Here is a 118799-nt window from a genome sequence, read left to right on the forward strand (position 1 = left end):
CAATCTAATACAAACTAACCAAGCTGGATTTGCAATCTGAAATTTCTCATGAATGTGTCAATGGTCAAAGTTAATCTCCAACATGATTTCATCATCTGAATTGCAGATTCACAAAGATAACATATCATGGGTTTCTTTGGTTCTTGATTGGAGTCTTCACCTTGTGTTTCAGAGGGGACAAGTGATCAAGTACACTGCAATGTTGGCTTTTGGGAACTATTATGGTGTAGTGGGTTTTGCAAAAGCAAAAGGCCCAGCAGTTCCTATTGCCCTTCAAAAGGTATCTACTTTAATCCATATGATTACATAGTTATATTTTGTCAGGATTGAGTTTGTTATCAATAAGCAATGCTTGCTGGTGAATTTAGATTTTCTTAATGTTATGATGCATCATTCTTTTCTTCTCAATCTACGGCTCTGGTGGGTAGGGGTGCAAGTCGGGCAACCGACTTGAAGAATTTACACAGCATCAGCCCTGGGCCCTTGGGCCAGACCCATTCAAATTTTAGCAAATGCTCAAATTGAGCCCACCCAAGTTGCAGCTTTTGGTACATAGATTGATTTATCTAGTATTTAGTTGAATGTGCATCTATTTTGTTTTTTTTTTTTTATGGAAAAAGGTTAAAGCTAGAACTAAATTACTCTTATACAAAGAAAATGTACAGGTATAGATGATAAGCTATACCGTGGAAACTAAAGCAGCCTCAAAGTCAAAATCAGGAATTCAGAATATTTATGAAATACCAGCACCTTTGGGCAGAAAAGGAAATCATGTAAAGAGTAGGACTAAAATCTGATTCCTTTATTTCCTTTAAAATGGGAGTTCATGTGCATTGTTGTCGTTCCGACAGTTTTCCCAAATCCTAAGAACCATTCTCAGGTGCTGCTTTTGTTGTTGAGGTTCTGAACATCCATCCTTCCACTGAGATGACAACATGATGGTGAACATACTCGACCTTTCTAACTTTGATCTTGTAAGATTCCTAAAAAATTATACCTTGAGTCTCTGGCCTAGCTGCATCATCATGTCTGTATTAGGCATCTTAAAGCCACTCCAACTAAGTTAAATCCTACACATTGGAGTCTGGTATTTATATCCTATATCAAGCTTTCGAAAAAGGTCACAATGCAATGCTAGTCCCAGCTATTTGGGGTCTTGGGAGGGGTCAAGTGGATACAGACCATACCTTTGCCAGATTTTTTTCCTCATACAGTAGCCGCCCTCAGACTTGAACCTACATTCTCACACCAAGCAATGGCTCCCTTTTTATCAGTAATCATTTCATTAATATGTTGACTCTCTTTTCTGTAGTTTACTATAATGTAATTTAATACTAATAGAATTCTCTAATAAGTTAATAATAAAAATATGAAAGGTGCAATTATAGGACTGAATACAATAGGGAGAATCCAAGGCATGTATGATGTGAAAATAGATCCCCTCTATGAAAAGTATAAAATCTTAACTTGTCAATGTAGAATTTAAAAAAAAAAAAAAAAAAGCTCATTGTTACTCCTCTTTCAAGGTTATCACTTGTTGAATTGACTCAGATGCTATAGGTTAAAGCTGCTCAGAGAGATTTATTTCCTTTCTAATTTCTTTGTTATTAGAGTGATTTATTTCCTTTCTAATTTCTTTGTTATTAGAGTGATTTATTTCCTTTCTAATTTCTTTGTTATTCAGGGATGAAGTTGAATGTAGTTAGTTCATCGAGGTTTAAAGCTTGTATCCACTCTCTCCTTAGTCCATATACTTCCAAAATCATGAAAGGTTTGAGTGACTACTCACCAAAATAAAATGCATGAAAAAATACAAAAGGAAAACTGAAGTAAATAATAGAAAGAAAAAAAATGTTTGAATGAAATGTTGGTGAAAATCCAAAATGTCAACTCCAGGTATTGAGAAAATGCCCACATCGGCAATAAAATAATGTTCAGAATATCTAGAATGTAAACTTCTAGTATTCTTAAACTAAACTTGAGGCAGACTTCTATATGAAATCTAGGTGAAAATCATAAAAAAAAAACAGGGTTCTAGTAATTGCAATATACTTGATGTGAGCCAATATCATTTACTATTAGCAACACTAGTAGAGATCAGTGCTTACATGTTTAATCAAATTAGAAGTTGGAAATCATTAAACCTGAATGTACATAATCCTGAATATATATGTAACTTGAAACCTAGGAAACCTAGAAAACTATTCCGAAGTGTATTCATAACATATTCAGATCAAGAAGTAAAATTGCTCACAACAAACAACATGAAAATCTTGCAGCAATCTAATACAAACTGACCAAGCTGGTTTTGCAATCTAAAATATGTCACAAATGTGCCAATGGTCAAAGTTAATCTCCAACATGATTTCAACATCTGAATAGCTTATTCACAAAGATAACATATCATTGGTTTCTTTGGTCCCTGATTTGAGTCTTTATGGAAAGTTGTTTTTTAAAGCCAACTACTGATTAGCCTAGCTAATAGTAGTTGATAAAAAAAAACAGTTCTTAATTTCCATGGAGAGAGAGAGAGAGAGAGAGAGAGAGTTCTTCTTGAACACAAGGCAAAGTGCAATGGCATTGACTGATGTCATAACTATCAGGGTGGCTGGCACATTGGTGGGCTTTCAATTAGCTCTACTTGTTTACTTTGAATAACATTATAAAATGGTGCCAAGCAGGGGCATATTGATCTACCAGAAGAGAGTCCCTGAGTATATCTTCACCAACTAATTTTATAAAACTGAGATTTGAGGGTGCAGTTTCTATAATCCAAGAAACTTAAAAAATAGGTGGTTGGTGCATTTAGAAAGCATGAAGGCAAAACCTTGATGGTTAATTCAGGTCCTATGGGGTCCAAAAGCTCCACATGGACTGAATTCATGTCACTGCCACATGGATTGAGATTGGACTGAGTCTTTGGAAACTTCAAAATCATGTTATGGCAAGATCTTTTGCTTTGAGTCTGAACTCTTACTTGGTTAGGTGCTCCAATCAACAAATGTTTTATCTAATGCTCTGCTAGGGATGACATGACTTGATAGTCATCTTGGAGATCACACCCCCAGTTCAGAGTACATTTCTTCTTCTATGGAGATGGCATCTTGTGAGGAGGGCAGGAGTAGAGTCAATTCTCATTTGATCTATTTGGGAAGGGTTAGTTCATTCTCATCTATACTTTGCTATTCTTTGGTTTGGCATTAATAAAATTGTCTTATATGTTGACTCTCTTTTCAATAGTTTACTATAATGTGATTCGATATTAATAGAATTCTCTAATAAGTTAACATAAAAATACGAAAAATGCAGTTATAGGACTGAGTACAATAGGGAGAACCCAAGGCATGTATAATGTGAAAATAGATCCCCTCTACTCACCAAAATAAAATGCATCAAAAAAACACAAAAGAAAAAAATTGAAGTAAATAATAGAAAGAAAAAAAAAATGTTTTAATGAAATGTTGGTGTAAATCCAAAATTTCAACTCCAGGAAACCATTAAATCTGAATGTACATAAACCTAAATATATATGTAACTTGAAACCTAGAAAACTATTTCCAAGTATATTCATAACCTACCCTGAGTTACCAACCTTGGGACTCCTATACTTTGGAACTGACTACCTTGAGTTACCATCAACTAAGATGACAATCCACCAACTGATTTTATAAAACTGAGATTTGAGAGTGCACTTTCTATAATCCAAGAAACTTAAAAATAGGTGGTTGGTACATTTAAAAAGCATGAAGGCAAAACCTTGATGGTTAATTCAGGTCCTATTGGGGCCAAAAGCTTCACATGAACTGAATTCATGTCACTGCCACATGGATTGAGATTGGAGTGCTTAACTGGGTGTTGGAATCTGGTGGTGGAAAGGGATTCACAAATGATAATTAGCTCGATGAGGACAGAGAGTCCTTGGGAACTTCAAAATCATGTTAAGGCAAGATCTTTTGCCATGATTCTGAAATCTTACTTGGTTAGGTGGTCCAATCAGCAAATGTTTTATCTAATGCTCTTGCTAGGGATGACATGACTTGATAGTCATCTTGGCGATCACACCCCTAATTCAAAGTGTGTTTCTTGTTCTACGGAGATGGCATCTTGTGAGGAGGGCAGGAATAGAGTCAGTTCTCATTTGATCTGTTTGGGGAGGGGTAGTTCATTCTCATCTAGCTGTACTTTGCTATTCTTTGGTTTGGCATTAATAAAATCGTCTAATATGTTGTCTCTCTTTTCTATAGTTTACTATAATGTGACTCAATAGTAATAGAATTCTCTAATAAGTTAATAAAAATACGAAAGGTGCAATTATAGGACTGAGTACAATAGGGAGAATCCAAGGCATGTATGATGTGAAAATAGATCCCCTCTAGTCACCAAAATAAAATGCATCAAAAAATTCGAAAGAAGAAACTGAAGTAAATAATAGAAAGAAAAAAAAAATGTTTGAATGAAATGTTGGTGTAAATGGTGTAAATCCAAAATGTCAACTCCAGGAAATCATTAAATCTGAATGTACATAAACCTGAATATATATATATATATATGTATATGTGTGTAACTTGAAACCAAAATACAACCTCCCACTGATGGGGTGCATCTAGAGTTTTCTGGACTGTTTTTATCTATTCTAGTGACCAATCCCGGTTTTGGGTGGTTTGATAATACCTGGAGTGAGCAGCTGGAAGATTTCCTTTTCTCCAGGTTCCTATTTGGGGTTTTCCAGGGACAACCCAGAATGGAAGCTGCAAGTGGTCGAAGACTTCTTTTGGAGTGATTGTTGTTGCATGTTTACATGTAGAGAAGATGTCAATAGTGGTCAGAGATGTTGTTTCACTCTTGGAAAAAAGAACTGATGTTTACACTAGGATTTACTTCATTTTCCCTCTGCTTTATTCAGTATAGGTTTCAGACAGAGTGTCTGGTTTTTTGGTTGACTTCTGTACTATTGTCTCAGCTTGTGGGTTATATTAGGGGCTGGTGGTATGACAGATAGTACAAATTCTCAAATTACAATAGTTAAATTAGATGGGGTTAACTATTTGGAATGGACACAATTTGCTAAGGTTAACCCCTGTAAAATTTGACAAAAGGAGAAAGTGATGGGAACACTCAATGCACATGCCCATGCATACTAGGGTGTATTGATACCTTAAACCTTTGTGTTAGGTGCGGTAACATTGATGTTTCTTGGATAGTAGACATAGGTGCCCCTAACACCTATGTCTCACTGAACTACATAACAATGGTATATATCTAGCACATAACGTGTAGGTAAAAATGGATGGGATGTTACCACCCTATCTAATAGAACCATACATGTATCAACCATATATATGTGTAGAGAACACTGATGTGGGCCCCACAGCTGTGGTCCCACTCTGTTTGTAGGGTAGAATGTATCTAGTCATAGCTGATGGTCAATCTGTTATTCTGTTATTCCAGTTGTTATTTACTTTTCAGTTTTATATTGTTATGTGTTATGATGTAAACACCAAGGGCAGATGTGTCCTTTCATGTAACTAGCATAACATATAAATATTAAATTGAAGTGGCGGCGGCAGAACATTGAGATTTTGTTCTTCTCCTCAAAGCCTGTGTTCTACTACTCTCTCACTACTCTTTCTCCTCTTTCTTCTTCACTTTCTCTTCTCTTCGAACCTGATGTTTCTTAGTGATCAAGACTGATAGCTGTCTTGAAAACCTACATGGTATCAGAGCCAAGTTAGGGTTTCTCGTGTGAGTCTAATACCATCCGACCACATGAGAATCTCCTAGGACTAGAAGCTGAAAAGGAGGAGTTCGCAGACTGATTCTTGGAGATCGCCAGAAGTGCTAGCAGCTATTGGAAGCTTGTTAGGGTTGCAGAGTGTTGGTGGTCAAGAAGGATCAGAGAAGACTAGGGTTCGAGTAACCTTAGAAGGCAGTAGACATTTTTTCCTCATAAGTTATTTAATTTCTAAGAGAAGTTCTATTAGAGAAGATAGGTTGGACCTATCTAGAGAGGGAGGCCGAACCATTCTAGGGTTTTCTCTCTTCGATTCACTAGGGTTTTATAGCAAACCCTACTGTTGGGCCGAACTGCCTCAACTTTGTTTCTCTCTGCTCTAGGGTTTGAAAGTGATCTTGCGGCAAGCCCTAATGTTAGACTGAACCTTGTCATCTACCTAGAGCTGCCCTCAAGTTTATTGTTAGCATTGATCAAATTCTAGGGTTTCTTATTAACCCTACTACAAGTCTATCTATACAATACTTATTGGATTGTGCAACTGAATTGTTCATTTTAAGGACTGATTAAAACCCTAACTCTGCCAAGCATATCAGACCTACTTCTAAGCTGTTTTTCAGAATTTTTTTTTGGGTTTTCGAACTCTCTAAAGGGGTTAGAGCTCTATGGACAGCTACTGTTGTGTTGGCTAGTTGGTTTTAGATCATAATTATCCCAGTTTTGTGCACATACACTGTGAATACAGATCAGGCCTATACTGTTTTTTGATTGTGATTGGTAGTCCAAGTGCTGTTTTGAGACTTGACAGAAATGGAGTTTAAAAATCAGGTAGAAGGCAGTCTTGGAAACATCAGTTATGGTGTGTTTCTGAGATGGGTGGTCATATTACAATTGTAAAGTTTGATGGATCAAACTATTTGGAATGGGCCCAATCAGCCATGATGGCTATTGGTGGAAGAGGTAAATTAGGGTACCTCTTGGGAGATATGAAAGAACCTCCCAAGGGAGACCCGACATATACCAAGTGGATCCAAGAAAACTACTTGGTTATGACATGGCTGTGTAATTCTATGCAGCCTCATATTAGCCAGAATTACTTGTGGGCAAAGACAACTAAGGAGATATGGGATGTTATGAAAGAAACTTATTCCCAACCCCTTAATGTTGCCAGAGCATATGAATTGAAATGTGAAGTGAAAAATCTTAAACAAGGAGAGAGACCAGTTTCAGTCCATATGGCGTGAGATTGATCACTTAGAGACTCCTGAGTGGGAGAGTCCCAAAGATGCACAGATATATAGAAAGCAGGTTGAGACAAATCGGGTATTTGAGTTTCTGGCAGGCCTAAATTTAGAGTATGATTGTGCGACAACAGATTTTGACTAGAGACAGTGTGACTCTCTCTCAGGCATACTCATTCGTACACAGTGAAAAGACCAGAAGGAAAGTTATGATGCAACCTCAATCCCCCACACCAGTCTTTGTAGCGGTCACACCCAAATCAGGGGGTGATTCAGAAAAGGACAGGAGGAAGGAAGACAAGAAAGATGTGGTATGTGAACATTGTAAGAAGCCCAAACATACAAAAGAAACATGTTGGAAACCGCATCCTCACTTGGTTCCTGCGAAGTTGAGAAGCAAGAAGGGCACTGCTCATGTAGCCGTGAACACTGATTCAACATCTTCATCTGGCACAAAAGGAACATCTTTAGAGACCTTAGCTGCAGTTCGGGCTGCCCTAATACAGTTAGAAAAGGAAGTTGGAAATTCAGCTCAGCCACCATAGTCACCATCAGCCCCTGCCACATCTGCCTTTGCACATTCAGGTACTCGAGCTTTAGCCTACCATGCCTCAGCTCCAGGTACTACTGAACCTTGTTGGGTAATAGATTCAGGTGCATCCGATCACACGACTAGCTTGCCTTCATTGTTTAGCACTTACCATTTGTCTTCTAGTAGGGATAAAGTATCTATTGCTGATGGCTCCCTGGTTCCTATTTCTGGAAAGGGTGACATCAAGTTATCAGATACTATCTCCCTGTCATCTGTCTTGCATGTTCCTAAGCTTCATACTAACCTTCTTTCAGTCAGTAGTATTACCAAGCATATGAACTGCTCAATAACCTTCTTCCCTGACCGATGTGTTTTTCAGGACTTGGAGACGAAGAAGGTGATTGGGACTGGCTGTGAGACGAATGGGATCTATCTGCTCGAGGAGAGGTTCCGTCAGGAAGAGTCAGTAGAGAAGATGTCTTTTGTTTCTCAGAGTGTGAGTCCGGTTATGCTTTGGCATAACCGATTAGGTCATTTGTCTTTTCGGTCTCTAAAGAGTCTATTTCCAGCTTTATTTGAGTCTATTGAGTTGTCTCAGTTGCAGTGTGAAAGTTGTGAGTTTGCTAAGCATTGTAGAAACCCTTATTTATTGAGTAATAAAATGAGTGATAATTTTTTTTATATTGTGCATAATGACATTTGGGGGCCTTATCACATCCCTTCCATGGGTGGGTACATATATTTCTTGTTATTTGTTGATGACCATACCCGTTTTTCTTGAGTTTATCTCATGCGTTCACGAGATGAGGTACCTGCCCTGACCCAAAACTTTCACCAAATGATCCTAACCCAATTTGATGCCAAGATCAAAGTTCTCAGATCTGATAATGCAAAGGAATACTTTGCTAAATCATTGACATCTTATCTTCTTCATCATGGGGTTATCCACCAAAGCTCTTGCCCTCATACACCTCAGCAGAATGGAGTTGCCGAAAGGAAGGATAGGCACATCCTGGAAGTGGTTAGAAGTCTCATGTTTACTTCCAATATTCCTATTCGCTTCTGGGGTGATGCTATCCTCACGGCGGTATATCTTATTAATCGGGTTCCTTCTACACCCATGTGAGGACTTGTTTTCTATTCCCCTTAAAACATTTAGTTGTACCTGCTTTGTTCAGCTTTTTGGACCCCATCACTCCAAGTTCGAACCCAAAGCCTCCAAATGCATCTTCCTTGGTTATGCACAAACTCAAAAGGGTTATTGCTGCTATGATCCTGTCTCAGGGAGGAAGTTTGTCTCCATGGATGTCACCTTCTTTGAGGAGACACCCTATTATCCTCGGGTTTCTCCTCAAGGGGAGAGCAGTGAGAGTAGGGGTTTGAGTCCTTGTCTTCAGGGGGAGAACAGTGGGAGTGGGGTAGTTCCTTTACCTATTCCATTGGGTGACGAGAGTTGCAATGGTGAGGGCGGTCAGAGGAATCAGGAGTTGAGGGGGAGTTGCAATGGTGAGGGTGGTCAGAGGGATCAAGAGTTGAGGGTCTATCACAGGCGGTGTAGGCAGGTTAACCCCGATCATCAGCAGTCCAGGCCAGCTCCAATCTCATCTGCAGCTCCAGGTCCAGGTATTACAGTCCTAGGGCCCACAAAGACTTCCTCTATTGTTGCCATTTCACCTCCTACAGATGACCTTGACCTTCCGATTGCAGTCCGTAAAGGGAAATGACATTGTACCACATCTACAGCCCACTGTATTTCCCATTTTTTATCCTATGATCGTCTATCTCCTACCTACAGGTCCTACCTTAGTTCCATTTCCAATGTCCCTATTCCAAGAACAGTACAAGAAGCCCTATCCGTCCCAGAATGGAAAGATGCAATTTAAGTTGAAATGGATGCCCTGTTGAAAAATAACACCTGGGAGGTAGTTGATATGCCCAAAGGAAAGAAACCAGTTGGATGCAGATGGGTATTTACGGTAAAGCATAATGCAGATGGATCCATTGAGAGGTATAAAGCTCGGTTAGTTGCAAGAGGGTTTACACAAACTTATGGCATAGATTACTTGGAGACCTTTGCCCCAATAGCCAAGATGACCATTATTCGAGTCCTATTATCACTTGCAGCAAGTCACACTTGGCCTTTATACCAAATGGATGTGAAAAATGCTTTTCTGAATGAAGATCTGAAGGAAGAGGTTTACATGTGTTTGCCTCCTGGATTCTATGATGCAGAAACAGGTAAGAAGGTCTGCCGGCTCAACAAGGCTTTGTATGGTTTGAAACAGTCACCAAGGGCTTGGTTTGATAGATTCAGACTAGCCCTTGTGAAGTTTGGTTATGTATAGGCCCAGTCAGATCATACTCTATTCACCAAGAGGGTGGAGTCCTCCTTGACACTACTGGCAGTATATGTTGATGATATTGTGGTCACAGGGAATGATAGCCATGAGATTGAATCCCTTAAACAACTCCTTCATCAAGAATTTGAGGTGAAAGACCTTGGTGTACTCCGGTATTTTTTGGGTATTAAGGTTGCTAGATCCAAACAGGGGATCTTTATCTCTCAGAGGAAATATGTCCTAGACCTGTTGGCAAAAACTGGAAAGTTAGGTGTCAAGCCTGCAGATACACCAATTGAACAGAATCACAGGATTAGTGTAGAGAGTGGGGAGTTTCTTGAAGACAAAGTTATGTTCCAGCGATTGGTAGGAAAGCTCCTATATCTTTGGCTCACTCGGCCAGATATTACTTATGTTGTTAGTGTTGTCAGCCAGTACATGCATTCTCCTAGAACCACACATCTTCTTGCAGCAAAAAGAATCCTAGCCTACTTGAAGAGATGCCCGGGTAGGGGTATACTGTTCAAGAACAACAACCACATGAACGTGGAGGTCTATACAGATGCTAATTGGGCTGGGAGTGTTGATGACAGAAGGTCTACCTCAGGATATTGTGCTCTTGTGGGAGGAAACCTTGTCTCCTGGAGAAGTAAGAAACAAAGTGTTGTCTCCCGGTCTAGTGCTGAAGCAGAATACAGGTCCATGGCCAACGGAGTGGCTGAAATCCTATGGCTAAGATCTCTACTTGAGGAGTTGGGTATTGAGTATGAGAAGCCCCTGATGTTGTATTGTGATAATCAAGTAGCCATTAATATCATAATCTAGTGCAGCATGATAGAACCAAACACATTGAAGTTGACCGCTATTTTGTATGAGAGAGGGTCTCATCTCAAGAAGTATGCCTCCCTTACATCACATCCAGTATGCAACTAGTAGACATCCTCACTAAAGCCGTATCAAGAAAGAAGCTAGAAGCGGATCTATCCAAGTTGGGAATGATGAACATTTACTCCCAACTTGAGGGGGAGTGTAGAGAACACTGATGTGGGCCCCACAGTTGTGGTCCCACTCTGTTCGTAGGGTAGAATGTATCTAGTCATAGCTGATGGTCAATCTGTTATTCTGTTATTCTAGTTATTTACTTTTTAGTTTTATATTGTTATGTGTTATGATGTAAACACCAAGGGCAGATGTGTTCTTTCATGTAACTAGCATAACATTTAAATATTAAATTGAAGTGGCGGCGGCAGAACATTGAGATTTTGTTCTTCTCCTCAAAGCCTGTGTTCTACTACTCTCTCACTACTCTTTCTTCTCTTTCTTCTTCACTTTCTCTTCTCTTCGAACCTGAAGTTTCTTAGTGATCAAGACTAGAGCAGTCTTGAAAACTTACAATATGAATTAACCAGGTTTTCCATGAATTAGGATGTCTCAGGTTTATAAGGAAATGGATAATTAGATCCCTTGTGTAGGAGTCCCATTCAAACACCTAATTTCCTATAATATTACCTAGGATCTTAGTGAAACCATATGCAACCAAAATAGAATATCCCATAATGAAACAAAGTTAACTCATCAAAATCATGATGTCCTGCAAGAAAATGACTATGAGTATGCATAAACTATATAGAATTTCCCAAAAAAAAAGGATTCGTAACCATGCATTAATGTAGGCCCCATATGTGATGATTTTGAGTTTCTTCACAAGACTCCTAGAACTATATTTTTGAGTTATCCAGGATATTTATTTTGACACATGTAGCCAACCTCATATAGTTGGGATAAGGTGTGGATGACGATGCTGATATTTTGAGTTATCCAGGATATTTATTACCATATTTCTAGATTTTGGGAATCTTTGAATTGCTTATTCACAGAGATAACATACCATGTGTTTCTTTGGTTCCTGATTGGAGTCTTTATGGAAAGTTGTTTTTTAAAGCCAACTACCGATTAGCCTAGCTAACAATAGCTGATAAAAAAACAGTTCTTGATTTCCATGGAGAGAATTAGAGAGGGAGAGATAAGAGGGAAAGGAAGAGGAAAATAAAGGGGAAATCAGTAACAGTTAATTTTTTATTCTGATTGACAAATCAGTAACAGTTTTCTTATATCTTCAATAAACCATTTGAAGCCTTCAGGGCTCTATTAAATTGACAATTGTATGATACAGATGCAAAGGCTATAGATGCAAAGGTTGTATATTGAATCACAGGGAATAAAAGAGAAGAAAGCACTATACCTATAGATGCAAAGGCTACCTTGACAGGAGGAAACAACAGAGAACCTGCAAGAAAATAACTATGAGTATGCATAAACTATATAGAATTTCCCAAAAAATAGATTCATAGCCATGCATTAATGTAGGCCCATATGTGATGATTTTGAGTTTCTTGACAAGCCTGAATGGTGTGCATGAATGTTCAAGGCTGAAGCATCAAGAAGTTCCATTTATTTCAAACCAAAACAAGGGGAGGATGTAGTGTACATGAGAGGATGACTAGATGTATAGGCCAAATGACCAAAATACAACTTCCCACTGATGGGATGCATCTAGAGTTTTTCTGGAATGTTTTTATCTATTCTAGTGATCAATCTCAATTTTGGGTGGCTTGACAATACCTAGAGCGAGCAACTGGAAGTTTTCCTTTTCTCCAGGTTCCTGTTTGGGGTTTGCCAAGGCAACCCAGAATTGGAACTACAATTAGTCTAAGACTTCTTTTGGAGTGATTGTTGTTGTGTTTACATGTAGAGAGGATATCAATAGTGGTCAGAGATGATGTTTCACTCTTGGAGAAAAGAACTGGTGTTTACACTAGGATTTGCTCCATTTTCCCTCTGCTTTATTCAGTATAAGTTTCAGACAGTGGCTGATTGTTTTTTGGTTGACTTTTGTACTATTGACTCAGCTTGTGGATTATATTAGGGGCTGGTGGTGTGACAGATAGTACAAATTCTCATATTACAATAGTTAAATTAGATGGGGTTAACTGTTTGGAGTGGACACAATTTGCTAGGTTAACCCCTGTAAAATTTGAAAAAAAAAAAGGAGAAAGTGATGGGAACACCCAATGCGCATGCCCATGCATACCAGGGTGTATTGATACCTTGAACCTTTTGTGTTAGGTGAGGTAACATTGATGTTTCTTGGGTAGTAGACTCAGGTGCCCCTAACACCAATATTTTCATTTTTATAAAGAGGTGGTATGGTTCTAGAACACAACTGGCCTTTTTTTTTTTTGAATCATGAAGTGAACACCACCGAAATTGGTTTTAAAGTTTTAGTCCAAGTAAATCTTGCTTGAAGCAATCCCAATTCTCTCAGCTCGTAACAAATCAAATGGTTGAACTTAAAGTTACTGAATTGGATAACACTATTGGACTCAATTTATGATTATACAGGCACTCAATCTTGCATTACTACTTGAGTCATGGGAGTGCTTTGCTTTGACGTTTGAACTGTGATATCACAAAAAGATTGGGTTTGGAACATCGCAAGATTTTGCTGGGTATTGGTTTGAGGAAATTTTGCTCATTCCCTAGTGCTTGAGACGGGATGGGTTCTTCACATGGGGAACATCTTCCACACTTGTCATGAGGAGATGTTCTCAATACACAAGTGGGATGTACTCTGTGGGGCATGGTTGCAATTTCTAAAATATGCCCCGCACGTGCGCTTAATTACAGTCAATCCCTCATGGTTGATGTTCCCAATACACGAGGGGGATGGGCTATCCTAGTGCTTTGAATTCGAGATAAAAGAGGTTATGCAATCACCATCGTCAGATGGAGATTGTGTCCATGTTTAATTAGACGTTGCAAGTTAGTCTTGTGACAGAAAGATCCTTTACGAGACCTGGTTTTATGTGAATTCAAAACAAAAGATCTTTTCTTTTCTCTTTTGTGGCGCATAAAAATTAGGGGCATAGCATAGAAGGACGAAAAAAAAAAGCAGTGATAAAGCCTAATACCAGTGTGCTCCGTGGGGCGTAGCATTGAACGATGAAACACCTCAACTGTATAGCAGGACCAAATGACCAATGATAATGCCAAATACCGTGATCAAATACATGATACTCACACTAAGAGATTGAATTATTGTGGGCTATATGTATTTTATGACTGATGTGGAGTGTTGTAATTGGTTTCATAGCCTCCTAAACAGTTATTGCCTTCGGCTAATCCTATCTCGAAAAAAACCCTGGTTGCTAGGATAAAATAACCTGATAAAGCTTCATCAGTTCATGTGCATAATATGTTAGCATGTGGGTAAAAGAGTAATTGCAATCAATACTTTTAATTAAAAAAAGACAAACAAGGGACTGAAGAAACTTTGGGTTCTCTCCACGTGAAACATGTTAATCCACCGGTTCGATCAAGTAGGCACAACATTGTAAGCACGTCCAATGAGCACTTGAAAATTTTTTTGACACCTGTCCCTTAAAATACCTACACCCCACTCTTGAAAAAGATTAAAACCCACTTTTGACATTTGCCAGAATACTTAACAAGTGCTCATTTAACGTGCTTATGTTGTGCCTACTAGATCCGGTCCTGTTAACCCACAAGCCATGCCTCCAGCACTGTTACTAATAGGGATGGCAATTTTCTCCATTTCCCCGATCCCCATGGGGATCTGCCCCGAATGAGATGATGATGGAAAAATTTTCATCCCCATTAGCAGAGATGGGACAGGGCCCAATCCCTATCCGTGGGATTCCCACTAATATATATGTATATATGTATATATGTATGCATACGTTATATATGTATATATGTACACATACATCTATATATTAATATTTTTAAAAATATGATTGAATATGTTTGAATCTTTTCTAATAGAATTGTAAATTTTAATTATTTTATTTTTTAAATAAAATAAAAAACAAAAACAAAATGATTAACATTATAAAAATCACAGGAAATGGGGATCCTCATGGGGACGGGGATGGGAATAAGCTTGGCCCCATTAGCGGCGACGAGGCTCCCCATCCCCGCCCCGTTGCTGTTCCTAACCCCACAGTATATCTTAATCATGTATTGGGAGCATATCTCCCACCGACAACTTCAGGAGGTATTTCCAAAACACGCTGAAATGTGCATGTGGGGCGCCATTTGTGGGGTGCAGATATGAGATATGATCTCGTCCATGTCTGCTGCTTGTACCTGTGCATTCACTAAATCACTGGCATAGTTACTGATGATTGGTTACACGGTCCATTATACACAGTCTTGCAAGCAACAGATCCAAACGTTGCCAAGGCATCATCTTAGTAACTCTTAGATGTTAAGGTTATGTTTGATTTGTTCATGGGGAGATATGCCCGATGTGCAACACTGCAACTATAATGATTTGTTGGGATAGTATTGTAAGCGTTTGTTGGAGCACATATGAACAATTTGTGTATCTTGGCCGAATTTGGTGGACTAAAAGACTGAAGCAAAACATCAAACTTGTAAAAATACTAAAGAAAAAGAAAATATTAAAAATAAATGGTTAAATGTTGCAGAAATCATATTCAAATTTAAAGAAAAAGAAATCATATTTAGGCGGTGGGAGGAGAAGGAAAGAGGGAAGAAGACTAGGAGAGGGCGGTGAACAGAGCACCGCCACCATTGCCAAAGAGAAGAAGAAGAGGACACTGGTCGCCAGAGCTGGAGGGACATGTGCGGTGAGCAAAGTCCACCGGCGGGAAGAAGAAGAAGAACTGAAAGAGGAGGAGAGAGACTATTTGGTATCGGCGGCGAGGTGCTGGTGGTGGTGGCTGGAGTGGCTGGACTGAGGTTAGGTTTGAAGAGGAAGAAGAGAATCAGAGATCGATCGAAGAGGGTATATTTTTTATTGGGATTGGGATTTTTCGATTGTACCTTAGGGGCTGTTTGGCCCAATTTTAAGTTTTTTTTTTTATTTTTGTACTAAAAACTGAGAATGTTAAAAAACCGGCTGGTTAAGCAAAACTGGGACTGGTTCTCCGGTTCTCCAGTTGAACCTGCTAGGCAAACGGTTTTTCATAGTTTTTGAACATACCGGTTTTAGGGGTATGTCTGGACCGGCCAGGGGCCAGTCAGGGTTTAACCGGCCGGTCCGGTCCCATTTTCAGAACATTGATGGAAATGCACAGGTGTAGCAGATTGAGAGTCGGATTTGAAGATTAAATATTTGGAGTCTGAAGCTTAAGCCAAAGATAGTTCAATACAAACATAGATTATCAAAGTGCAAACAACATGATATATTTTAAGAAGAAAGCCAGGCGTTTACAAATCACACTGGAGTCTAGACTAGAGGAGGCCTCTCCCTGTTCAAGAAGAAAGCCAAGCGTTTAAGCAATTCCCTAGCTGTCTCAGTATTTGGGTTGTAGAGATGGAACCCATGCTCTTCTCCTTCTGTCTCTGCAAACTCCACAACTCCTATCCACCCGCTCCTGGCCAACGATTCATAGTAAAGCCACCCTCTATCTCTCAAAGCGTCCTTCCCTGCAACAAACACAATAACTCTTGTGCACCCAAGACCCAACAAACTTGGAGCATTGGCTGCCAACGGATTGATCTGTGGGTCATCGTTATCGGGCTGTGATGGGCACACATAAGGCCATAAACGGTCAAACAACGCCTTGACAGGGGCCATTGCCTCAGACCCTATCGGTGTCGCCCCCCAGAAGTGAGGATGGACCAGTGCAATCCCAAGAATTTCCATACCAAGGCCGCCAGAATTGGGGTCTCCGGCCCTCATTGCCATGTGATGGGCAATATTGGCCCCCGAGCTCTCCCCAGCCAAGAAGACACGGCCAAAGTCGGCATGCTCAGTCAACCAAGACTCAGGACCCTCCCCCTTAGAGTGAGAAGCAACCCACTGAAGCGCAGCCCATGAGTCGTCGTAGGCAGCAGGGATGGGGTTCTCTGGCGCTAGTCTATAGGCCACCGACACAGCAACGATGTTGGCCTCCGCAACTAGTAAATTGAGATGGTGATGGTACATGGGAGTAGAAGGATGCCCAATGATAAAACCACCTCCATGGAAGTATACGAGGATGGGGAGCTTTTGATTAGCATCGGCGAGCTTCGGTAGGTATAGGCGCGCGGAGACGCCAGAATCTGGTACGATCAGAACATCTTTAGAAGAAACACCGGTCTCGGAATCCAGGGAAGCAGGGACTGAATCGGTGCCTAGAAGCCTTTCGACGTGCCCATCTTTGTAAACACGAAGAAAGGGAAGGAATTCGTGGTCTACTTCAGCCTTGCTCATATCCATTAATGCAGACTAGACAGTTTTGAGACACACAAACAGTGAGGGACTGGTTAGGTTTTATGGTTAATGTGGATCGAAAGACAGATGAGCTCATTAGACAATCGCCACGTGCTTTTAACTTTTCCAAAACCTAATCCAAGTTGAGGCTCAACCCATTCAACTCACGACCACAAAAGCCGCTATCATATTCATATATGTACATGGCTAGCTAATGCCCTGAAATGGGGAGGGGGGATGAACGGTACCTTGTTTCGACTATATATATTCATTCGTTCCTATCTATTGTCTAAGATGTAATCTTGTTCCAACTTCCAAGATTGGTGACAGTGAAGATTGGTCAATTCAATCAAAGATAAACTCTTCCTTATTCCATTTGAATTTGATAGCCACAACTCAGAGGTGTAAAACGGGCCGTTCTGGGCCGGTACGGCATGGCCCACGTGCATCCGTACAAAGTGCAGACTCGTAGGTTATGCCTCCTCTTAAGATATTCTAGGGGATCGGCTGGCACTGCCCATGGCCTAAGCCCGCATAGGCTCGGGCCTAGGTCAGGCTGGTTTGTAGGCTGAGTCTTGGGTTAGGCCAGATTGTAGATCGGGCCAAAGCTATTTATTTAAAAAAAATGAAAAAAAACTTAAAATTTTAATTTTATATAAATTTTGATGTACACATATGCTCATATATACAATAATTAAATAAAATCAAAAACAATTATTTATTTTATTAATATATTATATCCTATATTTTATTATATAATCATAATTTATATAATATATTATATATTATATCTAAATATATATATGGGTCATGTTGGGCCATGTTGCAGGCCGGGTTGGGCCGAGCCATGGGCCACAAGTGGTACACCACAACAGTGTAGGTTGTGTTGGCCCGGCCCACTGACTTGAAACCCCAAGCCCGACACATCCATACAACCGTGTCGTGCCCCAATACGACCCGTGGGCCATCAAGCTAGGTCAACTCGAAATCGTGCTAGGCCACGGGCGGCACGACCTAATTTACACCTCTACTCACAACTCCTTTGTTGTAAGTTATTTTGCCAATGTTTTTTAAACCAACGTTGGAACCAAAACCACTTTCGCCACCGATTTGGAGGTCAGTGGTTCTTTTATACAGTCTGAGCGGACAATTCAATGCAATTTAAAACAAGAAAAATAATTAAAATAAAAAATAATCAAAAACCATTGTTTGGATAATGGATCGGTTATTTGATCACTCATGTCATTGAGTTGCTAATCAAATCAATGATTTTTGGCAAAGGCTTAGTTTGGAAGGAGTACAAATACAAATATATATATATATATATATATGTAAAATGCAAAACCTTTCATTTTGTATTATTTTATGTGTATTTGTACTCCTTTCAAATTGAGCCAAAGGAACTAAGGATAAAACATAAATGGTTGTCTGAATAGTTATCGGGCTGAACGGTTTGACCATCTGGATCAAGAACAATTTAAAAACCAGGGTTTATTGGTGGAGTGATCACCTTTAAATTTTATTATCCATTCTCAAAAAAGAAGAAACATGATACAAAGAAGGAATAACCTGTTTTGCCCTAGGATCAAGATACAAAGCACACAATCTCGCTATCTCAAGTTCTCAGCCCAACCCTAAAACAAGGAGGAAAATAACCAATATATCCAAAAAAACAAAGAAAACTAACCTATATGCAATGCATGAAGCCTTAGGTTGTCTTTCTCTTAATAAGGTCAGGAGCTCATGCATAATCAGTGTTTTCGAACAATTGCTGACCCGAATGGTTGGACCCTTTGGCTCAGGAACCGTTTAGGAAATCGATTCCGTTTTACTCTAAACCTGGTCCTTAGCCAAAAACCGTTGAATTGGTTAGCAACTCGTTCACCTAAGCAGTCGAACCGTTGACCAGTTTGACCCGCTCAATGATTTTTTGTTAGAACGGGCTATCCATTTGAACCGGACGGATGAACCATCAACTCGAAAACCAGTCGACAAAACGATTTTGGGTCCTTTATATGAGCTATATGGCAAAATTCTTCAAATCATATGAGTTATATGATTCCTCAAAATTTTTAGTTTTCAATTTTAAAATATAGAAATATCAAGTATGAGACTACTAGTTAAAGTTTTTAAAAAAGCCTTCAATGTGACTAACCAAATCTGTTTGATGTGCATAATTTTGTCTACAATCCTTCGGGTCCCCATTTTGACACCAATTTATGCATCCTTGCTCTCTCTCTCTCTCTCTCTCTCTCTCTCTCTCTCTCTCTCTATATATATATATATATATATATATATATATATATATAGACACACACACGCACACACACAAGAGATGCCAACTATCTATACTACTTATAAAAGTGCAAATGAGGTATTGGGCTTTTGGAATTTTTCTTCACTAAACTACCCCTCCTATTGAATTTGGTTCATCTCCATTGAGAGGGTAAAAATTGTAACTAAAATAATACTATTAAATAAATTTAAGTACCTCTCATTAAGTTTTACATTTGAGTAATTAGATAAATCACATTCTTTCATTGAATCCAACATTTTACTTTTATTTATCATTATTAAACTCCACTAATAAATCCATATACAATCATTATTAGGGTTAATTACTTACATGTACCTTGTATATATAGGGAACTACTTAAATGTACCCTAAACTTTCAAAACCACTTATATATACCTTGTAATATGACCCCACAACACAAATAAGCCGTCGAATGCAGTGTTAAACTTTTTTTGGACTAAAATTACCCTTTATTTCATTGTTTGAGAAAGGGTATAAAAGTTATTTTATTATAGCTTTAATGGGTATTATAATGGCCATATTTGTATATTTAATCCATCTCTGATTGTAAGGTTTGAAAATGTAACTTCAATTATTACTTTTCAGCTCATTTAATCTCCTCTCATTAAGTTTTATACTTAAGGTATTAAATCCCATTATCTCTTATTAAATCCTATATTTTTAAGTTACCTTTCACTAATTAGATCTATGTCAATATTTTAACAACATAAACCCATAATTTTAAAACTAACTCAAAAACAAAATAATTCTTTATCTAAGTGGTGGCTAAGCAATTTAACAATCTGAATCAATTTGATCAACCTATGAAGTTATAGCTAGGTAATAAAATTTTTAAAATAGAAATAAATATAGAAAATTACAAAAGAAGTAGACACATTTATGGTAATTAAATTAAAAAAAATAAGTGTTATAAACAAGAATTATTTTTATTGAAAGTGAAATAAAAATTAAAAAATACATAAATTTTGCAAAAAAAAAATTTAAGAACATGTATAATATCATGTATTTATCATATTAAACAAAAAGTAAGTGTGACATATCAGAATTATTTTTACACACAAAAATACAAAAAAAATTATAGAAAAAATTGAACACATCTATAATTTTATATTTACACTACTATTAAAAATTTGAATAAAATTGTGGAATTCTTTTGACAAAAATCAAGGTTTTAAAAACCAACCTAGAAATGAAACCACTTTGGCTTTCAGTTTCTGGGCCAGCGGTTCAACCATTCAATTTGAATGGGTCAAAATCCACCATATATATACATTATTATGAGAGGGGAGTGTGAGACTTTGAGAAAGAGGCGGCTGTAGGTTAAATCTAAAAATTGAGAAAAAAGAAAGATAAGAATAATGAAGCATTATCGAAGGTGGTTGTCACCATGTTCAGAAGCGTCGTCGGAGGTGGTTGTCACCATGTTCACCGATCGTTGTTGTAGAACCATTTGCCCTGAGAAGAAGGAGGAGGAACCACCACCGATGGCTATCTCTTTGTTTATCATCACCGTTGCTACAACACTGTTTGCCCTCTTCTTATATCTCCATCATCTCTCTAAATCTCTCTCAAATCCCAAATCATTTACACCATTGGTGTATCTCAGATTTTAATATAAATTGGTCTTTAATCTCTCATCTCTTGCATCGATTTTTTTATTTCTTCATTGAAGTTGCAATTTTTTGTTGTTATAACTTAAAAAAATAATCAAAGAAATGAAAAAAACTCAAAATCAAAATGGAAAAACTATAAACCCTAAATAATTTTGACCATTTGGAATAATCGAACAAGATTATGAGATTTGAAAGTTTCTTGTTTTTAAATTTTTTAATTTATATTTTAAAATAAATAACAAATTTGGAATTAGTTTGAAAGCAACCCGAGAACCATTAATTGGGTCGAATATTTAAATGGTTAAATCAACCGGATCAACGGTTCTCTAACCATTTCAACGTTTTTTTATAAAATAGTAACCTAGGGCCAAAACGGAACTAGTGACCTAACTGGTTCCTAGGCCAAATGGTTCGACCATCCTTTCTGATATAGTTTTTAATACAATGACTAAAATACTCATTTTTTAATTTACTCCCTATTTAATTGTAAGGTTTAAATTGTAAATTGAACTTCTACTTTTCACCTCATTCAATTCCATCTATTTAAATCTTATTTTTTTTTTATAAATGAACAAAAGAAAAAAGATACATCAAAAAGATAAAGCACTACAAAAAGAGGAGTTTAGCCAAGCAGGTAAGTGTATCAAAGATATTGGAAACTTCACAATTTGATCTATTTATCACATATTTGGATGAGGTGTTTATGCAATCAGATTTGGAATTTGCAATTTGCATATTATTAATAATAAAACAAAAAAATAAAAAATACATAAAGTTTATAAAAATATTGGATATATTATTATTATAATTATCATCATCTAGAATTGCCACATGCAAAGCACATGCATACTTACTAGTTAAAAAAAGCATTAGAGCTATTAGATATTTCATTAATTTTGTTATAATTCCATTTTTACCCTTGTTCTTCCTTCCTCCCTTCTCCAAACTGAATGAATGAAGGTGATGCAGATATGGAAATATAGAAGAAGAAAAGGTCAAATTGTCAAAGACAACCAGATCTGACCATAGATCTAGAACAATATGAACTTAAAACAAAAACAAAGTAGATGGAATGTTGAAAATACTGTTCATTCGCCAAGGAAATGTTATCCAAAGAAAAATAAGAAGAAAAGCGGCAACTTTAAAGAAGGTATTTAAAAGACATAGGAACCAAATCTCTAATACCTTTGATTTTGCTAGGACCTCTAATGACGATTATATGATCAAATCCCATTGCTTCATTCTTTTCTTAAACACCTCTTAGGAACTACAACTATTAACATTCGTACCAGTTAATAAACTCCTTTAGCTTGGACCTAAATTTTCCCACCAGTTCATAGGGTGAACCAATCTAAACAAATCAATGCTCCTTTGTTTGAGTTACTAAGTTTTCTCCTCTACTTTGCTCCTTTCCTTGGGTTCAAGTTTTTTCCTTTGTTTTTACTAATTTAATTTAATGTGGATTTGTTTAATGGATTGTTCTGGTTCAATAATAAAATGTAGTAAGAAGAAGTAAATGTGAGTTTTTGGTTATCTTCATTAGTTCAATTTTGAAATTGCTTTTTTAACTTGGTTATTAATATCATGGTAAGCACATTTTTTGGCTTTATAGGACTATACAATGGGAGGTAACCCATTGCCCCAACCCAAGTCTCTGCTACAATTAACTAGATAAAGTATCAATTGAGCCACTATCACTTGGTTTATGTGATTCTCATAATATATAAACTATATAAAAATGAAAGTTTGAATCTCAATAGATAAAAAGGAAAAAGAGTTTTTTTTTTCTACTATTCTATACGTAAAAAAGTATAAATACAACATCCCGTGCATCACACATGTCACTGCTAGTAAAAATAATAAAGAACCAATTTTATTGGTTACTTCAAATGTGGACTGCAATGAGAATTGAAGTTGTAATATTTTGTTATACCCTCATAAAGACTTACAACCAGAATCGCTTGGGTGATATCCTTGTTGATTTTGCTCATTTGAAGTTTTTTGTACAATCTGTACCTTTAATTGTGGAGTCCTAGATGAATTGAAGCTTTTGCCAAAAATCAATAAAAGACATTGGTGGCCCCTTTTTCTAGGCTAACTCTACTTTTAACATTATCATGTTAATTAGAAATGAGAGTGGTGGTTGACTGGTTGTGCAACAAGTGGGAGAACCATCTATTAATTGTTAAAATCCCCATAAAGAGAAAAAGAGTTCTATAGGCATGGAATATACAACTTAAACCTAATGAGAAATGATTGAGAAAGCAAATACAAATCTATATCTAGATCTTTACTACTATTAAAAGTGTGAAACTTTTGTTTGACTAACATACCCTGATTTTTGAATTTGGTCCCTCTCTCATTGTGAGGATAGAAATGTAATTTCAACAACCATTTACTCTTCATTCAAATCCCTCTCGTTTAAGTCTTATATTTAAGGTATTAATTCCCAATAACATTCATTAAATCTTATTCTTGACTAGAATACCCACACTTTTGTATTTGGACCCTCTCTAGTTATAAGGGCACAAAATGTAATTTAAACTACATTTCTCCTCATTCAATTCCCTTTAAGTCTTCTATTTATGGTATTAACCCATTCTTTAATTGAATCTTATATTGATTGATCACATTAATATTAATATTATATTAAAAAGTGTCACAAAGAATAATAGTATTTAGAGACAATAGAAATATAACATAAATTTAAAACCAATCAAAAAATGGAGTTGTTTCATGTTAGGTGGCAAGTCAACAATTCAACATTTTGGGTCCAATGTGTAAACCCTGATGTCATAATTAAATAATAATAAAAATTAAAAAAGATGAAAACACATAAAAGTATAAAAGTATAAAAATACAAAAATTTCTAGAAAACATTTGGGTAAATATTATTTGCTTTCACCTGCATAAAAAATTATTATGTGCAAAGAACATGAACCCTTATATATAGTTTCTTTTCTTTTATTAACAAAATATACACTAGAGATGATTAATGGGTGGACAAGATGCACATAAGGTCCACTGCCAAAGAACCTTCAATTATTACAAATTTGATGCCACACCTCCATTATTACAAGAGATGCCAAGAAGACAATGTCAGCTACCGGGTTCTCTACAGTGAAATATGTGTTTCATATTACGCTGTTTCATTGGGAGTTTGAGGGTTTATTTGGAGAGCTGAGCTAAGATTCAGCTGAATTGGTTCAATTACTTTGAAGTTCTTTGGATAAACTATTTAGGCTTCATTCATGTCTCAACAATGACTTATTTGGGTAAACGCAGTTGTTTGGGCAATAATTGTATTTACCAATATTCTTTTATTCCCCAAATAAAGGTGTATAATAACCGATTTATCCAAGAAAGTGATCTATTATTGAAGGGGCAATATTGTTCCATCACGTACATAGTGATTTTTGATGTGCATGGATAAATAATTTATCCAAGTCTGAGGAGAGTATTATTTCCCCAAGTAAACAAACTGTTTGGGAATCATTTTTTTCCATGAGACCCACTAATACCGAAAAATGAACGCAAGTTTATTTCTTTTTGTGGAAACTGCCAACTTATCCACCCCACTTCCTAGAAAAGGAACAAGGCTTTAAAGAGGTTGAAGTGTAAAACCCTTCAAATAATTAGTGCTTCTTTAGGAGAGATTCACGCAATGGCTTTATGCAATTGCAAGGTGGGGGCCCACATGGACAACCTAGAAGTTTTTTTGTTTGATAAATAGCCTAGAAGCTATGTTTGATGGAAAACCTGAAGAGTGTGAGAACCAAAATATGCTTAAGCTAATTAGTCAACTTTCCCAAGAAGCTATTTTATTAGCTCTTTCAAAGTGGCTCTTTCAAAGCTAGGGATGTAAACAAATAGAATTGGAATTAGGCAACATACAAATGTGAATCTGATTAGAAAATTCAATTCAATATTCGACGGATATTGAAAATCAATGTTTGAATTCAAATTCGATTAAATATTCAAATATTCGATTCGATTCACATCAAATTCGACCAGTTAATCATTTTAAATAATTAATAAATATTTTAATTACATAAAGTATATAAATATATAAATTATATTAAATATTATATATTATATATAAAATTAAATAATTGGTCAAATTTGGAAACTTGTCGAATCAAATCAAGTCATATCTGAATTCAACTGATTATGGTATTCTAATCGAATCTCAAATTCATAATTAGATTTTCGAATACCGTTGACACCCCTAGTTGAAGCCCTCTCAGATCGAGTTCGGATTTCCTCTTCACACAATTCTCCTCACATGGACCTCATGGCATATTGTAGCCACACATTCGGAATATCTCTTGTACTATCTTTTCATTCATGGAAGATGTTGTTGATGTGTGGCTGTGACACACTCTGATGTTCCTTGGGTGGGTGTGAGGAGTGCCTTATGCTTCAGCCTCATTGATACTATACACTATAACAATTTGCCCCACTTCTTATATCGATCTCACAGCACATCCCACCATGAATTGTCAAATACATCTCTCCACTAACGTATAAATACCTAATGGCCTCAATGTACTGATTGAAATGTGTTGTGAAATTGGTATGAGATAGAGCTGTAAATCGGATCCTAAATGTTCCCAATGTACGTGTGGAATGTGTTGTGAGGTTGGTATAAGATAGAACTGTAGATCGGATCATACCGTTTGTGGCCTAACATGACTTGTCACTGTAGCATTCGGGCTACAATGATTTGGTCCAGCACCTGGCCTGGTTCTAGGTTTGGCCTGTGACACAACACAACCTGGGCCCGCCTGAGCTCGTGCCATGGACCTGATTTACACCTCAGTGCAGATTTTCTCGTACAAATAATTCAACTGTGTATTGTAAACATGTCTCAATGATGAATAAATTTTTCCGATGCACGGTTGGGATGTGCCGTGGGGAGCCATATGATTCACACTACTGAATATAGTCCCGTGTACAATATTTTTGTTTGGAATTGAATCTGTCTTCAAATCAGAAGTTCCAATCTAACGGTTTTGATCCAAGGACTCAGCCATCGACATTGGACGCTCCGACGACCTTTGAACATAGACTTTCTCCTTGTTCACATCATCGATCAATCACCTCCCGTTGTTCAATCACACCAGAGGGAAATGGAGAAATTGGCTCTTCTAAGATCTTTATGCCGTTCCACTTTCTTCAGATCCTGTCGTGGCTCTGTCGTTAACGAGAAAAAGCTCTTCTATGGCTTCCGCAACTACGGCAGCCGAGGTTTATTCCCTCTCGCTCCTCAAGCCGCCTCAGCCTATTCAAATCGCGTCTCTTCTGGTATTTCTTGCTTCCTTTGCTTTAATCTTCCGTTTCTTTTATTTCATTGCATCAATTGGCATTTTTTTTTATCAAATGAATAATTTTACGAACGATTATTGCATTTGCAAACTGGGTTTTCTCGACTAAGGCAAATCTTCTCGACAAGGATACATATGTAGAAAATTTTTGTCTACGTCAATCTGAAAGTTTAAAGAACTGTTGATATTAAGACTGTTGTGGTGATCTTTTACGAGGAAATGGTTTTATTGCTAAAGTAAATATCGACATTTGTTTGGATTAAGAGCAGTTCCTCATGTCTTAAGACTCTCGGTACTTTGGAACTTGGTTATGTTCTCCACCTACGCGGATAGCAGGCATTCGCAACTATCCGACTTGTTTCATTCGTTTCATAACTCATACAATAGAAAACAATGTTAGAAATGCTCTCTCTCTCTCTCTCTCTATGCTTTCCTTGGATTGGCTGATCTCGACTCTCGAGTCTGAGTCTGGGCAAGTCGTATAATGTGGTCTAGGACTTAATCTCTTGGTTTCTTATACAATAGGCCTCCGTATGGTTTTCTTCATTGCTTATCTGGTTAATTTGTTGGGTTTGCAGCTCTCCATGACTTCATGTTATTAAAAGAATAATAATTTTTATAGTTAAGTTGCCAAATGGTTTTCCAGTTTTACTGTGCTATTTCTTTTTTTCTTGGGGGTGGGGGGTGGGGAGGGGGAATGTGAGGGTTGAGCTTAATAGAGCTGATCATTATGTTGTAATTTCATCTGGCTCCATCAATCATTAGATTTTCGAGCATTGGGGAAACCCAGACTCCAGGGGATGAACCCAACCAGTTCATTCACACTTCTATAATCTTTTGTGTTGCTCCTGAGTTAACTACCTGAATGAATTATGTATTAACCTTTTTACTTGCATTTTTTCTTTTTCTTGTGATCCATAATTTTTTTTTTTATTAGGAAGGTGATATTGGAATGAGTGAATGACCATTGCTTCTTCTGATATGTGCTCTGCATTAATTTCTGAACCATTTTTGTGACTGTGATTGAGCCCACTGTTTTATGGTTGATACACGGAAAGATGAAAATTTTGGGCCCAGTGCAGTAAAATAGCTCTTGTAGTAATAGTAACATCCTAATTTAATAAAATGAGTAGTTTTACATGAGCACTGTTGTAGTTGTTCCATCAACTTTCTCTAATTGGTTTGGATGGGTTGATTTATGAACTCCATTAAGGGAAGATGTTAAAATTCTTTTTTAAGAGCCTTATGTAATTATTATTGCATATGGATTGGGTCCTTATAATCAGTGTTTTAAAAGGCATGGGAGGCGTACACCTGGTGCGCCTCCAGGCGAGGCACCCCCAAAATGCCCTGTGGCGTATGCTAGAGGCACTGACACCTCTAAGGTGTACACCTCAGGTGCTAGAGGTGTATGCCTCATACGCTTTTTTCATGAGGCGTGCTAGAGGCATACGCCTCATGCACACCTCATATAAAAAGACAGGAAAAAAAATAAAAAAAAAGAAAGAAAAAGAAAGAAAAAAAGAAAAAGAAAAGGAAAAGGAAAGGAAAGGAAAGGGAAGGGGAGGAAAAAGAAAGAAAGAGAAGAAAAGGAAAAGAGAAAAAGAGAAAAAGAGAGAAAAGAACAGGAAAGGAAAGGGAAGGGAAGGGAAAAGACCCCCTTTCAACTAGTGCTATGCATCTTCATTTTTCTTAATATACAAGACTTTTATTAAAAATAAAGAAAAATGAGATTTTTCTTCCTCTTCTTCCTCCTCACCCCTCCCCTCCTCTTAAGGAGGCTTACGCCTCCTTGTGTTCGGGACCACTTACGCCCCTTATGTTCTGAACTACGCCTCACACCTCTAGGTAGTGGAAGCCTCGTGTCAGGCCTCTGTGTTTTAAACATTGCTTATAATTATTAATTAATGGTCTTTTCAAACACCCAGGGGCTAGGATCTTATCTCATTCCCTACAAAAAGGGAAGCTGAAGTTGTGACTTGATCACATTCGAGAAATGACAAGGAGACCAACCTCAATAATTGGGTGAGGTTCTCTGTTGCACCCATGGAAATATTTAATCTCAACATTCACATCCATTACATACTTGTACAGTGCCATAACAAAGTGAGAGAAAGAGTTGGTGTATTGATCATCTTCATGTGTTTACCTTGGACTAGGAGATGTAGCATGCTACCACAAACCTACAGCTGGTGGTTGATGATATTGCACCACAATTACATATGGGCACTTGTAGAGGCAGTAGCTATATAAATCTCAAATTTGGCCTAGTGTTAACATTTGCACATGGTGGTTGAGATTGTAAAAACCTTTTTTATTTATCATTTACAAGTTCCTTTCGTTAATCCATTGAAGGCGGTTAGTGAGTCCCAAGGGTTTTGATTCAAATCTTATGTCCGAATCCATTTTTTGTAAAATCTTACGAATTTTGTTTGAATCCTACAATTTGATTCATAAATCTTACTATTCCTACGATTCAAATCAATTCAATTAAGAATTAGATTTTGTCATTTTGTTTTGTTTATATTTAGTTTTGTCAAGGGTGACTTATTTTAAATACCTTACTTGAAATTGAGCCATTGCATGTGGATTATTTGACTTTCAAGTTAAACTTGATTATATCATCTTAGACTTTTACTATACAAGTGGTAAATTCTATTGTTTTAGGCACATATATGATAGATATGGATTAAAAATAGGGTAGAATCACTGTTGTATGAATCTATGTATATTTAGCCTTTAGCATATCTATATTTAATTTTTTGACAAGTTTGTAAAAAATAGAAATAATCTTATGGTTTACGATACAATTCACGATTCAAATTTCTCAATGATTTACAATATGATTATGATTTTCAGAACATTTGGAGCATATAACACAACTTTGCTGTTATAGGTGATTTCAGCTCCCCTTACAACTTTAAGAGAACCCCATTTACAAATCTTCCCAAAATAATTGTTCTCAATTCACCCCTTGTTTAGCCGTTGTGTTATCTATTCCATTTACTGTTCTCTATATCCATCTAAATGTTACTTCCAACTCCTTTGCTATGTTCTTGATCTCTCTTATATTGTGCCTGCAAATCCACATGCCTGGGCTGCTTTCATTCATCCATGATATTACCAATTTTGAATTCCCTTCCACCTCCATATTTTGAAATCCACGCTGTTTTTGCCATGAATGTTGTATTTGTCTTGCATCGTTCTAGTCAATAATATCAATAAAATATCAATACATATAGTTTACATGAATGTTGTATTTGTCTTGCATCGTTCTAGTCAATAATATCAATAAAATATCAATACATATAGTTTACATGGGTTGTGCCTGCATCCCACCCTTCAGCATGCGAACATATGTGAAACACTGAACTTGTGATATTGTAGCACAATTTTATTGTTTACAAAGCTGGCACCTTATGTTGTCTTTTTCTTTGAGGGTATAATTTTTTTAAAACTTAAATTTTTCCTCCCTTAAACTTATTTGAAAACAACTATAGATTGCAGGTCTTGCTTTGCAATGGGCATTGGAGGTGTACGCTCATTCAGTGAAGATGTAACTCACTTGCCTGTCATAGCAGATCCTGATATTCAAAATGTTTTCAAGGACTTAATGGCAGCAAGTTGGGATGAGCTTCCAGATGCTGTCATTCATGATGCTAAGAAAGCTCTGTCCAAAAATACTGGTGACAAGACTGGTCAGGAGGTCTTGGAAAATGTCTTCCGTGCAGCTGAAGCTGTTGAGCAGTTTGGCGGGGTCCTAGTGACTTTGAGGATGGAAATTGATGACAGCATTGGCTTGAGTGGTGAGGTGTGTAATTCTACATCATATATGGGACTATGTTGTAACTTCTTTTTCTCTGATTTTTTTTTGATCATTTGAAATTCTTTTCTGACAGAATGTGAAGCCCTTGTCCAACAAGTTTGTAAATGCTCTCCGTTCAGTATACAAGCGGTACATGACATATTTGGATGCTTTTGGCCCTGATGAGGTTTATTTGAAGAAGAAAGTTGAGACAGAGTTGGGGACTAAGATGATACATCTGAAGATGAGGTGCAGTGGCCTTGGTTCTGAATGGGGAAGGGTAAAACTCTGATGTTTTTCATTGTTCTAGCTCACTGATAGCATTGTACTTGTTAAGGCCCATACTTTTGAAACTAAGTTTTAAGAGGTATTGTTTATATAATCCCACTGCTAGTTACCTGTGTATTTACTGTATTTTATCTGTCAGCATTTCTAGCTATGGTTTTTGAAGTCTTTAAACATTTGGTTGGAGAAGAATGTAAAGATTTTTTTTTTTTTGTTCGGAGGGATCTACGTTTATGCATAGTGTAATTGGCTTTACATGGTTTGTCAATGCAGCTTAGATGTTAGAGGTTACAATGATACTTTGTGGTTTTAGAGGACATATGGTACAATTAACACATGAGATACCTTGTGGCTTTAACTTGTAACATTATCTTAGTTTTAGAATCCAATAACTTGCTTTCATATTCTTTTGTTTTATTTTTCTGAGCTATGGATGTTCCTTGTGCTGAAGACATAAGATGCAAGACATTTATGACTTTAATAATCAGTATCCTCAATACTTATCCTGAAACCTGAGTTCGTACTTACCTTATTTTGCAGTCTTCTATCATTATGACATTTACCACTTAACCCAAAACCTTTTTGCACGATGCTCTTATTTCCTAGCCTTTGGATTTTTACTTGTTGACTAAATTAAGTCTTAAATTCTTGAGCGAATATTTTGCAAGCCCAAGTAGTATATCCACTAGCTTGGATAGGATATTAGGCAGAATTTATTCAGATGAACCTGGCCATACAATTTTCAAATTTTATTTTCTCTCCTTATTTCTGGGGAATTTCTACTGTGTTGAAACTTGGAAAATAAGAGAAATCACAAGAATCTAATTCTTAAACTAAACATGGAAGGGCAAGAATTAACTGAGCTGAATGAAGTTGAGTTAGCCATCTTGACACACTTTCAAGAGTTACTTTGCCTTTGGGGTCCTAGCTTATTTGGGAGTTAGGGCCTTATTTCACAAGAATCAAGGTTGGGATGGGAAAAGAGCTTTTCAAAAAGAAGAAGAGATTACGGTGACTATTTTGAAGATGAGAAAAGACATGGCCCTTGGTTTGGATGGCTTCTTCATGATTTTCCACCAATTCTGCTAGGAGAATTAAAAGATGATCTTTTGAAGGTGTTTGCAGAATCCCATAGGAAGGGAAAAATTAATTAGTAGAAGGATGTATGTAACTTCATTTCCCTTGTTCCTAAAAGGCAATAGTCAACTCCATAAGAAACTTTAGATTGATTAGTTTAGTTGCTGGTTTGTATAAGATCATTGATAACGTCTTCTCTTTGAGGTTAAGAGAGGTCTTGGAGTTTGTGGCCTTTCCTCTCCAAGAGGATTTTGTTTATGAACAGAGAATCTTGGACTAACAACTTAATTGTTAGTAAAGCTGTTGTCAAGGAAAAAGGATCTGGTTTGTAAATTACATATTGAGAGGTCATATGAAGGGATGTATGGCTTCAGTCCACTATTCCATTCTCATCAATGGCTTCCCAAAAAGGATTATTTAAAGCCTTAAGAGGTCTTAGAGAGGAGACCCTCTTTTACCTTTAACTCTTTATTTTTGTAGTGTATATCCTTGTTAGATCCATGCTTCAGTCTGTTGAAAGAGGCCTTGTTATGGGTTTTAGTGTGAGGAGAGAGGTGAGAGTGGTACCCCAGTTATGGGTTTGATCAATAGGTTCGTTATGGTTTCTAATACGGTTTGGTCCATTCTTTTGGGTTTAACCCAATTAGAAAGCCCAAACAACATATATGCCTTCATAAATAGCAAATATAGTCTATGTAAGCATCAAATTGGTTAGAACAATATACTTTTAAGACTCTAAGGTCAATTCCATAGCAAGGGTCTACTTTATCTCTATCACTAATTAAAGCATTCTGATTATTGATAAAAAGAAATTGCCATGTTAATTGTGATTCTATGAGGTAGGCATTTCAACGACCAAGTAATCCTGTCTGCAGCTGTATGTAACCCAAGTACTCTATTACCAGCATTTTGGAAATGGTTTGTAAAGATCAGTCATGGTACTAACCTGTACTACTATAGAAATCAGAACAATATTATTTTCCTTGATTTAATTCATTTGCATTTTTTGGACTTGCAGGTTACAGTTCTCGGGACCTCTGGACTTTTTGGGTCCTATGTTGAGCATAGAGCCCCATAATTTTGGAAGGAGCTTATCTTTCAATTGTAAGCATTCTTGTCTTTGGATGCATGTCCTCCCGTAAATTGGAGATGGTTAGATGGGTGTATTCTCTCCAAGGAAACTGTTCTAGGTTGAGTGGCTTTACAGGCAAATAAAGAGCTCATTTTATCGTTGAAAAGAAATAATTAGTAATGCCCTTATTTGTCAGCTTTCTTTTCTATTCTGTTGGACGTTTCTTTTAAATCTAATTAACATGTTTGATTCGAACTATCTTTTTTTTGATAAATACATTTGATAATTATGAATCCATACTGGTGGTTTAGGAGCTGGCAAGTATATGATAGTAAATCCAGAGGAAGATAATTCCCCTGCCGGACCCTCCTTTGTTAATCATTACATATTATTATATTGCGACCAGGCATGAACTATGCCAGCTTAACATCATGCTTTCTTTTGGTTGAATGTAAAATGAAGAAAACAAATGATTTCTTGAAAAAAAAATGCTGTTTTACAGTGTTTGGTTGCATGTGTTGAAAATGAACATTTCCAAATTGAGTCCAGATTGTAGGAAAATGACAATCCTAATTCTCTTAATTCATTTTCTGAATGCTTGGCTCATTCCATTCAGGTTTGCTTTGAGACATCAGGAGAAATTAGGAATGAATGCATTTTCCTGTCTAATATTTATATTCCAAGAAAACCATTTATTTATTTATTTATTTACTTTTCATTTTATATGTGTGTTTACATGTATATGCAGTCTTTTGCAAGTTATCTTTGATGGTTCCTTGCCGACTCTAAGGCTGTGTTTGGTTTGAAGGAAAAAGTAGGGAAAGGAAGGGAAATGTAGGGAAACCTTTACAAACCTTGTATAGGTTTCCCTATGTTTTCCTTCCTTTCCCTACCTTTTCCTTCAAACCAAACATAGCATAAGGGAACAAAAAGCTCTCTTATTAAGATTACATGAGATCTGTTAAAGCCGTCATGTAGCATAACTCTGCATGCCTCGACTCTCATGCTAACCTGGGATACAAAGCCAGAAACATTTAACTATATAAATCCCAGAATTGGATCAAATATGGACCCACCATCATCCAATCCAAGCTGTTAACCCAGTGGCTGAGATGGTACTTGGCATCCCTCCGACTGGGTTAATATGGTACTTGGCATCCCAATATGGAGGTGTTGGCCGTGTGGGATCCAACCCTCGTGACTGCAGGTTCTCCGTGGTAAGGTCAAAGAATCCGATACAAGTCGGAAGGATAAGATCCAATTTAAATTTGAATATAAGACAAATCAAATATGGATCTACTTTATCTTGTTCCTGAATCCATGTAACCCTAACCTGAAAAATCACACTAGGCTCAATTTGGAAAGAGTGCAAATACAAATATGTAAAATAGGTTCAGAAATATAAAATGCAAGGCTTTGCACTGTACATGTTTGTATTTGCGGTCTTTCTAAGCTGAGCCTAAGTTTCAGAGGCAGCTGTCTTTCTGTAGTATCTCAGGGTTTCAGGCAACGTCCTTGGGGAATTCGGATTAGCTAAACACTTTTAGCTGTTTAGCAGGCTGTGGAAACCAATGATAGCGCTCCACACCCGTGATAAAATACACGAGGCCCAGAGAAGTTGAATGATTGTAGGCCCCATGTATTTTATGACTGGTAAGAGCTAATGCGTTCAGCTAATCCTATCTCATATTGGGTTTGAGGGGTAAAAGAAAGACGAAAGAAGCAAATCGATGCTCCAAAGAACAACAATGAAGGGCAACCAGTCATGTATCCTTCATTAGATAAACATATGTGAATCAATCCAACGACTGTTTAGTATCCTATGGGCATAATCTACACAACCATACCCAAAAAAATTCTTGGGTACAGAAATGGTACAAGTCATTTTACCAGAAAAGCCAGTGGCACTATTGCACAACTTCACCGGCCATGCATATATTTACAGCTGAGAGGCAATGACACAAATTGAAGAAAATACTATACTGAATAAAATAAATGAAATATAAAGGCAGTTAGATTACAATTGTACATGACTATGCAAATATTTGCTGTATTACAGTCTCGGCATTTCCATTGTACTGTGCTAGAAGACTAATGGCATCAGCCCTTGGCAAAGCAAGAAATTCCTGCAGATAATCACAATACAATAAATGTTTCAATTTAGCAGAAAAGCTTTTGTGGAAAAAAAAAATCAAGATATATAAGCATTACAAATGGCATCAAGGAATGATCTATAGCTTCTGCAGGGAAAATTAAAAAGGTGAGATAAAGGTAAAAAAAAAAGATAGGGAAATAAGAAATTATGTTCCTTCGGTAAGGAGGTCTAGATCTCATACCACAGTTACTGTTGACAGTTTCAGTTTTCTAACAACAGTTATTATGGTATATTTCTGATAGGAAATCTATAAACATGATCAAAGTGAACTTATATTACGTGAAAATGTAGCATTTTAAGACATTATTGTTTTTAAAACATTTAAAATGAAAGTCTGGATTTATTGTTTTAATGGAAGCACGTCTAAATTCTGTTGCTATATGTTGAGACAACAGCTACATGGAAGCCAAGCATGGGCCCATGTGCTTGGAGAAATTACCATCCTTCACTGAGGTAAGCTTGTGATGGTCCCCAACAATGCAGCAACAGCAGACATTCTTTTTACCACACCTACCCCCCCGCGCCTTCAAGAAAATTAAGGGCGATCGTAGAGAAGTGCAGTACATGCTTTTGTCCCAAGTAACTGTGGACTGCATAAGGAACTTATCGTATCGTTCAGTTATTTAGCAAGAGATATAATTTGAGAGACATGTATGTGCTTTGAGATCCCCCCTTCTTTTTGAGGTACCTAATTCTTTTCTTCTGTATTCCACGGATTCTATTGGATTATTGGATTCTCATTATCAAAAGAAAGAAAACAATTCCATAGGCTTGACATGGACAGAGTTATTATTTCTTTGTCCTTGGGAGATAATGTGAACCAAAAAACAAGTTACCATAATGAGATCACAAAAAGATTACCATATGTGCAAGAAGATTATCATTGTCAGAACTCACCATTACTTTAAGTATTGCACTCTCATCACATATAACATCCCTTGATGACACTTGACTTGGGCTGCCGCCATCTTCTGGCATCCTGCTGCTTGAAGATATGGTAATTTGGGAAGATCCAGTTGTGGAAGTATCTGCATTTGCCTTTGATGTAACATCAATAAGTAAGGGAGTGTTAATTTCTTTCAATGTGTCAATCCTAAGAAGTCCTTCAAAACGGTCTTTACACAGTTGAATCCTGAACCATTCATTATGCGAGTGAAGTGTTGCTCTCATTATCTTCATTAGTTGTGGTTCTTCAATGCCAAGCCTCCTACCCATTGCAACCTACACAATATCAAAATACACTTCACAATGATTTTGAACTAGTGGAAAGTAGATGTGACCCATATTGCAATATTGAAACATGGAAGAAACCACAATTTGTTAAGATATTTACACAGTTTTCAAGGCGCCAAGGCGAGGCTGGGCGACCGAGGGGTGCCCTGTCGCCTAATCGCCTAGGCGATGAATTTTTTTATATAGAAACATAGATCCCAGGGTAGTTCCCTAGGTACCATAGCCATATTTCCTTAATAATTATTCATAATTTTCATAAAAAAAGTATAGAGTACATGTTAAAGTATAGAAAATCAACATATTCATGAGAAGAAAAAAAAAGAAGGAAAAGAAAATTCAAAAAATATAGGGGCTGAGCCCTTATTTTTGTTATAGGAAAAGAAGAAAAGAAAAAGTAGTAGTAGTAGTGGTGGTGGTGGTAGAAAGCGTGTTGATTAGACAAAATTTTAAGCTCTTATTGGTTCGGGTTTTAAAGTCTTTGAGGGTTCAATACAGCATTTAGCAATGTTTGTATTGATTAAGTCCTAACAAATAAGAAAATAATAAAAACAAATTAGTATATAAACACACAAAATGAATATTTTAGTTTAATAGTGCCTATTTTATAATTATAATGTCAAAAAATAAAGAATAAAAAAGTATTTTACAATACATAGTACAAAACTGCTTCGCAATTAGGCGAGGCAAGCCTCAAAGGACGCCTTGTCACCTAGGCACCCGCCTAGGCATCACCTTGACAACTATGTTTACACAATATTTTGGAAATTGGAGTATGGCTAAAATTTTCCAGAAGCTCTCACATCACAAGTTAGGTATTCTTCTATAAATGACCAAGAAGTTAGCAAGTTATTACGTCAGTAACTTCACAGATCTTTTAGCTATCAATAAAATAGCATGAAATTGGTTTAGGTTGCATTCTGCAAAATCTAACAGAGAATATATCAGTGTAACTCGAGTCATATATCATAATCAACTGTATACAGATGTCAAAGACATAGGAATAACCATAGATAATAATTTGCAATTCAAAATATCCAGCTTTTTTTATCAGCAAAGGTAAATTATATTAAGCATTATATAAAACCTGAGTTTACAATTCTGTGGGTAATTTACCAACACCCATAGGAATAACCAAATACAACTAGAACTGCAGTCCCCAAAACCAGCCTTACAATTTAGCCCAAAACAAGTGCTCCCAGTTTGCCCCCTGTTTAGCGAAAGCATCTGCCATGCCATTTGCAGTTCTTCTCACCCATTTAAAAGTAACACTCAATAACCTCGTTAAACTTTCAATTTCCTGATCCTTGCCTGTAAACCCAAGGAGTTTGGCTATGAAATTTTGTCCAGGAAATAACCACCTGGGAGTCCCCTTCCACTTCTAACCTCTGAAAACCAAACTGTTTTCCGAATTTCAGCCCTTGAAACAAAGCCAATAATCCTTCTGTCAATGGATCTCTTTGCTCTACAGGACCAGAATAAAGTGCTAGTATCTCACCATCTGTCCCTCGAAATACACACAATTCAGCCCTTCATTTCCCAAAAAAAGCTTCCATCAAAATTTAGTTTCACAGCATTAGGTGTTGGCGGTCTCCATTCCAATAACCACCCTTTCTTTCTCTTGAGCCGAATTTTCCACTTCCTTCCATGATCTCAAAATGTCATTAAAGGAGAAATCATGGAAGATTTCCAAGGTTTTTACCCAAGATTTCCCTGTTCCTTTCTTCCCAAATATTTCAAATCAGTGCTGCTCTCATTGCTTTCCACAGAATCCTTCCTCTCTTCTTTGACTGTCTCAGGAAGTTTGGATCAAAGAGACCACCACATCCTAGGGAGGAGTCCACCTACAACCAAAAAAAGAACAGAAAAGCTCCAAACACAAAACACAAAAGTACACTGAATAAACAAATGGGATATACTTTCTCCACTAGCTTTGCAAACACAACAAACATGTCCCGACACATTTGTTTGGCCTTCTTTCCTGCAGCAAGTCACAGGTATTAATCTTCCCAAGAAAGACCTTCCAACAAAGGGCCGGAATTTTTGTGGAATTGGCTTGCTCCAAATCTCTTTTTACCAGGAGAATTAAACCCAAGGTTGTAGGCTGAATTAGTTTATTGAAAAAGGAAGCACAGGTGAAGATGCCAAGTATTATTCTAATACAAAGTGACAAAGTATGATTTAACCATTTTTTGAGGTGTGGCTGCCCTCAAGCCCTTCTGATGGGTTAACTTCTGTTCCAATGCATCTCTGTCTCTTTTTGATTGGTTGCCTACTTTTAACATTGTGCCAGCTTTTCAATGATGATTTTATACATGTTGTTTGAGGTGTAGTAGAACCAAGCCTCTGTTTTGCAAGGAGAACATTGGAAAGCTACATTTCAGATGAAATTACTGTTGATATCTTGGTAATTCTTTTTCTTTAGTGAATAAATTGAAAAAGATTTATAAAGGTCAATGAGAAGGAAATTGTGTGGTTTACAAAATGACAAGAGGCTACTGTACATTCTAGGTAACTTGCTAATCAGTTCAACAAAAATATAATGCAGAAGATACATAGAGAATCAATGACATGTCCACTGCTTATTATACAGCAACTTGCTTAAAAAGCTCAGACAGGAACGATGCAAAAGCAAAACTTGCATGGCCAAAGGTATCATTATGGTCAATGTTTTAAACATGTAAGCGCTTGCCTCACAGGCCTATCATAAATAAAGCCAAATAGGTTTGAGAGCTTAGTATCCAATAAAACAAAAGAGTGAACAAACGGTGTTAACCAAATAACATTTACCTGGAGTGAGGTTGCAAGAACAGATAAAGGTACACCTTTTGCAAGGGCATCTTCATTAGGTTTCAACAAAGCCAATAAAGTTTCTTTCAAAGGCTTTAACAGAGCTGGATCGCTTGCTGCCAAAGGACCCAAATAAGAGCATGCAACCCTTAAAGCACTAGAATGATCACCACTAGTGACTAGTTTAAGGAATTCAACCTGACACCAGTACAAAGGCCATCAGCGGAAAAGCTTACCATTTGAACTATTAATACTCAATTCATAGATAATGAAATCACTCTCTTACTAGGCTGCTTATTTTTTCTAATAAATTTGAACTATTAATACTTATTCCTGCCTTGTCCTTGGCAGATTTCTGTTTGTATCTCTAGGTTTTTCTAATAAATTTACCTTATCTTTTCCAAAAAAAAATTCTCCCATGTTAAACATACTACATACCACAATTACCTGCTTAAGTTGGAACAAGAGAAGAGGATTCTGTGCAAAAAAGTTTGGGTCCATGGTGTTCACTTCTTCCACAACCTCAGCAGCCATTCCCTTACTAACTAGTTCCTTCATTTCCAGCACAATCTCATATTTACAATCCCCCTTTTTCTTGAAATTCTCTGGAGGAGAATGTTTTACCAAAACCTGTGTAACAAGAAACTCATCAGCATACAAAGCAGCATGATGATCAAAATAGATTTACGGGTTGATACCTGTTGTTCCTCTAATCCTTCTGGGTTGACAGCAGGAGTTGGAGTGATGAGCTCTTGCTTGCTACTCACAGTATCAGAATCATCATGGCCAAAGTCTAGCTTCTCAGTTCTCCCTCTCCATCGTTTGCGCCTATTCCTTGGTCCAATTGAATGACTTCTACTCCTTTGAGACCCTTTATAATTTTCAGCCTGATGTGTCTCACTAGTGCTGCAATCTTCACGGTTGCCTATTACTTCATATGCAAATCGTGATTCTACATCAGCACATTGTATGCTTAAATTATCAGCATTAGTTACTTGAGGACCACTCATTTCAGCATTACAGATGGACGTTTCAGTGTCAGGGTGATCAACAGATTTATATGCTATGTCAACAGAACAACCTCTTGAGGAGCCACATTCACAGTCTTGCTGATAAATTTCCAGGGGTTTACCAGGGCTTTGAATACAGGATGCTGGAAAAACCAAAATGTGGTTTGATAAGAAACTATCAATGCATTGAATAGTTAACAAATATGCAAGTTGGAGAAAAGATTACCAGATCTTGATGTCAGACTACTGTTGACAATTCCTCTGTAGACACAGTATTCATGAACAAGTTCATCAAGCATAGGAACATCCAGTTTCATCCGGCATAGTTCATTCTGCAGACAATCAACATGATGCAAAAGCAAAAAATAAAGAGAAGCATTTATTAACCCCAACAATGTTCCAAATATAGCTTATATGAATGCACAGTTTGACTTTAATGCAATAAACTGAAGTAGAACAATGTTTGATGTTAATCCCCCTTACTGTGAAGGAGGGATTAAGGATTTGAAATATAGGAAAGAGAGATTTAGATCCAAAATAGAGAATAGAAAGAGAAGAAAGATTGAACCTTCAAAGAAATCTAATCAGAGAGAAAGAGAGAGGTAAGATCATACTCTTACCTGCAGGTAACTTCAAACAAACTTCAAACAAACTTCAAACCAATTTAAAAGGCGTGCCTAGGCGCACCGGCGAGGTGCATTTTAGGGTAGGCGCCTCGCCTAGGTCCTAGGTGCAGCACTTTCAAAAGGCGCATGCCTGGTGCGCGCCTGATGTGCCTTGCGCCTTGGCCTAGGCGTGCGCCTTTTGAAAACTGTACATTTTCTTGCTTTTTCTGAACCTAGCAGCTGGGCTAGGGGCTCCGCCCCCCCTATTTGCTAATGTTATTCATTCATTCATCTTAGTAAAATATCTTCTTAGAAGGCAATTAAAATTATAAAATCATTATTTTTTTGTGTGAGAATTAAGAATTTAAGCCCTAACATGGACTTGTTTGGGCTTGCCTCGAGGGGCATGGTACAAAGGCAACTCGTAGAATCAGGAATGTAATATGTTTTATATCACATTAGCTACTTGAACTTCTGCAATTGAGGAGAAAAGAAATTGTGGGCTTTACATGCTTGAAAATGTTTTATATGTTTGGTTTTATTTTTAAATTTTCATTTGAAAATGCTTTACATGTTAAGTTTATGTATTTTAATTTTAGATAATAGGTTTTTAAAACCATTAATTTTAAAATTTAAGGTTAAATTTCTTATTAGTATTATGTTTAATATTTTTTTGCATTTTTTAATTTTTTGACATTTTTTATTTTTTTTAGCAATTGTTCGTATTTTTGCACCTTGCTTCAAAAAGGCGTGCGCCTCTCACCTCAGGCACAAATTGGCCCTTGCGCATTTTTGCGTCTTGTGGTTTTAGAACACTGCTTCTAACTGTTGAAAACCCAATTGCTTGGCCCATCTGAGCCCTTGGAGGAGAGCCAATACTTCAGCTCTAAGCAAGTCCCCCAAACCTATTGGACCAGAATACATAGCTAGGATTTTTCCTTCCACGTCTCTAAACACACCCCCTACTCCAGAAGGCCCAGGGTTCCCAAGAGAGCTGCCATCAAAGTTCAGTTTGACATTACACTGCAAAGGAGGGGACCAAACTGCTTGTATGGTAGGTGATGAAGTAGAAGACCTTGCTAAAATACTCCAGCCTCTAGTCAAATCATCTATAGAGACATCCTTGAACAAGTCAAGAGTTTTCAGCCAATGTACTGCCTTGATGGTGATCCCTTCAATAACTTCAGGAGCTGATTTTTCTTTCCCTTGGAAAATCCTATTATTTCTCTCTTCCCACACTGCCCACAAGAGAGATGATTTCTCGACTTCTTCAAAAATCTCCATAATAAGACTCTTTAAACTAGTTTGACCCTTCAGGATGATTAACCCAATCCCTAAGCCATAAATAAACTTAGAAAATAACTTTCAAAAACTCAAATGACCAAAATCCCAAAAACTCAAAAGTTATAAAATTGCTATTGCATAACGCATTGGAAGGAAACTGGTTACTTTCTCCATTGGTTCTTTCCCTACATCAATATCCACATCAACAGTACACTATTTACTTCAGAAAATGGTTCTAAACATATAGAAACAATGCAGGTTGAGCAAAATAAAAAAAACCAAGGTAAATGACAAATTAGATACCTTTTCAAAATGTAAACCAACAGTCATAAAAGTACCCTAGCTTTTTTTAATCAATAATGATATTCATTAATAATCTATAAGGAGGTAAAAACAATTCAAGCTCGCTTTCTCAATATTAATGGAGAAAGCAAAAATTACTATAGCATCTGAAAAAGAAAGAGAAACAAGTACAGACATTTCATGCTACTAACATGTAACTGTGCCTGAAGGAAAAAAAACAAATAATTCAGGAAAATGATAGCTACCCTGGTGGGCCAGTCCCCCAACCAACCATGCTAATTTACTTCCAGTTAAGATATCAGCTAGAGCATTAGTTGATCTTGGAAGACACCTGAATGAGTTGGTCAGTCCTGGATGCCAAAACTATAGCTTTTCCAATGGGAGATCCCATGGCTAGGGCCCTTTACATGACATCATCCATCCAATAGCTAGATGTGGATCTTCCTCAACATTTAGTCTCTTGGAACTCAAAGAAAACCCCCTTGCCCAATGAACCCAGAGTAACTGTCATATTCATGCCATCACATGCTCTAACGACTCAACCACTCCTGAAAGTAACAGGCCTGTCAAGCATCCATTTAGAGCTTCACCACTCGATGGAAGGGGAGATGGCACTCCTGCACAACCCTCTGTTTGGTATAGAGAAGCTTGCCAGCCATGGCAATGAATTAATTGAGATGCCTCTAAATTCCTCCCTAGTCAATACCCAATTAGATATTTGAGTAGTCACAAGATCAATGATAACCCTTACTTGAGAGAATTTCCTAGAGTTTCCTTCGCTTAAGAGTGTGCTACCCAGTTTACCAGGATATTTATCATCTATTCCCTAAGCTAGCTGAATTAGCTGGAAAACTTGAAAAGCTCAAAAGGATTTCCAAGTTTCATCCCGATGACAAGCCTTCTCTTCCAAACAAGTAGCATTGTATTCTTTCAAGAAAGAGCATCAAAAGGGTGGTTATTTCCACTCTCAAATAGAAGCATTCTTTTTCAGACATGTGTCTGCATTTGCAAATTTAACCCAGCTAGGCAAAAAGAACAATGACCTCCCCGGCTCCCCCAATAACCCAGCAACAAACAGCAAAAGCTGGGGCACTCACCAATAAATTCCCCCAAACCACCACCATCCCCCTCCTATAGCAATGGACCACAAGGATATGATGATTTAGAGATGGGGGTAATTCTAAATGGATACCCTACCACAAGAAAAGAGAGATAAGATCATGGCATGCACTGTGCACCCCTAATTTCATTTTGTTCCAAGATCAGCCAACTCTCTAGCTTAAATCTCATAAGAAAATGTTTCTAAAACTAAGCACCATGGCCTTATTAGGATATATCACTTCCTAGTAGGGATCAATGTTTTAAAATGTGGAGGTGTGACGCGAGGCGTTCCACTACCTAGAGGCGTGAGGCGTAGTTCAGAATGTAAGAGGCATAAGCCTCCTTAAGAGGAGGGGGTCAAGAGGAAGAAGGAAGAGGAAGGGGAGGAGGAAGAAGAGGAAGAGGGGATCTCATTTTTTCTTTATTTTTGATAAAAATCTTTTATATTAAGAAGAATAAAGATGCACAGCACTAGTTGAAAGCCCCCCAGCCAAAGGGGCCAAGGGCAGATCACTTTCTTCCCCCTTATCTTCTCCTCCCTTTCCTTTCCTTTTCTCTATTTTTTTTCTTCTATTTCCCTTCCCTTTCTTTTCTTTTCCTTTCCTTTTTTTTCTTTTTCTTTTTTTTAGTCTTTTTATATGAGGTGTACATAAGGCGTATGCCTCAGAGTTGCCAGTGCCTCTAGCATACACCTCTGGGCATTTTGGGAGCGCCTTGCCTGGAGCGCCTCCAGGCATACGCCTCCCACGCCTTTTAAAACACTGGTAGGGGTGGTAATTTCTACCCCACTTGGCTGGTATTGCCTCAATGGGGTGGGTTCTTTTTCCTTGAGAACCAAATTTTGGGGTGGGGACAGCTTTTAGGATTTTACAACTCGTATGGGTACAGATAGGGTGTGGTAATAGGTTAAGCACAACCTTCCCGCCCGCATATTGTTTGATAGTATATGAACTTATGTATTGGCTGTTGAAGTTAATAATATTTTGAATTTTATGTGAAGGATAATTGATAGCTTACGTGCTTTCTACATGTTTTAAGAAAATAATTGGAAATTCTGATGTTTGTTCATGTTATTTCACTTGTTTATTGCTTATATAATACGAAATTAGATGCAGGTTCTGCACCCATTATGCCAACCCAACCTGCCCCACCCACAAATGCGGGGAGGGGAGGGTTGAGGTGGGCTTTACATTTTCATTTGTGGGAAGGGTTTGGATTCTGAAAATTCAACCTGTTATGGGTTTTAGGGAGGGCTTGGATTCACAAAACCCTCCCTGAACCCGCCCCGTTGCCATCCCTACTTCCCAGCCAAAGAAGACATTTTATTTGTCTAGCGACATACTAATCTATCATTAAAATTCAAGCCACACCACAATTGATTATGTAATAACAAGCAAGGGAAATGCCCCAAGCACAAAATCAATCCATAGATTCACTTGTTTATTGCTTATACAATACGAAATTAGATGCAGGTTCTGCACCCATTATGCCAACCCAACCTGCCCCACCCACAAATGCGGGGAGGGTAGGGTTGAGGTGGGCTTTGCATTTTCATTTGTGGGAAGGGTTTGGATTCTGAAAATTCAACCTGTTATGGGTTTTAGGGAGGGCTTTGATTCACAAAACCCTCCCTGAACCCGCCCCGTTGCCATCCCTACTTCCCAGCCAAAGAAGACATTTTATTTGTCTAGCGACATACTAATCTATCATTAAAATTCAAGCCACACCACGATTGATTATGTAATAACAAGCAAGGGAAATGCCCCAAGCACAAAATCAATCCATAGAATCATTAATAAAAAATTGATGAAGAACCTGAAATGCCTGGATTAAATCGCCTTTAGCAAATCGCAAGCTATCAACTGCACCTTGTCGTGTAAGTTCCACGGCATGTGCAAGGGCTTGTATATCAACCTGAAGAAGAATTGACATGTAGGTGCTGATTAAAACCTAAGGAGTACATAGACAAACGAGTTCTATATGAAAGGTAAATAAATAAATCCACCTCATCAAAAGGGGGTGCCTCATACAAGCTCTCCTCAGTTGTTGCAGGGGGATCACGTTCCTCAAGGAGCAACCTCTCAGTAAGATCTGAAATAGGAGATGATATGCCCTGACGGAAGCAGAATCCCTTGTGTATACTGCATGTTATTTAAAGGAACAATAAGAATCTAGCATCCAGAAAGTGTATACATTGTTGCCAATCAGAGCAACTAAGTTGAGGTATGACCTTATCAAGTATCTCAAGGTCATCGAAAAGACTGGGTCATAAGCATGTAGATGGGCCCTTAGAACAGAGGACAATAATCCAGCAATGTCAGACCTCTTTCTTTCAGACCACTGAAACAAATATAACAAGAATATTAAGATAACAAATGACAATAGAGAGTCTTGGATCCAAAAATAATTTGCCATCAACCTTATGGAAGTCAATGGACATGCTTCCATCTTAATATGAGGTGAAGGTAAACAGTGATATGCCATGGTTCAACATCCCCTCCTTTCCCCAGCACAAAATACAGAGAAAAAGAACGAAAGTAAACAAACATATATACGTGTGTGTGTGTGTGTGACATCCAAAACCATCAAGAACCACATGGTGAGGAAATATTTCAAGTTGAAAAAAAAAATGTTTTACCAAAAACTTTTAAGCAGCAAATTCATCAAAAAAAAAAAAAAACTTTTAAGCAGCAATGACAAAAGAAGAATTACAAGCAGAACTGAAGATCCCCAAATAAGGAAGAACTATCCTTCAATAGGGTACCCAAAGCCATACCCGTGTCTTGAATCTCAGGAAATAGAACCATGTCTCCTTAAAAGTTGACAAGGGATATACAGCTAATAAGTCCGCTTTACTAAGTAGATCCATCATGGGTACTCATGTTTCATAACAACTTCCGGTTATTATGTTCAAGTACAAATGTGCTTATATGTTCCCTAAAGAGGCTCCAAATCTACTAATATATGAAAACTTTCCTATAGCACAGAAGTAAAAGAAAATCACATTATATGGTATGCTTCTCCATAAAGATTCATAGCACGACAGGCACATATCTACCACAGAAGGTCCTGGCATGTCTCAGCCGTGATATTGGACATTGCCAACTTCTAAAATAAGACAAATAAATTTATCAAAAGAAGAAAAAGAAGAAACTTACATCCTCATGTATCTCAATATATGCCTAGTTATCTAATTAATTTATTCTGAAATATGCACATGGGAATTTATTTTGTGATGTATTTTATGAAATCATGCAACCCACCATCTTTAACCATTATGATTATTATCAACTCCAAAATTGCACGTGCACATACACATATTGCATATACAAAGACTGTCAGTATGTTCAAAAGAATATCCTTGCGTGTGCTTACGATGCTCATGTTTCTAGATTTCAGGATGTGCCATGTTTCCCACCACATATCTACTTAAACACAAAGTTTCATGTTTGGGCTGGGGACTTGAGAGGGATTGTTGGATCCTACTTTGGTTTTAGGTCTGGGAATTGAGTTAGGTTTTTTGTCTTTTGTTTTCTGTAATTTATGAGAAAAGAATCCTGTTTCTAAGAAAAGTAAAGGGTTGTATTGTTTGGGTCCTGGTTGATTACTTTGGGGGGTGATATCTTATCATCTGTTTGTACTCTCTTTTTCTTTAATAAATTTTTTATTTTTTATTTGTTACAAAAATAAAAATCTACTTAAACAGAAAGCTATATCCATATCCATAGATCATAATCATACTTGAAAAGAAAAGCATACATAGCTCCATAAAGTTATAACTTTATAACCATGAGTGTGAAAACATAATTTATACACACCTCATTTGCCACAGGTGAGGCCTGATCATCTTTGTCAAATATAAGTGCAAGAAGAACATGCTTAAACTCTTCATATGCTTCCTTAAACATAAACACAAGCATATGTCAGAATCTATAGCAGATAAGATTATTAATTAATAATACATCATAAGTTCATTGAGGAGTCTAAACTCTATATATAGGTGTGCCCATATGTGTATATGTGTATGTGTGTACATAAACATTCATTATAATAATCATGATGATATTAATAACAGTAATAATGAGAAAATCTAAATGCATAGTCTATGATAAAAGGCAAAAAGTAAAACACTCTTGTTTACCTATAAGAACTACAGGCTTTTCTCAAAACCACGAAAAGTTTGAAATTGAGGAAAAGAAAGCTATGTTTGGAATTTTTTCTATGAAATTTCATAGGCAGATTTAGAATATAAGGATGTAGGAGATCACCAAGCTTGGTAGGATTTTGAGTACACCTTGCACAAAATCTGCCTTGTGAATAAAATCCATAAGTTTACTTAGCAAGAAAAAAAAAGAAAATCCATAAATTTTATACTAAAAAACTAGGATTCTAGATAAAGTTTTTGGGTGAACTTTTGTAGCTTGAAATGTGATAGACTTATGGTGGGAAATCTAATATGACGGAAATTAGAGGTCAGGCACAAAGATGGAAATTCTAGGATGTAGAAGAATTAGAGTTTCCAGAAATTGTTTATAGAATTAAAAGATGGAAGGAAACTGAATTATATTGGGTTTCCACCCAATATAGAGTGGGGATATTGAGAGAAAAGGGATTCTATCTAAGAAAATCCAATGAAAGAATGAGATTTAAACAATTTGGCTATAAGGACTTACCTCAACTGATTCTTGTCTTTAGTGATGTTGAATGAACTCTTTTAACGAAGAATTTATGGTTGTTGTTTGTTGATGGCTATAATGGGTGCTTCTAGAATAGAAAGAAAATATAGAGAAAGAGAAACAAACCTAGAATCATTCAACCTAAAGTCCTAATATCTGCATTTACCATCCACAGCTTATGTAAAATTTATGGAAAATATTTTTTGCAACATAATTTATGGAGGAAATCAACTAGAAAAAAAAAAAGACTTATTGCCTCCTTCGCAGGGAAGATAGGCAAGATAATTTTGAAAGAACGACGTCAGTGTTAGTTTAGGTGTTCTTTAAACAACAGTTCTTCTCTTGTGAAATTCATTCATTCTGGGCTACAGAACCCATGTTACCACCTTCTAAAAGAAGAAGAAAAAATATCTTCAATCTGAGTAACCAATGGGCAGTGCACAAGGAAGTTTGGCAATTGCCGACTAGGTGGCAAACTAGAAATTTACATCAAAATACCCAGTGAACCAGCAAAAATAAAAAATTATATCGTTCTTGATCTGATAGTATACCAGAGTGATTTATTTTTAACTTGACAATATTAAAAAATAGCCACCAAGAAATTCACAAATCAAACAAGCACGATATCGCAAACCATTAACAAATTCATCTACTTACATAGTTCTAGTCTCTATGTAACACAAATAACAAAAAAAAAAAATCTAGAAATATTAATAATAATACACATTAACTTTCAAGTGCCACATCAATAGTAGTGCTGATGAAAGACTTATATAGAAAAATGGCATATGAACGAGAAAATAGCCGACTCCATACTTGGGATAAGGCTTGGATGATGATGACGATGATATGAACGAGAATATCATGAAGGTAGAGTAAAAATACCGGATAGGCATCGAGAGCACAAGGAGCAAGTTCTTTGCGCAGGCACTCAATTGCAGAATCACGATCTTTGGCAGTCCCCCTCCTCAGAAGCTCGATAAATTTCTTTTTTTTTATTTATTTTGCAAAGAGTATTAGAAATCAGAAAGTAATCCCAAGCAAACAATTTTCGCCCCCCCCCCACCGCTACGAACAAAAAAAATTGCATTACCTGCTTTTGCAATCGAAAGAGAAGTCGATGATCATGGAGAACAAATGGAGCATGGATCCGAAGAAGATTGATAGCAGCATCGACATCTCCGATTTCCAGTGACCGTCGGATCTGGCGAATTAGCAGACGCGAGCGGTAAGACAAAGACGACGGGGAAGAGGGAGAAGAAGGAGAGGAAGAAGGAGAAGAGATTGAATCTTCTATCAAGTTTTCAGATTTCGCAAAATCGACAACCAGAGAATCAAGAGCTTCCCAATTTACAGGCATCGATTCCATCTCTAAAAGTAGGTATCTTCTCTCGGTAAATTATATAGATAGACAGATAGATGGAGAGAGAGAGCGGAGTAGTAGTTTTACTGTTTTTCCATCAAGGGAAATTCTCTTCTGCACACGAAAGGCGGCGATCAGAAATTACGATATTCGTAAACTGCCACATGTTCATTATTAAGCACTATAATTGGATCACCACTCAAATAGAGTCCAGCCCATGAGCCCATTCTCTAGGACGTACATAAACGTCCGCGGCGGCGCGGCTTACGCTTTGCGCCACGTAGTAGGAGGCTATATATTTTAATCATTTCAAGTTTAGCCGAGTCGAATATTTGGTTATTTAAAGTTCGAGTTCGATTAGTTTCGAGTTTGGCTAACTTTGATTGAGGCTAAAGGTGCCAAGTTGAGGTCTTTTTTAACTGATAAAGTATCGAATTGAGGTTTTTCTAGCAGCCACGGTGCTGAACTGAAGTCTCCCTCTGTTATCGAGATGCTGAGCCAATGTCTCCCTCTATAGTTAAGATGACACCCTATGTACACATATTTGATTAGGCTCGCGAGCCTCATGAGCCAAGTTTTATTAAGTTCAAGCTCGACTCCACTAGTAAACGAGTCTATATATCAGGTTTGAGTTCGGCTCAAACCAAGCCGAACTCAAATAACTTATGAATAACTTGACTCGTGACCACCCTTACTTCCACCTCATGGAACCGGGACAACTTGGACCAATAGAGGCAAAGGCCCAAATTCATCTTTCCATTTCCCATCCTAGCCGCTTTTCTTGAAGGGCTACACAATGGGGGTAGTCCATCCCCAACCCATAAACCTCCCAACTCGAGTGCAAGCAGGATTTGATTCCAACTTACTAAAGTCTCCACTACTATCAATAGAAGATATTACCAAATAGCTGATTGGCATTTAATCGCTGAGACCAGATCTACTCCACACATATGGCGTCTCACACTAATCTCACAGGCACATCCTACTATGTATTGAAAATATTATTATTAATCATATATGTTCCCAATGCAGGTGGGATGTGGCTGTAAGGTCGCTGTGAGGCGGAGCAGATCCCACCTCCAAGCCGCTAGTGCATAAAATGAACCCACGTACCACTGCACGTGGCTTACTTGAACTAATAACTGTTTGCCACGCGTCAAAAGAATGTATCTCTTTTCTTTTCGTAATAATAGGAAGAAATCACCAAAAGTTGGGCGCACGGGAGACTAACAAGTATATCATACATGGATATATGTATATGGATACAGGCCATACGGCTAATGCAAATTTAACAATTCCTCAAACTCAGATGATACCAAATTGCACTCTTGACCTCATTTATTAGCCGTATGGCCCGTATCCATGTATATACATATATATATGTATGATATACTTGTTAGTTCTTCCGTACGCCCCCCTCTCTATAAAGAAAACAGACTAATGCAAATATCTACCATGCATATATACAAAAATAGTAATTCATATAGTGGTATTGGGCCAATCCGTAGATCTTGACACGTGGCATCAATTAGATATATCTTAGTCATTCATCACCAACCACTAGTAACCGCTACTATTGTTCCCAATTATTCCTCTGGTGATTCTAACTATAAAAAAGGGTTTCTACATTGAGATAAATATACACTAGAACTTAAACTCTAAGTCTTCTTTTTTGCGTGGTCCGGTCCTTCACAAATCTCGGCTAACTTGACCATCGGAGTCTCTGCTATTAGACAGTGTATGCCCTTATCTCCAATTAGCTTGATGTACATTATGACATTTATGGTAAATGAATAAAAGTACATATTTGATTCATGTTATATGGTGTGTTTCTGTGTAATACCCTTAAACTGGACACTTATGAGATTCGTGTTAATTTAGAATATTCATAGTCATTGGATAGACCTGGGGACGTTTGTCCTATCAAGGCTAATACTAATGTGCTTCCAAGTAGGTTGGGGTGGCTTGTCTCAGCTGCCAGGGTGAGACTTGAAGCACATATAGTGTGAGTTTACTTGAAACTCTGAACGGGATCAAATTCTAGTGCTGCCTTGGACCTTAGAGACAGATGGACAAAATTGGAAAGTTACACATGACCCCTAGACTCGATTATGGTATTGCACTAGCTGTCGAATTGGGCTGTCTTTGATATGCCAATCAGTGAGATCCTTAGAGGGGTCAAAACTTGGGTATGTTGGGGCAGTCTAAGAATTCACCTAAGTGGGTGATCATAATGACAGAATCAGCCCCTTTTGTCGGACAAAGTGAACGATCAAGGAATGCACTCTCTCTGATGGAAACCTAAACTATCGGCAGATGATTTCAAACTTGTTAAGATTTGTTTTGCAAAATATATTTATATAGAGATATACATATTATGGTTTCACAAATTGTTTGCAAAAGGTTTTAATTCCTGAGATCCATGTGAGTAAAGAGTGCAACACTATACCACACTATGCCAGGGTGAGACTTGAAGCACATGTAGTGTGAGTTTACTTGAAACTCTGAACCGGATCAAATTCCAGTGCTGCCTTAGACCTTAGAGACAGATGGACAAAATTGGAAAGTTACACATGACCCCTAGACTCGATTATGGCATTGCACTAGCTGTCGGATTGGGCTGTCTTTGATATGCCAATCAGTGAGATCCTTAGAGGGGTCAAAACTTGGGTATATTGGGGCAGTCTAAGAATTCACCTAAGTGGGTGATCATAATGACAGAATCAGCCCCTTTGTCGAACAAAGTGAACAATCAAGGAATGCACTCTCTCTGATGGAAACCTAAACTGTCGGCAGATGATTTCAAACTTGTTAAGATTTGTTTTGCAAAATATATTTATATAGAGATATATATATTATGGTTTCACAAATTGTTTGCAAAAGGTTTTAATTCCTGGGATCCATGTGAGTAAAGAGTGCAACACTATACTGTGCAGCCGAGGGAGAGGCCATCTCTTGTCAGGCAATGTATGATCATTAAGGGTTGAGAGGTTAAGTGTAAGACCATTTAGGGATAATAAACCTGATGGGCTAATCTCAGTTAAGTCCATAATCCCTGAGCCTTCATAAGGTGTTTGGACTTAGGGACCATTTAATGTAAATGTTGGGCCCATTAAGAACCCATGTTGATGGGTTCAGGGGTTTATTCGGACAGGCCTTGTAACAAAGGATAGGCTAAACCCATATGGTTTTTGTGGAGATCAATGATACGGTCCTACGCCATTCAAAGAGAGCCAAGCTAACTAGCATTAAAGGAAGTGAACCTGAATGCTTAATGGGCCTAAAGCCCATTTCGAACTGGGTTAATTTGATTAATTTAAATAGAAGGTGAATCTGGGTATGGATCAACAGATAAGGATAAGAGGATAACTCTTATCCACTTAAAGAGTCCATATCCAAATAAAGATTTGGATTAGGAAACTCCTAATTGGATTAGGAGAAGTTGATCCTAATTTGCTAATAAAATAAGGGATAAGCCTTATCACTTAAAGAATCTAGATTCACATAAAGATTTGGATTAAGAAACTCCTAATCAAATTAGGAGATTAACTCTTTAATGTCTATATAAAAGGAAGAGGGTGAATTGGAAAATGACATACAATTTGATTGACTATTCTGCATTCAGTTCTCTCATTCTCTGTTCTTGCCGCCCTACCTTGTTTGATCTCCACCTCTTTGAGTGATCAAGATTGGATCTTGATATTGTTTCTTGGTGGAAGAAACAATCTTAAAAGTGTACTCACATCCATACATAATTCTTGCTAAAGAATTTGGTTTCTTGTTGAAGAATCCCCTTGTAGATTATGCTTCACCCTAAGCTGTGTCATCTTCAGTAGAGGAAGGATTTGGTACCCTCTTTGGGCGTGAACACCTACATTGGAATGAGCTTTTTACATGGATTCCGTATCAGGTATTCCTCTTCCAATTTTTCTAAAACTAGGAATAGGATTCCCGAAAGGGTGAAAGAAATTTTTGAAATTTCGCCCAACCTCCTTGCATGGTTTGGCCATCCATATGATGGATCACCCTTCCCTTCATCTGCCCCTGGGATAACTCCCAGGGCCTCTGACACCTTTTTTCTTCAACAGCTTGGACACGTTGGCCTCGGACGCTGAAAATTATGTTGTTGTCCTCAACTCCATATTTGGCAGCAACAATTGGTGTTATCTATGGAAAAGTCTTCAAAACATTCCCTCAAGAAAAAACTAGTCTAATTTAATCAACTAGCATCCCTAAAATGGCTGACAAGGAAGACCCCGTCCCTGACATTTGAAACTTAGTCACAATTGACCAGTTCGAGCTAGTCCTAAGCAGGCTAGACAACCTAGACCAATAATTAGACAACATAGGGCACCCAACAGGAAGCCACCCACAAGGTATCCGCCCTGCCGGAAGCCACGGGCAACGCGAAGAGCGATCCATCCATACCCCGCTAAGCTAATGCTTGGGAGGCCCAAAAAGGGGCCGACTCCTCAGATTCCCATAGTCGTAGTCGACGGGCTACAAAGCCCTGTTCCAAGACCCAGGCTCCCCAGCTAAGGGGGCAACCCCGTAGGACCCCATGCCGATCACAAGAATCGCAACTATCAGCACCGTCACGCTATAACCAATCGGGACATCAACGGACGCTTAGGCCACCATAGCCCCCCTCCGAAGGTGGGAGGCCGACACCATGCCTCTACCTCACTAGTCTCTTACCTCCTCAATGATCGCTAAGCTCACAAGGTTCAAGACATGCCGACGTCCAAGCACTCTGGGAACAAGGCCAGCTTGTCCCGCGTACGAGAGAACCAGGATCATTCTAAAGCAATGATGCCCTACATCGACTAGCTCCTCGGAGACATTCAAGCAAAAAGTGGCACCCTTCATGACAAACTTCAGCAAGTAAAGGAGGGTCGAGGTGACACCTCCACCAGTTGCCCTGCCTCATCCAACCGAATGGAGGCGTTCATAGATGTCATTCACTTTGAGCCCCTCCCGCCAAATTTCAAGGCCCCAGCATTGGAGACCTACGGCGAGAGCATTGACCCTAAGGGCCACCTCGAAAGCTTCCATGCCATCATGCTTCTACACGGGTACTCCAACGCCCTCATGTGCGGAGCCTTCCAAGCCATGTTGAAGGGAGCAACACCCGATGGTTCTCCACACTACCTCCACACTTCATCAGCTCCTAGGAACAATTTGTGGACCTCTTCCTGGGCCACTGTATGAATAGTCAACGGTGCCAGAAAATCGTCATCTCCCTGATGTCCGTCAAGCAGAAGCGCGGGGAAAGCCTTCAAGCATATATGAAGAGGTTCAACTAAGAAGAACTCGAGGTCAAGGACGTAGACCCCTCAGTCTCTATGCATGCAGCCATCAGTGGCCTCCGACCCAAACCCCTTAGTTGGTCCATATAAAAGACCCTGCCTAATACCAAAGCCGAGTTCTTGAAGAAAGTTCAAAAGTACACCACCTTCGAAGAGACCGAAGCCAACAAGTGCCTCCAAGAACCAAAAGTTGACTGAGGGCCCAATGACAATAAGAAAAAGGAAAGAGACGACAACCATGATGGTCCTACCAAAAAAGGTGGAGAGAAGAAGTCATCAACCCCTTCCTTCAATAAGTACATGCCACTAAACTCCTTCCGAACACATATACTAATGCAAGTAGGGAAGGAGGAATTCATGAAGTGATCGGCCAAATTGAAGAGGAACCTGAGAAGGGGGAACCTGAAGTACTGCAAGTACTACCGTGGTACCACCACGACACTAGGGACTGCTACAAACTCAAGAACGAGATTGAGTCCCTCATTCACCGTGGGCACTTAAAGTACATTGTTGAAGGTGATGCCCCAGTATCGTCCTCCCAGCAGCCACAGGTTGAGCCCCATAATCATACCCCTTGGCCGGAGTCATCGAAGTCATATCCGGAGGCTCAACCTCAAAGGGAGCATCCACTTCATCTCAAAAGACATACGTTCGGCAGTACAACATCTAGGGCCAAGTAACAAAAAATTCAAGACTGGAGGACCTCATTTCCTTCTTGGACGATGACTTACGAGGGTATCCGTGCCCCATGATGATGCGTTGGTGGTGTTAATGACCATCGCCAACTTCATGGTGAAGATGATCCTCATAGACAACGGCTCCTCAACTGACATCCTGTTATATAAGATGTTTGAGAAGATGCAATTGACACCAGACCAGCTACAACCCATTGACGTGCCACTCATCGACTTCTCTAGAGCAACTACTAGGATTGAAGGAAAGATAACCCTACTAGTCACCATAGGGACTAAACCTCGGCATGTCACTTAGATGACTGAGTTCTTAGTCGTGAAGATAGGCTAGCCCTACAATGCTATCATAGGAAGGTCGACCCTTCACACATTCAAGGCGATTGTCTCATCTTACCACATCGTTATGAAATTCCCCACATAGCTTGGTGTAGGAGAGGTTAGGGTGAACCAGCAAGCTGCTGGCAATACTACATGGCAACGCTAAAAGGCAAGAACAAGGAAGCCTTACCCCTAGAGGGGCTTGACCTCAGGAACGAACAATTAGGCTGATTCATGTCCTTAGAGGCTCATCAACCAAATTGTGGCCCTCAACCAATTCATGCCCAAGTCGGCCAACCGGTGCATACCCTTCTTCCGAGCCATCAAGAGGTTAAAGGATTTCCAATGGACAAAAGAGTGCCAGAAAGCCTTCGAAGAGGTAAAGTCCTACCTCATGTCACCACCCTTGCTCATGAGGCCTCTCCTAGGAGAGACTTTATTCTTGTACCTCTCAGATGGGGATGAGGCCGTCAGCTCAATATTAGTTTGGGAAGCCAAAGGGGGTTAAAGGCCAGTATATTACATCAGCAACGTGCTCCACGAGGTTGAGACCAGATATCCAGAAGTAGAAAAAGAAGCATTTGAGCTAGTGATCTTGGTCACCAATCAAGACCTGCTATAAAAGCGCAAGCATTGGCAAACTTCTTGGTTGAATGCACCTTCAACCATTGCCATATCTAGGCCCCCAACCATGAGAAAGCGCAATCGCTGACTTGGACTTTGTTCATAAATGGATCCTCTAATGCCAAGGGAAGCGAAGCCGACCTCATACTTCTCACCTCGGATAGCAGTGAGCTAGAGTATGCATTGCGGTTTGGTTTCCCCGCTTCCAACAATGAAGTCGAGAACAAGGCCCTACTAGCCGGCCTCCAGCTCACAAAAGACCTTGGAAGCAAGTACGTCAAAGTCTTCAGCAACTCACAATTGGTTGTCAATCAGGTGAAAGGAGAGTATGAAGCTAGAGAGCCAAATATGGCCAAGTACTTGAACAAAGTTTGAGAGCTAACTAGCCACTTTCAACACTTTTCCATGCACTAGGTTACATAGGCTAAGAACACACAAGCCAATGCCCTGTCAAAACTTGGCAGCTACCCATGGTCGGCCCTCGGCCGCTCTGTGCACATCGAAAGCTTGACACATCCTATCATCCAAGAGAAACAACTGTGCCCCGTCCAAGTTGAGCCTTACTGGATGGATCCCATTTTCACCTACTTGCAACATGAACAGTTACCGTCAAACAAGAATGAGGCAAAGAGAGTTCGATGACAATCAACACAATATGACATACTTGAGGAAAATATGTACAAAATATCCTTCACCATGCCCTATCTCAGATGTCTCCGCCGAGACGAGGGCGAATATGTGCTAAGAGAAATCCATGAAAGCATCTACGGCAATCATCTGGGGGAAAAGCCCTAGCATAGAAAGAACTCATGCAAGGATACTTTTGGTCGACCATCTAAAAGGATGCTATTGAGTTGGTATAAAAGTGTGACCAATGCCAAAGGCATTCTAGCATCCTTCATTAGCCTGCAATGATCCTTTTGGCCTTCAATAGCCCATGGCCCTTTGCAAAGTGGGGTATGGACCTCCTTAAACATTTACCCTCGACTATGGGAAACAAGAGATACCTCATCGTGGTAGTAGACTACTTCACCAAGTGGATTGAAGCCAAGGCCTTGGTGACCATTATGGCTAAAACGATCCAAAGCTTCTTCTGGAAGAGTATCATCTATCGGTTTGGCATCCCATACATGCTCGTCACTGATAATGACCGATAGTTAGACGACACCAAGTTTAGATAAAGGTGTGGAAGCCTAGGGATAAAGCAACATTACATATCAGTCAGCTACCCTCAAACTAATGGGCTAACCGAGGTCACCAATGGGACAATCCTAGATGGACGGAAGGCAAGATTAGACAGAGTCAAAGGGCATTGGGCGGATGAACTATACAATATCCTCTAGGCATACTGAACAAAACCTTGGATTGCCACATGTGAAACCCCCTTCAACCTGACATATGGGACAGAGGCTATCTTCCCAATGGAGATCGGCCAACTAATGCTCCAAACTGAGGCCTACCAGGAAGCCGAGAACAGTGATGAGTTAAGGAACAACCTTGACCTACTGGAAGGTGTTCAAGAACAAGACTAAATCAAGGTTGTGGTATATCAATGGAAAGTTGTAAGATACTACAACTCCTAAGTCAAAGAGCGTCACTTCAAGGAAAGCGACTCGTCCTAAAAAAAGTCATGGCCCTTGAGCCTGGCGTCAGAAAGCTTGGCCTAAACTGCGAAGGACCCAACAAAATCAAGCATGCAATAGGACTCAACATCTTTCGACTAGAACACATGAGCTCTGAGAATCTCTGAATGTACTATTAATATAGTTGTAAATACCTTAGCGAAAATTTATGAAAGAAAAGTGTAAAGTTCCCCTCACCTTGTATATTTTTTTGAGTAAATGTTCTCATTTCCTCCAACTGCCAGGAGCCTTCGGTCAACCGACCACAACATACGACCTTCTTTAAGGTTACGTGCTCGAACCAGACGTCAATCCCAAAGCATACGCCCTTCCTTTAGGTTATATGTTCGGACCAGACGTTAGCCCGAAAGAATATGACCTTTCTTAAGGTTATACGGTTGGACAAGACCGCGGCCCCAAGGTATACGACACCTTGCGAGTCATACGCCTAGTTGCTTTTTCACTTTTGGGACCTCGGCTACTGTTGATAAGTCAGGCCATGAACCCGATCCTGGCCTCAAAGACCCTTAAAGATGAGTCTTTGGAGGCCAACGAGCCGATGTTGGCCAATGACTTAAGAAAAAAACACACGACGAATGATACACTAAGTAAACAATGATTCTCCACTAAGGTAACCACTTGTGACATCGGCCAAAAGCCCCACGGTGACATGCTAAGAGTGATGTCGACCTCAGCCACAACCGACTTCCTTCTTTTTCACTAAGGCAAAGAGTTTTAAGACTAAGTAAAGAATGACTCGTGGTGTGGCATTGGCCTAAAGGACTTTAATATGCAATGTCCTCTTAAAAAGACTAAGTAAAAGACACTTTAGAGGTAAAAGATTACTATGGCAAGTTTCTTTACAAAGATGCCTCTTCGGGGGGAGGCATCGACCCCTAGCACAAAGCAAAAAGAAGAAAAGAAAATAAGTAAAGAAGAACATCTTTGGCAAGAAATTCAAGTTGTATTCACTCAAGTGTCTTTACAAAAAAAAGGCCTCTTATGGGGAAGGTGTCAACCCCTTACAAAAAAAAAAGGAAAAATTTACAAGTATCAAGGGCACGTAGGCCCAAACAAAAGAAAAGAAGGAAAAAATTTTATTGATCCCCTCCAGTTTAAGTGGTGGCTTGGGTAGTGGCACCGGTAGCAACATTGACGGCTAGGTTGTCATTCGTCCCCAATATATCTACTACCTAGCAAGCTTCAGCAGTGAACGGATCCAGTCGGCCGATGTCAAAGCTTGAAAGGACCTTCATTACCTAGGCCTTGCAGTCCTCAAAGCCCTCTAAGTAAGCCTAGGAGGAAAAGGATGTTAGTTCCATCTCATGTTCCTCCGAGGTCTTGTATTTTTCGACTACCTTCACGGTCGATTCTTCCAATTGTTGCTCCATTGAGGCCAACGAGGACTTCAATTCCTTCATGAGCTCTTTGTTATTCGCCTCTTCAGCCTTGACCTTCTTGTGACGCTTGTGCTCATAACGTACTCGACTCTCGGCCGCCTCCCGATTAGATTGCACCACGACCACTTGTTTCTTCAAACACTTGATCTTCTCTTGCACCCACCGAAGTTGCTGAATCAACACCTTGACCTTGACCGGCCGAGCAAGAGACCATCTTCACATAAGAAAGGAAAAATGTTAGTCACATACCAAGAAGACCTTGGCGACACGATGAACTCAAAGTAGTGTACACATACCTTAGCATCCTTGTCTAATAGTGTGTCCCAGACAGAGTCCACCGAATATTGTGTCCAGGACTAGCGGTCCTCAGGAAGGACCATGTTGACCTCCATCCGATGCCCGAGGCCAACAACGAGCGGTCAACGACTCATTGTCCTATGGATCAGACAACTGAGGCTCCACCTGATGTGACCCACATGAGATCCCTTTGAGCAGACGTTGCTCACGCAGCTGAAGCCTTTTGGCCTAAGGGTCTCAGGCCATTTTGATAGGGCACTTCTGCGCCTACGTCTTTCTACAGGCCGCCTCATCCTCAATCCGTTGACTTGCAACCACCGCGAGCAAATTCGCCTTCCTGCCGCTTTCCATTTTTGTGAACAAGAGAAACAAACGAGTTAGAAGAACACCAACAAAACTCAAGCAACTTCACAACTGGTAGGCAGCGAGAGCATCCATACCAAGAGGGGCAGAACTAAGGCCAGTCATCACCAAGGCATCCTCCTTCTTCACCAAGGGCCCAATGTGAATCGTCCTGCCCAGTCGAAACCAAGTAATCACGACCTTCTCTTCATCCCTATTGCATGGCTTAATCATCTCGGTAACCCTATAGTCTCTTAGAATGTGGTACCTCTTAGCCAACGCACTAACTTGTACCTTGCTAAGAGTGTTGTCTAAGTCAAAGCGGGGGTAATGCCCCAGTGTCACGCCTCTGTGCTCAACCTCAGCCCGCTCCTCAGCCATGGATTCCTCAGCCTCTTCCACATCCACCACATCAGGGTGCCAAAGAACATTCCTTGGGGCATCGACCCTCGACCGCGTGGAATCGGTGCTCTCATTCGTAGAGTCCACATTCTGTTGATCACGCTCGGCCCCACGAGATGCGACTCTCTCCCTTAGCGCTTGGGCGCTAAACGTCTAAGAGGAGCTGTTGGAGTCACTACTATCACTCCCATCACTACTAGGAGTGCTGCTAGGAGTACTCCAATCAAGAAGGTTATATTCCTCACAACCCGAATCCAAGGCCGACATGTTGAGGACAAGAATCCTTTACCCAAAGATGTTTGTTAAAGAAAGTTTAAGGGAATTGGTTTTTGATAGCCGAGGTGTCCTCAGTAGCTCCCGAGCAGAGAAGGTTTTGAGCAAATGGTGGGGAGTCGCTCAACCAGCCTCCCTATTTAAAGAAACATGTACGACTTAGATCCAATTGATCTAATGACCGCAGGCTTGCAGACTTGACAACCTGAACCAACGAACTCCACATGGCATTGACCTTGGGAGACGAAATGATGCCAAGAGACGGGGCCGATTCACCCATTGACTCTGGCTCAAGGAAACGCCAAACCGGAACTCCCCGTACCATCCCGTGCATGGCCTCCTTCATTTAACCCTGATGACTGTCCTGCGTACGGACACACGACGCCCATCTTGTGTATGGACATATGACTGGAGACATCAACTTCTATACAAGGCACGGATAGCGGACGTGGACAGCCTATGCCCACACGGGCCACGATCACAACCCCTCAGCCCGAGATAGTCCTTTGCTGACGCATAGGGAGAACAAAAGAGCAGTTGTCGTACAACCCCTGAGAAGAGTTCTACAGCCGAGGCTGACGCTTCCACGCAAGTACACTATACTTTCTTCGGTCGAAGCCGAGGCCTCAATGCAACCCGCCAAGCAACCTCGATCGTTATGGCCTCAAAAGTGGGGGGCAAGTGATATAACAGTATTTGGACGACCCATAGATCTTGACATGTGGCATCGGCTAGATGCATCCCGACCATCCTATAGACCTTGACACGTTGCGCCGGCCGAATGTATCCTAGCCACCCATCACCAACCACTACCAACCGCCGCCACCTGCTCCCAACTACTACTCCTCTCAGGCGACTTTGACTATAAAAAGGGGCTCCCACATTGAGTTAACACACACTGAAACTTAAGCTCCAAGTCTCCTCTTTTGCTTAATTCAACCCCTCACAACTCTCAATTAATTTGACCGTTGGAATCTCCAACCCTGAAATAACTCCCGGGGCCTATGATATTTTTCTCTCAGCAAATTGAACCCATTAGCCTCGAACGCTATAAATTATATTGTTGCCCTTGACTCCATATTTGACAACAAGAGTAATCATATATGATACATGAATATCTGGATTAAACACTTATAACTTACATGAAACATAAATATCCGATTTATATAGTATGGATATAAATAGATGATTTGCAAGTGTCCAATATTCTTTTTTTTTTTTTTAATTTCTTCACTTTCTTTTTTATTTGAGCGAGTTAGGTGGTCGTCGGACTGTTTGAACATGGCCTAATTGCAAAATGAGGCAAATATCAGGTTCAGTAATGAGTCTTCCTGTAGTTTACCATTTGTCATCCAACCAACAGGACCCACTGTCCTGGGCTAGACCAGTAATTTCCATAATTGATCAACGAGAACCGTTCCTGTCATGTAAAGTCTTATTCAGCTTGACAAATGCCAAAATCTTACACATCAGAAAATAGTTACCGATTAGTCGACGGAATTACTAAAAACAACCTTACAACCGTTCACAACTTAGAGCCCTTATCCTATTAATAATTAACTTAACTGAATCTGGTATTAATTCCTCAAAATCTTGAGTTTGATGATGCCCCACATCTATCACCTTCAGCACAGTTGCAAGCAGAACAATGGTGATCCATGAGAAATTCAAAATCAGCAGTAATGTTCATAATTAAAAAATATATATTAACAAAATTAAATAGATCAAAATCCATCCCTCCAAGAGTGATTAGGATATCTTTTATTAAGGAATCAAAGCATTGATAAGGCGAAATTTAATTAATTATAATAGGAGTGACGAGGATTGAACACCAGTTTACTTTGGTCAATCAAATAATTGACGATGATCCACATGTTCATATGCTGCAATATGGACCCACGGTAAGTGAATTTTCCTAGTGGGAGGATGAGTTGCTTACCCGACACCTATAATAGTCTCTCCTTCCCGCATCTCTCTTTATCCGAATTAAGTTAATTATATTGCACAAAAAATGCTAGAGCTAAATTTACCTGGGCAAAAGTTTTCGGGAAAGTGTTTCTTGAGTAAATTCATTGATCCAGGCTTAATGGTCTCTTCCTCCCACCTCTTGCTTTATCCGAATAAGTTATATAGGACAAAAGTATTAGACAGTATATGTCCTTAGCTCCAATCAGATTGATGTACTTATGACATTTATTGTAAATGAATAAAGTACATATTTGATTCATGTTATTGTGGTGTGTTTCTGTGTAATACTCTTAAACTAGACATTTAATGAGATTCGTGTTAGTTTAGAATGTTCACAGCCGTTGGATAAGTCTGTGGAGATTTATCCTGCTAAGGCTGACACTAGTATGCCGCCAAGTGTTAGGGTGGCATGTCTCAACTGCCAGGGTGAGACCCAAGGTACATGCAGTGTAGGTTTACTTGAAACCCTGAACCGGACCAAATTTCCAGTATTGCCCTGGACCTTGGTGATTAGTGAAAAAAATTGGAAAGTTACACCGAACCCCTAGAATCGATGATGATACTACACTAGGTGTCGGATTGGGCTGTCTTTGATATGCCAATCAGTGAGATCCTTAGAGGGGGTCAAAACCTAGGTATGTTGGGACAGTCCGAGAATTCATCTAAGTGGGTGATCATAGTGACATGATCAGCCCCTTTGTCGGACAAAGGTAATGATCGGGGATGCAATCTCTCTGATGGAAACCAAGACTGTCGGCAGCCGATTTCAATCGTTGAAATTTGTTTTGCAAAATATATTTTATATACGGATATAAATATATATATTATGGCTTCGAAATGTTTACAAAAGGTTTTAATTCCCGAGATCCATTTGAGTAGAGAGTGCAATACTGTTCCTTGCACCCGAGGGAGAGGTCCTCTCTTGTCGGGCAGTGCATGATCATTATGGGCTGAGAGGTTAAGTGTAAGACCATTGAGGGTAATACCTAATGGGCTAATCTTGCATCTGCCCACAGTCCCTAGGCTTTTATAAGGTGGCTTGGCCTAGGGACCACTTAGTGTAAGTGTTGGGCCCATTAGGAGCTCATGTGACGGGCTTAGGGGGTGCACTGTCCATAACAGTGTATTCGGCCAGGCCTTGTAACAAAGGTTGGGCTGAACCCATGTGGCTGATGTGTAGATTAATGTTTGGGTCCCACGCTATACAAAGAAGCCCAATTGGGCAGCAGTTTGGAAGCACACTGAGCACTAAGACTTCATGGGCCTAAATCCCATTTCGAACTGGGTTGATTTGATCAGTTAAATAAAAGGGCGGATCTGATATTAGATTAGCAGATAGAATAGGGTCTTAACCCTATCCACTCAGAGAATCCAAATCTGAATACAGATTCAGATCTGAAAACCTCCTGATAAGATTAGGAGAGGGCTGATCTAATTTGCAGATAAGATAAGGGTCTATCATTATCACTTAAAGGGAATTCAGATCCAAATATGATTTGGATCAGCAACTCCTAATGGGATTAGGAGTTGATCCCTTTAAGGTTATAAAAGAAGGAGGAGGCGGTAACCTATTAGAAGATCACATCCGTGACTCTTAGAGCAAGAATTACAGAAGAGAGAACATAGCATCCAGTGAGACTGCACTATTTTCTCCATGTCGCCTCCTTCCTGTCGCCGCCATAACTGCCAATTCGATCTCCTCTTCAAGTAGGAGCGATCAAGATCAGATCTTGATATTAGCCTTTGGGGAAAGGCTGATTTGAAGTTGTGCTCACAACCTCCAGCGAATTCTTGCGAAGGAGTCGGTTCGTTGGACGAACACTGTTGATTCTGCTCCATCATTCACTGTGTCATCTTTAGTGGGAGCAGTCTTTGGAGTCTTTCTTTGGGCATGAACACCTTCGTTGGGAGATACTGTTTCTCCGTATCAGGTATATCCCTCTCCTGCTTCTGGTTTCAGATCTGGTTCGATTTAGGGTTCAAGATTGATCATTGAAAATGCAAATTTTCTAAAACAGGGAATGCAATTCCTAGATGAGGGGAGAGGAAATTTTTGAAAATTTGCCTAACCTACCTGTAGGGTTCGGCCATCCATATGATGGATCTCTCATTTCTTCAAAAAGCACTAGAACTGAACTTACCCAAGTAAATGAAAATTGTTTGGTTATGGTTGAACTGACCCCGGGTGCCATGTGTCACCTTTGCGACTGTTTTATCTTTTCGGCCACGTCGGTACCATGTAGGATGGATAAACGCGACCAAGAAAGGAGGGCTCTATACGGATAAGGAGGACAGCTCCGTCAAGGATTTGGACTTATCCCAAAGACCTTGGTGGACAATCTCATCATCGACAACCCCGGAAGCCTCATTTGAATAGGACATGGATCCTCGGCTATAAATAGGTAACCCCCGCTCAAGGCAAGGAACTTTTGGACTCTTTAGACTTCATACTATTACTCTGCCTCTGCTCGGACCAGCACATTTCTCTCAACTACTCGGCCCAACCACACACATTCTTTTACTGACATGAGCGTCAGAGTGCCTACCCAAGGAACAACTCCTTGGGCCTCTGATCAATTTCTTGTTTCAGATCTTGTTGCGCGGCTTCTCCTTCCACCTCGGCTTTGCCAGTTGGCAGGATTATCTGATTGCGATCTTGGTTGGAGACACCTTGGATCAGATAGCATCAAATTGACGTCGTTTGTGGGAAACGTACGAAAAGTCATTCACAAATCTCTCTCTGCGCGATCAAGAATCATGCCAAGAAATGCATCCAACTTCTCTACAGGCCGATCCCCATCTCGGGGATCTCGTTCTCATCGCAGCTCTCCACCTCGGGAGCCTCAGTAGTAGGCCACGATCGACCCCGCCCAATTCCAATTGATGCAGTAGAAGGTCGACTAGATCCTCGCAATGATGTAGATGCTGGGACAGCCAAGGCAAGCCCCTCAAACTGTCCCCCCTCCTGTCCAGATGCTTAACACGGTCGATCCTCACCCTAAGGACCCCAAAAAGTGCCACTAGGACAGGCATAGGGTGTGGTCTGACCAAGAAAAGCAGTAATCGTCAAGAAGATCGGACTCCCCAAATAGGGTTGTTCATTACAAGACCCAAACCGACCAAACCGACCAACCCGATCTGATCCAACCCGAGTTGGCCGGTTTTTCTTCAGCACCGGTCGGTTTCAGTTTTCACAACTTAGATATATATTATATATAATATATTTCAGATATTATATATATATATATATATATATATATATATCTGATATATTTCAATTTTACTATATATATTTCAGATATATTTTTGTGGAAATATATATATATATGTATATTTATTTTAGAAATATACAATTATATATAAAATATCAGTTTTAATCCATCAAATCATTTTTAATTTCCAAGCATCCAGCCTTCGCTTTCTTAGACTTGAATCCTTTACCGTTCACACCAAGAGAATCATTCACAAAACCGACCCAAACCGATTCAAACCAACCAGGTCGGTTTTACTTAGTACTGGGTCGGTTTCGGTTTCATTTCTAGGTAAACTGACCAGGTCGGGTCAGTTGGAAAAATGCTAGTAAACCGACCCAACCCGACCCGTGAACAGCCCTACTCCCCAACCCGATCTTGTGCACGTGATGATTGTAGCATGACACACATCTCTGCTCGGGTTTCAGCAAAAGAAAGGCTCGGCCGTTGTCCACAACAATAGTCGATCTCCATCGTCGAGTCTAACTCAGTCAAAGATCACCCCTTGATGCCCAAGAGAGAAAGGTTCACACATGAAGCCCCAAACAATAGGGATGCGGAGATCAAGGAGCTCAGATAGCGCTTGACCAGACTGGAACATAGCCAAGTTTACAGAAGCGCGACTCCTACTATGGTCCAGCCTGCAGAACCTCTCAACCAGCTCTCCAGGGAGTCGGTCTTCGTCCAAGAAATCGTGGATGAACTCCCTCCAGTTGGCTGGTGACCTCTACAGTTCAAGAATTATGACAGAGCTATAGACCCCAATGACCACGTGGAGGGTTTCAAAGCCCTTATGATGTTGTACGGCTCGCCCGAGGGGTTAATGTGCAAAGCCTTCGTGCTACTCTCAAAGGAGTTGCCTGGACATTGTATGCTTTTCTTCCCCCGCGCTCCATCTCCTCGTGAGAACAGCCGGAGAGCCAATTCTTGGCACAAGTCCAGAGACATTGGAAGACTTCGGCCAGTCTCATGCAGGTGCGGCAGAGGAAGGAAGAGACCCTCAGAGAGTACTTGGCGAGGTTTAACTTTGAGGCCCTACAAGTATGCACCCTGAACTAGTCCATGGTGGTCACAGCCATCATCAACGGCCTGCGTTCCTCCACCTTCAGCTTCTCACTATCGAAGAACCCTCCTCTAGACCTTGCCACGCTGATGAAGCATGCCCAGAAGTACATGAACGCCGAATAGGCACATGTGCGACAAAAGAACGAGGAAGGGTAGCATAACACAATCGTAAGAGGAGAGACCATGACAAGTGCAAGTCGGAACGAGAAGGACCCCGCCACCAACGTACATGAATTTCACACCCCTAAACGCACCATGGTCTAAGAAAATGATGCAGATCCACGACCAAAGCTTTGTCAAATGGTCCGAGAAAATGAAGTCCCAGAATAACAAGAGAAGCCAAGACAAGTACTATGACTTCCACTGAGACCACGACCATGAGACGGACAGCTGCTATGATCTATGCCACCACATTGAAGACCTCATCAGACACGGGTACCTTGGCAGGTTCATGGATATCAAGGAGCATAAGCCAAAGGAGGAAGGACATCGGCCTGATGGATCTCCAGCCTGAGCTCCCCCAATTGGAGTCATCACAATAATCTCTAATGGAATGGCATCTGGCGGGGATAGCAGCTCGGCCCACAAGGCATATGCGTGCCTACATCAAGTCGAAGATAGAGAATAAAAGAGACGATGGCAAGATGACCAGATCACCTTCATTGAGAATGACTTGAAGGGGATTCAGACCTCGCATGATGACGTCCTTGTGATAACTACTGAGGTAGCAAACTTCGAAGTCCAACGTATCTTGGTGGACACGGGAAGCTCCGCCGACATACTCTTTGAAGATGCCTTCGAACAGCTCGGCATCAGCAGGGATCACCTCACCCCGGTCAACACCCCCTTGGTCGGCTTCTTAGGACATGTCGTAAGGAAAGATCCACTCTCCCTCTGCTCATCGAAGACGGCGACATCACCCAAATAGTGATGGTCGAATTCATCATTGTCCGAGTTCTCTCCCTTCAATGCCATCCTCAGCCAGCCAACCCTGAATGCTCTGCGAGCTTCGGTTTCCACATACCACCTAGCTGTTAAATTTCCGACCCCATACGGAGTAGGAGTCACCCTCAGAAACTAGAAGACTGCACGACAATGCTATCTAACAACTTGCCAAGGAAAGCCTCACACTACAGCAACCCTTAACACGGAAAATATGGACTTAAGGGACGAGTTGAGGACACAATGCGACCAACCTGTCAAAGACCTCATCGAAGTGTCGCTCTCCGATGAAGACCCCGAGAAGATGGTCTAGGTTGGATCTCTCCTAGAAGATCATCTCCGGGATGATATCATTCAGCTACTAAAGAACAATGTTGATGTGTTTGCTTGGTCAGCAGTGAACATGCCGGGGATTGACCCCAAGGTCATCACCCACCACTTCAACGCTGGTCCCCGCTACCGACCTATCAGGCGGAAGAAGAGGAGCTTCACCTTTGAACGGTGGCAAGTGATCAATGAGGAGGTGCAGAAGCTACTCGACGCCGACTTCATCCGAGAAGTGGGGTACCCAGGCTGGCTGGCAAACGTAGTGATGACCAAGAAGGCCAACGGAAAGTGGCGAATTTGTATTGACTTCACTGATCTGAACAAGGCCTACCCGAAAGATAGATTCCCCCTATTGAGGATCGACCAGCTCGTCAATGCAACGACAGGGCACGAACTCCTGAGTTTCATGGATGCATTCTCAGGCTACAACCAGATCTAGATGCTTCTAGACGATTAGGAGAAGACCACCTTCATCACTGACCAAGGACTATACTGGTATAGAGTAAAGCCATTCGGTCTAAAGAACGTCGGCGATACCTATCAGTGGTTGGTGAACCAAATTTTCAAGGACCAGCTCAGCCACAATGTGGAGGCGTATGCAGACAACATGTAAGTAAAAAGCAAGAAGGCCAAGCAGCATCTGACCGACCTCAAAGAAGTCTTCGACGCTCTTAGGAAATATCGAATGAAGTTAAAACCTGAAGAAATGTGCTTTCGTGCAAAGAGGAATTGAAGCCAATCTGGAGAAGATCAATGTCATTCTCAACATGCAGTCACCTCAAACCTACAAAGAAGTGCAACGCCTCACTAGACGTGTAGCCACCCTTATCAAGTTCATGTCAAAGTTCGTAGACCAATGCCTGCCCTTCTTCTAGGAGCTGAAGAGATACCTGAGTTCGCCACCTCTGCTCACAAAGCCAAGCTCTGGAGATATACTACTCCTCTACCTCTCGGTTGGAGACGAGGTGGTCAACTCGGTCCTAGTGTAAGAAAAAGACCGGACTCAAAGGCCAATCTACTACACCAGTAAAGTCCTCACCGGTGTCGAAACTGGGTATTCAAATCTAGAGAAGGTCGCCCTGGCCCTAATCGCTTCGATGAGAAAGCTTAGGCCATACTTCTAGGCCCATAGCGTCCGAGTGCTTACCGACCAACCTCTCAAACAAGTTCTGCAGAGGCTGGAAGCATCTGGCCGCTTAGTCAAGTAGAGTGTGGAACTGAGTGAGTTCGACATCGACTATGCACCTCGTCCCGCCATCAAAGCCTAGGCCTTGGCCAACTTCCTGGTTGAATACACCTTCTTGGCACAAGACCTAGTTGCAACACCTCTGGTCTAGACTCTTCACGTGGACGGATCTTCCAACTAACAAGGTAGCGGAGTAGGGCTCATCCTCCTCGGCTCGGATAACACCGTGCTAGAGCACGCTCTCAGGTTCGAGTTCAAAGCGTCCAACAATGAAGCTAAGTACGAAGCTCTGGTCATCGGACTTCGACTCGCCCTAGACCTCAGTGCTCAGCGGATCGAAGGATTCAGTGACTCTCAATTGGTTGTCAACCAAATCCTCAGCCACTTTGAAGCAATGACACTAACAATGGCGAGTTACCTATAAAGGGTGCAAGAGCTTGTTCAATGGCTTGAACACTTCACCATTCAACAAATTCCTCAAGCTAAGAACATACGAGCCCACACACTCTCAATGCTCGCTAGCTTGTCGTGCATGGACCTCGACCCCACAATCCGGATGGATACCCTTGCACAACCCAACGTCTTAGAGATAGCCATGTTCATCCTCCTTGTTCAACAAGGACCATCGTGGATGGACCCCATAGTCCAGTATCTTTAGGACGGTAAACTTCCAACCGACCGAACTAAAGCAAAGAGACTCATACATAGGTCAACCCGGTATTGCCTTATCCAAGGACAACTCTACTGCCGGTTACACACTCTCCCCTACTTGAGGTGTTTCCCTCCAGCCGAGGTCGACTACATCCTCAGGGAGATACACGAAGGTATTTACAAAGATCACCCTGGCACCCAAACTTTAGCACACAAGGCACTTCGAAAAGGTTACTTCTAGCCGATTATGAAGCAGGATGTAGCCCAACTCGTAAAGAAGTACGACCGCTGTCAAAGGCACTCCAATCTTCAATACTAGCCAACAGCTGCTCTGACACCCATCAGAAGCTCGTGGCCCTTCGCCCAGTGGGGAATGAACATGCTTGAAGCATTCCCTACCACGGTCGGGCAAAATAAGTTTTTCCTCATTGTAGTAGACTACTTCACCAAGTGGGTGGAGGCCGAACCCCTGGCATGCATCACCACATAGAATGCTTGGAACTTCTTCTAACAGAGCATAGTGTGTCGGTTTGGCATCCCTCGTGTCCTCATCACCGAAAATGGCACTCAGTTCACTGACCAAAAGTTTGAAGCCTTCTACGTCGAGCTAAAGATAGATCACTGGACCACAGTCGTGCACCGACCTCAAAGCGACGAACAACATGAAGTGACCAATCGAACCCTACTACCCGTCCTAAAGACCAGACTTGACAAGGATAAGGGAAGGTGGGTCGAAGAGCTACCGAGCATTCTTTGGGCATACCGGACCATACCACAGATAGCTACTGGAGAGACACCATTCAGCCTAGCATACGGAGCCGAAGCCATGATCCCCATAGAAATAGGCTCCCCAACTCTCCGGACCAAGTTCTTTGATGACCAGTGGAACAATGAAGACCTCCGCACCGAGCTCGACTTGGTAGAAGAAACACGCGACTGAGCCTACCTCAGATGGCAGCACAGCAGCACCGTATGGATAAGTACTACAATTGTCCGAAGAAGAGAGTTCAAGACAGGGAACCTCATCCTTCATAAAGTCATAGTACCCACACTAGAAGAAGGAAAGCTCGGATTGAACTGGGAAGGACCATATAGAGTAACTAGAGTCCTCGGACCTAGCACCTACAGGTTGGAAGACCTCGACAAGGAAGCTCGTACTGAGGAGTTGGAACACCGGAAACTTGAGAATGTACTACCAGTAGTTTAGATCAATAAAAGCTTTGTTTTTACATCCAATTGGCCAACACACACAACACGACATACACCACCCAGCCAAACTCTAATGGCTGAGGCACATGCACACTGCACTTACTCGTCACTACACACACCTCCACACTTTGGTAGTGCATAGCCAACCAAGTTCACCAATGGACTTGCCCGATCTCCGGTGGTAGAAGCCCGAAGCGGGAATGATGCCCCTGCCTCCAAAGGCAAGAGGGCAGCCCTCAAACTCTGCACACCAAGCTGACGAACTGTCAGAGCAGAGCTAGTTGAGGAACACAACTTGCCCAAAAAGAACGTGAAGCTCCCCAAGACTAGGCGCCACCGAGCTTCCCCGCTACGACAAGAACTCAGAAGCACCTTGGCCAACTCAAAGCCAAAGACGAAGATCCAGGATCTCGGCTAACCAATACCTCGATCGAGATAAGGCCAAGGCCCGCGACCAATTCATCCACCAAGTTAAGCAAAAAAAAAAAGAAGGAAGAAAAGAAGAGACACATAGCTCAGAAACAAAAAAAAAGTTTCTTTCATTAATTAATAAGTTATTATAAGTAAAAAGGCTTGACATACCGAGCCGTGCACATAAAAATAAAACACAAAGAGAGCAGAACTAGATGGCAACAGTAGTGGGCAGATGTTTCAACTCTCAACCGGGCGTTCCCTGGCCTGCTCAAGAACCTCGGCATCAATGCCCTCCTTGTCAGGCGTAGGGGGATCAAACGGGTCTAGGCCCTCTTCCCAGGAGCGAGTATCCCTTTCATCTAAGTCGAATTGGTGAGTCTCCGAGGTCTTGTACTTGGTCACCCCTTCTTCCTCTACCCGGGAAACCTTCTCCTCGGCCTCCCTGAGCTCTCTCATCAGGACGTTCAGTGCCTCCTTTATCTCGGTGACGCGGCTCTTCAGCTTGCGGACGGTATCGTTTCGCTCATCAATGTTGTGCCTCAGTTTGGAGAGCACGACCTCAAGCTTGGCAACTTGAGACCTCGATTGCTCAGCCTCCACCTCTCGTTTCTCATAAAGGCGCCATAGTGTCCGTAGGTGGTTGACCAAGCCGACGACTGAGCAAGCGTTTTGCAAGAAAAGACCAACCATCAGTACAATAGAGACAATAATCAACCGAAGTAAAAGTGACCGAAGAAATAAGAAGACTTACTGCCACGACCTACTGCAAAGCCGCGCTCTCCAAGGAATCACTCGTTATGCCAGGGACCTTTTGCCTAATAGTGGGCATCATCAGGCCCTGAACAAGTTGCTCGGGAATGCCCTCCATTTCGAGCCCATCACCGGGCCAAACCCTCTATTACGGCATGTAGATATCCGCAGCACCGCTCTTTGGCGCATTCTCCCTTGGCGGCAAGGAGTGATCAGCCCAAGCACCCTCCTCAAGGTCAACCACCACTACTTCTTTAGCCTGTCTCAGCCTCTTTGGTTGCTGAGGTGTGCGCTCCCTGGATCTCGGTTGTGACTCAATGACCCGGGGTTGTGTGCCCTAGGCCCTTCCAGACCGCACTCTCTCTGCAGCAGCCCTCATACGACGAGCTACCTCCTTGCTTCTTGTCATTTCAACACCTGCACAAGACAAACACCAAGTCAGCCACCAAGTAAAGAGTTCGAAAATAAAAGAAAGCCTGAAAGGATCAGCATGACACATAGACCGGTCTCACTCATCAGCCTGACGCGGATTAACATCGAGACAGATGTGCACTCCATCACGTTGATCTTCTCAATCAACCTAATCGACACCTTCTCTTCCTTGGTGAGCTCAGTCGCACTCGGTGCCTTCACCTTAGTCCTCGGCTTTTGGAGCTCAGGAGGTAACGGCTAGCCTTCAGGGCAATGCATAAAGAAGAACCTCTCCTTCTAGTGATTCATCGAAGATGGGGGCCCCAACAAGCACCTTGTTATGCTGCCGATCCAAGAAGTAATAATACCCCTACTGGTGATGCTTCAGTTATAGGAAATAGATGAACATTGGCAGGGTATTCTCTAGGCCATGGACCAAGAAATAACACAATAGTCTCACTATGTACCTAAAGGAGTTCGACATCAATTAAACGGGCAGGACTCGGAACCACTTGAACACCACGGTGATTCCCTCACTTAAAGGAAACCTCAGCCCGACGATTCCCTCTCATCGACGCCCAGACACCTTAGTTCGTACTCTTCCAGTATACAGTACAAGGCCCTGATTCGGGTTAAATCCTCAGGAGATAAACAACACGGAGTATACCCGAATTGGTTGCAAGCCCGCAGAGGGAGGTCAGCCCTCTCCTCAATCACTAACTCGACCTCGGCCTCAGCCCCCCAGACTGTGGCTCTCTCCAGCTCAACGGCCTCAGCCCCAAATTTGTCAACCTCGGCCCCCTAGCTGCTGGCCTCACGAACAATGAGCGCGGTAGCCTCAACAAAAGACCCTGACTCAGACTCACTACTGGATGAGGAAAAGGAAGAGGATGAGCAAGAAAAGTCAGTGGATGAGGAAGAAGACATCTTACTGGATAAACAAAGTTTGGACTATGAAATTGAAGCACCAATCAAGCTGAAGACTACTTCTTGTCGAGCTCTATAAGGACTCCCTTCGCAAATGACAAAGTGAAAATTCTCTTCACTACCCTTTTATAGGACCCTCAGTGACCTAAATCAAGTCAGATCAATGACTACGATTCAGCGTTGCCCTCTAATAGCTTGGGAAGACGAAACGATGCCACCACCCTTCGCACGCGCATAGCCTTGGGGAAACAAAACGATGCCCCTACTAACCCATCTTAGAAACGGAATGGACATCGAACTGGCCAGTTCACCCAAACCGGTTACACCCTGGGTCATTCAGCTCAGAAAGGTCACTTCAAAAAGTTCCTCATCCGAAAACCTCAAATCTCTTCCATGCCATGCTGCGGCCGAGCACTACATTCCTAGACTTTGGAACTGGGGGAGTGGTGTTTGGGTTATGGTTGAGCTGGCCCCAGGTGCCACGTGTCACCTCCACAACCGTCTTATTTCTTCAGCCACATTGGCACCACGTAGGATGGATAAGCTCGACCAAGAAAGGAGAGCCCTGTACGGATAAGGAGGATAGCTCTACCGGGGATTGGAACTTATCTTGAAGATCTCGACTGACAACCTCATCCCTGACAACCCCAGAAGCCTCATTCAAATAGGACATGGATCCTCGACTATAAATAGGTAACCTGTGCTCAAGGTTAGGGACTTTTGGACTCTTCAGAATTCATACTGTTACTCTGCCTCTTCTCATACCAGCACGTTTCTCTCAATTACTCGGCCCGACCACCCTCCTTCTTTTACTGACTTGAGCATCGAAGTGCCTACCTGGGGAACAACTCCTTGGGCCTCTGATCACTTTCTTGTTTCAGATCTTGCTGCATGGCTTCGCCAGTTGGTAGGATTATCTGACTACGACCGTGGTTCGAGACACCTCGGATTAGACAACATCAAAAACCTTAAATTAAGGAGGCTTGATACCATCTCATCTCAAAGAACTAATCAACCAAAAAGCTTAAGCTATTAGGTGAGATCATTGAATAGGTTTTATTCTATAATATCTTTGTATCAATATGTGAATTACATGTTTATATGACGAAGAAGATGAAAGTTACTTTTAAGTGACAAATTTAACCACTAAGGAGAAAAAGAGAAAGAAAAAGAAGTAGAATCATCATCTACAATATCAATGCATCTTCATGGTCCGGTTGCCTCTTTGCCACGACCAAGATTCTGATGGAGATGTAGGAAGAGGTGGAAGCAAAACAATGTTTCTGTAGAGACCAAACGGCCACCCTTCACAATGGTAGAATTCCTGAATCATAGAATGCCTCCGGAGGTCGCCAAGCTTTATCTTACTCATGCTTGAACAACCAGAGAAGCAGCTACTGGCGGCCAAAAGAATTTCTTTACTTGCATTTGAACAGCGAGTGAAGCAACTCTCGACAGAGAAAAAGGTTTCTATCTCTTCATCGTCTTCATCTTTGTTATCATCTAGATCGTGCATGTCCTTTGGAGCCATGAACATTTCTCCTGTGGTTGGAGAAAAGACCCAACGGAGGCTCTCTGTCATACAACCACCCTTACGTTTCAGCTTTGCCTCCATGGCCCGGCTGCAGATTTCCAGAACTATTACCTGAGAAAACATAACTAAGATAGATTAAAGAGAACAACAGAAGATCTAAAGCATCGATCGAATAATTGAATTAGTAAGTGTGATTGATAGTACTTCTTGCTCCTCATTAATATCGTTGGCTATATACTTCTGATCTTCCAGGCTTGAAGAAGAAGGCCTTCCATGGAAGCTGCTGTGACAATGGAAAATTGCATCCTTCAGGGCTGAAGTAAAAAATCTACATCTTTTGGAGGTGTGCTTAGGGTCTTCATAAGCAAAAGAAGTCATGATGATGATTGAAGAAGCTGTTCCTTGGTGTTTGGACAAACTGATGAGAAAGGAGAAAGAAATTCTGGGTTTTAATTTGTCCATTGGAGAAATGTTAAACGTGACGTATTTATAGAAATGGGGTTGCCAAGCAAGAGGGGAAATCTTTGGATGCATGACAGTGGCCTCACGGCTTATTTGAAATCTTGCGTTTCTAACCTTTGGGGTAAAGCTAACGTCAGAAGATCAACTGAAACTTATGTCAAATGGTTAAGAATATGAGTAGCCATTTGAGTCTTTGATCACCTTCAGATGTTGATCCGACGGTACTTCCAAACTAGAAACAGCAACTTCTGGGAAACGTTATTATGTCCCAGTAAATTTTCAATGATCGATATTTGTTATTGATACTACATTTTAACCGGTGGCAGTTTTTTAGTTCTCATTATTAATTCACTTAAAGTTAAAGCTAAGCTAAATTGACCTGATACCAAATTTGACTTCTCCTTGAAAGAAGCTGCCCTAGCTAAAAGTAACTCTGCATCCTCTAGGTTCCTCTGCCTGACTCAACGCCCAATATTCATGGTTCGATTCAACCCCAGCTTTTAATTTTGTCTTATATTAAGTTGGAAAGTTTCATTACATCTATCACATCTATATTATCATCATCATCCAAGCCTTATATGGGATTGAATGCACTAATTAATCCTATTTGGCCTTTATGCCATATCCATTGTTAGCTTATCCCGATTAAATTATTTCTTATAGGTAAAATAAAAAACCTTCCCCGGGTTAGGTTTTGTGACAATCACCTAAACTATATGGGATTGACTGCACTAATCCTATGCATTTTATTTTCTTAAAATACTAATTTGCCTTAACGACCACGCTGGAAAACAACAAGGAAAACGGAATAATTGATTTTCATCAATGGTTTCAGTCATCCATAAACCCAATTTGGGTAATCATTGAAAGGGCCACTCAGAGGTATAAATTGGACCGTGTTGGGTGTTGGGCCACTTGAATAATCATGTGGACTGTGCTGGGTCTGGAGTTTTAGGTCCATTGGTAGGTATAGAACGACACGACCGAGCAGCCTGCAACCCGGCCCATATATATTATTTATATATATTTTTTATATGTTTATATAATATTATATAAATTATAATTATATAATAATATATAGTATATAATATATTAATAAAATAAATATAATTTTTATTTTATTAGACTAATTTATTTAATTATTGTATATATAAGTAATTTTATACACAAAATTCATATAAAATTAAAATTCTAAGTTTTTTGTCAATCTTTTTTAAATAAATAGCTTTGTCTCGATGCACGGCCCGACTTGATCCAAGGATCAGCCCATGGGCCAGCTTGGCCCGCGGCACGGCATGACACGGACTCACACAGGCCTGAGCCGTGGGCCATGTCTAGTCAGCCCCCAAAATTTTCACCAGAGAGGACAGCACGGCCCGTGACGACCCGCAGGCCAGCACAGCCCACTTTACACCTATAGGGCCATGCACTACCATGAAGCTATGCTGTGGCATTCCGAACAGGTGGTCCTGGATACCCATACATTGCAGATCGTTTGGCCTTCTATGGGTGTCAACGGTATTCAAAATTCAACTTTGATGAATTTTTAAATTCAGTCAATTATTTAATTTTTATATATAAATAAATAAATATTTATTTATATATTTATTAATGACTTAAAGTAATTAATCGATCAAATTCAAATCGAATGAAATATTCAAATATTTAATTGAATTCGAATTCAAACATTGACTTTTTTATTTTTCAATTATAACCTGATTCGCTCTGCATTTAATCCGTTTGCACCCCTAATTATAACCTATCTTATCCACCTCCAGCTCCCAACCCCTACTGCTCCTACCTCTGTCTTATTGCTATCTAGATTGCTGCCATGGTCATAATAGGTTTGACCAGTTATTGTTTTTGGGTTTCCACTGCGGCTACGAATGGATTGGAAAATGGAGAGGTCTTCACTCTTCACCACAAAGTTACATCAACCAACATGTAATGTAACTTCAAAGTTTTAGCCCAAAAGTTAAATTCTGAAGTGTAAATTTTGTGCAATTCACCTCCAGCATGGGCCACGGGAGTGTTAAACGGTAAATTTGACTTGACGAGTTAGGGTCAGGCATATTCAGATTTATGGTTGGTTGGGTTTTGAGTTTTTGACTCGAATTGGGTTTAGGTCAGGTTCGGTTTTTGACTGATCCATTCCCGGGTTAAATTCTATAGGTTGGATCAGATTCAAAAATTATGTATTTTTGAGTTGGGTGAGATCTAATGGGACACTAAAGGGTCCTATTAGGGTTGAGACAATGGGACTGGATCCAATAGGCCCAACATAGGAAGCATATTCAGTGATTAATTTATAAATATTTTGACAGTTGTTAAAAATTGTTTTTAATCTTTTTCAAGGGTAGATTGGAAATATTTCAAGGAACAGGTGTCAAAAAAATTTGAAAGTGTTCAATTAGCATGCTTATAATGCTGTGCCTAGCTGATCCGGACTCAAACATTCCACACCAACTTGTTGTACCCGATTACCAAACACCAATGGCTCTCGATACGTAGACGTTGGAATTAAAGCCACAAACGGAATAGATGCACCACATCTACGAATGTGTCACTGTAGAAGAATGGGAATTGATGGCCTGTGCCATGCCTCGTGCTAGCAGGAACGCATGGTTCCATCACTTTCCTCAGCACAACACCCAGGGCAGTGTTTGGCATCGATGCCATTTTCTGAAAGTAGCCTCTTTTTGGCCTTGCTTTTTCAGAAAAAAAATAAATAAAAAATAAAAAACCCATTGCTGCAGACCACGCCTTAAAAATCAAAAAAGTGTATTGGTCTGAAGAAATATCAAATTCAATGCTTTCTTAGAAAATAATCCATTACTGCCAGCAGTGTAATGGCATGGCGTCAATGTGGCATCATCTTGGGCATTGGATAATGTAAACCAATGCTGAAAATGGTTATACAGCAATGATACCAAACAAAACCAGTGAAAACAGCCTATGTGGCTGCACCGATGCCAAACAAAAAAAAAGGAACCATCTTCTAAGAAAACGTTGCAACAGACCCTCATGCATACTGATGTAGTGCAATCTAGTTGCTCCCTGCTGGAGATGATCTGGCTTCCAAACGGACGGCGGACTGAACCTATAAGGATATCAGAGAACCCAGGCATGCTAACTCGGTGATGTCGCTCTAATGCTTAAGTCAGTAGGCTAGTAGCAAGCTAAAATTGCTTTTGAAAATAGAGAGCTTGAGAGTAGGAAAATCACGCATACCTGGAACCACCGGGGGTGGAGCCTTTATATAATGGAGTCATCGCGGGTTTTACGGATCGATTTTGGGATCAGCATCACAATAGGATCCGTTTCCGAGTAAGTTGGAAGATAATGCTGCCAACTGATAAGGTTCATTAGTTCCGCCCTAATCGGTCGGGGAGATAATGTTAGTCGTTACACGATGTGACCTCATGAGACCCGGGATCCATTGGAGGGGTTTTTGGGATCACCACATGGTGACATGTCGGTATCCCTGGCCTGATGTCTTTAAGTCCCGAACTGGGCTGAATGCCGAAGTGCCTTGGCATCGGGCTGCTCTTGTTGCGATATGGTATCGAGTCGATTTTGTCCCAAGGTGAGCTTGTTCCGAGGTCAATTTAGCTCGAGGTGATTGGGTACCCAAGCTCGATCTGCTACGGACTCGTTAAGTTGAGTTGTCATCTTTTGATCAAGTCGCGTCCACGTGTCCCCCTGTTACGAGGTCGGGCCAAATCACCCTTCATCACACACATCACAATTTTCTTAGAAAACATATCTGAAGCAATGGCATCGATGCCAAACACCTGCCAAATTCTCTGCTCAGTTTTGGATCAGCATTAACGATGACCTTGTAGAGGCCTCCCACTACTCCAGAGGAAACTGTAGAACTATGACTCAATTGAAAGGGTGAGACGGAGGAGAATAAGAAAAGAGAATAGAAAATTATTAAAAAAACAAAAGCAAGAAAAAAAATAGAGCATTTGAAATGATGAGGGCTACCGGACCGCGGTTTTGTAAAAAGTAGAAAAGAGAAGAGAGAAGAAGAATGGAAGAGAGAGAATGAAAAGAGCAACCAATGGCAATTGGCTAGTTCATTGGAAACAAAGAACTAGTGGAAAAACAGGGGTGGAAGAAGAACCCTCCCCACACCTTGGAACTTGGATGTAAGGGGTGGTGTGCTTTGACCGAAATTAGATTTGCTCCTCACACAGTGCCCCTCACACCAACCTCAAAATATTTCCCTAAGAATCACAACATACAAGTGCAGGAGATGTTCCAAATGCATGACTGAAAATGTTATGAGATTAGTGTGAGAAGCACTATATGAAGAGCAAATCCAGATTCACTTCAATCGCCATCACACTGTTCTTCCTCAATGCATTATGTCAGTTTGGAAAAAAAACAATGCATTATATCAGTTTTTCCATCAAGAAAACTAACAGAAGGGAGGTATTTGCATGTTTTTTTATTTGAAAATATTAGAGAGGCCTTTGTTAGGGTATAAATAAAGGGGAGGTTTATATGATTATTAGAAAACCTTGGGAAGGTTTTTATATTTTACCCTTATTTCTTACTTCTTTGACCCATGATTTTTTTAACCCCTAGCCCTTCTTCAACTTGCAACAGATATTTTACCCTTCAACTTGCATGATTTTTATCCCCAACCCTTCTTTAACTTGTAACGTATATGTAGCAACTGCAGTCTAATCCATGGTTGTTTACCATTGAGAGCTATCAAACAGGTTGTGCTGGGCCGGCATGGCATGACCTGCGTGTGGCCTGCTCAAAGTGCGGGTTGTGGTGTGCTGGCCCACAGGTCGTGCCTCTCTCCCCTGTGATAATTTGGGGGTTCAGCCTGGTATGGCCCACAGCCTAAGACCATGCGGGCCTAGGCCAAGCAAATTGCAAGTTGTGTTGTGGGCCTGAGCCGTGCCAGGCCTGGACTGAATTGGGCCAAAAAGGCTTAGACTTTTTTGCTAACTTTCCTTTGGGCTTTGCTTGCTTTGAGAACAAATTGAAAAAAAAAATCTAACAAAGAAATTAAAAAATACTCACCAAAATACAAAAGGACAACATATTGGAAAGGAAATTTATTTCATTTAAAATATACAAAAAATTACAAATTGAAAATAAAAAGTTACATAGTTGAAAAATAACAAATAATTTAAATAAAATAAAATTAATCCATCTCCTTGGCGTTAATCATTTACTTCATCAGGTGTAGTAGTGTCATGCCCTTCTTTGTCTTGTAATTTATCCTTAGCATCCATCAAATCTTTAAAGTGGATGTCTTTTTCTTGTTTCTATTGGAAGAACAAATGTCTAGCTAAATGGCCAATACAACCCTTGCTACTAAAGTTAAATTTAATCATACATTTTTGGCAAACGACTCTTTTTCCCTTCCCCTCAACCTCTTATTTTAAATATTTTTCCAAATCAGACTAGTGAACTAATCGTTGGGGAATTGGTTTCGGGAGGAGCCTACCATTATTTTTAATTCTAAAAAGATAAAATTTATTTTAATTGCACTTACCCGGATGGTTGGATTACTGATTTAGAATCTCAACTTGATTTCAATGGTTGAAGCCTCTCAAAGCCTCCCAAAACCTAAATGGCTAATTTGCCAAGTGCCTAACTGCCCAAGTGTATGATAGTATGACAATATGAGACTGTATGAAAGTTGAGATGAGCGACTGAGAGAGTACGAGAATTGAGAAGAGAATTGCTAATTTGTTGTGATGAGAATGGTGGACTAGTGTGGAGGATAGGGTTATTTATAGAAATTGAAAGTAATTCAATTTCCCAAAATACCCTAACATCTAGTTATTTTTTAGTCGTTGAAAGGGGTATTTTGGTCATTATAAAGTCATTTATCACTTTACTTAAATACTCCCAAACTAGATGTTATATAGTTACTGGGGGCATTATTGTCATTTTATCTCCCTCCAAAGCAAAAATACATAAACACCCCCCATATAGTTGTTTATAGCTATTGGGGGGTATTTCTGTAAAAAAACCCAAAAAGTTGAAAATAGCCATGGGGGGGGTTGGTGGCACGGCACGATAGTGCGGGCTATGCCGGCCCGGCCCGTGGACCTGAAACCCCAAGCCCGACATGGACCATGAACCAATAAGTTAGGCTAGGCTGGCTCAAAATTGTGTTGGGCCATGGGCAGCATGGTCTGATTTACACCTTCAGCTGTTATGAGTTTATGACACTACAGAAGAAATGGATATTAACACTGTTTTCAAAATCGGACCGGACGGTCGGATTGGAAAAACCGGGATCTATTTTCCTCCAAAATCGCTTTTTCCCCCAAAACTATTGATTTTGGTCAGAAAACCGCTGAACCGTCGGTTAACCATTCGAACGGTTTTGACCGTTTTCCAATTTTTTAAATTTTTTGTGAGAACGGGCCGGCCGTTCGAACCGGTAACCGGACCCCTGACCAGTTCGTTTTTAAAAAACCATGGATATTAGCGGCAGTCACCTAAAACCGTCGTTAAAGATCAGATTGACTGCTGCCGCTTCAAACCACAAGAAATACAGCCTTTTCCCACTCTCCCGCTTGTCTCTTCTCCTAGCTTTTCGTATTCCCGCCCTCTCCTCTCGCTGGCTCTCTCCCTCTCTCTCTGGGCATGGAGTGCGCTGTAAATGAGCTTTCTTATCGATCGACGTGCACATTCATGCCACCACCACTTCCAAAATGCTTTACGCTTCAATTCTCCACTTGTTTAGTATTTGAGATTTTTTTATTTAAAGTGGAAAGTTGCTTGAACCTATGCATAAAGATCAGTCAATTCTCCTTGCTTCACCGAGGAGATTCAACTTCATGTACGTTCTTATTTATTTATCCATTGGCTTCTCTATTTCTATTTGAGCATTAATTCATTTAGTCAATTCTCTATCTTTCAACTTATAGTGCTTAAAAGATTAGTCGCTCATCTGTAATACACATCTCCACTCAGCCATCTACGACCTAAATTACGTTTGAAATCGATATATTTTGAGTCTGATCAGCTTATAAGCTTTAATTTAGTTTTCAGTTTTAAAAATCCCTTTCGCAGTTTGGCTACGAATTATTGTTTTTAATTGATAGAAACGTTCCTTTTCTTCTATTTTTTAGCAGAAATTGGAATCTTGGAGTCTTTTTTTTTTTCTCCTGGTATGATGACAAGAGTTATGTTCTTCAATCTCCTTGTTGGAGCTTTACCCTGTTAAAGCGTTTTCCTGCTAGTGGAAGCAGAAGACCCTTACATATATTTCACCTAATCAATGACCTATGGAACAATATCTTCTCTTGGTGTCCCTCAACAAGTTTGATCGGTTATCAACTCACCCAGTTTAATGCTCAGTGTAAATTGAGATAGACAAATGACAGTAAATATTTTCTATTCTCGGTCTCAAGAGAAGGGAGTTTAGGTTTGATCTGATCTGATTGGTTGCTTATTTTTCCTATTTTGTCTATACAAAGTATTGTGTGGACTTATTCGTTCTACTTGTCTTTATTATGGGTGCTTTCTCCTATGTCCATGTCCGTGAGTTCTTTCTTCTACCTCTGTGAGTTTAGTATTGGGAAACCTCCATGTATTGGGACTCTTCATGCATGCATGTGTAATTGATAGTTTCCTAGATGTATTTGGATAGTAGTTCCCTAGATTTCTTTGGGAACTTGTAATTAGTAATTTCCTACTGCAACTGAACCTCCTAAATTCAGGCGTAGGAATTGTATATATATAGGATGTATCTTGCATAATGAACAACAATTTCCACAAAGTTTGACATGGTATCAGAGTGCCTATAGCTCGACGATCAGCAAACCAAAAGGCGTATTGACGGATTTTTTCACCATGTCCGGCGGAGGTGAAGACAGCAGGAAAGGTGCAGGGAAAGACATGGCCGTCTTCTCGCCGTACTACTTGCATCCGTCTGACAACCCTGGATTGATAATCTCACCTGTTCAATTAAAAGGTGAGAACTATGAGGAATGGGCGAGATCCATGAGAAACGCCCTCAGAGCAAAGAGAAAGCTTGGGTTCGTTGACAGAACGTTGGGTAAACCAACAGATGACTCGATCGACATCGAAGATTGGTGGATGGTGAATTCAATGCTGGTTGCATGGATTTTCAATACAATCGAACCAACCTTGCGATCTACTATATCATATACGGAGAGCGTGAAAGACTTGTGGGAGGATCTGCGACAGAGATTTTCTATCAGGAATGGACCTCGGGTCCATCAATTGAAAGCTGATTTGGCTGCTTGTAAACAACAGGGACAAGCAGTGATGGTGGTGAGATACCGCTCACCTTGGAAGCCCCTTGGAGGGTGGCTTAACCTCCTAAAACAGAAAGTGGAGAGGAAGAAGGGAAGGGAAGGTAGGAAAAGAGGGATTTAGTGAGAGAGAAACAGGGGATATTCATTCATGCCTTTCATTGTAAGAGTATGGCCTTATATAGCTGGCCTACAGGTGTAATCATAGAGGGAATATCCTCTGATTGGCAGGATAACTAACTCTGGGAAATATCATGGAGGGAATATCTTCTGTCGGCAGAATCACCCTCTTTGTGTGTAACTAATTCTGAGGCTCTGTCTTTTGTCTCTGAGGCTCTGTTGCCTGTCCTTTCTGCCTCCTTGAGTACTGCTGATGGGTAGTGGCCTGCTCCACTCCCTTTGTTGGGGTCGGGGAAGGTATTTGGGTCCCAACAATTCCTCCCTCCTTAGCATTGACCTTGCCCTCAAGGTCTAGGTTCAGGAACCTCTCATTCAGCCTTAGATAAGGTTCCCAGGTGGCATCTTCTGGGGGCAGCCCGACCCATTCTACCTTGGCTTCTGGTACAACCTGCCCACCTCGTCGGACCCATTGGAAATCCACAATTTTGATGGGCTCTGTGTAAATGTCCCCTTCTTCAGTGAATTGGGGTAAGCTAGATGAGATAGGAGTATGATTTCCCATAGCCTTCTTGAGAAGAGAGATGTGAAACACGGATGAAGTTTCAAGGTAGCAGGGAGGTCCAATCTGTAAGCAACAGGGCCCACTCTTTCCAGCACCTTGTAGGGCCCATAATACCTGGGAGCTAGCTTGTGCCAAGCTTGTCTTACCACTGAGACTTGGCGGTAAGGTTGGAGCTTAAGGTAGACAAAATCACCCACTTGAAACTCTAATGGGCGGTGGTGAGAGTCATAGCTGATCTTCATTCATTGCTGGGCCTTTGTCAAATTGGCCTTGAGCAGTCTAAGGATCTCGTCTCTTTCCAGTAGGCGAGTCTCTACTTCTGTCACCTTGGACGACCCATATTCATAGGGTAATATGGGAGGGGGTTCTCTGCCGTATAGGGCCTTGAAGGGTGTCATCCCTGCAGCTGACTGATAAGTTGAGTTGTACCAGTATTCTACCCACGGAAGCCAGTGGGCCCATTGTCTTGGCTTCTCCCCTGTGAAGCATCTAAGGTAGGCTTCTAAGCATCGATTAATGACTTCAGTCTGTCCATCAGTTTGCGGGTGATAGCTGGTGGATGGGTGTAGTCGGGTTCCTTGCAATCTGAAGTACTCCTTCCAAAATGAACTTAGGAAGGCAGGGTCACGGTCCGAGACAATGGATCTTGGTGTTCCATGCAGTTTTGCCACGTCCCGTATGAAAATGTCGGCCACCATTGCTGCAGTGTAAGGGTGAGGCAAAGTAGAGAAATGGCTATACTTGGTGAGGCAGTCAACCACTACCATGATGACCTCTTTTCCTACAGAACGATGAAGTCCCGTGATGAAATCCATGGAGAGGTCTTCCCACACTTGCTCTGGAATCTTGAGGGGTTGTAGAAGGCTCGTGGGTGACTGTGAGGAGTATTTCTGCTGTTGGCAAGTTGGGCATTCTGATACATAGTGCAACACATCCTTGCGCATTCCTACCCAATGGTAGTGGCTGCTGAGTCTTTTTAGGGTCCGTAGCACCCCTGAATGTCCTCCCAACGCGGAATCATGAAACAACCGTAGCAGTTCAGTTTTGTGGGTGGAATTTGGAGCAACCACATACCTACCCTTGAAGAAAAGATCAGGTCCCACAATTTGGTAACTCGGAACCTGAGAAGGGTCACGTTTCCACTTTTCCCTGATGTCTTGCAGCTGTGGGTCAGATCTGGCTTCTTGCCGTATAGCTTCAAATAAGGGAAAACTGGGCTGAGAGCAGGTTAGTTGGGCCAGCTCTTCTACCCGTGATAAGGCATCAGCTACTTTGTTGGTAGGCCCAGGTTTATACTCGATGTGGTAGTCGAATCCCATTAGTTTACTAAGCCATTTTTGCTGCTCCGGGGTGTGCACCCTTTGTTCTGCTATGTACTTCAAACTTCGTTGGTCTGTCCTTATGATAAATTGGCGTCCCAATAGGTATGTACGCCATTTTTGTATTGCCATTACCACGGCCATCATTTCCTTGACATAAGTGGACTGATTTTGTTGAGCTGCTGAGAGAGCCTTGCTGAAATAAGCAATGGGTTGCCGCTTATGCCGTTACCACGACCATTTTTGGATGGCATCTATCTTTTCTAGGTCTGCCATGACCCGCCCTGCAGCAACCACATGGCCTAAGTACCGAATCTGTCTTTGTCCAAAGGAGCACTTTGTCAATTTGGCATGCAACTGGTGCTCTCTCAGAATTGTGAGGGTAAGTTTCAGATGTTTCATATGGGTGCCCCAATCCTTGCTGTAAACCAAGATGTCATCGAAAAATACCAGAATAAATTGCCTTAGGAAAGGCCTGAAGATGTCATTCATGAGGGCCTGAAAGGTGGAGGGGGCGTTGGTAAGACCAAACGGCATAACCAGAAACTCCTAATGGCCATTGTGGGTCCTAAAGGCTGTTTTGTGGATATCAGCCTGGTGAACCCGGATCTGATGATACCTGGACCGCAGGTCTAGTTTGGAGAACACTTGTGCTTCCCTTAACTTGTCCAGCAGTTCATCAATGAGGGGTATTGGGAATTTGTCCTTCACTGTAATCTGATTCAGGGCCCGGTAATCTACGCAAAACCGTCAACTACCATCCTTCTTCTTCACTAGGAGTACGGGGGATGAAAACAGGCTGGTGCTGGTCTGTATATGCCCCTTGTTCATTAGCTCTTTTACTGCCTTCTCAATTTCCAGCTTTTGGAAATAAGGGTATCTATATGGCCTCACATTGGCTGGTTTGGAATCTGGTAAGAGGGGTATCTGATGGTCATGGGCTTGGGGTGGAGGTAACTGGTTCGGTTCCTTGAATATGTCACCAAACTGATCAAGGATCGATCTTAGGGTTTGGTGTTGGGCTTCAGTGGGTTGGTCGCAGTCTTGATTGTTTAAAATTGGAACTGTGGGCCGAATGCCTAAGTGCATAAACAAGGGCTGTCCAGTATCCTTGGAGGCCCGTATTATAGAGGCTAAAGTATCACGTCGGGGACTAGGGGGCCACACCCCTTGCAAATGGCAGGTCTGTTCATTTTGGCAAAAATCCATTGTCATTCTGGCCCAATCACACAGTGCAGGACCTAGGCCACGTAACCAATGGATTCCCAAAATAATATCAGCCCCTAAGAATTCCAATGGGTGGAGATCTACCACGAAATTATGGCCTTGTACGAGGATCCTTTCCTTCTTACATACATCATCACATAACATCTGATTCCCATTAGCCACATGGATTGAAAAGAGAGGAGTGGGGTGTATAGTCATACCTAGTTGCTTTGCCAAACGGCAAGTGATGAAATTCAAAGTTGAGCCACTGTCAATCAAAACCATCACAGATCGTCCAGCCAATCTTCCTTCTACTCGCACGGACTGAAGAGGGTTGAGGCCCATGAGAGCGTGTAGGGAGATCTCGGCTCCAACAGGTTCTGGTTTGCCTGATATCAGCTCATAGTCTTCGATGTGCTCTGGTTCTGTCCCCTCCGGTTCTCCCTCTATTTGAAGGAGAAATACTCGTTGGACCCGACACTTATGGCCTAGCCCAAACTTATCATCACAATTGTAACAGAGGCCCTTCTCGCGTCGAGCCTGCATCTCAGCCCACGAGAGGCGCTTAAAAGGCATAGTGGGCTTGGGCAAGATGGGCTTTTGAAAATCCCCAACTTGTTTATGGGGTTGCTGTTCAGCCCATTGGAGAGCCCTCACATTCGGATAGGATGGCTTGCTGGTCCTGCGCATGCTATCAATCTTCTCTTCTTGCAAGCGAGCCATACCCACCGCCGCCATGACTGTCGCTGGTCGAAGAGCTCTCACTTCCAGGCGGATGTCTTCTCTGAGACCTTCCACAAAACACCCAACCAAGGCCTTCTCCGGACATCCATGTACTTTGGTCGCCATTCTTTCGAACTCGAGCTGGTAGTCTGCTACTGTCCCAGTCTGTTTTAGTCGAGTGAGGAGTTTGTCGTAATCCACGAACGTCGTCGGCCCAAAACGGATGCACAGAGCTTCTGTGAACTCCGCCCAAGTTACCTGAGGATGGGTTTGTCGATACCACTGGAGCCAGAGAATAGCGTCTCCTTCTAAGTGAATGGAGGCGATGGCGACGCGTTGGTGTGCAGGGGTTTCATGATACTCGAAGAATCTCTCTGCTCTGAAGATCCAAGGAATGGGATCTCCACCGGAATAGTTTGGAAAATTGATTTTAGTAACCTTTCCGGCGGGGTAACCCCTAGTTCCCTGGCTACCGGAAACAGAGGCGTCGGCCCCTGTTGGTTGACTGGTCTCGCCGGACTGTTGTTGGGAGGCAAGGTTAGAGATGACCTTGAGGTCCCTGAGTTCGTTCAGTACTTGGTGGAACCCAATCTCAAGTTGGTCGACTCTATCTTCCATGGTAGAGGATCTTGTCTACGGCATAGTTGGTCTGCAACCTTGCTCTGATACCAACTTGGTGAGATACCACTCACCTCGGAAGCCCCTTGGAGGGTGGCTTAACCTCCTGAAACAGAAAGTGGAGAGGAAGAAGAGAAGGGAAGGTAGGAAAAGAGGGATTAAGTGAGAGAGAAACAGGGGGTATTCATTCATGCCTTTCATTGTAAGAGTATGGCCTTACATAGCTGGCCTACAGGTGTAATCAGAGGGAATATCCTCTGATTGGTAGGATAACTAACTTTGGGAAATATCATGGAGGGAATATCTTCTGTCGGCAGAATCACCCTCTTTGTGTGTAACTAATTCTGAGGCTCTGTCGCCTGCCCTTTCTGCCTTCTTGAGTACTATTGATGGGTAGTGGCCTGCTCCACTCCCTTTGTTGGGGTCGGGGAAGGTATTTGGGTCCCAACAGATGGCTTACTATGGGAAGCTGAAGGTCATGTGGGACGAATTGGCAGATTATGATCCAGTACCCGCGTGTCGTTGTAGCGGTTGCAACTGCAAAATTGCGACCATACTTGAAAAGAAGCGAGAAGAAGAGAGGGTACATCAGTTCTTGATGGGCCTTGATGACGCAAATTATGGCACCGTGCGTTCGAATATTTTGAGCATGGAGCCGTTGCCGAGTTTGAACTGTTTCTATGCAATTATCATTCAAGAGGAAAGGCATCAAAGTATAGCCAAAAGCAAAGAAGAACGAAGTGATGCCGTGGGTTTTGCGGTACATGTAGGTGCTGGTGCAAAAGCAGTTGCTGCACGTACGAAGGATAAAAACGTGAGCTGTACACACTGTGGAAAATCTGGACATGAAGCAAAGGACTGCTTTCAGGTGATCGGATATCCAGAATGGTGGGAAGATAGACCACGCTCAACCGGTCAAGGAGCAGGCTGCGGGCGAAGTGGTTCGGGCGTGGGTGCCAGCGGACGTGGACGAGGAAACAATGCAAGAGCAAACGCTGCCCAAGCAGCGGGAAGTGAGATTGGAGGACAGAAGGTTGGAACCACAAATGATCATGATCGTAGCGGGTTTCCGGTGCTGAGTGGAGATCAATGGACAACACTTCTCAATATCCTGAATTCACATAAATCTGGTGGATTAGAAAGGCTTTCCGATAAAAAAAATTCTACTGATTGGATAATTGATTTCGGGGTGTCGCACCATATGACTGGAGAAATTAATTTTTTGATTGATATTCGGAATATTACACCGTGTCCAGTGGAACTTCCCAATGGGAAGCAAACTACTGCAGTGAAGGAAGGAACCTTGCATTTGGTGGAAATATTTATTTACATCATGTGCTTTTTGTACCAAGAATGAACTGCACCCTTATTTCTGTAGCTAAATTATTGCAAGAGATAAATTGTACTGTCACTTTTACTGACAAGCTGTGTGTGATACAGGACCAAACCTCGAGGACTCTGATTGGAGCGGGTGAGCAGTGTGATGGGGTCTATCATTTTAGAGGAGCAGCACCGGTTCGGGCGAATAGAACAAGTGGAATGAGTGAATGGGAGTTGTGGCATCACAAATTAGGACATCCGTCTAAATAGACATTATCTTTTCTTCCTAAAGTAGGTAAATTAAACAGTAGACTTGAAAGAGATAAGCCATGTGATGTTTGTTACAGAGCAAAACAAACTAGGGAAATTTTTCCTGTAAGTAAATATAAAGCTGATGATTGCTTTTTTCTAATTCATTGTGATACATGGGGTGCTTATAAAGTACTTGCCTCTTGTGGTGCTGTTTACTTTCTAACCATCGTTGATGATTATTCTCGTGCTGTGTGGGTTTACTTGTTACTTGAAAAGAGTGAAGTAGCACATATTATTGAGAATTTTTATGCCATGGCAGAATGCCAAATTGACAAGCAAGTCAGAGCTGTTCGAAGTGATATTAAAAGCCTGAAATCATACTTTGAGACTCATGGCATTCTGCATCAAACTTCCTGTGTTGGAACACCCCAACAGAATGGTTGAGTGGAGAGAAAACATAGGCATATTTTGAACATTGCGAGAGCATTGAGGTTTCAAGCAGGTTTGCCTATTCGTTTTTGGGGGGAGTGTGTCCTAACCGCCGGATACTTAATAAATAGGACACCTTCTTCCGTACTTGGCGGGAAGACTCCGTATGAGGTACTGTTCGGGACGATTCCTCAATACGAGCAAGTGAGAGTGTTTGGCTGTCTCTGCTATGCTCATTGGAGTCCTCGAGATAAGGATAAATTTGGAGCGAGGAGTAAGAAGTGTGTTTTTGTAGGTTATCCCTACGGAAAGAAAGGTTGGCGCGTATATGATGTTGAGAGAGGTAAATATTTTGTCTCCCGCGATGTAGTCTTCCATGAAAATATATTTCCATATGCCGGTGATTTAGAAGTAACTCTTGAAGACAACCCTTGCCTGGCAATTGCGGCCGTGGTTGATGATGGTGCTTTTCACAGCCACAGAGGAAATAAAGACAGGGGGAGTGACGAAGACGATATTTGTGTGAATGATAGGAAAAGCCTTCAAAATACTAATAGAAGAGAGGAGAAAGACGATGGAAGGGGTGTGCAGGAAGTGGAAGTTAATGGCGGAGAGGACGGAATTAGTGTGGATCTAGCACCACAAACAGCACCAGAAGAGCAACTTGGCAGGGGATATTGACATCGCACGCCGTCTGTTTTGTTAAAGCCCTACGTAACCTACACTGCTCGATGTTTGAAAGACCCCATTCACACTCAAGCCAACTCTGAATCAAAGTTCTCAAGTACGACTCCCTATCCCATAGAAAGTTATGTGACATGTACTAACTTCTCTGCTAGACATCAAGTTTTCTTAGCTGCAGTCACTGCAGGAGCCAAACCTACCAGCTTTTCTGAGGCAGTAAAAAGTAAGAAATGGAGAGAAGCTATGAGGAAGGAAATCCAGGTTCTGGAGGATAATGGTACATGGACATTGGAATCTCTACCTCCCGGGAAAAATGCAACAGGGAGTAAATGGGTTTATAAGATCAAATATAATTCAGATGGGACGGTTGAACGGCATAAGCCGCGCCTAGTTATTCTCGGGAATAGATAGGTTGAGGGGTTAGATTACAATGAGACTATTGCTCCTGTGGCCAAACTGACGACAGTCCGAACCTTCTTAGCCGTGGCGGCCGTTAGGAACTGGGAGTTGCATCAGATGGATGTACATAATGCATTCTTGCATGGGGATTTGAATGAAGAGGTATACATGCAGTTGCCGCCAGGTTTTACATCTAAGGATCGAACAAAAGTGTGCAAACTGAAGAAATCTCTCTATGGACTACGTCAAGCTCCCAGATGTTGGTTCTCGAAGTTAACAACGGCCTTGATACAGTTTGGGTTTGTTCAATCGTATCCTGACTACTCTTTGTTCACCTATTTCAAACACAATGTTCGTTTGCACGTGCTGATATATGTTGATGACCTGATTGTTGGGGGAAATGATACTGCTGTCATTGTAAAATTCAAAGAGTATCTCAATCGATGCTTCCATATGAAATATCTGGGTCCACTCAAATATTTCCTAGGGATTGAAGTAGCTCGTGGCCCTGAGGGAATATTTTTGTCTCAATGGAAGTATGCCCTGGACATCATCTCGGAATGTGGACTATTGGGAGCCAAACCAACATCCGTGCCCATTGAACAGAATCATCATCTTGCACTGGCAAAGGGCTCTTTAATGGAAAATCCGAATCAATATCAACGATTAGTGGGACGGTTGATCTACTTATCCATTACACGACTTGAACTGTGTTATTGTATTCATATCTAGCTCAGTTCATGCAAAGTCCACGACAAGAACATTGGGAGGCAGCTCTGTGCATAGTGTGATATATGAAAGGATATCCGGGACAAGGTATATTATTCCGTTCTGATAGCGATCTGCGTTTATATGCTTATTGCGACTATGATCGGGCAAGCTACCCATTGACGCGACAGTCGTTGATTGGCTATTTTGTTCTGCTGGGGTAGTCGCCGGTTTCTTGGAAAACGAAGAAACAACATACCGTGTCGCGCTCCTCTGCAGAAGCCGAATATCGTTCGATGGCTGCGACAAGCTGTGAGCTGAAGTGGATGAAGAAACTTCTTTTGTCTTTTGGGGTGGCGCATAATGAACCTGCGCAATTGTATTGTGACAATCATGCAGCATTGCACATAGCCGCTAATCCAGTGTTCCACGAGAGGGCAAAGCATATTGAGGTTGATTGTCATTTTGTTCGCGATGAGCTACGGTGTGGGAACATTGTTACTTGCCATGTTCGAACCACTGAGCAGTTGGCTGACATCTTGACGAAGGCTCTTGGAAAAGATAAATTCGCATATTTTCTTAGCAAATTGGGCATTCGGAATCTGCATGCGCCAATTTGAGGGGGAGTATTGGGAAACTTTCATGTATTGGGAAATCTCCACGTAACCTTCCTGTATTGGGATTCTTCATGCATGCATGTGTAATTGGTAGTTTCCTAGATGTATTTGGATAGTAGTTCCCTAGATTTCTTTGGGAACTTGTAATTAGTAATTTCCTACTGCAACTGAGCCTCCTAAATTCAGGCGTAGGAATTGTATATATATAGGATGTTTCTTGCATAATGAACAACAATTTCCACAAAGTTTTACATTTAGATAAGTATGTTCTGGTTGGAGTTTCTTTGTATTGATTGTATATCTCCAAAAGCCCTAGCTAGGATCAAGCCAAACAGTTTAACATTTTAATATTGAGTAAAAGCATACATGATTTGAAGCAATCATGGTTTTTGGCTTTCATTTATTTCTTTTAATTAGCATGCACTATAATTCCTTTTACAATATTAATGTAGGTTAGAACTTGTAATTGTTGAGCTTGAATGCCAATGTGCACCCATTGTGTTGATCTCTCATCAGGTTATACATTTATAGTCTATCTTCTTTTGAATTTTTGAAGCTTCAAAAGAGCTACCATATAACATGCTATTTTGTATCTTTATAGGTAGAACTGAGAGCATTATATGCATATTTTGCGGACAGGACTGTGAAAGTGCACCCATTGTGTTGATCTCTCATCAGGTTATACATTTATAGTCTATCTTCTTTTGAATTTTTGAAGCTTCAAACGAGCTACCATATAACATGCTATTTTGTATCTTTATAGGTAGAACTGAGAGCATTATATGCATATTTTGCGGACAGGACTGTGAAAGAAATTCCACACATTAAGGTAATCTAGAAATACTGAGTATGCACTCCCAGAATGATTTGGTTTTGGTCTTTTGTGTAAGATGCAAAAAATAATAAGAATAAGCCATTGTTTGTGCGCTTGTGCCATACATATAGATGCATGCATAATAAGAATATGCACTCCCAGAACTATAGATCTTTCTCTTCAATTTATTGTATGCCCTTGCCTACCAAGCCAAAATAGATAGGTGGTTCATGTTTTGGACAAAATGAAAATAGTATTTATTTTATTAGTTAATTTCTATAGAAGGATGAGATAAGTTTTGAAGTGACTACTCACTAATGAGCATAGTCCTGAATAAGGGCCATTACTTGTGAGGGTGGACTGGGTAAGGTCCTAAACTTTGGCATTTTTTTAGTACAAAGTGGCCACCCTCATATTGAAACCTATGTTCCCACACATGTGTACTCTAATCTTTCTTATTCCAATAGAACTATCTGATTTCTTGTCCCCTTAACCACTCATTGTTAGGACAGTAACTCTCTATAACTTTTAGTACATTTTATCTGGAAAAGTTTTATTCAACCTTTGTATTCTGGAAGTTGTCTTGGTTAGTTTATCAAAATTTGTTCTGATAATTGATTCACCTTATACTCTTGCCTAGTTAATTAAAATTATTATGTTATTTGAGAGTTTCCAATGTATAATCATGGAAAACATGAAGGAAATGTTATGCTTAGTTTTTCAGGCCTAGTGGAACAGGGGAAGTCTTTGAGAGCAGAATTGATGGCTCTAATATAATATTTAAAATTGCTACATCAATAGGGGTTAAGGGATGTCATAGTGGAGGGAGATTGTCAAGTGCTTATTTGCTGGATGAAAGGTCAAGAACAAATACCTTGGGAATTTAAGACTTTGGTAAGGATGGCTGTCTCACTAGGGCCCTCCCTTCTCGATGGTCAAGTGCTTATTTGCTGGATGAAAGGTCAAGAACAAATACCTTGGGAATTTAAGACTTTGGTAAGGATGGCTGTCTCACTAGGGTCCTCCCTTAATTTCTCCTTCAATTGGATCCCTAGAAGTGCAAATATGTTAGTAGATTCTTTAGCAAGAGATGGAATGGGGAGGGATTTTCTGTTGCGGGGTTGCCCTGGACGAGACTGTAATTTGTAGAAAAGATTTCTTGGTAGGGGGTGAGGAATTTGTTTGTCATATATAGTGTACTACAAGAAAAAACATCTTTAGCTGCAGTTTTTGAATAACTGAATATAATACTGATATGTTGCAGTATGAAAAACTATTGAGGTTTACAGAAAATTTGAAGAAGGTATGTGCCCTAAAAATGCGTCAATGATCTGGGTAATGTTCAATTGATCTGGATTTAATGGTGATGACTGAACAGGGGTTGCCAAGCTAAGTAAGCGGCTGGTTTCTTTCATGAATTGGTAGCTACATCTAACTAAAATCACAACTTCTCTAGTTATGATTTATCTTCATTCATAAGGTTGTAGCTTTTCTGATCCTTAAAGACATCAAATTGTTAAGAGGGCATTTCCTTGAAGCCATAAATCATGGAAGCCAAATCCCACTAAATTGTCAAACGAGTGTTTAATAAATTAATAGGATGTTCTACAACATGAATGCTTTTATTTTCATTTGATTTTGAAATTGCCACATCAGCAAAAAAACAAAAACATGTTTGTTGAACAATGGGTTAAAGTATCGATACACCCAAATGTATAGGCAATGATGTATTGATGCTTTAAAACATGGACTTTTTTATTTTCTTTTAGTTATATTATTTAATAAATAAATAATGGGTTCCTGAAATACCTTTAAACAGGTGTGTTGGAACCTTGCTGATACTTTGAACCTTGTTTGGAACCATCAAAACAAAAACAAATTTTGTAGTGTAGATAGGAACCATATGATTTATGAAATATAGTATTAAATAACTAGATGAAAATATTAATGTTATGGAATTGAGGAATTCAAGAACATTTTTTTTTTTGTTTCAATTTTGGAAGCAAAAAGACAGAATCAAAAACATGTTTTTTTGTGTGTTTTTATTTTGATAAACAATCTGTTTACAAACCATATAATTTTGATTTGTTTTCGGAACCAACAACAAGAAAAACAATTCATATTCTAAAACAGCCCTTAAAACTCTCATTTGTTCAGTCTAACTTCTCCCAAGTCCCAAGAGGGGAGAGGGATTTACCCAATGTCAAGTGAATGTGGTCTGATCATGACCAATGTAAAGGGAATCCCTCCTTCACTTTGTTCTAACCATTCTTTTTACTACCTGGTTTATTTGCAGTGCAATTTCATCTGCACTTGTAAAAGAATGGAAGTGTGAATGATTTTATTATACATTCTGATTAATTATTGTTTGAGCTTTTGCTTTATTTTGTTTGTTATGAAGGCTCTGTTTGTTTTTCAGTGCTTTTTTTTTTCATTGATGTAAATGAATGGGAGTGCAAATTCTGATTTGTTTTTTGTTTCACATTTGACTTTGTTTTGTCAGTTTGTAAGGAGTATTCTGTTCTATGGGAATGCAAATTCTGAACTTCATGAAACTGCATAAAAAATATCCACAATACCTTGAACCATCAAGAATCTTCCTTCCATGGATGAACACTGAAAAGTATTCTGTTCTATACTATTCCATCTGCATAGTTTTATGTCTTACATTCTTTGAAAAAAGGGTAAAATATAAAAACCTCCCCTGAATTTTTTGACAATCATATAAATTTCCCGTCTTTTTGATTTTAATAAAAACCTCCCCTGTAGTTTTCAAAAAACATCCAATTTCCTCCCTTTCCTCATCTTTCCGAACTGAAAAGGCTGATGTAACTTGGCCTAATAAAGATTGACTTGGGCACTGCATAACTCCTGGTTATGCAGACTTAACTTTTGTGGTTTTGTTTTTGAGTAATACAACACTTTAGATTAGATGGATGGCTTTAGACAATAGAGTAGGCACTGCCTAATTGCAGTGGTGAGAGGTCATGTCACCCCTTGGCTTGGCTCCTAATCAAAGAGCAATCAATTGAGGTGGAAAGATCATGTCATATGCTCAACTAGTCAGTCATGTTAACTGTTAATGCTGGGCTCAAAAGCAGTCCATTGACACCCCTAATCTCATCTACTGGGTCATTAGTAGGTGGCAAATTTATTTGGAACTCAAAAGAGACTCCAACTACTTCAACACACCAATGGGACAATTACTCTAATGCAATTTCTAAGATTGTTAAAAAAGATTAAAAGAGGGACCTTATCAACTACCCAACTCAATTGTTCACTGGTTTGACACTTTGACCATCTGGGCCAACGATGGATTAAGAAAACTGATATAGCTAGATTGGTTATAAGATTCCTCTACATTACTAAAATAAGATAGTGTCATTTAGGGAAGTTAATTAGGTTATGTGGAGAACTTTCTTGCACAAACTCACCTATTTTTTTCCATGGGACTTGTGGTTAATCTAGAAAATTGATAAGATAGGTAGCCCGTATGATTTACCATGGTTGAATCCTACAATCAACCTCAGCCCTATTTCAAAGCTTATGTATCTAGAGAATGTTGCAAGGTCTTTTCAGCTTTTTTTTTTTTTTTTTTTTAATAAAAGGTAAGGTAAATTTGCATTGAATTGTCAAAAAGAGGGGAAAGGAAAACCCCCTATTAAAGTGCAGGAGAGGGTGAGGAGGACTCCTCTTGAACCCTAAACTAGAGAAAAGGTCCTTTAGACCATTTAATAGGGTAACATACTCTGGTTTATATTTGTTTATAAAGTTTGTACAAACCTAAAACCAATGATTATGACCTTTTTATTATTGAGGAAATTACAACTATTGAAAGCATAAGTCCACTTCAAAAAGGTAAATAAGAATACATAATTTTGGTCAATGGCCTCAAAGGATCCAAATTCCCCCAACTACTTTTCCATGTTATGTGGAAGATTCTTGTATACTTTACAGAAGCTCACTAAACAACTCAAATAGCATACCATTAATATATTTTACCAAAGAAAGGTTGAATGACAAATAAAAATTCTTCATGTGACGAATTGGTTTTAGGAATTAAATAGCCCCACAAGTTTCTTTAACTTTGATGTTAAACCTTTGTTGCTTGTTTATAGTAAGGACCCATTTGTTTTCACATGCCCTGTGAGTGTTTTGTTTCCATTTTTATCCTTGTATCTTTTTGTTTCAGCACCTGTTTAATGGGTGTTTTTGTCTCATTAAATTTTAGCATATTTCATAAGTGGAAAAATAACTTACCCACTTGGGAGAGGGTAAGATTTCTGATTTCCTATGCAAGTGACCAAAAAACCTGGGGAAAGTACCATTGTCATTGATCTTACATTTACTTGAAAAAAGAAAATGGGAAAGTTGGTCAACTCCCCCCCCTCCAAACCCTTCATTTTAGACAAAAGCTTATTAATATTAATTGTCTGCAAATGGTAAGCTGAGGGAGAATATGCCAGTTATTTCCTGTTGGCCAGTCCATGGACAACCAACTATATCAAGCATATGAACTTTTGATATTTAATAGAAGTTGATAGAAGAAAATAATATATATTACAACTCCATTTTTCTTTTCTTTCTGGTGGATGAGACACCCACATTTGTTCATTCTTCCACTGGATTCCAAGGGGCCAAAACTGTGTCTACCACACACATTCATACATCTAAGCAGACCCCATTCTCATATGTGATCCTCTATGAGTATTAATAGAAGCATTAAAATTAACTGAATATCAAACTAATATTGAGTTCAGTTGAGACTGTAATCTGATGGCTATTTATAGTATACAGGTAATTGAATTTAGCTACTAGAATCTGTCTGAGCTGAGTTCTTCCATCAAATTTTAGAGAGCAAGATTGTTTTGCATGCTTAGGATAGTTTCATCTTCAAGCATGTTGAGTATTTCCATGTGTAGAGTAGGGATAAGGGTAGGATAACAAAGAAGAAACAATGTGTTTATCCATGTACCATGAACTGGACGAACTGAATGAGTTATTGACTTGTCTTCCAGTGAATATGGGCTCTGTACTAAATTCAATGACAAGATGATTTTGTACAGTCTCTGTTTTTAAACTTTATGCAATGAACTTTTGTATCATAAAAAAGCTTCAACTTAATGCTGTAATGCAGAATCATAATCTCTCTGTCAATGTGGTTTAGGGGTTCCACTGCATTTGTACTTCAGAAGCCTTACCTTACCACCGGTGGGTTGCCAATGTTGATGGTGCAGGCCCCTGCTTTCTCCAAGATCAGCATCACCAAACTGTATACTAGTGCCCAATTGGATGGCGTTCATATTTTTGGTTGGGCATGGATAAAATTGTCTGATACCATCTGAGATTGGCTCTATACAATTGATGAGCACATATATATGCTCCGGCATTTACATGAGCCTCCAGGTCTGTTCTCTGGACTGCATTTAGCTTGTTATTATTTTTTTATTACAAAAATTGATGAGCATCTGAGATTTTCTCTATACAATTGATGAGCATATATATATGCTCCGGCATTTACATGAGCCTCCAGGTCTGTTCTCTGGACTGCATTTAGCTTGTTATTATTTTTTTATTACAAAAATTGATGAGCACATATATATGCTCCTGCATTTCCCAACTAATATTAACCATTCAAAGTTTTATTTTTTTATTACAAAAATTGACTATTAAAAATGCTTATTTTGGACATGTAGTCTGTAGCCATGGATTTTGGGTTGAAATTTGCCCCATAAATAGAGGGAAAAACACCATTTCAAGTTGGGGTATAAGTTGATTTGGAATGGAGGATTAAACATGTGGTCAGTTGAAGAGTTGGAGTAAGTTGCGAAGGGAAGCTCCCTAGTCCCTACCCAATTAGAAAACCTTTTTGCCATGCACTTTATATTTAATATTACAGATTTTGTTGGTTCATGTAGTATGATCTACCCATGGAGACATGGCATCACATCTTGAGTTCAGCTTCATAAATATTTATGCAAAATCAGTACACTTGCCTAATACTATTAGAACCATTCATCATATATAAACTGCATAGCATGTCTAGATCCTTGCTGACCGCATTTCATGGGTAGTTTTATATCTTATTAACTTTTGAAATTTAATTTTTTCCTATTTGTGCAGGAAATGCAGAAAGAAAGGGCTAAATGTTTCCTTGAGGTCTTGTGATGGATTTCTGATATTCTTTTTAATCATAACTGGTTAATGAAGTGAAACAGACCCACCTTTGATGATGGAATTAGCATGCACACTATGGTGATTAAGAATGTTGAAAAGATTCTTTTCTTATGGTTGCCCATATTGGAGTTCAAAGGGCTGACAATTGCCAATTTTTGTCTAGATTGAAACTCTACCATCTTTGATTATGTTTTTGATGTGTGATGTACAAATTGTTGTATATGCATACTGATACAATCAATATCCTTACAAGGAAAGAGAACTTTGAAGCCAAAGAATAATCATTATTTGTATTTGTATCATCCAAATATATATAATGTTTTTGATTTGTTTCTACTTTCTAATAAATGGTTTCATTTTGTATCAAAATAAAGGTTTAAATTACCCAAACTCTAGTTTCTCCTATTTTTAATGAATGTGGTTCCATCTCATAGATGGATCTGAATGAGAACATCAAGGTTTACTCATCTTTAGTGGCAGCCGCTGCTGCTAAAGATGCCCTTAACTGCCGCTAAAAGATCATGTGCCGAACTTATAGCGGCAGTCAGCTCAACTTTTAGCGACAGTCGTAGCTGCTGTTGAAAGTATTTGTAGTGGCAATCGGTTCAACTTTATGACTGCTGCTAAGTGTTTATAGCGGTAGTTGGTTCAACTTTTAATGGCAGCCACAACTGCCGCTAAAAGTATTTGTAGCGGTAGTTTTTTGTTTATACCAGCAGCCGAGAAAACTGCTGCTAGAACTTCTAGTGACACATTTTTAATGACTGCCGGTAAAGTTTCTAGCAGCAGCTTTGGTGGCCTTTAGCAGCAGTTAAAAGTAATTTTTTCTGTAGTGTTGAAAGTAATGATTTGATTTGTTGAGCATGTCAATCAGCTCTAGGTGTTGTACTAGTAGGATATTTACTTGCCATGGAAAAGGACCCAAATATAAATGATCACAAACCACAGAACCCAGCCAATATCATGTAGAAACTGTCTGAAATGTTTTTGGGTAAACGAGCACAGCTATTACCAAGAGTAATAGTTTTGTTACAGGTGTTTTCAACAAATTTGACAGGCATCTAAATTGTAGTTTTGTATATTATGAAACCTTATTTGATTTATGAGGCATAATGATGCACGTGCACCACTCTTAACCTTACCCATTCTCCTCATCTTTCGTCAGGGTCATCTTGCCATTTGGGGCATCTTCTAGCTTCTGTAAACCAGACTGTAAGCATTTCAAACTAGTTTCACCTAACCACTCATCCTAGTCTTCTCTATGTTAGACAACTACACAATGAGCCCACGTAGGCAAGCACAAACCAGCCTACCAGTAGAGTCCCACTCGAACTCTCCCATTCCATCTCTATCTTTTCTTTGTACCTTATCACCACTAACTATAATTATCTGTAAAGTTTCCTACTGTATCTGTAACTTCTCTGTTGTAACAAACTTCAGTATAAATACAATTTCAACACACAACGTATGCGTGGATTTCTCTCATTCTTGACATATCACTTTATGGTATCAGAGCATCAACCTCCAGTCCCCATGGCGTCTGAAACCTCCACTGCAACACAGTCCAATCAACAAACAAACCTCTCTGCAACAATAGGACTGTCATCAAGCCTCAACCTTGCTCCCCCGATCAGTGTCAAACTCGATGGGAGCAACTACATGCTCTAGAAGCTCCAGTTCTTGCCTATCCTGAAGTCCAAACGTATTATGGGATATGTTAATGGAACCCACAAAGCTCCTCCTCTATTCAAATCTGATGCTGATAAAGAGGCAGAGGAGTTGAATCCTGACTATGTCGAATGGGAAAATCAGGGATCAGCTTATTTTAAGTTGGCTCATCTCATCTCTCGTCGAACATGTTATGGCTCAAGTCATTGGATGCACCACTTCACATGATGTTTGGTCGGCCCTGGAGAAGCTTTATTCATCCATCTCAAGGCCAAGAATTCTTCAACTCAGATTTGAGTTAAATGAACTGAAGAAAGGGAGCCTTCCAATGCCAGAATATCTTCTCAAAATCAAGACTATTGCAGATATGTTAGCTGCTATTGGTGAACCCATTTTCACCACTGATTTACTATATCACACCTTGGAAGGACTTTCTTCAGAATATGAAACCCTGTCTGCAGCCATCACCACTCGTACTGATCCTATGTCCTTTGAGGATTTACGAGGACTTCTCCTCAATTATGAGAAGTGTTTGCATTGTAGCAGACTAAACACAGTTGGTGTGGACATTCCTTCAGAAAATCTTGCTCAGAAATCAAAACAATCATCAATGCAATCAAAGGCTCCCAAAACTCAAGGTCAGTATATCCAAAATTCTAATAAATCAAATTCTCGTTATAAGGGAACTTGCCAGATCTGCAAAATTCAAGGACATTCAGCCCTTTTTTGCAAGAGAAGATTTGATGAAAGCATCAAGCCGCTCAAACCTCCTGCAACATACTCAGCCACCACTACAATGCCAGCCTCTGACAAGGCCTGGTACCCTGATTCAGGCACAACTAATCATGTTACTTCAGCCATTGAGAACCTAAATCTTCATGATGAATATGAAGGCCCAGATCAACTCTACATTGGCAATGGGTCAGGTTTGGTCATAAAAAATACTGTTTCCTCTGTTTTACATACATCCTCTCGTGATTTAGTCTTACGCAATGTGCTACATGTACCTCGAATTTCAAGAAATCTTCTCTCTGTAAGACCATTTGCTGCAGATAATGAGGTCTTCTTTGAGTTTCGTCCCTTTGTCTTTAATGTGAAGGATCAAAAAACAGGAGCCATCCTTCTACAGTGGGGAACTAAAGATGGCTTGTATCTGCTTCTAGAGCAAGAAGAGTCATTGAGTAAGGACCAGCACAATCCATTGGTATTTGTTGGGGAGCGGACCATTGCAGCAATTTGGCACCAGCGACTAGGACACCCAGCTGCTCCAATTGTGCCGAAAGTCATGGCTACTTACAAGTTACCATTCTTAGGAAATAAAGACCTTTCCTTCTCTTCATGTCAGCTAGGAAAAGGACATCGACTACTTTATTTTCCTAGTTCTTTCAAAGCTTCAGCACCAATAGAGTTACTTTACAGTGATGTATGGGGGCCTTCCCCAGAACCATCTGCCTCTGGATTTCATTACCATATTATCTTCATTGATTCATTTTGTGGATTCACATGGTTGTTCCCCTTATATCATAAATCTGATGCACTAAGTGTTTATAGAATTAAAAACCAACATTGAGAATGTGCTTGGTACCAAGATAAAATGCTTACAAACAGATGGTGGTGGTGAATATATATCCTTCAAATCTTATCTCATTCAACAGGCATCACTCACAAATTCTCTTGCCCCAAAATGGGACAGCTAAGCTAAAGCATTGCCACCTTGTTGAGATTGGTCTTACACTCTTGTCTACTCAGTCATGCGTTTGCCACAACAACATACTTAATCAATTGTCTACCCAGTCATGTCATTCACTTCAAGACACCATGGGAACGCTTATTTTGCAAGAAGCCAGATTATTCTCTACTACAGGTATTTGGGTGTGAATGCTATCCATTAAGGCCCTACAACAACAATAAGCTGCAATTTTCCTCACTCCAATGTGTATTTCTCGGGATGATCTTCAACGAAAATGCATTTCCCTTTGCAGCTTCATCCCCCATCCCAGCTACTCCTCCTCCACTCCAGCAGTCCATAGGGCCCCTAGTCGTCTTTCATCCTTGTGACCACTTGCCTCCACCAGCTCCTGCTCCCATACCACCAATAATTCCTGCACCCATTGCCGATCCTCTCATCTTGACCCCTTCAAACCAAGGCACCTCCTCAGAACTGGTCGAAACCCAATCACCAATAGACCCTTCCCCACCTTCATCAGCTCCAAACCCATCCATCTCCACCCACCCAATGCAAACCCACTCGAAGAGTGGTATATTCAAGCCCAAAGTCTATACCACTATAAAATACCCACTTGCTGAGGCTAAACCATCATGTTTCTCCCATGCCCAAAAGGATAGCTGCTGGCAGGCTGCTGTGCAATATGAGTTTGATGCCCTTGTTCACAACACCACCTGGGTCCTTGTTCCACCCCCTTCTGGTGGAAAGGTAATTGGCTGTAAATGGGCTTATTGGATCAAAAGAAGACCTAATGGAAGCATTGACAGATTCAAAGCTAGGCTGGTTGCCAAAGGCTTCAACCAGCGTGAAGGCATTGATTATTTAGAAGCCTTCAGCCCGGTAATAAAACCCACTACAATTCGTGTTGTGCTTAGCATTGCCACCTCCAATAACTAGGTCCTGTGACAACTTGACATCCAAAATGCGTTTCTACATGGGGAACTTCAAGAGGATGTATACATGTGTCAACCCACTGGCTTCGTTGACAAGGATCACCCTTCCTATGTCTGTCATGTTAAAAAGTCCCTCTATGGGTTTAAACAGGCCCTACGGGCCTGGTACCACAAGCTTAGGTCTTTCCTCCTTCGAGAAGGTTTTTTCAATTCTGCTGCTAACTCGTCCTTCTCCATCCACCACACAACATGTGACTACATTTTAGTTCTCATATATGTTTACAACCTCATCATCACAGGTCCCAATGTAAATTCTTGTGAAGCTCTCATCTCTAGGTTGGGTCAGCAATTTGCTATGCGTGATCAGGGCCCATTATCTTATTTCTTGGGTATTGAGGCCTCTCTCACCTCCTTCGGCCTTCATCTCTCTTAGAGGAAATACATAACAGATTTCCTTCATCGTACTTGACTGGATGCTACCAAGCCTGTCCACACTTCCTTCTCAGCTGGTGCACACCTCTCCAAACATGACGGTGAACCACTACCTGATCCTAGTATCTACAGACAAATTGTTGGTGCTCTCCAATATGCCACAGTAACCCGTCCATAGATTGCCTTTTCAGTTAACAAGGCATGTCAGTTTATGAAACAGCCAACCACAACTCACTGGACTTTAGTTAAAAGGATACTCTATTATCTTAAGCACACCATCTCTCATGGTCTGCTCATCCACCGCTCCAAAAGCCTTGAACTTCATGCCTATGCGGATGTTGATTAGGTTGGGTGCCCTGATGATAGAAAATCTCAAGGAGGTTTTTGCATTTACCTCGGGTCTAATCTTGTGTTATGGGCCTCAAAGAAACAACCTACGGTTTCCAGATTGAGCATCGAGTTTGAATACCGCAGTATTGCCATCGCTGCCTCTGAACTCCTTTGGTTATGGTCTCTTTTGAAAGAGCTTGACCTTGAACCATCTGCTCCCTCCACTTTATGGTGCGACAACATCGGTGCAATCTACCTCTCTACCAACCCAGTCTTTCACAGTCGTAGCAAGCACATTGAGTTGGGATGCTCACTTCATTTGAGATCATGTCACCAAGAAACTTCTTCAAGTTCATTTCACCTCTATTGGTGATCATCTTGCTGGCATTATGACCAAAGGACTCTTTGCTCATCGTTTTGAATAGTTGTGATACAAGTTGAACGTATGTTCCCCCATGCTCAAATTAGACAATTACACAATGAGTCCACATAGGCAAGCACCAACCATCCTACCAGTAGAGGCCCACTCGAACTCTCCCACTCCATCTCTATCTTATCTTTGTACCTTATCTCCACTAACTATAATTATCTATGAAGTCTCCTACTGTATTTGTAACTTCTCTCTTATTTTTTTTAACCCCAAAGTTTACTCCTAATGGAGGGGTGGCAACTGCAAATTTATTCATATGTAATAAAAAACCTCGGGGGGGCGGGGGGAGGGATGTGAGGCCTTACCCCTCAAAACTATACAAAGGAAACCCGGCTCATATAAACATCAGGTGTTTGGGAAACCTAAGATCAACGAATTCGCAAAAAAAGAAGACCTAGACCATCTACAGTCACCAAGTTCTGGACGTGGAAAAGAAGAAGTTCTATGCAGTCATAAACAATTTTCTGAGAAGTTAAGCAACCAAGCTTTGTGAGAGCATCCGCCGGTTGATTAGCCTTTCTATAAATATGTATACAAAAGAATTCCAATATACTCCTAAGCTCTTGTACTTGAGACAACCAAAACCAAAGCTTCCAAGGGGCTGTACAAGCTCCATTAAGAATATCAATCAAGATTTTGGAATTCAACTCAACCATTATCTTATGTAAACCTAAAGCAATGACAAGATTTAATCCATCTAGCAAGGCCATAGCCTCTACAACTAAATTAGTATCAGTGCCATAAATGTTGGAGAAGGCACAAACATACCCATTCCTTCCATTTCAAATGATACCCCCTCCACCATAGTGGCTTGAATTTCCTTTAGAAGCACCATCAACATTGAGTTTTAGAAAACCCTCTGGAACTGCCACCAAGTGAACCACTTTAATGGTTTTTCCTTTGATCGAATGGATCCGCAACCCCAAACCTTGCAAGGATAGCTGCTTATTGTAGTTCACCTTATGGTTTATAGATAATGAAGAAGACACCTCATGAAACCACCGCAAGACCACCCAAATAACCAGCTTTGAACATCTAAATTTATTTTCCATTTTGCGCCTATTTCTTTCTTTTCAAATCCCCCAAACAGCAAAGCAAGCAATCAGCCCCACCATAATAGCCCATTGATTTTTAGTCGATGCCGCTAAAAACCAACAAGAGAGAAGCTCCTTTATATTCTCATTTCCCCTGAAAGGCAACCCTAACATTCTATTGAAGAAGGGCTACACTTTTTGAGCTAAACAACCACACACCAACACATGATTGATGTATTCTTCTGAAGGGTCACGGTAACACACACATCTGGAAGCTAGTGGAATTCCTAGCTCTTTAATATCAACATCCACACCAATCTTCCCAACCATAAGTTTCCAGATAAAGAAACTTATCTTGGTTGGCACTAGAGCATTCCACACCACCTTGGACCAAGTCATAGAAGGATGAGTAGTCCTATAAAAAGACCAAGCCGATATTACAATAAATTCTTCTTTCGCCTCAGTTAACCAAACAATTTTGTCATAGAAGTTGGAAAGGCTCACACCAGATCCCTGGATGCTATTTAAGACATTCTCCTCTAGAAAAACGTGGACCTGATCTAGGTGCCAAGTCCCTTCTTCATCTAGGACATCACAAACCCTCAGCTATAAATTTAGCCCTTCATGCTGAAGGATTTTATCAATCAAGGGGCCATTCATAGTCCATTTATTGAATAAAAAAATGATTTCTCCCCTACCCACCATCCACCTTGAAAGATGAACTAAATGACCTCTTAGTTCAATGTTTGCCTTCCAAGTATGAGAAGTGTAGCAAGGAGGGATAGCTGTATAAAAATGATCATGTTTCAACACCTTGGCTTTAAAGAAATCAACACATAAAGAGTTGTGGAAAAGCACCCGCCATAGAGCCTTCAACTGAAGAGCCTTATGAACATCATATAGACTCTTAATTTGGAGGCCCCCTTCAGAGAAAGGTCTAACAATTTTTTCCTAGGCAACCCAATGATGCTAATTGGTTGAATCGGATTTGGTCCATAAGAAGCTTTTCATCAACTATTCTAGACACATAATAACACTTTTCGGCGTTGCCACTGCTGACATCAAATAGATAGGAACATTGTTTAAGACATGTATGAATAAAACAATCTTGCCTCCGGTTGAAATCAATTTCCCTTTCCAACTATAAATTTTGGTAACCACTTTCTGCGCTACACCTTCAAAGGCTTTTGCTTTCACCCTACCCTTATCGATTGGAATACCAAGATAAATGAAAGGTAATTTCTTATGCATATAACCTGTGACTGAATGGATAATCTAGATCCTGCTATGAGATGCTTTTGTTGAAGTGAAGAAGCAACTCTTTGCCTTATTCGACAATTGACCCAAACACTTCTCATACCTCTGGATGACTTCCATGACTTTCTCTAGCACTTACTTGGAGCCCTGAGTGAATATAATAGTTTCATCGGCATAAAGACTATAAGTGATTACCAGACAACCCCTGTGAGTAGCATAAATACCTACAGGATAATCCTCACCCAATTTAGACAAATTTCTACTTAGGATTTCCTTTGCAATGATAAACAGATATGTAGACAGAGGGTCCCCTTGACGCAACCCTCTTGTGGACTGAAAGTATCCTATGACTTCATTCAACAGAATTGAAAACCAATAGTTGTTTACCATTTATTTTGACCAAATCAATCTAGTTTTCACTAAAGTCGAACCCTCTCAAAACAGTAAAGAGAAAGGACCAATTCAGTTGATCATAGGCTTTCACCATGTCTAGTTTTAGCACCATATTCCCCCTACCGACTTCCTATCAATATCATTAACCAGTTCCTACATGAAGGCCACATTATCCATGATATTTCGTCCCTGTACAAAGGCACCCTGTTCTTGTGAAATTGGTTTAGGTAAGATATTTGCTAGTCTCTTAGTGACTACCTTTGCAATAGTTTTGTAGAAAAAATTACCTAGATTTATGGGGTGAAAATCTGCAAAACTTTCAAAAACTTTGCATTTTGGAATGAGAGTAATAAAAGAGGAAGTGTAACTCACCGGGAGTTAGTCACCATTAAAAAAAATGTTGTACAACCCTTACCACATCAGTGCCAACGATTTCCCAACAAGAAACAAAGAAAAGACTTGTAAAACCATCTGGTCCTAGAGCACTATCTCTGTCCATGGCATGGACCACCTCATGGATTTCAGCCTCTGAAAGAACAACCAATAAAACATCATTGTCTTCCTGATTAACCACACACGGGATAACCTCCAACAAATCATCCTCACAATCGTCCCTTCCTCTGATAGAACATTACAAAAGTAGTTCACTACATTCAATTTCATATCCTCCGGATCAGTAATCCAATTTCCTATTGAGTCTTTGACTTTGCAAATTTTGCTTCTCATTCTATTCATTTTTACAGAGAAGTGGAAAATTTTGAAGTTTCTATCCCCTTCTTTCAATCATTTGATTCTAAATTTTTGTCGCCAAAAAATTTCCTGAAATCTATGGATCTCATCAAGTTTCTTCTGTTTTTCCCTAAGTTTAGTGAGACTGGCTACTGAATTCACTTATAAATGATTCATTTCCACACCTTGCACTCTGTCCTTCGCCTCTTTCACATCCTGATGAATGTTCCCAAAAACCTCCCAATTCTATTGTTTGAGTTTACCCCTTAATTTATGTAATTTGAGAAATAAACTCATCAACGGATTTGCATGAACATTCTCACTCCAGTAATCCCTAACTACATTATGAAAAGATTGATGAGACAGCCGCATCTACTGGAATCTGAATGGCTTAGGACCTGTCTGCCTTTCCTCCTCAACTAAGAAAACTAAAGGATAATGATCTGAACGAGTTCGACTTAGATGGCTTATCGGTTTCAAGGGAAAAGATTGAGCCCAAAAAGAGTTTACCAGAACCCGATCAAGTCGAGCCCAGACACAACCCAATCATTCCTTATTATTGCACCATGTGAATCTGCTTCCAAAGAAACCCATGTCCACCAAACCCACCGTATTAATCAAATCCACAAAATCCTCCATTGTGGAAACATCATGACTTCTCCCTCCAACCTTTTCCTTTCTAATCACCAGCAATCAACCAAGGTTCCGAATCCCAAGAAGCTAAGTTCTGAATTGTTTCCCATTGAACTATTCTTTCCAACCGGTCACATTTGGCATAAACCATAGAGAGAATAAAAGCCTCATCGGCAGAAGTAGCAATTCTCACAATTAAAATATGATCACAATCTTCTATCAGTTGTACAGAGAAAAAACTATTCCAAAACAAAACAATTTTGCTACTAATATTAATGATGTAACCAATCATATTAAGTCTCCTAGCAATCAAGGAGAGTCTCTCATCTCCAATCATGGTTCAACCATAGCCACCACTCACAATTTATGTAATTTGCAGAGTTTTTTTAAGCGAGTAATGGAGGGATCATTAGCAATCTCTCAAATATTCCGGAAAAGACCATTCATTGGGAACAATTGGAAGTAGCCTTACCTTGGCATATCTGCGATCTAGTTACCGGCCTGTTCTCGCTCTGCACATATTTTTTTCTAGGCCTTTTCTTTTGAACCACATGCATCCAGTTCACCACATCCACGCTAGCTTCATCCTCAGAAAGAGCACAAGAAGGACGTTCCATTCGTTCAGTCATTTGTCGAGCAACTCAGCATTAGATTTGTTGGCATTGTTGTGACCCCATCTATTAAGTCTTTCGTCCAATTCCAATTTGGAATTCCTCAGATCCTCCAAACTCCAGAGCCTTTTTGGCTTCCTAGAAGAGAGATGACTAGTAGTCTCTAGTAGGTATGGCTGAACAGGCTTCACATTGATATCATCTTTGGAAGCAAAAGATTTTTTTACCCCATCAGAAGGGATCTCTACTGTCTCAGTCCCTTAGGTTGTGGAACCTATACCTCCTCCGAATTTTGAGTTTCTATCAAAACCCTCTTTTTGGTAACTGCAGGTGCTCTTCGCACTTCCTGGTAGACCTGCTTTACAATTTGTTTCCTTCTAGGCACTGATACTTGTTCCACTAGCTTTGAAACTAAAGTAGCATTAGTTTTAGCGACTTCTCCCTCTGATTTTGAAAATCTTTTAGTTTTCAATTTACAACCCCCTTTGCCATGGTCATGTTTAAAACAAAAAGTGCAATACTTAGGTAGGTTCTCATAAATTATTTTCTACCAGAACCCCTCTTTCCCAAGCCCCACCCAAACACGACTAGGGTTCTCCTTCAACAAATCCACCTCCACACAAACCCTAGCCGCCATAGTTCTAGTCAAATGAGTAGTGGCTGGATTCACCTTCAAAACTCTTCCTGCTACCTGCGCAATTGAGTGCAAATACCTATCATTGTACATATTGATCAACAACTTCAGTAGAGAGATCCAAAGCGGCACAACTAAAGTTTACCATCCTAACTCCAGACCTAGCATCCATTTCAAAAATCTGAGTAGGTAGTCTTTGACAAAAACCACCTCTTGCAACCAAACCCTAAGGTATTTCTCTTCACTTTCAAACCTAAGAAGCACATGTCTAGGATCCAGGGTAGTGACGACAAGAGCTTCTTGAAGCCTGAACGTACTTATCAAAAATTCCTTGATTTTATCAAGAGAAAGACACCCATAAGAGCATTTTCCAATCAAGGCGAACTGAAGAGGGGAGAGAGATTTTTCAATATCTTCCTCTGAGAATAAAACTGCAGGTTCTCCCCACTTAATTGAAGGAACCTTCAAAGGAATATCCACCACCGGTGGATCAAGAATAGGTAGGAAAGGATTTGCAGAGGATGCAACCACCGAAGCAAAGGAAGGAGCACCACGAGGTTCCCTAGGCGTCTCCCCCATCTTCTCTAGTGTTCCAAACCAAATCCACCACCTGGAAATCCTAGAGGAAGTCAATCATCCTCCAGCCTTATTTGTAACTTCTCTGCTGTAACAACTTTAGTATAAATACAAGTTCAACACACAACGTATGTGTATGGATTTCTCTCATTCTTCACATATCACTTTACTCTATTATACTAAAAATCATGAAGACATAACTATTGGAAACTATTAAATCTTCTTGATAAAGTGAGCGGTACCTTAAGCTCAGTTTGGAAGGAGTAAAAATACAAATATGAAGAGTGCAAAACATTGTATTTTCTATTATTTTGTATGTATTTGTACTTCTTCCAAACTAAGCCTTAGTTACAATTCCAAGTTTGTAACCGAAGATAGTTGATAAAAAGAAGAGGCCTTTTGCTAATTTACAGAACACAACGGTTTTTCAACGCTTAGAAATGTCTAGTAAGAAGGGACTCATAGAGGCTTATCTGGGATAGCATGTGGTCTCAAAAATCAAGTTCCACCAAGCACGTTCTTGAACAAATGGAAGTGCCACCGCTTTCATGCTTGAGCCTCTCCTCTAATAAGTTGTAGAGTCCTTCATCATGGAACCATGCCCCCCACCAACATATTGACAAGTGCCAAGTTTTTGGTAGTCAATTCTGTTTTATTAGCTCATTCAGATAGTTACGTCGTCCATAATTGGCTTAACACGCACCTAGTGTGACAGGTGGAATCCATTATGTACTATTAATGGCTGGATGATTATTACAAGATTCACTTTCCAATTCTGGGACTGAAGAGGGTTCCAACCTTTAATTTTAATTGTGGTAAGCATAATTACTCTTAGTACTCTACAATCTAAAAGAACTGGCTTAAGTAATCAAGCAACTAATTAAAAAAATATGGACAATCCCCAGAAATGGTATTTCCTCTCCAGAATTTGTTAGAGAGTCAATCAAGACTGAATCAGAAGTTTGTTTGGTTGAATAAATTATACCAGAAGCAAAATAGCACTTGCAATAACCTCTTTGCTAGGCTAGCTGCATATAGGACCTCCAAAATCAAGACAAGCTTCTTTCTATGATGTTACTGGTAGATTAATACATCTTTTGGTGAGCAATCTTCTTATATTTGGATTGCAAGTTCACTTCACATTCACAGTTTTACATTTTCTAAAATCCAAATGTAGACAAACAATTATTGATTGGTTTCATAATCTAGTGGATTTCAAATGCTCCAACTTCAAATACCACAGCAGTAAGAAAATCTTAGTTTCAAATACAATGTCCATACTAAGATATTTTTTATGTTTGATATCCATTCAGGTATAGAAAAATGCAAATGGATGGAATCCTGAATATTTTTAGATCTGAAATGTGACCAAGGAAAACAACCTTAGAGTTACAATTTGTTTGAGAGAAGGAAAGGAATGCATAATAAAGTTCATTGTAATTGACACAACTTTATCACAACGTTCTTTTAATCCATAAAATGGTCTTCATGCAGTCTTCCCAGGATAGAAAAAATAGATGTCCTAAGGGATGCTACAAGTTCCCCACTTTGTGTTCATTGAATGTCCCAACATGGTAGATGCTAGTACCTTAAATTTAAGCTATCAAAGTAGGCTAGGAAAATGTTCACAAATGTAGCAAGTAGCATAAAGGACTTCATGCTGCTTTGGCCCCAAGATGTGGCCAACTTGAAGAAAATATGATGCAGACTCCAGGAATGTCCCAACATGGTAGATGCTAGTACCTTAAATTTAAGCTATCAAAGTAGGCTAGGAAAATGTTCACAAATGTAGCAAGTAGCATAAAGGATTTCATGCTGCTTTGGCCCCTCAAGATGTGGCCAACTTGAAGAAAATATGATGCAGACTCCAGGAATGTATCCAACTTTTCAAATGTTTCTCAATGTTGAGTTCAATTTGTCAGGAGTTCACCCTATATTATCCATCTATCAGTTACTATGTTTGTTCTGTGGTCCACCCTCCTATTAACAAATATTGGGTACTTCCTACTTGGAAAACCCTCCTATACTTGCTAGATTATCCCTTTGATTCATGGTAAGTCTGGATGGGAATGTGGAACTGCTTCCTACAAAGTTAACAAAGACCTAAGTTCTCCCACATGATACAAATTTGTCTCCAGCAAAAGTCAAATAGATAGTATAACATAAAAATACTGAGCTATAAGGTACAATGCTATAGACTAATAACCTCAAAATGTTAGCTCAACTTCTCAGACAACATCTGGTCCATACTGTTGTAGACTCAAACAAAAATGACTTTTATGCAAGAGATACTTCTCCATAAGAAGATGCATATAGAAGATAAACTGCATAAATAGATAATGAATAACAAAGAGAATCTGAAGAACAATCTATATGAATGAAAACGATTGGCTTACAATAACATCGATATACATTGAGTAATGTTTAGAAAACCAGATAAGATCATCTGGTTGAATTGTTCAATCAGTAAATGATGATTATCTCCGGTTCCCAATAAATGAACCACCTACCCTTAGTTGCAGAACAGTTAGCTTTAGTCAATCCCAGATTGGAAAGAATTTTAGTTGTAGAAGCATTTGATTCCAGGCAAAATCTATGGTGCATGAACTGCACTGTGAAGCAAAAAACTTGTACAAGTGATAAAGCTCATCATAGTTAAATCTTTAACATTATTAAAGTCTAATGGTAAGTGCACCTTGTAAAACGTAAAACAATGAAAAATAAATACACCATGCAACCTCTTTAATATGATTGGTTGAAATTTTGATTTAACATGCAACAAATATTTAAAATGCAATATAGTTAGATTCTTGATTCCATCATCAATTTTTATAACCAGAATGTTTACTTTTAGATTTAAAAACGAAAGAAAAAAGAAATGCCATTTGTTTCTTCCTAATCCTAACCCCAACACATCCATATGATATCAAGAAGGGGAGAGATCTTAGAGGGAAAGATCGATACAAGAGACAGATAGAGGAGTGACTTGTACTCTCTCTCTCTCTTTCTCTCTCTCTCTCTCTCTCTCTCTCTCTCTCTCGTTCAATGCCCATTTCCCTCTTATTTGCTATGGTTTTATGGCTATCATTATAATTTTTTAACTAATCAACTAATCAAATCTGTTTCTTATCTAAAGATACATAAGAGAGCATCCAAGTTCTCTCCTCGACATTAAGAAATATGGCAATGTTGCAGTTGAATCATTTAACCCATGGTTGAACTATTCAACCGTGAAATGTTGGCTCCAAGTCAACAAAGGGTCTGATTTTAAAAGCACTGGTCCTAAGTTCCCTCTCTACGACAAACCAGATAGAAGTGCCCCAAACTTTTTTAGAATTTACATATTTACATGGTTACATAGAAAAAAACACCATGTATTGTAATATCTTTTATCCATCTCTCTAATTAATGTGTTTCATAAATTAGAAAAAGAGGTGAAGGAACCAACCAAACTATAATCTGAAATGAAGTAATCCAACTATTCTGCCCTTTTACCTTCTTCAATCTTGCTTGTATGGATGATCAAAACAAAGTACTAGAAATTGTCAATATGAGGTTTTCTTGTTCATCAATACAAACACTACATATTTTACTACAACTTTTGAAACCATTTATTTACAAAGCATTTTTTTTCATAGTTCTAACATTGCATTTACCCACATATTGGTCTTGTTAATCAGTAATATACCATCAACAAACAACATACCCCAAGGGACCTTTCATAAAACCTAGTTGTCCCATCCATGACCACTATATATGGAGCAATGTTTTAAAACATGGAGGCATGTGATGTGTTTCACTGCCAGAAGGCGTGAAGTGTAGTTTTCTTTTTTGATTAACGAGGTGTGAAGCGTAATTACGAACATAAGAGGCATAAGCCTCCTGAGATGCCTCCTTAAGAGGAGGGGAATGAGGAGGAAGAAGAGGAAACTAAATTGGGTTGTACTATAAAAGTGTTAGGGGATTTGGGGGGTGAAGCCCTCCAACCAAAGGGGTCCAGGAGTGGAGCCCCCAACCCAAACTTTCTTTCTTTTTTCTTCCCTTCCCTTTTCTTTCTTTCCTTTTTTTATTTATTTCAGTTTTTTTTTTTTTGTATGAGGTGTGCATTGGGCACATGAGGCATACGCCTCTGGCATGCCTCATGCAAAAGGCATATGAGGCGTGCACCTCATGGATCTAAGGTGTTCATCTCAAAGGCATCAGTGCCTTTGGCATATGCCTTAGGGCATTTTGGGGGGTGCCTCCTCCAAGTGTACGCTTCCCACACCTTTTAAAACACTAGTATAAAGCAATAAATTAAATGCAGAACATAATATGCATATATTATAATTAAAAACCTCTCTTGTCACCCTACCATAACTACCCTCTGTTATGTCAAATTGCCTACTTGTGCCTCCTATTTTAAACTCGCTAGATCCCTATGCATAGCACATGTGCATTCTCAGCAACATATATCTAACATTGTCCTTTCATTCAAATTCTTTCTCTTCCATGATAATGAAACTTCAATTAGAAAGTAAAAGTAAAAGGCCTTTTATCAATAGATCCAAAAGAACACTTAAATGTAAGACCAACCTGTAAACAAAAAAAGCCACTTAACAAAGGTAACATAATAAATATCCTTTTAGTGATATGGTGTTGGTTTTGTAAATGTGATATTATAACCTACCTTTATGTTAGAGCTTAGAAAGGAATTCCAAATTCAAGAGCTTAGAACTGTGTTTCATTGTGGTGTATATAAGAGACTGACATTGAAATAGGAATTCCAAATTCAAGAGCTTGGAATGAAGAAATATTGAAAGGCATATACATGGTTACTTATGCTAATTCTTTCATAAGTTTCGATACAGATTGAGAATGAAGAAAGATTGAGAATATCTATTATTGCACTCAAGGTTCAAAGGATTGGTGTTGTATATTGTGTCAGTAAGTTTCGATACAGATATGGATACGATTGCGATATACATACACTTTGGATACACATGGGCATGGTGGAATGAAATGAATACACTTGGATATATTGGGGAAACTCTTACAAATCCACAAATACATCAATGATGATAAATTTAAAGTTGAAATAACTATGAATAAGGCATAAACACAAGAAATGCAGACTTTCAGAGTTTACATTATAATAACAGGGGTCTAGAACATATACATGTCATACAACAATTTTACTTTACTAATAATACATCAAACAAGATTTGAGATTCCAATCTACTAAAGGTTCACTACAAGACACATTAAATTGTCGTTGGATCAACAAGTTTGATATATCATTGATAGATCTATCTTATAGTTCTTCCTTACCATGAAAGTCATTTAGAATATATATATATATATATATATAAACTAAATAATTTTTTAATTTTTGAATTTATCCTTAAACTAAAGAAAAAATATCATTTTTCGCATAAATTATTATTAATCAATGAGTTTAAAAATCATTGATAGATCCACTTATAGTTCTTTCCTACAATGAAAATCATTTAAAACATATAAAAATCATTTATAGTTTTTTTATAATTTTCTATATGTTGTTGGGACAGCCTATAGAAATTGTCAAAAAAAAGGGAAGAATCAGAATTTTTTACCTATGCCGGTAGTCATGGAGCTATGACAAAGAACTCTACCTTTAATGGTCACAACCACTACCATAGCAGTGATATAAAAGCATAAGGGGCAATTTGCGCCCAAGGCATAAGGCGCAAGGCGTAGTGGACACCTTTTTGAAACAAGGCGCAAAAATACAACAAATGCCAAAAAAAATGTTAGGAAATTCAAAAAAAAATACCAAAAAATAAAAATGCAAAAAAAAAATATTAAACATAAAATTAATAAAAATAAAACTTAAAATTTAAAATAAATGTTTTAAAAAACCTATTATCTAAAGTTAAAATACATAAACATAACATGTAAAGTGTATTCAAATGAAAATTTAAAAATAAAATCAAGCATATAAAACATTTTAAGCATGTAAAACCCATGATCTCTTTTTTTCCTCAATTTCATTACTTCAAGAATGAATTTGGACGGATTGCACAGACCAACAAGACATATTGAATTGGACCAGTCTAGACTTAATGATCCAAAGTATTTATTGGATTGGATTGGACTTGGTCCATCGTAATATATTTATATTGGATTGGATCGGATTAAACCAATATTTGGTCCATTAAGAATGCAAGTATCAATGGACTAGGTTTGGGTTGGAATCAATCTAAATAAAAACTAATTTGAAGTTTTGAACATATTAGACATACCAAACATTGAATTTGACAAGACAAAATGGTCCAACATGTTCATCAAATTGAATTGGACCTAGTCCATTTGTAATGGGCTCATATTAGACCTAATCAGATTTGATCAAATCTAGTCCAATTGACACCCGTACTCATAGACCATGTTGGTTCTAATTTGATTCAAAATTTAAAGAAGTTATCTAATTCATTGTACGGGTAGGGAAAAGCAACTCTCATAATCGGACAGGCCCAACCCAGGCTAGGGGTGGGCTTTCTCACTCTCCCTATGCTACAAAATTAATTAGCACTTAGGGCCAAACCTAAGCCCATGAAAACCACAACAACATTGAACTCAAAACAGCCTTAAACTCATTAGGTAACAATCTCAGCCCAATCCCCCATTCCCCCCCCCCCACCCCATATATAGAGGACACAGTGGGCCAGGCTAAGATCTCATCTTGCTTTGTCTGGTTCCATGGTTCTATATACATGTTATGATGGACCATTTTGGAAGCCATCCAAGAAAACCTTCTAAGGACGATGCCGATTGGCTTAGTTGGTAAGGTCTTTGGCTGGTTGTAGGGGAGACTTAGGATCAAATCCCACAATCACCAAGGTTGTGGGTTATGGGTAGGGGTGGACCGTTGGAGGAAGATCCTAAATTTCAAGAATCTCACCTCCCTCTCTTTGGTTTTCTGTTTTTGTCTTTTCTCTCTTCTCTCCTTTTGCATGTAGGTGAAGAGCTCTTGTTCCACATTGCTTGGGAAAGAGATAAAGTTAGGTATATTAGTAGGTTTGCTTCCTTTATTCCTGATTTCTCTATGATTGAACCATTCAATGGAACCAACTACAAGCGTTGGAGACAACGCATTTTATTTGCCTTAAAACAGTTAGGGGTAGCCTCCACTTTGATTGAATCGAACCCATTAAACATGAAGGAACCAACCTGTTCAATTGTTGCAAAACATTGGCTCACAACTGACCACCTCTACAAGAACCATATCTTGAATTGTCTATCCAATAAACTGTACAATGTCTACTATTCCTACAACTTTGCCTATGAAATTTGGAGTACGTTAGACAATAAATATGCTCTAGAAAATGCTGGAAACAAAAATTGTCTTATAGCCAATTTCCTACAATTTACCATGAAGGAGGACATGGATGTGTTTGTCCAAATAGATGAGTTTCATGTACTCGTGGGGGAACTAGCAAAATAAGGCATCATGTTCCAGATGAATTTGTTGCCGGATCTTTCATAGAAAAATTGTCACATACATGGAATGATTTCAAAACAAGCATGAAGAATAAGAGAAATGACACTACTTTGGATCAAGTAATGGTCCGAATCAAAATTGAAGAAAAGAATAGAAAGAATGATGAAATTGAGAAAAAACAGTTTTTCAAAACCAACTTGGTGGAGGAAATTACTACAAAATTCAAAAAAAGTTTAAATGTGAAAAATGACCAAAAGTTTAAGAAATATCTAAAGAAAGGAAAATGCTATGTATGTGGTAA

The 118799-nt window shown here is 39.9% G+C and overlaps 5 protein-coding genes across 6 annotated transcripts; 2 read left to right on the forward strand and 3 right to left on the reverse strand.

The window, feature by feature from the left end:
- Window positions 1-15990: 15990 nt before the first annotated feature.
- LOC104610597 (putative carboxylesterase 2) lies at window positions 15991-17280 on the reverse strand. Its single transcript, XM_010277299.2, has one exon. It carries the CDS (start codon window positions 17093-17095, stop codon window positions 16121-16123), a length of 975 nt encoding a protein of 324 aa, XP_010275601.1. The 5' UTR covers window positions 17096-17280; the 3' UTR covers window positions 15991-16120.
- An 8710-nt stretch (window positions 17281-25990) lies between these two features.
- On the forward strand, window positions 25991-32882 carry LOC104610596 (succinate dehydrogenase subunit 5, mitochondrial-like). Its single transcript, XM_010277298.3, has 4 exons — window positions 25991-26326; window positions 29847-30157; window positions 30246-30431; window positions 32532-32882. The coding sequence occupies exons 1-4, from the start codon at window positions 26152-26154 to the stop codon at window positions 32589-32591; spliced, it is 732 nt and encodes a 243-aa protein (XP_010275600.1). The 5' UTR covers window positions 25991-26151; the 3' UTR covers window positions 32592-32882.
- Window positions 32883-34334: 1452 nt separating this feature from the next.
- On the reverse strand, window positions 34335-49223 carry LOC104610594 (Ran-binding protein in the microtubule-organising centre protein). Of its 2 annotated transcripts, XM_010277297.3 has the most exons (12): window positions 48833-49219; window positions 48625-48726; window positions 46882-46962; window positions 45294-45403; window positions 45069-45204; window positions 44879-44977; window positions 39997-40102; window positions 39459-39913; window positions 39208-39390; window positions 38761-38958; window positions 35638-35961; window positions 34335-34711 (listed from the first exon to the last, which is right to left on the reverse strand). In XM_010277297.3, the coding sequence occupies exons 1-12, from the start codon at window positions 49106-49108 to the stop codon at window positions 34619-34621; spliced, it is 2163 nt and encodes a 720-aa protein (XP_010275599.1). In that variant the 5' UTR covers window positions 49109-49219; the 3' UTR covers window positions 34335-34618. The 2 variants fall into 2 exon arrangements, with proteins under 2 accessions (XP_010275599.1, XP_088745595.1); XM_088889469.1 differs by lacking the exons at window positions 34335-34711; window positions 35638-35961 and adding an exon at window positions 37559-37814 and having other exon boundaries at window positions 48833-49223.
- Window positions 49224-74514: 25291 nt separating this feature from the next.
- Window positions 74515-75464, reverse strand: LOC104610593 (uncharacterized). Its single transcript, XM_010277296.3, has 2 exons — window positions 75221-75464; window positions 74515-75127 (listed from the first exon to the last, which is right to left on the reverse strand). Exons 1-2 carry the CDS (start codon window positions 75392-75394, stop codon window positions 74678-74680), a joined length of 624 nt encoding a protein of 207 aa, XP_010275598.1. The 5' UTR covers window positions 75395-75464; the 3' UTR covers window positions 74515-74677.
- A 13280-nt stretch (window positions 75465-88744) lies between these two features.
- LOC148803587 (uncharacterized) lies at window positions 88745-90975 on the forward strand. Its single transcript, XM_088896888.1, has 4 exons — window positions 88745-89605; window positions 89734-89764; window positions 90056-90259; window positions 90368-90975. Exons 1-4 carry the CDS (start codon window positions 88745-88747, stop codon window positions 90973-90975), a joined length of 1704 nt encoding a protein of 567 aa, XP_088753014.1.
- Window positions 90976-118799: the final 27824 nt, after the last annotated feature.

The sequence above is a fragment of the Nelumbo nucifera genome, chromosome 1, assembly GCF_055504915.1.
Source record: "Nelumbo nucifera cultivar China Antique chromosome 1, China Antique-T2T, whole genome shotgun sequence".
NCBI lineage: Eukaryota > Viridiplantae > Streptophyta > Magnoliopsida > Proteales > Nelumbonaceae > Nelumbo > Nelumbo nucifera.

Bases quoted from the DNA above. Each gene is read 5' to 3' on its own strand.
- LOC104610597 (XM_010277299.2), bottom strand. From the start codon at position 17,095: ATGGATATGAGCAAGGCTGAAGTAGACCACGAATTCCTTCCCTTTCTT.
- LOC104610596 (XM_010277298.3), top strand. From the start codon at position 26,152: ATGGAGAAATTGGCTCTTCTAAGATCTTTATGCCGTTCCACTTTCTTC. The intron at 30,158-30,245 runs GTGTGTAATTCT...CTTTTCTGACAG, and splicing joins GCATTGGCTTGAGTGGTGAG to AATGTGAAGCCCTTGTCCAA. The intron at 30,432-32,531 runs GTAAAACTCTGA...TTGGACTTGCAG, and splicing joins TTGGTTCTGAATGGGGAAGG to GTTACAGTTCTCGGGACCTC.
- LOC104610594 (XM_010277297.3), bottom strand. From the start codon at position 49,108: ATGGAATCGATGCCTGTAAATTGGGAAGCTCTTGATTCTCTGGTTGTC. The intron at 45,404-46,881 runs GTGTGTATAAAT...TATTTGTTTCAG, and splicing joins CCTCACCTGTGGCAAATGAG to TGGTCTGAAAGAAAGAGGTC. The intron at 34,712-35,637 runs GTGAGTTCTGAC...GATTATCTGCAG, and splicing joins GTGCAATACTTAAAGTAATG to GAATTTCTTGCTTTGCCAAG.
- LOC104610593 (XM_010277296.3), bottom strand. From the start codon at position 75,394: ATGACTTCTTTTGCTTATGAAGACCCTAAGCACACCTCCAAAAGATGT. The intron at 75,128-75,220 runs GTACTATCAATC...ATGTTTTCTCAG, and splicing joins ATATTAATGAGGAGCAAGAA to GTAATAGTTCTGGAAATCTG.
- LOC148803587 (XM_088896888.1), top strand. From the start codon at position 88,745: ATGGCTTACTATGGGAAGCTGAAGGTCATGTGGGACGAATTGGCAGAT. The intron at 89,606-89,733 runs GTGGAAATATTT...TGTGTGATACAG, and splicing joins AGGAAGGAACCTTGCATTTG to GACCAAACCTCGAGGACTCT. The intron at 90,260-90,367 runs GCATTCTGCATC...GGTTTCAAGCAG, and splicing joins ATCATACTTTGAGACTCATG to GTTTGCCTATTCGTTTTTGG.